The sequence below is a fragment of the Trifolium pratense genome, linkage group LG5, assembly GCF_020283565.1.
Source record: "Trifolium pratense cultivar HEN17-A07 linkage group LG5, ARS_RC_1.1, whole genome shotgun sequence".
NCBI classification, from domain to species: Eukaryota; Viridiplantae; Streptophyta; class Magnoliopsida; order Fabales; family Fabaceae; genus Trifolium; species Trifolium pratense.
In genome coordinates, this window is record NC_060063.1 from 54,111,834 (window position 1) to 54,221,162 (window position 109,329).

Genomic DNA, 109,329 nt, shown 5'->3' on the forward strand with positions numbered 1-109,329 from the left:
TAACGTGGAAACTCCAAACCGGAGAAAAAACCACGGTTGTTGTCAAAAATGACAACCAGAGAATAAACACTATGTGAAAATTGTTACAACACATAGACTACCCTCAACCTTCCCTTGGCCCCCAATACACCCACACTCTCCAAAGCAAATACCTAACTACATCTCTCAACTCCTTAATACAAGAGTACAAGAGAAAAACAAAAAAAGTCAGATATAAGCTTAAAGTGTTACTGACTGGTGCAATTATAAACAAAGAACTTAGGTCCATTATATAGTTTTAATTCCCTTATTGTTTCACCATTCTAAGCGATGTGGGACTTCTTCAATATAATTTCTTTGACCTTTTTTTTCTCTTCATTAGCAATGTGGGACTTACATTGCAATCAACCCCAACAAATCGCTTATATTGATCATATTTGGTCAGAAAAAGAAAAATATTTTCTTGGTCAGTTGGTACAAAAGAACATATTATATTGGTCATAGTGGACGATATAGTGATACAACTTTTAGACAAGGCGACGACTTAAGGTAAGGTATTGATTTGCTCACTATTGATACCTTCCCTTGGATTGCTTTCCATTCTCAAATTCTGCAATTTTTTTCAATCTTTTGTTCAGTTTTTGAAGCATGCCTGAACAAATTCCATATGGTGTTGCTGCAAGCCTCATTAACAGGTTACTTCATTTTCAACCTTTTATCTATTTTTTTTTTTTTTTTGTCTCTCGTTAAAATAGTTACACTTACAATAGATGTTATTATTACTTGAAGGAAGGGAATTCAAGTATCAAAATGAAACAGTCAGTTGCTATATATGCTGAAATTTTTGTTTTGACAGGTTGGCTTCTGCAACTTTTTGTGAATTCGGACGAATATATGATGTTATGGACGAGTTGGAAAGGCTTAAAAGTACAGTTGAATCCGTCAGAGCTGTGCTCCTAGATGCCGAGGACAAACAACAACAAAATCATGCTGTGGAAATCTGGATAAGAAGACTCAAAGATGATGTACTTCATCCTGCTGATAACTTGTTAGATGAATTTGTTATTGAAGATATGAGACACAAAATGGATGAATCTCATAAGAACAAAGTGACACAGGTACTTCATTCCTTCTCTCCAAACAGAATTGCTTTTCGCCATAAAATGGCAAATGAGATTGAAAAAATACAAAAAAAACTTAATGATGTGGTGAAAGATATGTCTGGCTTGAATCTAAAAACAAATATTGTTGTGGTTGAGCTAAGTAACACTATAAGGAGGGAAACTAGTTCTTTTGTATTACAATCAGATATCATTGGAAGAGAAAATGATAAAAAGAAAGTTATAAAATTGTTGAGACAATCCCATAGAAACCACAATGTCTCCTTGGTTGCTATTGTTGGAATTGGTGGATTGGGAAAAACAGCTCTTGCTCAATTGGTTTATAATGATGGTGAAGTAAAAAACATTTTTGAAAAGATTATGTGGGTATGTGTCTCTGATAACTTTGATGTCAAAACTATTGTGAAGAACATGTTGCACTTATTAACCCAGGAAAAAATTTATGACAACTTATCACTGGAAAATTTGCAAAATATGTTTCGTGATGAATTAACCGGTAAGAGATACTTGTTAGTTCTTGATGACATTTGGAATGAGAGTTTTGAAAAATGGGCTCAATTGATGACTTACTTGATGTGTGGTGCTAAAGGAAGTAAGATTTTAGTGACAACTCGTAGCAAAACTGTGGCGCAAACAATGGGTGTAAGTGACCCCTATGTTTTGAATGGTTTGACCGAAGAGAAATCATGGGATTTGTTAAAGAAGATTACATTTGGGGATGATACCATTGGAGTGAGTCGATCTCTTGAATCAATTGGTATGAAGATAGCTAAAAATTGCAGTGGAGTTCCGCTAGCAATCAGAACACTAGGAGGTCTATTACACGGTCAAAGTGAAGAAAAGGAATGGAATGATATTTTACAAGGTGCCTTTTGGAAATCATGTGAAGACGAAGAAAGCATCATGCCCGTGTTGAAACTTAGTTACCAAAACTTGTCTCCTCAACTACGACAATGTTTTGCTTACTGCTCTTTATATCCTAAGGATTGGAAAATAGAGAAGGATGAGTTGATTCAACTATGGATGGCACAAGGTTATCTTGAATGTACAGATGAAAAACAGCTCATGGAAGACATCGGTAACCAATTCGTGAAGGTTTTCTTGATGAAGTCTTTTTTCCAAGATGCTGAAATGAATTGCCATGGCGATATACAGAGTTTCAAAATGCATGATTTAATACATGATCTTGCGATGCAAGTAGCCGGAAATGATTGTTGTTTCCTGGACACTAAGACAAAGAGACTTGTAGGAAGTCCTATGCATATAATGCTGAAAAGTGATGCATTTGGTTTGTTGGAGTCATTGAATGTAAGCAGAATGCGAACTTTAATTTTGTTGACAACCATCTCAGAGAATTTTAGCGAGAAGGAATTATTGGTTATCACAAAATTCAAATACTTGCGTGTCTTGAAGCTACCAAATTGTTCTTTAACTAAGTTGTGTGATTCAATTGGAAAGTTGAAGCATTTAAGATATCTTAACTTATCAAGTTGCCAAGGATTAGGAATTCTTTCCAAATCCATAAGCAATCTTGTTTGCTTACAAACACTATTTTGGAAGCAATGTAAAGAAGTTGAATTTTCTACAAAAGATATCTCAAAATCAATCAATTTGAGACATTTAGATATAGAAAATTTAAAAGTCCCCGATCAGAAGAAGACAACATCTCGATTTGGAAAATTGAGTGTGTGTGCACAATATAATAGTGTCATTTTTTCAAATTGGTTTTCTCCATTCATAAATATTGTACAAATATCTATTGGTAATTCACCTGGTTTGAAGTATCTCCCACCAATGGAACGTCTCCCGTTTCTTAAGTCACTCAGGATACGTCATCTTAATGAATTGGAATACATATATTATGAAGAGCCTTTTTTATCTGAATCATTTTTCCCATCTTTGGATAAACTCGAACTTGTTGGATGTGGAGTGTTGAGGGGATGGAGGACGATGAGGGTCGATGTCAATGATGATGATGATGATAACTCTTCACAGTCATACCATCTCTCTTTTCCTTGTCTTTCTGAATTAAACATTCGTCATTGTTCAATGTTGACTCACATGCCTACATTTCCAAAACTTGACAAGACATTGAGTTTATCATCTTCTAGAGTAGAGGCATTGGAAGCAACATTAAAGATGGTAGGTTCAAAGTGTTCGATTGAACTCTCGCCTCTTTCCATGCTAAAATACTTGCGCTTTGGCGGATATGATCTGAATGTGAAGAAACTCCCAAAGAATTGGGTGCAAAATCTGACTTCTCTCAAGCATCTTGTGTTTTATGATCTTAAAAATGAACAATTTCAGGAAATTGAAATTTGGTTTAAGGACAACCTCAACTATCTTCCTTCCTTGGAAAATATTACATTTTCGTATTGTGAAGATCTACAGGAATTGCCAGATTGGATTTGCAACTTCTCGTCACTTCATCGTATGAAACTTGAGTGCTGTAAATGTTTGGCTTCGCTGCCCAAAGGAAATCTTTGCCTTGCCAAATTACAGACCATAATCATTCAATGTCCCCTTTTACTTGAAACAATGTTCCAAATTCCTCACACCCCACTCTTACCCGGAATCGTAATCTTGGAAAGTTATCAAAGGTATGACATTCTCTTAGAATCACTGCTAATTTTATTTGGTTTATGTTGTTTGATTTTCTGGATTTTCAAAAGTAAATGGATTCCATTATTTGTAAATGGGCTAATTAGTTTTAAGGTACACAATGTCCTAGCCTATTGATTTTATTTCTAACCTCCAAAAATGCCTTATTACTCTTTGATTATGAAGATCATGTCTTGAATCTATTTATTTGTTATTGCATTTATGTTCTCTGAAATTCAAAAATGTTGTGCACCAATTTATAGGTAATGGGGTGGACTACGCTTGAAGAATGAAGGAGAATAGTGACAAAAGAATAATGGGGTGTTGCTGTTGTGATTGTTTGTTGTAATGGAATGGAATGGAATGATATTTTCTTCTCAAATTACTTGTCCTCCAAGGTAGTTGATCATGAATATTAGATCAACTAATGTTATCTTATCTTATTTTGAATAAAACCTAAGAATATATATTAACTCAATTAGATGTTCAGGCTAAAGCTAGAGTTTTATCTCTTAAACGAATTTACAAACAAAGTATAAAAAATTATTAAGTTGTCCAATGAATATATTATATTTGTTGAATTTTATTTTGCCATTTTTTCCTCCAATTAAAATGTTATTTTTATTTTTTTCAACCAATTTATACACATTCAATTATTTAATTTATTTTTCAACTACCCCACTATACACTGTCACTATGTTGGGTAAGTCTTTGAAAAGTTGGCTCAAATGTAATGTAGATGCGGTTTTCAATTTAAGCAACATTATTACGACAGTGACATGGATAAATTACAATAAAAAAAATTAATTTTTCTATTTAGCTTTCAATAAACATTTCATAATTTATGGATAATCCATGAACCAATTTTTTTATGGGTTAATAAGTCTTTATCTTCCTACGATTTGAGTGAGTTTTATTTTACCCTGTAAAAATAAAACATTTAATTCCCATGTGGAAATTCCTTGCTTTTAGACTTTGGGGCGACAACATGGCAGATGAACTGTATTATTAGTAGTATCATGACATGGAAATGGATTCCTTGTAGTAAAGGATTCCCTGCGGTCGGTTTTTGACTGCAGGTTAATATTAGTCATCCAAATTTATTAAAATATATTATTTATTTGGTAAAAATTAAATTTAAGAACTTCCATGCAGTGATTGCATGCCTGCAGCATGCTTTGACTGTATGGGATCCAGGTCATCACGGCACGTACACATGACTTTTCTTTGAAAAAATTAATTTATTTAGTGACATGTTGTTGCCATGTCATATTTAAAAAAAAAAAAGAAGAAATTAATGATGCAAAGTCGAGATAAAGCGACGACCTGAGGTCTTTATTTGGTCACTTCATGTTTATTATTCATTTCTGCCAATCTTTTCAACCTTTTCCTCTTAATCGATCTGCTTGCTTGGTGTTCTGTTTTTCAAAGATGGCTGAACAAATTCCATATGGTGTTGCTACAAGCCTCGTTAACAGGTCACTTCATTTTTTAACTTTTTATCTATTTTTTTTTCAGTTTAATTTGTCAAACTCACAGTAGAATATGAAAATTTTATCTTTGTGCATCAAATAACTTCAAAATGAAAAAGTTACTCCTTCTAATACAAATATAAGAAAAAAAAACTATTATTTACTGTCTTTAAGAAATTTAGTTAAGTGTAGTTAATTTGTTTGATTTAATGCAAAACATCCGTTAAGTTTACTATATTACTCATTTTGAAAAGTATAAAAGTGAAATAAATGCCTAAAATAAAATAGAAGAAATAGAATTTAATTTATATGCACCGTCATGGAAAGTTATTTTATACATGCATCCAGTAATATAGTGACACATCATGTATGATATTTAAAAACACATGATATGTCACATTCATTAAATGATGTGGCAACACATCATTGGATGTATGTGTAAAGAATCTTTACACACAGCAATTAAACTCAATTAAATAAAGGGTATATTAGGAATAGTAGTATTAATTAGTTTAAAAGTAGTTAACTTTTGCTTATAATAGTGACCAAAATTTGAAGTTTTTTTTGCCTATATAACATATATTTTGTCTTTAATTTCCTTTTCTTTGGTATGCTTAACGAGTGATCGGACACTTGATCCTTAGCATGACCCTTATATTTATTACTAGAAGTAGAAGGAAGGGAAGTATCAAAATGAAAACAGAATTAGTTGCTATATATGCTGAAAATTTTCTTTGTGCAGGTTGGCTTCTGCAGCTTTTCGTGAATTTGGACGGATTTATGGTGTTATGGATGAGCTGGAAAGGCTTAAGAGTACAGTTGAATCCATCAAAGCTGTGCTAGTTGATGCCGAGGACAAACAAGAACAAAGTCATGCTGTCCAAATTTGGATAAAAAGACTCAAAGATGATGTACTTCATCCTGCTGATAACTTGCTTGATGAATTTGTTATTCAAGATATGAAACACAAAATGGATGAAACAACTAAGAACAAAGTGACCAAGGTACTTGTTTCTTTATCTCCAAACAAAGTTTCTTTTCGCCGAAAAATGGCTCATGAAATTGAAAAAATACAAAAAAAACTTAATGATGTGGTGAAAGATATGTCTGGGTTGAATCTAAACCAAAATGTTGTGGTGGTTCAGAAAACTAGTAGTGTGAGGAGGGAAACAAGTTCTTTTGTGTTAGAATCAGATATCATTGGAAGAGAAAATGATAAAAACGAGGTAATAAACTTGTTGAGACAACCTCATGGAAACAACAATGTCTCCACGGTTGCTATTGTTGGAATTGGTGGTTTGGGAAAGACGGCTCTTGCTCAATTGGTATATAATGATAGTGAAGTAAAAGAGATTTTCGAAAAGATCATGTGGGTATGTGTCTCTGAAAACTTTGTTGTCAAAACCATTGTGCAGAACATGTTGGAATCATTAACACAAAGCAAAATTGATGGCACATTACCATTGGACAACTTGCAAAATATGGTTCATGACAAATTATTTGGTAAGAGATACTTGTTAGTTCTGGATGACATTTGGAATGAGAATTTTGAAAAATGGGGTCAGTTGAGGAGTTACTTAATGTGTGGTGCTCAAGGCAGTAAGATTTTAGTGACAACTCGTAGTAAAACAGTGGCACAGACAATGAGTGTAAGTGACCCCTATGTTTTGAATGGTTTGAGTCAAGAAGAATCATGGGATTTGTTAAAGAAGATTGCATTTGGGGATGGTACCATTGAGGTGAATCGGTCTTTTGAATCAATTGGTAAGAAGATAGCTAAAAAGTGTAGTGGTGTACCACTAGCAATCAGAACACTAGGAGGCCTATTACAGGGTAATAGGGAGGAAAAGGAATGGATTGATATTTTACAAGGTGCATTTTGGAAGTTATGTGAAGACGAAGAAAGCATCATGCCAGTGTTGAAATTGAGTTACCAAAACCTGTCTCCTCAACTACGACAATGTTTTGCTTATTGCTCTTTATATCCTAAGGATTGGGAAATAGAGAATGATGAGTTGATTCAACTATGGATGGCACAAGGTTATCTTGAATGTTCAGATGAAAATCAGTCCATCGAAGACATCGGTAACCAATTCGTGAAGATTCTCTTGATGAAGTCTTTTTTCCAAGATGCTCAACTTGATAATGATAATTCTGATATAGTTAGTTTCAAAATGCATGATTTAATACATGATCTTGCAATGCAAGTAGGCAGCAACGATTGTTGTTACTTGGACAGTGAAACAAAAAGAGTTGTAGGATGTCCCATGCATATAATGTTGAAAAGTGATGCTTTTGGTTTGTTGGAGTCATTGGATGCAAACAGGATGCAAACTTTAATTTTGTTGACTACAAAGGAGTTGAATGAGAAGGAATTGACTGTCATCTCAAAATTCAAATACTTACGTGTCTTGAAGTTATCAGGTTGTTCTTTAGGTAAGTTGTCTGATTCAATTGGAAAGTTGAAGCATTTAAGATATCTTCAGTTGTTCGAATGCAAAGGACTAGGAAGTCTTTCCAAATCCATCAGCAATCTTGTTTGTTTACAAACACTAATATTAGATGATTTTGAAGAAGTTGAATTTTCGACAAAAGATATCTCAAAACTAATCAATATGAGACATTTTTGTATTGCAAATTTAAAAGCTTCGGAACCAAAGAAGACAACTTCTCGATTTGGAAAATTGAATGTGGGGCGACAATATAATTGTGTCATTTTTTCAAATTGGTTTTCTCCACTCACAAATATTGTTCAAATCTCTCTCGATGGTTGTGATGGTTTGAAGCATCTCCCACCAATGGAACGTCTCCCGTTTCTTAAGTCACTTAGTATACACACACTTAATGAATTGGAATTCATATATTATGAAGAGCCTCTTTTATCTGAATCATTTTTCCCATCTTTGGAGAAATTAAAATTTTTTGGATGTCCAGAACTGAGGGGATGGAGGAGGATGCGGGATGATGTCCATGATGATGATACCTCGGTTACTTCTTCACAGTCATACCATCTCTCCTTTCCTCGTCTTTCTGAATTAACTATTTATGGATGTTGTAAGTTGACTTACATGCCTACTTTTCCAAAACTTGATCAGAGATTGATTTTAACATATTCTAAACTGGAGGTATTGGAAGCGACATTAAACATGGTAGGTTCAAAGTGTTCGATTGAATTCCCTCCTCTTTCCATGCTAAAATACTTGAGTATTGGTGGATATGATTTGAATGTGGAAAAACTCCCAAAGGATTGGGTGCTAAATCTGACTTCTCTCAAGGAACTTGTTTTTTGTAATCTTCCAGATCGAACATTTCAAAAAATTGGAATTTGGTTTAATGACAACCTCAACTATCTTCCTTTCTTGGAAAGTATCACATTTTCATCTGTTAAAGGTCTAAAGGGATTGCCAGATTGGGTTTGCAACCTTTCATCACTTCACCGTATCACATTTTTGGACTGTAAAGTTTTAGCTTCGCTGCCCGAAGGATTGCCCCGCCTTGCCAAATTACAGACCCTAAAAATCGTTGATTGTCCCGATTTAATTGAAGAATACAAAATGCAAACAAGTGAAACATGGCACAAAATTGCTCACATCCCAAACATAATCCTAAAGATATCTTCTTATTAAAGGTACCCATATGACATCCTTTTGAAATAACTGCTAATTTTATTTGGTTTATGTTGTTTGACATCCATTATTTGTAGATTGATTTCTGTCTAACCTTATAAAATGCATTTTCACTCTTTGTTTTTGTTCATACTCAAAATGTCTTGGGTCTTAATTTGTTATTTCATATATTCTAGAATATGCAAAATGTAATATGGTCCTCTTTGATTATGCTGATTGTTAACTTGAGCCAAATCATTGCCTTAACCACTTTTAGTTACTTACTGTTCTATTTCTGTCATGGAAACTATCTAGCTGATGTCATCTACATGTGCATGAATGGTGATGGAAATGTAGCAGCAATTGATCTGGTTATCGCTACTGTTGTGCTGTGTGTGGATGGATTAGTTCATGCCTGTATTAATTGGATCATTGAGTAAAGGTGATAAGAGATATGGCTTTGCCTCCTTCAATGCTAGTGTCTCTCGAAATAGTTGATGATGGTGTATCTCAATAGTTGCTAATGTATCTCGAGATCATCATAAGTTGTTGTAATGGTGGTAATTGCGAAAAAAATGTTCGGTGCTCTGCTCTTAACATATTTAATTGTTGGTGTAATGTAATGGAATGACATTTTATCCAAATTTTGTTGTTGTTGTTGTAATGATAAGTAAGAAGTTGTTGTCCATTGATATCTAATTAATGGTTTGAACACGTAAGAAGTAAGTTGTTGTCCATTGATATCTAATCAATTGGTAGTGGGGATGAATTGAACACGTATTTGAACCCCAGGGTATGTGGTTCGTTTCACACGGAAGGCAAAAACTCCACTAGAGAGGGGTGGAGAAGATCGTGAGGTGGCAGTGCCAGGACCACCTAAGGTGGTGGAGCCTGAGTTGTTACAGTTACAAAAAAATCCGCGGATTATTGTTGCAATAAATAAGAGTTTATTTTTTGAATCTCCTTAATGATATATTTTATCATTCAGGAATTAGGAATGAAAATAGATTTGATTTTTCTTAATTATAACCTATCCCACAATATATATATATATTTTAGCAATTTATCGGAAACTGAAGTCAACAATGGAGAGGAAATAGACATGTCCATCGAGTAACTTGTGCAGCAAGAAAACAGAACAACTACAAATCTACAATGCCACTTCAGCATACTTAGTTAGTTAGTTAGTTATAAACTGTGTAACTACTAACTACCTTTCCCTCTATTCTTAACTGTCTATAGGCTATGATCTAGCGAGTGTGTGCTTATACAAGCTTAGCTTGCACCTGTTCCTCTCTCTATATGTAATCTGAACTTTCCTGAATCAATAACAAGTGATATTTTCACATATTTTTCTAGCTAGCTTGTTCTCATTAATTTCACTTGCATATATTATTATTTTTTACCTCCCTTACTCATACAAGAATGTTTACATTTTATCATTTGGGAATGAATGGAGAAAAGTTAAACAAACTTTTGTAGAAATAATTGATTGTCCCCTCTTAATCGAAGAATGTGAGACACAAACAAGCGCAACATGGCCCAAAATTGCTCACATCCCAAACATAATCTTAAAGAAATATTGAAGGTACCCACATGACATCCTCTTAGAATTTTCTGGATTTTCAAAACTAATCTGTTATTGCATTTATTTTAGAATATTCAATATATAATAAGGCTTCCTTGTTTTTAATCCATAAGTTGTTACTTTACTTATGATCCTCTTTGGTTATGCTGATGTTTAACTACACCAAAATTATTTATTTCTACTTTTAGTTACTTACTGTTATGTTTGTGTCATGTTAACTATCTAGCTGATGCCATTCACAAGAAGCCGGTTACTGATGTAAGACGCGTGTTTAACTATTCTCACCGGGTAACCAAACACAGACACTAAGCCATTTTTACATTCCTCATGAATGCTGATGGAAATGCAGCTGCAATTGATCTGGTTTTCCCAAAAGGTGCGGCCAAATGTGGCTGCTAGTGATGTTCTGTGTGTGAAATTGAAAGTGTTTTATTGGAGTCAGCATTTCAGTATTTCAATTTCTATTTATTGTATTTGATAAACTTTATTTCTTTAGTTATGATTTTTTTTGACAATATTTCTTTAGTTATGATGTCAATTTGTATTTTTTTTTTTTTTTAAACAGGAAAAGTTAGTAATTAGTTGTTAATATTAGTATTTTTTTCACCTTCACCAGAATTTGAACCCTGGTCCCTTGACACTCATTAACTTATAGTGCGTATTTCCTTGGTGAAATATGGAACAAGTGATCTTCTATTTCTGCGTAGGACTAAATTGCAGTTGGATTTGCCATGATTAAGTAGTCCTCAAGTGGTCCATATTAGAATTTTTCATTCACCGGTCCCACAACAATTGACTTATTTGACAATTTTATAAAACTGGTTTTTTGGTGAATATTATAAATCAGTGTTAACATATTTAATTTACACCATCATTTCAATCTTTCTTTGAGACTTTGACTTAGATAAAATAGTGCAGAGTCATGCTTATAAGAATCTATGAACATTTTTTTTAGGCAAAGAATCTATGAAATAGCTAAAAAGATAATAGTTAACTTATATTTTTGGCCTTATAATTTTTACAAATTTACAAATTTTCCCCCTTAACTTTCATAATAATGTTCTTGGCTTCCTAATTTTAACCTCATTGGCAAAAGTTGGTCTCTACTAATTTTGACTAAGTTAATGCACACGTGAACAGTGACTCACATGTTACGTTAACGTGTATTGCCACATGTGATGACGTGGTCTGCGAGTCACTATACATAATACAAGACATGCTAACGTGACATGCGAGTCACTATCGATTATTGAAAATTATCATTGTTTAACGGAAACTAATTTCCATCAAAAACTCATATTTTCTCCTCTCAATTCTCAACTAAATATTTTCTTTATCATCTTTGCACATGCACCAACCGCAGCTAAATCTAATAGACAATCTATCATGAGACCAACAAATTTGGGTTTCTTATTAGGTGACCCATTTTGGTGCAATATGAACAACTAGGCAAACACAAATACAATAGAAACAAGTAATAATTACCCAAAACCAAAGAATACCAAACCAAACTCAACACAATACCCCATAATCGCTTATTATATTTCTTTTCTCTTTAATCCAAAAATTCAAAATCCAAAACTTCCAAACAATCCTTTACCTTCTCCCCCAATCTTCATTTTCTCATTCCAAGCAAAGCATCATTCTCTTCTCTTCTAATCTTCCACTGTATATATCACACAGTCGCAACCATGTTCCTCTTTAATTCCCTTCCAACACAAAAAAATCAAACAATCACAAACGTGCTTTTTTTATCAAACGCGCTTTTTCTTTCTCTCACTTATAATTATAATATTCGGTTCAAAACATGGCCAAACAAAACCAAACCGAAACTCAAACCCATGAACCCGGTTCAGTCGAACCCAATTCTCAACACTTGACTCCTTTAACTCCTTTTAAATACTCGAACCGGGTTCAATTAAAAACACTTCTTCTAGACCGAACCGACCCCGGTTCAGAACTTGCTGGACAGAGAGTGGTGATAGGCGGATGGGTGAAGTCATCAAAGGAAGTTGAGAAATCTTCTCCTCTTCCGCCACCGTCGTTGACGGCCGACGATGAAACTATTCCGGGGAGAGATGTGTCGTGTGTGGAGATTCTTCAGTCTCGGATTCCTTTGATTCGTAATATAATGGAAGTTTTGGGAGGAAGCAGTTACGTGTCTCGCAAGAAACTGCGTGATTCTTCTATTCCTAAACCTCTTCCTCCTAAATCTTCCACAGTTTATCTTCTTCTCACCGACGGTTCTTGCGTTGCCACGCTTCAGGTTTCGCTTTATTCTCATTATTATTAGCTCAAATTTGTGTTTACATGTTTGCTATGTTGGAAAATATTTGGATTAACATTTTAGCTTAATTGAGCTTGTCAAGTCATATAATATTTTTATAATAAAATATAAAGTCAAAATATTTTATATAAGTTATAAGATAAGATATTAAGATGTTTTCATAAGCTATTCTAAAGAGCTTATGCAAATAAGTTGAAAACAACTTATGGACATGTCATAAGTTGTATCCATAAGGTCTCTTGAATAGTCTCACAAATGTTTTTGCCAACGGATAAGTTCAAATAAGTCAATCTAAACATACTTGGGGCCTGTTTGGATTGGCTTATTTTTTAGCTTATGCGAAGCAGAGCTTTTATGTATTAATATAACTTTTTCAATGTAGTTTATGAGAAAACGGCTTATAAAGATACACCCTTTGTTAGTGAAAACCTATAAATTAGCATAAAAGTTTATTTATTTGCATAAGCTAAAAAATAAGTCAAATTCAAACGGCCCCTCAAACTATTTTTGGATAGCTTATGAACTTCATAAGCTGAAAAATAAGTCAAATCCAAACGGCCCCTCAAACTATTTTTGGATAGCTTATGGACATGAGCTTAAAATAGTTTATTGACATGTCATAAGTTGTTTCCATAAGTTTTCCTAAATAGTGTCACAAGGGCTTATGTTACTAGATAAGCTCAGCTAAGTCAATCTGAACAGACCCTTATATGTACAAAACCAATCTAATTGTTTATCGAAATTTTATTTGATGTTTCTCATTGTAATAATTTAAAAACTTGTAGGTTGTGGTTGATTCCTCGGTAGCTACACCTAGCCGTCTTTTGCCTACCGGAACCTGTATATTAGTGGAAGGTCAGCTAGAACGACCACCAACAGAAGGGAAGCATGCTATTCAGTTAAAGGCTGACAAAGTTCTTCACATTGGGACAGTAGATGTTGGCAAGTATCCATTATCAAAGAAACGAGTTCCACTGGATACATTAAGAGAGTACTCCCATTTTCGCCCTCGAACAACTACGGTGAAATTCTATATCAGTTTGATATTTTATCTCATTCTATGTATCTTATCTTTTGACACCATAGATTTTCTGACAAATATCATCTATAAAGCATTGCATTTTGTATTTTTGTTACTTCATCTGTTTGTTATTTTTTATTGAGTTGCGCTTGGCCCGTGTATTAGGTGGCAACTGTCATACGAGTTCGCAGTGCTCTATCTTTTGCAACCCACTCATTTTTCAAGGATCATGCATTTATCGACGTGCAAGTACCTACTATAACTACCACAGACTGCGAGGGATTTGGCAACATGTTCCAGGTTACAACTACTACCTCGGATCAGAAAGCTGATAAGGAGAAGCTGAGTACCATTTATGAGACTGAAGGTTTTAGCCTTGAAATTGTGAAGGCAGCTGCCAAAGAGAAAAGCAAACTAGTTGAAACTTTAAAAAGAAGCGAAAGCAATAGAGAAGCGCTGGCGGCTGCAATTCATGATCTGCAGAAAACTAATGAATTGGCATCACAATTGGAAGCAAGAGAAAAGAAAAATATTGGAACTTCATTGAAGGATGACAAAGTAGACTCTTCCGAAGAATTTTTCGCTAACCAAACTTATTTGACTGTTTCTGGTCGCTTACATCTCGAAAGTTATGCATGTTCTCTTGGAAATGTGTACTCATTTGGACCTAGATTTCAAGCAGATAAAACAGATTCTGCTAAACATGCTTCAGAAATGTGGATGGTTGAGGCTGAAATGGCTTTTTCTGAATTAAAGGTATCACTTTTTTGCAAAATTACTATACATAAGATACTCAAATTATCGCATTATAACGATCTCTATTTAGTCAAGATTATAACAGTTATTTCACTCAAATTATTGCATTATAACTATCTCTATTTAGTCAAGATTATAACAGTTATTTCTGTTTCATGACAAATTCTTTCTTCTATTCTGATCGGGAGGTTTTTCTATCAGTTAATAGAATGTTATATGTACATTGTAATACTTACAGGATTCCATGAACTGTGCAAATGACTTGTTCAAGTACCTATGTAAGTGGGTTATGGAAAATTGCTCCGACGATCTGAAGTTTGTCGGCAAAAGAATTGACAACACTTGCTTTGATCGTCTTCGGCAGATTATATCAGGCTCCCCTGAAATAATTTCCTATAATGAAGCCTTAGATGTTTTACTAAAGGTAGTTATATATATCACCAAATGCTCTTGAACATATCGCGTTGATTTTCGCCACATGATTTCCTTTTCATTTCAAACTTCAAAGATAACACATTTTTGTTTGTGCATGTTACTGGTTATCCTCCCAGGCTGAAGATAAGAAATTTGAAACAAAGTTCGATTCAGGTGTTAAACTCACTTCATGTCTCCTAAGGTATATGCCATATGGATATTTACTTCATGACCTGGATTTGCTAATTTTTAACAGGAAAAGTTTTTCCCTCACCGTTCTTAGTTACTTACTGTTATGTCTGTTTCATGGCAGCTATCTAGCTGATGCCATCTACAAGAAGCCGGTTCTAATACACAGTTATCCAAAAGAAGCTAAGCCATTCTACGTTCGTGTTAATGATGATAAAACTGTAGCTGCATTTGATCTTGTTGTCCCAAAGGTATGGCCAAAACTGACTTCCGTTGTGGTAGTGTGTGTGTGTGTGGATGTATTAATTTTTTAAAAACGTCTTTTCAGGTTGGAACTATAATTTCTGGCAGTCAAAATGAGGAGCGGCTTAACGTGATAAACTCGAGGTACTGCTTGTTTACTATTTCCTTAGTTCGTTAATGTCTTCTTACTGCACATGCCATCTTCTGATTTCAATAACAATATTTAATGAACCTTTAAAATAAACTCATGATAAAAATTGTATTTCTTTTGGTAAGTGTATCAATTTGTATCTACACTGTTAAATAATGGTGCATATTTCCTTGGTAAAATTTGAAATAAACCTTATGGTGTTTCTATACTGTATGGCAGAATTACTGAGTTGGGTTTGCCGCAAGAGAAATATGAATGGTACTTGGATCTTTGTCGAAATGGAACGGTTAAGCGCTCCGGGTTCACTCTGAGGTTCGACCTTTTGGTTCTTTTTATAACTGGCCTTACCAATGTTAAGGATGTTATCCCTTTTCCAAGAAGCTATGGCAAGGCCAACAACTAATTATATTTCGGCTAAGATTTCAAGATGTACTCACTCTGAGGCTATTGTCATTCCAATATTTATGGCAAGAGGAAAACATAACACTGATTGTGTAACATAAGCATATCAATTTATTACATGTATGCCCAATGTAATTGTATATAAGGAAAACTCTGATTGAAATTAAATTAATATATAAAAGTCTTCTGAAGTTCTTTCTAGTTCTAATTGATTTCAGCTTTAAATTTCGATTGAGTATTCATGTTTTTACTTCAAACAACACTACATTGTTGAAGTTGCGAGGTAACAACGAATTTTAGAGGACTGTAACTTATATAGATGCCAAATATTGGAAGTTCCTTCCTATATAAACTCTAGAATTATATTCCTTGTCGGTGAACTTGAAATTATAAAAAAAAACATCAACTGATGATTAGGTTTGTAAACCAAATTAGTATTTGAAAAGTGGAAATCACAAAACTTGTTAAGCAAGATCTTTTATTCCTTTTCGGTATGTATACCATAAACGAGAAAGCTTCAACTTACTCATTGCTAAGGATGATATACTACATTATTACATCCTCCATTTTCTGCTATCTGCTATTTGGTTTATGCAGTTTGCATAAGTCAGTTGACTCAAGATGTCTCCACAACCGTGACTGAGACTGCATTAACCAATTTAATTGCAATTCTCGACAATATTAAGGATCACGACAATCTTAGCTTTGGAAGGGATATCATAGAAAGCTAAGATTGAATTGTTGGATGACTGAAAACCAGCACCTGCTAAAACCAAAGATTACATTGTACTATAACCTATCTATTGTTATCCTCTATGAATCACTGACACACACATAGACACCGCACACAACACGGACACAAAAACAACGGTAATCATTTGCAAAAATGAAATAGATAGAGTATATAATCACAGGTGTTAGTGTCCGACACGCAGTCACGTCTACAATTTGTAGTGTCAGTGCTACATAGAGTTATCCTCCGTGACAAACACATCTGTAGTGGTATGGACTATTGACTGGATCATTTCCCTCTACAGGCACCTGCTCAGCTCTACACTTGTACTTACATCCTCTACATTCATTGTAAGTGCAAGTTGATGTTGTGGATCCAATCACCAGTCTCCTAGAATTCCTCATTCTCCATGCCACATTGCTACCCTATGATTCCAGATATTCAATACATTAAAGGAAAAAAAATACTTCAAGCAATTATAATTTGATAATACTTGTATTTGTTTCACCTTTAAACTTTTTTCTGTATAGATTTGCTAACTCTTCTGCTCTAATACCTGCAACAAACAATGACAAGTTTGCAGTAAAACATAGAGAGAAATATACTTGATGCAGTCAAAAACACTTGCAGCCACTTAGTAATTACATCTCAACTGTCGAATGTAGATTCAATGATCTACAGTCCAGGTTTGTAATTTATATCCGGTTGGATGAAGTTGGAATATGAACCGTCTGATCTTATCCATCGACTAAAATGTAGTGTTTGCAGAAATTTTTGACAGCATATAAAATACAATTGAAATTAAACCTTATCATACGAAGAGAAAATAATAATTGAAGTAGGACAAAGCATAACTTTGACTATGACCTTGTATTAATTCAATAGCAAAGGTTAAGGCCAAAAGCAGTAAAACTTTTTTGGCTAGTTTATTGATTCTCATTCTCCCTTTTTATGTTGCAAAACTTTGAAGGGTTTATGAGTATATATAGACAGAGAGAATATATCTAAGAGAATTGGAAGAAAGAAAAAAAAAAAAAAAAGAAAAAAAAAAAAGACACAATGAGATTGGTTTATATTATGGTGAATCATGAGATAAACTGATGAAATCTGCAAAGAGACAGAGGACATTGAGGATCAAAATACAATCACTCCTATATTTGGGTTGATGTACAAATCAAATGTGGCTAAAGTATTATTCAATTTGGTCACTGGTGCATGGTTGAATGTTGTCTTCTAAAAACATTAAAATATTACAAGTTCAATTTTCAACAAACCGATACATTATAAGTACTAACTTTTTAAAATAAATGCTTAGGAAATGGTAGTTCTGAGTTTTGTTTCCATTAGCTGGTACTCAATTTAGCAGTGTACAAGGACTAGTTTAATTGACAAAAAAATATCGAAATTGTTAGACTGAACATTATGATTGGAGTTCGAGTTCCGGCTCTCTCACGTGTGTGAGTTTTATAATGACTTTGTTGTTTCAACTATATACCCAAAAGAAATACTCAATTTAGCATCTTTGCCAATGACAAAGTCATTATATCAACACACGTTAGGAAGCCGAAATGTAACTTCAACTATGAAGCACGGATTCCGACACGGACATCGCGACACGGACACGGACACCACGACACTGCTAATGAAAAAAATATAGGACACCGACACCGCTACATATTTGTAAAACATATAAATTGAGAATCAAAATATATACATGTAAATCTAATTTGAGCAAGTTATTTTTAAAAAAAATAATTAAACAATATATGATAGTATTTTACCTTTATTAATTCATTTATAATATTATTTGTTGAGAAAATATCTCGATTTGGTTTGTTTATTCTTAGCCCTATAATAAAGGGATTTAGTTTAGATTTAAATTTATTCACTTGGTTATAAATACCAAGGTAGTATCATACTATTTGATAATGTAAATAATGTAAATATTGTAATTAGGGTTATTGACATCATCTATATTCTAACATTTACGATTGAAAAAATTAAAAATATTATAATCAAAATGTAATGTCTTCAATCTCTCATCGATCAATATTGTTGTTTCTACACATCTTTAACTCTTGTAGATATGTCTGATATGTGCCTAAGAAGAGTATAAGCAAAGAAAAAATAATTATTTTTGGGACATTTGTCCGATACGTGTCATACGAGTGTCTTACAGATGTCGGACACCGATCAAAGGAGTGTCAAACTCAAGGAAAAATTGAATTTTTTTTCCGACATGTGTCGGACACCGCGACAAGCCTAATCATAGAGGTGTCGTGTCGGTGCTTCCTAGAACTTCAAACCTTTTACACGGAGAGTCACTTTGTATCCTATAACCAACATCCAGTTCTCCAAACTTGATTTAAGGATAATAACGGATTTTTGGAGGGCCCAGAAGCAACTTGCATGGGAGCCTAATTAAAGAGAAAGTTTCAAACAACTTTAGCTATGGCTTTGATCTTTAAACTTCAAAATTTTGAGTTAAAAACCTAAAAGATGGTCATTTGATTTTTTTGTAACATAAATATCAATAGATTATTTGTATACCCCGTGTATAATTATATATCAGGGAAAATATGATTGAAATTAAATTAGTACAAGTTTGTGAAATTCTTTCCAAGTTCAAATTGATTTTAGCTTTTAAAATTTCAACATCAAGCAATACCACATCATTGAAGTTTCAATCAAACAATAGTAGCAGAAATATTAGTATTACATCCTCCACTTTCTGCTACTATTTTTTATTTAATTTTTTTCAACTAGCTTAACCAAGGTTTAGGGTTCGATCTCTGACTTAGGCATGCAGCAACATTAAAATTTTTAGGGAGAATTTGCCGCTCATTTGAGTCCCACAAAATTCGGGGGATTAATCTCATCTGCAGTTACGCACAGATGATGTCCGGTTTAAAAAATAAAAAATAAACATTTTCAAACCTTATAATGGATTCTGTTGATCTTATTACTAAGTGACACATCACTATAGTGTTAGCATGAGGAATAATATATGCTTTCGAAAAAATAGGGAAATTTTACATTGTTGTAAGCAACTGCATTGCAAAAGCTAACAAAATCTTGTATAATTGTCTAGCTGCAATGTATGAAATTGTATCAGCTCGAGAATCTTGAGGAACATCAAAATTTAAAAAGCGTAAATAACTTAAGAATATAAAATTGTCTCAGAAAAAACAAGTTTCAATAGTTCTATAATTCAATACCTACGTGTAAAAGCCTTAAAATTTCATGTATAAATGGTGTTCCCATGATAAGTAGAGAACATTGTTCGTTTGTTACTTAAGTAAAGAAGGGTGTACTTTAATGCCAATTTAGGTGAGCTAATTTAATTTCTTAAAAAAAACAAAAAATGGTGTGAAGTCCTAAAATTTCATGTATATAGAGTGTTTGCATGTTAAGTTGAGAACACAGTTTGCATGGTAGGTAGAGAACTTTTTTTATTCTTATCAAATTTTACAATTTTACAACGTCCGCTATTTAACAGCGAAATAAATAAAAATGGGAATGCAAGGAAGCGCAAGAAGGACAAAAGCGCGGAAAAAAAAATCCACTTTTAAAAATACCAAGTCCCATCATCAACAAAATACAACAATTCTGTTCACTTCACAATCCACATGTAACAAATCAAAATTCAAAAAAGACAAATGAAAGTACTTTTACTTTCCTTTTCCATATCTCTTCCTACAATCATAGCAAAAGAAAGTGAGTTTTAGACTTTCCTTTCTCATACACTAACGTGTTAATTACACCTCCCCCATACACATCTCCATAGTTTCCTTTTCTAGCTAAGAATCTCATTCTCAAGATTTATATTTTCCTCTGCACCCATCATCACTATATATATATGGTCAAAGTTAAAAAATGCAGCACAATAAGCGGATCTAAGACAGTATCTTCCAATCAAAATGGCTTAGTTCCATTTCAAATATGAACTTCAATTTCAACTTATAGTTATATACATTATCTTACATTTTCATTTTGCATTTCAATAGGCACTTCAATTAATCTTCATCAACTTTAGTTTGGTTTGTGTTCAATTCGGTGTATGTTTAGTTTCAATTCTAAAGGCGCAGAATCAAACATACTTACACTATATCGCGCGAAGTATAGAAAACCACTTCACAACATTTAAGATGGTGCACCTTATATATATATACAATCCAAAGTTATTACAACATAAGCTATTATATCAAGATAAATAAATTTGAATTTGTTGAAACACAATTAGTCAAGGTTAGAAAAATGCATCATATTTGTTTAAATGGTTCACAAAAGACCAATTCTAAAAGGATAAATGTTTTGTCAAAAAAAAAAAAGGATAAATGTACCAAAGAAAATAATGATAAAAGAACAATTTTAAAGCATAGTCATACATCACATCATTTTTGTCAAAGTTAAAGGATAAAATTACAAGGATAAATGTAGCAATTAACACCTAATTAGAGCTAAAAATGAATGTAGCAAAATATTAAACATTATTACAAACTAAGCATGGATCGACCAACCAACCCTTCATTACTACTACTACGTACTACTACAAGCTACCATGGGTTGGGGTAGGAAGGTTGAAGGTACTTGGTCCGGCGGTGCTCTTACCAATGTACCAACTATAACCGAATGGATCTCGGATCTTCCACATAGGAATGCCGGGGTACATGGCAGCGATGTTTCCTTCAACGTGTTCTAGAACTGCGCCGGCGCGTATTGCCCTTTGTACCCCGGCCGCATTGTTCCCAAACTGAATTATTGCAATCATTCTGATGTCTCCTTCATCATCATTTATGGACCTAAAAGTAAACCAACTTTTAATAACCACTTAAAGAACTAAGACATCTATCTCTAAATATAAGCAATTATTATTGTAAAAAGAAAATTATTATATGTGTTTACCTAATATTAATTCTCAAGCCAATCTCAATAAATAAACTAAATAGAGAAAATAAACATGATACACACTTAAATAAAAAAAATAAAAAAAAAACTGACATGTGAGATGGGAGGGGCATGATCAAGTAGTGGAAGTCATAAATCTTTAGTTCTGCAGCTGCAAAGGTAGGTGGTGGAACCTCATCAGCAATGAACACATGCTTATAGAATGCAACAGCATCATTAATCTTTGAAGGTTCCACCAATAGACCCCTCTTGAGCATCAAAATTGGATTATCCATTCTATCAAAAAGTAGATTAAATAAATAAGTTAAGTACTAGTATAAATATATTCAATACACAAAAACACAAATAAATTATATCATGAGTTTAGTTTAGAAATATATATATATATTATTACCACACACACAAAGATGAAGAATTGTTGAATGTTGCTTTGAATTTTTTCTTTCAATTCCTTCTCTTCTTGTGAATGTGTGACTTAGCTCACACACACTGTATAAATATAAAGTACTAGGACAAAGACAAAGACAAAAACTTTTGTGCAAGGACACATGGCGCATAGATACAGGGCAACAATGTTGTTGTATCATGGGTGAGGGGGATTGCTTTTCTCTAACTTTGCGGGAAAGTTAAGTAACTTTCAGCAAATGTTGTTCACTTGATAAATCAAATACATCTCGTTTAGCCACGTGTCTTTTTCAAATACCATGTCATCCTTTGTTGTTCTTTTTAAATCGGTTCTTGACAAAACAGTTTTTAAAAGATTTTCTTTTTTTTTTCTTTTTTTTTTTTTTTTAAACCTTGGATGGATGTTATGCTCTGATACCAGAGTTTTCCTCAGAGGTAGCTGTATTTGCGGAAGGTAATCTTTCGAGGGTCTTTTGAATCCTTGAGAGATTTAAGTCTCTTTGGAGACATTTTTGAAAACTTCTAACGTCGTCTTCATCATATGTTTGGGTTTGTGATGCCCATTCTATAGTGCCTTCAAGGCGCTCTATATTATACTTAACCACATCATAGAATCCGTAGATATGTGTGGGGTCTCTTTCTAGAATCATTTTTAGAGTTTTTTGGTATTCTTCTAACTCTAATTCTAAAAGGTATGCCCAAGTTGCTCCAGGCATCTCTTAGATTTTTCTATCTAAATTTTGGACTTGTAAGGATAGTCCTTCTATTGAACTATGTAGCTTACTTAGCTCTTTTTGTTCTGAGATATAAAAATCTCTTTTAGGTGGTGTTATTCTAAGGCTTTTGCTTCTAAATAACGATTTGTCTTCTGTTTCCTCAAACAGATCTCTGTCAGCTTCTATCAAAGAACAACTATTCCTTGCTAGGCTTTTGAATATAGGTGACTTTAGAGTCACTATAGGTGCAAACAATTCGTCAATATGAATTGTGTCTTTTCCTTTGAATTCTATACTGTGATGTGAATTACTCAAAGCATAGTTAATTCTATAGTAAATGGTAAAGGGGTGATTACCTTTTTTCATAAAATTTTTGTTTTTCATTTTATAATGAAAAACTATAGATCTATCAAGATCCTTATCTTTTAGGGATAAACCAATTTGTAAATTTATATCAAATTTGATTTTACCATATTTTAGATTGCAATTTCCTTTTGCAATTGTTGCTTGATCTGTGTCTAGAATTCTAGAGTCTTTTAAAGCTATTTCTAGAGGTGAATTAATACCTTTCATAAAAGTACTTTTAATTAAAATTTGAATGGTCGATATATGAATATAACCGATTTTAGATCTTTCATTTTCTGAAAAAGTTTTAATTCTTTCTTTAAGTTGAGTTGTATCTATAGTAGATATAACTATATTTCCATGAGTAGAATCAATGGGAATTGCTTCTTCTCCTGTCATTATTCCAAATTTCAGAATATTTTTTCTTGAGAAAATATTTTTGAACATGCTATATTTTCTCTTGAAATTTTCTTCTGCAGTTAAAGATAATTCTGCACTTTCTATTTTATTATCACAGATAACATCTGTGTGATAGCTAGATGTTTCTTCGAAATATGATACTTCAGTCATATTGATCCTTGAAATATTTTAACATGTATTTGAACATTATTTAAACAGAACTTTGATATTCCATAGTATTGAAAGATGTTAAATAAATTTAACATAAACATGTTTATACCTGATTTGATATTCTTGAATTTGATTTTGAATTGATGACCTTCGTCTTTGTTATCAGTCCACTACGACCGTCTATGATTCTTTCGAATTTTTATTTGTGAACGCTCCAGAGTATTACCTCAACGTTCTGATAGCTCCAGAGTATTACCTCAACTATCAACACTAAAATTCTAAGATTTTAGGAGAAATGAAAAACTTCATTCAAACTTAATTTCATTCTGATTACAAACGAGCATCAAGGCTCTTATTTATAGCGGAGTAGGACTCACAAGTAGTTCATATGTCCCTATCCGTGACAGCTATTAAAGCAAAAGAAAAACGCACTAAGGAAAACGGACAAACAATAATTTACATAAAGTAGATGCCTTAGTGATAAGGCAGTTTTATCCGACCCACATTTGTCTGCCACTACATTGTGACGTGTTGTTTTCCACTGAGTATTTCTTTGTTGTTTTGTGCCGACGATTTTGGCGGACAGATTTCACACACGTGTCCTTTGTAACTTTGTGTAAAATTTCTACACAGTTCTTCTTTAATTACCATGGGTAATTTTGTGTAGTCTTCCTTTAGCTGGTCAACTCTTTCTTCAAGATTTTTAACAGCCTGTAAATCTTTCTCCTTGGCTGGCTTTCTGGAATCGCTGTAAACGACTGTTGATGGATCGTCGTAAACAACCCTGTAGTTTGTTTGCTGGGTTAACCTGGTAACCTTTTGTCTGAAGTGTTTCATCTGTGCAATGTAACTGGCTGGGTGCCATTCATTTTTTTCTTTCGACATAGTTGGATATGTCTTGTTCGATATCCCTATTTTGATGAGATATTGTGGTTTTATAGTTAAATCCAGAGTAATTTCATCGTACCATGGATATGTTGAATCAATTTGAAGGAATATTTCTTTTCCTTTGGCAAAGAGATTGTTGAATTTTTGTACTAGGTTTTGAAGTTCTTCTGGAAAGTATTTGAGTTCTCCAAAACTTCTTTGTTCTTTTTCTTCGAGATAGATTGTGCTGATCAATCCATTTTGAAAGAATGATAGACAAAGCTGATTGTCTATTCCTGGAAGTAGAACCGTTTTTGAACATCCATATTTGTTTGTTGGGTAGAAGCAGTCTGTAGAGAATTCTTCTATATAGTTATTTATCCATTTCCATCTAAGACTAAACTCTGTGAAGGTTGGGTCTGCTAAGTGGAATGTTTTTTGATGTTCTAGCTGGCGGATTTTATCAATTGACAGCTTCTTTTTTGACTCCATTGTTGAAGATCTTTGGATATCTTTTGCTGCTGTAATTTCCTTGTAAGGACCGTAAAGAGCTTGTTCTGCTTCTTTAATGGTTTTGTAGCCTTTGTGGCGTACATTTTTTCCGATGATGTGCTGTTTTGCTATTGCCCATTTTCTGTAGATCCCTTTCATTGGACCATCGAAAATGACATAAGCTTCGAACTTTCCTTTTTCATTGTCTACGGGATCGTTTGTTTGGATAGTTGTTGACAAACCATTTTTTCTTGCTTCATCTTCTTCTTCTACTTCATCAGCCCATGATTTCTTGCTGTCTGAAGATATTTCTGAAGATTCTTGTTCCTTTTTCCAATCACTTGGTGCTATTGCTTCAATTGGAATCTTCGAGCTTTCTGGAGCTGAATACTTTACATAGTAGTTGTATTTTCCAGAATCTTGTCCAAGCAAGTCCCAATTTTCTTTGGTGTTGCTGCTGCTTTTTTCTTCAGTTGGTTCACTGATGTTTGTATTTGCTGTATATTGTTGCAAATTTTGTAATGTTGTAATTATCTCCCCCCTCTCAGAAGAGAGTTTTGTAAGACGCTGTTGAGTAGCTTCAATCTGCTCGTCTTTTTGTTTCAGATTATGTTGCAAGATCTTTATTGCTTGCTCCATTCCCGTGTAAGAGTATCTGCAAAACTGTTGTTTTCAGATTTTATATACTGAATGTATGGTTGAAATTGTTGTAATTTCATCTGCCAACGAATTAATCGTCCGCTTTTATAATCTGCTTTTATATTATATCTCCAGAATCCTGTTAGATATTTTGAATCTGTTCGCAAAAGAAACCTAGAGGGTAGAAGTTCTACTCTCCATTTTTCTAATACTCGAACACATGCAAGTGTTTCTAACTCAGCTATCGGATATCTTGTTTCTGTATCAGAAAAAGTTCCCGATATGTATTTACAGAGTAATAACTCTTTTTCTTTTATATTAAATTTAGCAGAGTAATCTACCAAATTTTGTTTTTTATCTGTCTTTCTTTCTTTCGAAATTAGATCAGATTGTATATCTGAGGTTACGCTCAGATTTTCACCAAACTCATTAAGTTTTAGTGTTGCTTTTCCGTTAGGGAAAGCTCTCATACATCCTGCCCATGTATCCTTGGATGCATCAATTTCGACAACTAGAAAGTCATTATTTGTAGGATTGTAAAGCTTTGGTAGGACTTGAATTTTACTCTTAATTGTTTTCACAATCTTAGTATCTTCATCTGTCCATGACCAAGGAATTTTTTCAGAAATTTTCTTTTGTAAAATTTTTCTTTCTTTTGCCAAGTCTTTAAAAAATCCTTCATTGGCAATATAATTCAAACATCCTAAGAATCTTTGAATTTGTTTTCTATCCACTAATACATCAGGGAAAGCGGAAATCTTTTCCTGGGTATGTGGCGCTAAATTGAGTTCTCCATTATCTTTTATGATTACTCCGAGATACTCAATTTCAGTTTTACAAAGTTGTGATTTCTTTTTTGAAATAACAATTCCTTTTTCTTTAATTCTTAAAAGAACTATTTCAACAGCCTTGATATGTTGTTCTTTTGTTCCTTTTGTAAAAATAAGTATATCGTCAATATATGCAAGACATATATGGTCTAATCCTTGTAAAGAATTATCCATAAATCTTTGATATATTGAAGGTGCTTGTTTTAACCCAAAGGGTAAAACATTCCATTCAAAATGTTTTTGTGGCGGACATGAAAATGCCGTTAAAGGTTTTGTTTCATCAGAAAGTCTTAGCTGATAGTATCCTGATTTTGCATCAAGGGATGAAAAATAGTTACAACCTTTAATTTTTTCAAAAATAAAATCTTTTCTAGGTAATCCATAAGAATCTCCAATGGTTGCAAGATTGAGTTTCTTATAGTTAATTACCATTCTTCTTTTCCCTCTTTTTATCTCGTTATGATTCTCGACATAAAAAGCTGGAGCTGAATGTGGGCTTGAAGAAGGTCTTATTAATCCTTTTTCAAGTAAATCTTTACACTCAGTTTTGAATTCTTCAACATCCTTAATAGTATATGGAATTCTATTAGAAACGTTGACTTCTTCATTCGGGTTTTTAAGTCGAATTATTATTAATTCATGATTAGTATTTTTCTGATTATCTAATGGATCATCAGAACAAACTTCATCGAGTCTTTCTTCTAAAGTTGAAAAGAATTTATATTCTTCCCAAATAGAACTAAGTTTTTTCAAATTGCCAGAAATCATTTTTAAAATTTCATTTCTAGTAATTATTTTTGTAGTAATCATTTTCTTTTCGTCTGGATTTCCAAGATTTTTCCATCGAAGAGAAATTGTATTACTCCTTTGAATAAAGGGTTCATATAATTTTAGAAAATTGTTTCCAATGATTAGATCAAGACCTGAATCATGTAAATAAATTGTAGGGATAAAAAACTTATATCCTTCAATTTCTATAGATACATCCTTAAGGCTAAACCATATTTGATGTTTTGACTTGTCTGCAACAACTATTTCTTTTGGCTTTTCTAATCTATCCCAGTTCCTAGAGATCGATTTTCTTCCAAAACAAAGGGTTGCACCTGTATCTATATAGGCTAAAAGGTTTTTATTTTCTAGCACTATTTTTATAAATGTTGCACTTGGATTTCCTTTACCAAGTACTTTCTTCGACATCTAAGTCTATCTCTGAATCTGTTTCTGTGCAGTATTCATAAATTTCCTCATCAGATTCTACATCTGATTCTATAGGTTCATATCCTATTGCGTATATGGCTTGTAAGACATTTTTCTTAGGGTTATCTCTTTTAGGGCACTCATTGGCATAGTGTCCTTCTTCATGACATAACCAACATGTGCATGATTTCTTATTTTGCGGACATGTTTTTCTTCTAGGATAAGGTGGTTTTTTCCTAAAGAATTTCTTATCTCCTTTTCTAAATTTCTTAAAAGGGATTTTTCTGAACTTCTTTTTCTTATAAGACCTTATATTTCTTCTAGATTTCTTTTTAGGATTTCTAGAGTTACACCCATAGTTTCCTACTTTGTTTTGTAACTTATCACAGCAAAGTGATATTTTAGCTTCTCTTTTTACTAACTTTTCGCTACATTTATTTGTGAGCCACTGTTTTAAAACAGTTATTCTTCCTCCTAGAGTATTATCTACCTTTCCTTCTGATGATATTGAGGTAAAGTATAGTTTGACTTGAGTTGACACTCCTTCTGGAAGTTTATCATAGAGGAGATCTAACAATCCTCTTGATAGTCTTGTTTCATTGTCTATGTTATAATAATAACTCTGAAATTCACAAATAAAGTTATCAATGTAACACATATTGCAAATTTTTAAATTAGTTATTTTCCAAAGATTTTGATCGGAAAATGCTGCTTTTGATTGGACAGTATCCTTCCATCCTTTGAATTCCTTGACTAGTAAACTATATACCCAGTCTGTAACTAAGGATCCTATTAAAGGCATAGTTCCTATAACTTGTGGTGGTAAATTTGAAATGTATTTGAATGCATTTCCTCTAGTTTTATATTGTAGGTAGTTGAAAATATCAGCTGATCCTAAATTTCTTAGATCTTCATTCAGATGGATTAATACATTATTTGTATTGTACCAATCTCTAAGATCCTTTGCAGTGTCTAAACTACAATCTATGTCCAAAACACCTTGTCCTTGAAAAGGGTTTTGTGAAGGCTCATAGTAATGAGGTACTTTTTGGAATTTTTGTTTGGTAAATTCCTTTTCAAAATCTGCAGGTCTTTTGGTACCTGAAGTTTCTCCATGTTCTTCTATTTTTACGAAATGAGGATTCTCATTTTCGTTTTCACTAGCTTCTTCTGAGCTAAAATCATAAATGATCTGATTGTTATCTTCAGATTTGTTATCAGGGATCTCCTGGTTTTTTCCACTTATATCTAAAGAGACCATAAGTCTTTCTAGGTTTTCTAGTTGCCTATTAAGGGTTTCTTCTGTATCTTCCATTAAAAGTAAGTAGAAGGTGGTCTAATACTTAATTGTTTGGATTCAGAAGTTTTTTCTTTAGGTTGGGTTTGAATTTCTGGTTCCGGGATAACTATTGCTTTTCCCCTATCTTCCCCCCTCTTAAGAATTTGAGTTAACTCATCCTGAGTTAAATATCTTTTTTCTAAAAGTTCTAAAAGGTATTCTATCCTTTCTTGACTCTTTCTTTGTTCTTCTAGAATCATATCTACCCTTTGATACCATTCTAGCTTAACAGGTTGAATTTCTTCAACAAGTTTCTCTTGACAAAGGTTTTTTATTATGTAAGTTATCATACATGCTATGTTGTTGAGTTGTGGATTTCTTGTATGAAAAAGGTGAGGGTATTTATGACTTTCATCTTCTTCATAGCAGGTGAAACCTTCGTTACTAAAACTCCATGTGTCATGGGGTTTATCTTCTTTAAATTGTCTTTCTAAATAGGATGTTTGTTTTTCTACCCTACTCTGAAGGTCAGAAAAGTTATCCAGAATTTTCTGTAATCTAAGTGTTACACTATCTCCACTCATCTTGCCATAAATTTGAGGTTTTTCTGGAATAGTTTAACCATTTGTCTATATTCTTTAGACAGTTGTTCATCTATATTTTTATAGAAATTTTCTATATCTCTAAACCATTTAATCTGCATCTTGTAAAGATTAAGTTTGGCTAAGTTTGGAAAAAAGTTAATCGGGCTACGAATTAACTTTCTATTTGGACTTATTATCCAATTCATATCCTTTATCTTTTAAGCCAGTTGCTAAAAAATACTGATTTAATAGGTGCTAATTTCTGTTGTACTGAAGCCTTGGCCTTGGATTAATCTAATGGTAAAAAATGGTTGAAAGTCATGTGACTTTGGCACTCTAAAGTTAGAGAATATCTTTCCTGGGTGAGGGTAATGGTCAAATAATAAGACAGTTATTTGATTTTTTGTCCTAAAATTTTTTAAGTTGTATTTGTCCTCTTTTCATTTTCTCTTTAATTATGAATGAATGCAAATGTGAGAAGGCTAGTGATGGGTCACATACTCCCTAATTAAAGTATCCTGATTCCTTTGCACTATTGTTTTATTTTTTGTATTTGTTGTAAGTACATTTTGAATTTTTTATTTGATATTTTCTAATATGAACGTGTTAAAAAGAAGTCTTAAATCGGTTGTAAGATGATCTGAATATGTGTTATAAGTGAGGGCACTACTCACCTTACATGCCAGTTTTGTAAGGATGAGTTAGATCCAATACTCAATTCTAATATGATATCCGGCCTCCTTTACGTTCCGCTAAGCCGCTTACTATCAATTTCTGATCGGATCATCTACCATTTATATTCGCGTCCCAAGTCCAATTCTAAGAGAAAGTAACATGATCCAAAAAAATTTGATTGTGCACTCACTTTAGCCGTAAATTGAATCAAGTGGAGTTTAATCTATGCTACACTTAAGTAACACAGTACACTTTAGAACTTAAACAAAATAAAAGTGTCATTGTGTTTTTGTCATTGTCACATTGATTTTTGTTGGAATAATTGCTCTTTGAAAAATAATTTGGGACTGAGAAAATATGAGAGAAAGAAAAGAATTGAGAATGTGCAAATGATAAAGAAATCAAAAAATTTATTTCATCACTAGTAAACGATTTCACTCTTGACCAATGTATTTATACAAACTTTACAAAGCTAACTTCTAATGACTTGAAAAAGGGGAAACCGATTTCAACAACTAACTAACTACTTAATAGTTTACTTGTTGCACAAGTAAACTATTCATACATCAACTAATTGAAAATATAACACCTAACAAATAGGAAGGTTTTGAGCTTCCTTTGGGAGAGCTATGCGCCGTAAAAATTATAGTTTTCTCGTAGCAACTTTTACTTCGGCGTCATCCGACAAAAGCAAATCTTGTTAAAAGGAGGATTTTGGAAGAAGAACATCATATTTTTATCATTTGTAACTTTGCGTTAAAAATTTGGTATAGCATTTGTTGTTGGGTTTGATTGGCAAATGTGATGCCAAATGATGAACCCTTGATTTCGGTTCAATTGAACAAAATACGATAGTATTTGACTTTTATTTATCATCTCTTATTGAAAAAGTTAAAAATATTTTAATTAAAATGTAATATATTTAATCCTTCATTGATCAACAATATTGTTATGTCTAGAAAAAAAAGCATTGTTGTTTTGGCACATCCTTTACCGTTGTAGATATATCAAATATATGTATAAGGTGAGTAGAAACAAAAAAAAAAAAAAAAAAATTTTGACACTTGCCTGCACGTGATGTACAAGTGTTTTACAGGTGTCTGACACCAATCTAGTAAAAGAAAAAAAAATTATTTTTTGGGACACATCTCTGAATAGTCTAAAACATATCGTACAAGTGTCCTATGAGTATCTGGCACTGCGACACGCCTAATAAAAAATATTTCTATGCTTCATAGACCATTAATCCAATCAAATTCATGCTCTCTCTCACCAAACATCTTCAATCTCTCACCAAACAATTTGTCAACTTTAAACGAGGCAAACTCGAACTGAAAAAAGTTTATATTAAACTCAAGCCAAATTAACTCGTAGAGTCGAGTCGAATTTAAAGAGGTTTGCCTCACCCATTTCCTAACCTATCTTCTACAAATATAATGTTTTTCTTTTGAAATTGAAACTTGTCGAAAACATTTGTTTTCTTTTTGTTTGTTAAGTAGCCTATGACTAAAGTCTCACACATTTAAATGTGGAGAATTATGGAATCCGGAGAGTAAATTATCAAATACCCACTGAAATTATAAATTCGTCAAATATCCTCATGAAATTTGGAAATAGGTAAATATCCTTTGAAATTATAAAAAATCAATCAAATTGCCCCTGACACTACCGGTCAGAGACCATGTCAGAGGATAATTTGATTGACGTGTTATAATTTCAAGGTATTTACTTATTTCCAAATTTCGGAAATATTTAACGAATTTTGAAATTTCAGAAAATATTTAACAGTTTACTCGAAATCCGGGGTACAAACCCGGCCACTTGAATAATGTGCTTGTAGCTACAGTGTGACGACATTTGTTTTCTTCTTAAACCCTAAACCTCATCATCAACATTTTTTTTTTTGTTGAAACACTGATCCAATTCCATTTCCAATCTAATTCCATGCTCTCTCTCACCAAACGCATTCACTCTCTCACACTCACACCCTTCCTTTCTCGCACCTCCCACAACCTCCGCTCCCCTCGTCCCGACGCCGGCTCCCAATCCAGACGCCGCCACAAATCTCCGCCTCTTCCGCTCAAAAAAGCGGAGGAAAGATCAGAATGGTGGATCGTTGACGGCGAAATGCACGAAATAGGCGATCACGTGCCTCCACGTGAGAGGTTCATCATTCCCCGAGAGAATATTCCTAACAAACGCCGTAAACAGCTGAGAGAACAGTTCATGCGCAGAACTCGCCTTGTTCTTAAGGAATCTGTTAGTCCCTATTCTCTAATCTTCGATTTTTCATTTGTTTTAATGTGTTAATTAATTTTCATTTTCATTTTCTGTGTTATTTGATTCATGAGAATTTGAGAAAATGAATATAATTAGTTACTGAAACACATAGCTTTTGATTGAATGTATATTTTGTATCTCAAATTAGTTGAAACTGAAATACAAATTTAGGTTTAACTTGATAGTCGTAATGTATTTCAGAACTTAGGGCCTGTTTGGATTAGCTTATTTTTGAGCTTATGTAAACAGCTTATGCAATATAAATTAGGTTTTATGCTATTTTATAAGTTCACACTAGTGAAAATTGTAATTTTATAAGCTATTTTATCATAAACTACCTTGACAAACTTATAATAATACCTAAAAATTGTATAAGCTGTTTGCATAAGCTCAAAAATAAACTAATTCAAACGGGCCCTTAGGCTTGTTTGGATTGGCTTATTTGAGCTTATTTATTGACATAAGCACTTGTGAGATTTCTTGGAAGAGCTTATGAAAGTAACTTTTTTTTTAAACAAACTTATGAAAGTAACTTATGGCATGATCATAACTCATAACTTGTTTTCAGCTTATTTTCATAAGCTCTCTGTGATAGCTTATGAAAACAGTTTGACTTTATTTTAACTTATGTTATAAAACATGTGTATACGTAAGCACTTATATGATAAAAGCTTAATTAAGTTGTTTATTCAAATACGGCCTTATTTAATTTAGCATGATTGTAATGATCTATAGTAGTATGAAGTGTGAACTGAAGATAGTGTATCTTTTTAAGGACTAATTTGGTATATTACTTTGTTTGTGCTTTTTGAGTAGTATTGTTTAATCTATTCTGTATTTCTTCCCCTTTTGTTCGAGTGTGCTGACTTAAGTATTTTTGCTTTGGTTTATATTTATTTATTTGCTGTTGGTTTCAGATTATCTTAATAACTAGATCAAGGAATTATAGGGTAAAGACACAGATTGATATGATAATGTGTCATTGTCTTTGTCTGCTTTGTTTCAACTTTTCATGATTACGTGATAATTTTCTTTCGTAATGTGATGGGCCTGTTCATACTTATGGCATATTGACTTGTCTGTGTTGGAGAAAAGATGTTGTCAATTAGTATTTAGTTTTTTTTTTACACGTGTTAAATTTGAATCTTTATTATTGTCCTAAGATGTGCATATTTTATTGAAAGGAACACGACCCTTGGTGTAAAAGATATATGGAACTATACAATGAACTTCGAGAAAATTGGGAGAGACTTTATTGGGATGAAGGCTACTCTAATAAGCTTGCTCGGGATCATGCGAACTATGAGTCTGCTGAAGATGATGATGAAGATTTTTCACCTTACAGGTTTGCCTCCATCATTTTTCTCCTTTCCTGCTTAGTTCATAATTGCTTTCTTCTTGGAAGATTATAATGGCTGTTAATCTCACGTGCACGAGCTTGACTACTGATGCAATTGACTGAGTCGCAATTAGTCTTTGAATATTTTGAGGAGCCTTTTTTGTTATCTATAATTCTATATACTCCCTTGGTGCTGAATTTTCTGTTCGAAATTTTTGCACATATACCTTTTGATTTAACAGCATTACATTGTTTTTCTTGGTCAATCAGATTAATGGTTTAAATTTCTTCAGTCATTAAGTGATGGGGGTCATTGATATGGTGTCTAATCTTGGTATTTTATGGCATTTCAGGAATAGAAGACCCCCAATGGAGTATAACAAGGTACAGCTGAATAATTGGAATAACTTGATAATGACTAGTACAGCAGTTTGCTAAGGATATTATTGTTTGATAAGTGGGTTGTGCAGAATAAATTGTAATACGAAATTATGCTTACTGTTGGATTTTTAATTTAAGAAGCTGTATCATCTTTGAGAGGCGATGGATGAGAAAGGAATGATATTCAGTGTATTTTATTATTGTTACTAGTTGACATCTGGGTCCATTTTGGATCTGATTGTATTAGTTAGTTTTATAGTTTTAATCCTTTAAGATCGTAAATCTTCTTTACTATATTTTTCTGTTTTGTATCATCTCTCTGATGATTCTTTTGTAATGCAGGACCTGAATTTTGTTAGAGACAGGAAATCTGATAAATTTGATACTTGGGAGAAAGTTAACCTCATTCGTGATAAATTTGAGTATGACAGAGAGAGAAGAATGAGGGAGAAAGGTTAGTTAAGATTCTAGCTTTTTATGCTCATTCTCATACAGCATCACAAATTTTATAATCCCTGCATTCAATCTTTTTAAATGGACATTTTTATTGAATTTTTTAAAATGGCGAACGTACATCATTGCTAAAACAGTGGTACTGTTGTTGGTCTCATGACGGTGCTGAGCTGATACATTTTTTTTCCTGGGTTTTTTATGTTAGACATGCAGACTACCTAACTAGTTGGTGAGCTGAGTATACTATAGTGTGTTGAATTCAATACAAGCATAAATTCTGGTAAATGAACTGCAAATCAAGTTAGCCTAGTTGAATGAATATATTAGAAATATCTCAAACCTATTGGCTTCTTTTAATCGGAATGTAGATACCTTAAGGCCTTTGGTTAATGGTTGATTTGTGTTTAGTCTACCTGTAGTGTTGAGAGAAGCTTGACAATTTGATAATAGTCTTTGTAAATATGTTGAAATCTGTCTTACCTACTATTCAAATTTTCAATCTCACTTTGGAGGCCAAAAGAAATTTGCCATGAATTTGTTTTTCTGAAAGTAATCTGGTCATTTTCTTCGACTATGTACTGAAGGAGCAATTTAAGTCTACTACAATAGCTATTGCAGTTTTTTGTCATGTTATTGCATGCTATCAATGTTAAAACATATTGAGCCTTTTAATCACGCAAATCCTACCTAGAAAACTAATGGTATTTTTGGATTGGCGGTATAGAGTAGAATGGATGGAATGATATGGAACTAGATAACCTATACTTTTTAAACCTAACTAACCTATTCTATTCCTTAAAAAAACACTTAACTTATTCTATTGCAGTCCACCTTATACCACCAATCCAAACACATTGTCTTAAAAATTTATTAGAGGCTGTTTGTAATCAATGAAGAGTTTTTTTTTTCTTTTTCGTATCACTTATTTTATGTTGCAAGAAATGACTGTGGTTCAAGAACTTCTATAAGTAAACGATGAACTATCTCTTGTTATCATTTACAATTTTGTTTTGATGGGTTCAATTCTAACAATATTTTGTCCTTTTTCTATATAAAAAGGGTTCATTTTTCATCAATCTTCATTTATTTAATGGCAGCATTTGCTCCTATGCATGGAGTATCTGCGGCTGACTCTCATGATTCGGAAGGCTGGAACCAACCACTAAATACGGATCGATATTTTAGCCGAACCGAAAGGTATCATCAAGAGGAGAATAAATGAAATGGGCCTGCTATTTCGCAAAGAGGTGAAATAATTTCCATTCTCACTTAACATTTATGTTCAACTCGATACTATTTTGCTTCAATATGACAGCAGTTTCTAAATGGTTTAGTTCTCTTTCAGTAAGGATGGTGAAATTGTTTTGTAACAGAAATTCGATAATGTTTTATAGCACCGACCTTTGCTCTCCCCAAATGGTAGATTATTGTGACTTGTGAGAATGTAAATAAAATTGGAAGTAACATGATACTTATAAGATATTGTAACTAATAAACTCATTTAATGTGTAGAATGTAGATATCTTTTTTGCTTCCTTTATGTTGGGCTAACCAATAGAAATATAAGCACATGCTCATGAATACAGCATGTTTTTTTAAAGTCAGTTGAATTTGTTATTTACTTTTTCTGGTTTAGACAAACATCCTTCACTTGGAAAACCATGAACATGAAGACTAATGCTCCATTTGATATGAAGCTTATTTTTTTGGTGATATTGAAAAATTATATAAAATGAAATAGCGTTTTTATTTATTTGTTTATTTTGGTCAAGTAGTATAGTGACTAAAAATTCCACCTCCCCCTAGTACTTATATACGTATATTGGAAACTTAATAAAAATGTAAGAAAATCTTTGGACTAAGTACTAATGTAACTTACAAGTCAATTAAGCCACATTCTGGCTGGGGTTGTCAGTCACTCTCTTCTTAGTTATTCTTTTATGTTTTGTACTTTTGTGTATGTCTAGCTATAAGACTAGAAGCCAATACCTTCATTCCTTTTTTGTTAGTAGTAGTATATCATTATACACAAGTTTAGAGTTTGAAAACATATGGAGCTTTTATCATTAAAAAAACATGGCTAGCTTCTCCTTTCTAAGGCTAGCTTACAACCGAAAAAGTGTGAAATTCTGCATCCTTAAATACATTGTTGACCTCATAGTCATAGCGACCCACAATAATAATAATAGGAAATGTAGCCTTTTCAAAGTAAAGCTACTACTTGCCAAAAATAAAAGGTAAGCTACTTAGAGAAAAATAAGACATTTATTCCTGTTAATAAAAATTACTAATGGAAACTGGATTGGGCAACAAGACCCAAAGCTGTGACGGGCAAGGCGGAAGGCCCAACACCCTCAAGATGTTGATCCACGTGGCTGGCTCCACCAACCATAATAGATAAGAATAGACTAAGTGACGCCTAAGGGGATAGGTCCCGAATAATAGCACACGAGGGCCACTTTGAGGGCGAAGAGCTAAGTGTTCTACGCCCACTATGAGGTATTTTTTGCACTAATTGTTAGGGCTAGTGCCATTAGGTCATCTATCACTTGACATATTCACTATTATTACGGTGTCAAATATTAAACGGTGTTTGCAAGAACAAAAACACATTGACAACTCAACAGACACCATGTGTGTTCAAGAAAAAAAAAGTTTAGTTTTGCGAATTTAAATATGTCCGTGACACGGAACCCTAGCATAAGATAAGGGAGTTAAAAAATTAAAATACAGTAGTACTACTTTTGTAGAGCTAGTCCAGCTTTTTACCTCAAAAAATTGGATAGATTGATGGTCGTTGGGGAATATTGTTTAGGTGAGAGGTACACAGAGTTGAGTTACTACTACGTACGTGAAGGCAGAGCAAAGAACAGAGAGAGATGTAGACAGAGTCACATGGGTGAGTGAGTTTCGTTGAATTGGCACAAAGCACTATGAAGAAGTCTATGGTTACGCGTGTGACTTGTGATGTAAATAAAGTTAAACTCATCTCACGAGCAAATTGGCAAATATGGGCATCGAGTTTAGGGTTCCCCAAGAAAGAAGCAACAAACTTTGGCACTTTTCTCATTTTTGCATTGGTATACACGTTTTTGTTTCTTCGTCTCAGCGACATATTAGGCCAAAGTGAACTGCTACATTACACAGATTACTGACCCTGATGACCCCTCCTCTCTCTTCTCAACAAAAACAACAAAAGTAATCACTTGACTCAACCAGAGTACTAGTATTATATTATTGTTTATTGTTTAGTATTAGTACTGCTGAAAAACAAAAGTCATCAATGAGTAGAAGTACTCAATAATACAGCCTCGTCTTGTTACTGTTATCGTACGTACCAAGAAGAAAAACTAATTTCATGATAATTAAGAAAGAAATTTTTTGACAAAAGATAATTAAGATTTTTTTTTTTAATTTCATATACTACTTGATATTTAATGAAAAAATTCAACCAACTATCTCCAAAAGTACATGTGTTTCGTCCCACCCACAATTGCACCACACCACGTTTCGAAGTTTTATTTGTTTTGAACTGTGTGTGATCTTTCACGTTTTTGTTCTTTGTAAAAGGCACCTCGGTGAATTAAGGCGTGTGAGTGTTGTATATAAATTACTTTTAACCTCGATTTTCAAGCGATGTGAGACTTTTGGATGTACCAGAACAGTTGCTCTTCAGTCGAGGTTAAGGGGCTAGAGGGCATGTGTCGTCTCCCCCTCCTTCTAGGGTTAATGTTCTGTCCATCTTCAAGTCCACCACACCATGTTCCAAAGTATTGTCCGCTTTGAGTTGTGTGTGATCCCTCATAGTTTTGTCCTTTATAGAAGGCGTCTCTGTGGATTAAGGTGTGTGGATGGATTTGGGTTCAGTGCAGTCAGAAATTTAGTGATTGCAGTGCAGTCGGCCACGTCCAGTCCGTCTGATCAAGATCAGACAGTCCAAAGTTTAAGATCAGATTTTATAATTAAAATCTGATCTTAAAATATGAGTCGTCTGATCTAGATCGGACGGTCCAGATTTACTGACTGCGTGCAGTCAACTGCACAGAATCCAAATCTGTGTGTGGATGTTGTATATAAATTACATTTAGCCTCGATTTTCAAGCGATGTGAAACTTTTAGGTGCACCGGAACAACATGTTTTTAGTAAAACAAATGACTGAGAAATGAAGTGGTAAAATACTCTCCGCTTAATTTTTGCTTGGTTGATATTCCTATAAATGAGAGTATATTAGCCGGGAATGGATTCTCTGTAGTGACACGACATTATTGACCTATGAAATTACAACCGTTCAAAAAAACAGAGAGATTAAAAAAGTTGAAGAGAGAGATATGTTTTATTGGTTTAGATCAAAACATGAGAGTGTGCGGTAGAATTTCCACTAGAGAGAATTCATTCCCATATAGACAAATGAGTAATGATAACTTGTGTACCATAAAACAAAAACGGAACTTTTGTACTCAAAATAGTATTTTTATGTTTTAAAAAAGTTGATTATAAAAGTTTCAAAACAATTTTAGTACATTTGATTTCCTAACTAGTGTCTCAAGCCTTAGGACCATTAGTTAACATTTTCTCAAAAAAAAATTAGTGTTCCAATTCATTTGGGTTAGCAACACATTACTCCCAACAATTGTCTCGTATGGTTGACTTTGAAATTCAAATAAATTTCACTAAATATATGCAAGTGACACTTAAATTCGATTAAATCTACATAAATTTAGCTAATAAGAGAGTCTATCTTTTATAAAATAAATAAATAAGAGAGTCTATCTTATAAAGAGTGTGTTAGACTTAGACAATACTCTTTAATGTTTAATATAAAAACAAATTTACTTTTTAAATGTATAGAAAAAGTGTATATTTTGTTAAAAATAAAATTTTAAAATCTTGTACATTCTACCCAAATATTTCATATCAATTTAAGGGTTCATTTGAATTGATTTACTTTTGAGCTTATGTGAGAAAAAAATTAAATAGTTAAGATTAACTATTCTTAAAAGTGTAAAAATAGTCATTTGGATAATAATAAAAAAAAGACCCTTTAAATAAAGATGAATGAATTAGTACATTAATATTAATTGCAAAATATGGAAAATTTGAACATTCTCCGCACCCCTATCTATGTAAATTTAACAGTACACACTCTCCTTTCCTTTTCACCCTACTTACTCTCTCATACTCCTTACCTCTTTGTTCCTCTGTCTCTTACTCTGTTACTTCTTTCTTCTCTTTTTACCATTCCTTATTTCACTTTTCATTATCTCCACCATAACCTTTCATTTTCAACCCTTTTACCCTCTCTCTCTCTTTCCACCTCACATAAACACACGCTCACATTCTTTCCCCTCTTTATATTATTGCTTCCAACCACCTTAAACACACACACACTCCAAACTCAAAAAACAGAGCAAAACAGAGCAAATCACTCTACACCTGTTTCACCAATACAATGGATCAAGTGAGTCTTTAATTCATTTGTTACACATACTTGTTTTACCTTAAGTTGAAAGTTCATGTTTTTTATGATGTTTGTTTATGAAAACTAAATTGTTGTTATGGGGGATGTAATATAGGAATATCACTTCAAGAGGAACCATGTTCCAGCATTTGGAAGCTGGGATTGGAATGATAATCTACCATTCACACAGTGCTTTGAATCAGCAAGACAAGGTGGTTTTTTACACTATACTTACTCAGAGACTAATCAAGATCAAGATCTTTATGTTACTGGTGATTTGTATGATAATCATGTTGTTACTCCTGCAATGATTGTTGTTCCTCGTAGAAGGGTATGTTACCTTAACTCTTCTCTTGTTTTTCTTTGTTTTTTTTGTTTCTTATTTTCTAAAGATAATGTTTATTTATTTTCTAAAAATAGAAAAGAAAAACTAAATTTTTGCTATATTGACATAGTGAGAGAATCTATAGAGTATATACATAGCAAATTAGAAGCATATATTACATAATAAAAAAAATTAAGATATACTACTATTTTAATTTTTTAAAATATTATTTGAATTTTATGATTACATTATATAGACGTTCTTATCGCAATAAATGTTCCTATGGAAGTTACATAATTACATAAACTAAAATGAAGTAGACATATTCTGCTCTAAATTAAATTCCCCTACTGAAAATAGTGGCTAGTAAATTTTGTACGGTAACATTTGAGTCTTATTAATTATTAATTTTTTAACAAATACTTTAGTGAGTCTAAATATACTTTTTAAGGTGAATAAATAAATAAAAAAAATAAATTTTAATTTATGTATATCTAATGTGATGTCTCTGCCGATTGATTTAGAGAGACTAGTCTTACTAATTTTTTCTACTCCATAATTAGAGTTTAATCACAATTTAAGGGTTATTTTAGTTTCAATTTTATGTGCATTATACTAGGGGTGTAAAAAAAAGAGAGACTTTGCTTTTGTTATTGAAATAGTAGTAGTATAGTGAATTTGTCTATGGTAGGTCACATGACTTTATAATTGGGTCTCTTATTGAATTGACATTAATGATTCACGCTATAGCATGACAAATTATTAAAGCAAGAGCTTTCTGACAACAACAGCAAATTGTCTTTGATGTTATTTTTAGCTTAATTATTTAAGTTAATTTTATAACTTTGATTAATAATGGATCTATCTTTAGCTTTATTATCTATGTTAATGGGTCACCCAAAATAGAGACAATGGGATCCATTGGTATCATCATAACAAGATATAAAGTAATACAAAAATTCAATTCACAATTAATGACACATACATTATGCTATATATGTAAGCATCCACCATGTTTGGATATAAATCCGGATTCTCTCGTGTCATTTCTCTTATATTTTGTGTCTTGCGCTGATCTGAACCATCATCGATTATCCTAGTAGTGTTGATCGTTAACAATTAATGTAAACCAAAAGTTGAGATCGCCTAGGACCATTCAGTGTTGGAGAAGATCCAAATCCGTATAGATATTAATTAGGCCTATGTACTAGTATTTTTTTTTAGGGTTTTAGACTTTTTGTAAAGCACCTATAGAATTAATTATTAATTTGTTGCTAACATTGTAGGAAAAGGTACGTTCCCAACATGAAAAGGATATGAAAAAGCAAAATTGGGTAAAGGAACCACCAAGCCCAACTCCAATGTCAAGACCAACACCAAAGCCTGTTGATGAAGACTTATACAAAATTTCACCAGACCTTCTTTATATCAAAACTAGGAAGGTATAGCCCCACAAAACCCTACCCTTTAGCCTTTTTCTCCACTAAAAATTATATTTTTCATTCAACCTTTTTTTTAGTGAATTTTTTTCTTTTATTGTGAATAGAGATTTTTTTTCATTAAAGCAAAGTAATAAAGCTAAATTTTTATTTAACTTTAATACTTTGCTTTCATAAATGTATATTAGTGTATATGCATATTCAATTCAATGATTCATACTTTTGCTCTTTTGTTCTTTAGCAAAAGTTTTGTTTTATGAAATTTCCTTTTCTAATTTGACTTTTTTGTTGCCTTCATTTATACTCAATGCAGAAGAGAGGGATGTGTTTCTTTTCAAGTTGCTTTTGTATTGCATGAGACATGAAAAGTTGAGTGGCCAATGTATATACAAGTGATTAAATGGAGAGATTATTATTAATTATTAATTAGTAGATAGATACTCTCTTGGATGATATTTTATTTGAAAGCACAATATTTAAAGGACCAAGAAGATTATCATATTTAAATAGACACATGATTATTGTGCTAAGGTCTTGGTTTTTATTTTATTTTTTTCTTTTTAACTTAAACGGTTTGTTTGTAATTTAAATTTTAGTCTTTGATGTACTTTGGAATGTATCATTGCTTGGACTTAAACTTTGTTTGTAAAAGCTCTGTTACCAGAAATTAAAGGGAAAAAAAAAGGGTTAAAAGGTAGTAATTCTGTTCATGTCAGGTAACATTCTTTTCACTTTTGTGGATGTTGTTCTTTTGTCTTTAATTTAATTTTATACTATTTATTAGTCTTTTTATGCAAGTAATTGGAGGATATAAATGGATAAAGTTCATGTGCATAAATTTTTTTGATTAAAAGATGTAGAAAATAAATATTATATAAGTTGCTTTGCAATATTAAGAACTTATCATCACTAATCATCTAACATTATCTGACTCCTATAATTGGTGGAAGTAACAAAGAGCTAAAAAATTTATCTCAAAAAATTTTAATAAAATCAAAGGCGAATTTATCAATAATGAATTAATTTAAATGGTAAGAGTTTTGGACTTGTTAGGTAGATAGCCATGAAAAATTATATTGAAAAAGGAGAACTCATTTTATGTATTTCAAAGCTTCTTCGATTGAGATTAGTCATGTCTAAAAAGTCGTCAAAATTTTATACCTATAATATGATAATAGAAAATCAAAAATCAAAAACAAATTTTGTGTTTCCTCTGTTAATTTGTTTTCCCTATATTTAATTATTTTCTAGTAGTACAGGACAATCACAAATGAACATATAATAACAACAACACAAGGGAAATGGAATGCAAAATTAGAAAAATTAAAAATTAAGAATGTACAGAGTGATAGGCCCAATAGCTGATATGTGTGGGTTCTCTTTGGCCCAAAGCACCAGGCAGAGAATTTACTGAAAAACCACCTCACATTGTTACAACCTTTTGAATTAGAGCTTTATGAGTTATCTTGAGCCAAAAATATTGTAATTCTCAACCATTAATCCTAGCTGGAACAATACTATTGAATTTAGGTTCACAATAGCGACGACAAATTGGTGGAATATGTTCTTCGAACGGTAGTGTTTGGCCAAATTTCATGTCTTCGACTCCCCGACAATGGAGGTTGTACCTGGAAACACGCTCTGATACTTAAGTTAATATGTGGGTGAAGTGAAGCTAGCAAATGAAACATACCTTAAAAGATACCAAAATAACTATTTTTAACTTCCAACAAATATCACTCTTTAAGTGCTAAGCTCGTTAATTTGGTCATCATTAGTCCTAATCACAATTATACAAAATACTACTAGTCAAATGAAATACAAAAAAATCAACATGCATCTGAAAGCTGTAGAATTGAAGTACTTCCTCTGTTTGTTCTGTTACTATAATTTAGTTGTTTACTTTGACTTTGAATTACAAAAAAATCTTTGATTACACAAAAAAATGAATGAATTACACATCAAACGCCAAATGAAATACAAAAAAATCATTCATGCATATGACCGGATGGTGGTCGCACTTAGCGTTTAACTGAAAATAACAACACAATATTCTTTGAATATATTGAAGATGTTGATTGAAAAAGAAAAGAGGATGAGTTACATATAAAATTTCAATCCCTTTATTCCGTTTTATAGTGATATGAATATGAATGTAGCTAGGTTAAATGCCAAAATTGTGGTAACAAAGTTAAAGCACGTGTATGAGTTACATGGAAATGGAAAAAGGGTGATAATTCAAAGACAAAGGTTGTTGAGTAGCATATATACTATCTTTGATTATATTGTTAATATATATGGCGTTTGATGTGTAATTCATTCATTTGAGTCTATGTTTGGTTACGCGGTTAGAACAGTCCAACGCGCTTCTACCTCTTTAAAACGTGATTTTGACGTGTTTGGTTCTCCATCGACACGCTGCCGCGGTCGTACGTTTTATGTTCAGAATCGATTTTGAGTGAAGCTGCTTTTTCTAGCTTCTAAAAATCGAGTCTCCCTGCCGCAGAAATGCATTACATGATTTGTCTCTTTTACCCTCTTTGGATTGAACTGCATCAATAATTCTAATCACTTCCTTTAACATACCTTTTTATTTTTGACAATTTCTTTCACTTACCTGAGCAATTTCTTTGAGAACTCCATTGCTCCATCTCACTGTTTATTGTTGTCTGCGTCGTTTTTGTTTTGCTATGAAGATATTTTGGGTGTGTTGAGAATAGGTTGAAACTTGAAGATGACAATTTTTTTTAGAGGAAACGGTGCTTTTTGTTTTCTAGCTTCACAAAGGCCCATTTACAAAGCCTGTCCTACAATTGATACAATATTTTAATTTTTTTTTTAGCAATTGATACAATATTAAATAAAGTTTTTACTAGTTACCAATTGTTGTTTTAACTAGTTACCAATTGATACAATATTTTCAAAAAAATTAGCAATTTTTGAATTTTCCACTATTTTATATATAGAATAATAACATATTTCTATACAATATTTTAAAAATTGATACAATCTTTTACCCCCTTATAAAATATTATATATTTTTTTGACTAATATTTCCATTTATTAATTTGAAAAATTACATAAATATTATTTAAAAAATTAGACAGCATAAATTTAAATAATTAACTATTTTATGTTAAATTTTAAAAAAATATTTAAAATTGAAAAAAAAATTGATCTATACACACATATGTTAATACCCATTTTGGTCATTTACATATTCAAAAGCAATTTTGACACAAAATATCCAAACACATCTTTATACAAAATCACTTATGTTGTGAAGGTATCCAAACATAAACCACTTTACATTAAACTCACTTTTACTCAAAATCAATTCTACAAAAATCAATTCAATCAAAATCAATTCTAGCTACCGCTAAACCAAACATACACTAGTGGTTATGGTGGCCACACCATAGTTGTTCCACTAGAATGCAGTATACTCGTATTGTTTGAGAGATGTGGGAGTGCTATTTCTTGAAGTACACTAGTATATGCCCAAGCTTATCATTATTTTTTTGCTAAATATAATATATAACAAAGTATATGAGAAAATATTATCAATGCAAAGACTAGGGGCAGAAACCCTTGGGTTAATAATTTGCACCCCTGAAAATTATTGTTTTCCTATCCTATTCCTTTTAAAAAAATATCAATGCAAAGATTAGGGTGGAGACGGCTGTGGCCTAGGCAGGCCATTACAACCTCCATTTTTTTTCATCTATTTTAAATACACTTTCTATAAAAAATAATAAGCAAATAAGTAAATTATTATCATTTGAAAATTGTATTTATTAATAAGGGCAAAACTAAATAAAAAGTAAGCAAATGTTAGTTGGTTGACGTTGAACTTGGTAGGGAGGACCACAGTTCGATCCCATGCAACTGCATTTGGGAGGGGATTGGAACCACTTGATGCCAGAACTCGCCCCGAACTCTGGACTACTATGGTCCCCTTCTCCTAGGAACTAGAGGGTGAAAACAAAAAAAAATAAAAAGTAAGCAATAATTTAGCACAATTAGTTATATTTAACCATTTTTGAATTGTTGTTCTACGTTGCTAATATTTCTTACATATTAATAATCAACTTTTGAACCAAATTTTAGTATCATAGACCATTTTTATGGGGTTTTCAATTCTTTTGCCTATTTAAATAAATTTTGGTGACAAGTTAATTGCTTCTAACAATCCTCAAATTTTTGTTTGTGACATACATAAAATGCCAAATCCAACTTTCAAAAAGAAAATTAGAGATATTGTTACATATAACATGCTTTTAATATCAACATCATTAATATATATATTCAAAGAAGATTGTGTGTTTTTGCGTGATTATATTTACATGTCTATAAAAAATCTTTGTGACATCTTTAGAATATTAAATAAAAAATTCATTAAAAAAATAAGATTGAATGATGACATTATTGTTTGAGACATTCTATTCTAATTAATTTCACTCACTCAATGAGAGATAGAATCATAATGTTGGATGCAATAAGTTAATTTTACATTGTTAGTGTTGTACACTTTCATTCAAAATAACAATAGACAAAATATTTTCATTTTTAATGAAGATAAGAAAAATTATTATGTGACCTAACCAAAAAAGAAAAGAAAAATTATTATGTGTGATATTCTTTCAATCAACATCATCAATATATTCAAAGAAGACTATGTTGTTATTTTCAAATGAACAACTAGTTGCGATTACCATGACCCAAGAAGTGTATAAGAATTTTGAATACATTAACATTAATAGTATAATTATAATGTTGGATGCAGTACTTTGGTTTTTTCTAATTTTTGTAGGCAACGATTTTTCTAATTTTTGTATTTGAATGTGATTTAAGGGTTTGTTAAGTTCTACACATTGTTTATGAGATGAGAGTTATACTTTTTGAAGTGCAAAAATATATGTCCAAATCAGTATTGTTATTAGTGGTGTGAATAGGTTAGCTTAACTAAGTTTTGTAAGGCCTAGCTAAAAAAAAATTAAGTCTAATCTTTTTAGTAGTTATTTCAGTGTTTTTGTAAGTTTTTTAGGTGTTAGAATTAAGGTTATTTCATAAATCCTAGAATCAATCATGTTAATTATCAATAAATAATATAATCATAAGCGGAATCGTACCTGAATTTATAATGACCGATCACTGTTGTGGTTTTGGTCTTCCAGATCAACACACTCTCTACAAGAGAAGCCTTTAGTTATTCTCTCTGTATCCTGTGATAATGGGCGTCAACAAAGATCTCTAGAAATTGTGTGTGACCTGAGGACCATGACCTCCTAATTTATAGAAAAACCCAATTAGGTTAACTATTGATATTTCTATTCTAACATAATTATTCACATATAAGTCCAATTTTGAATAAACAACTAAGGGGTTTGTCGCTAGGAATATCGCCCCACGATAGGCTGCCATCGTGGCACGATGGTATTAGAAAATTTAGTCTGTTTTTGACGCATTTTGAAGCATTATTTAAGGAAAGCAAGCCACGAGGATTAATACGTTGGATTTTGGAGAGCAAAAACACCAAGGAACATCCTAGAGGTTGAGGAATCTAGTTTTCATCATTGGAAACACTTCCGAGCTTCATAATTCATCTGCTATTCATGTATAATTCTCAAAAGTCAAAACTCTTTTGTGATGATTATAATTATGTCTAGTTAAATTCCTTAGGTTAGGTTGAGTGAATGAACTTCTGTTGGTCTTTTTGAACCATTTGATTTGTAGAGGATCAAATTATTGCAATTCAGACTTTATATTTATTCAATTATCATGTGTTTAATGTTTTTCATAAACATACGTCTTTGTGAATTGATTCAAGTGCCGAATGAGTATTAACACACTAACTTCCAGAACTGTAATTGAGATAATTGTTCTATCAAGTATTTTAGATAGGCATATCAAACTTTTGATTGTGACTTTATAATTAGTACTTTAATGCTTTCAATAATTCCGGACTCGCCTAACATTAGGATGTTGTTATAAACGAATAAGGTTATGAGCCAAGACAATGGTCTACACTATTTTTATATTAATTCATGGTGATATTAAGAATAAATTGTAATAGTGATAAGGAATGAATTCGAAACAACCTAACCATCTTTCTCATTTGAAATCTAAACTTCTTTTATTTTTCTTGTTATTATTATTATTGTTGTTATCAAACCAATCAAAAAAACCCCCCAAATTATTGCTTATTTCCTAAATCTATTTTAATTGAATTGTTGAATTAAACAATCCATGTGGAAACAAATCTTTATAGATATTATTACTTGAACGATACTTTTAGTATTCTTGCTAAATATCTCTCACTCACTATGACCTTTTTGAAAACATGGTATGATTTTTAGCCTACATAAGAGGTATTTCTTAAGATACATTTTGATATTTAACGTAACACTTTAGAGATTCCGACTATATAAACTTTCATTTAAAATTATAATTTATAATAGTATATTTAAATATGTGAAAAATTACTGTAAATAAATGAAAAATGTGGTCATTTATCAATTTTATCTTTCAATTTTTGAAATAGCAAAACAACCTCTCAATTTGCGTCACGTCTATCAAATGAGTCCTTGCGGAAATTTCAAGTGTTAGACATGTTGATATGTAATGTTAAAGGTTTGTGTCTATCTATGTATCTTACCACATATATAGAGATTTCTTGAATTTTTTTCTCTCGAAAAAAATTCATCAAGCTGCACAGGCTAAACCATACAATCTGCATCTCTAAACTATTACAATTTCGCCAATTTAATCTCTAAACTATTAAAATAACTAAAAGATTCTTAAACTATTTCTTCATTCAATTATTTAGTCTCTCGATTTACTCTCATATTAAAGCTACCTATGAAAACAACAAATTAGTCCCGAGTAACCTGAATAAAAAAAAAAAACAAATTAATCCCCAATTTTTGTTTTGTTTTGTTGAATACTAAATAATACTTCCTCCATTTTTGTATAAGTGTCAAGTTCTATCATATTTAGTGTTTTTAATAAATTGTCCGGTTTATGTTTTAAGGGTACGATTTGTCAATTATACCCTTTGTCAATTATTGTTATCTTTTTCAATATATTTTTATATATATATTTGAAAAGCTAATTTTTTTTAAGAGAAAGTTTGTTCCTTTTTTTTTACGATGGGAAAGTTTGTTGCTTCCTTATTATATTCAGATTTAACCAGAGTTTGTTACCTATAATAATGGTTCATTGAAACTAACAATGAATTGTTACGAGAGAAACAATTTTTTTTAATAACAATAAATTTATTTGAAAGAGTGCAAAAAATAGGAATTTATTGGTGAATTTAGATGGAGGTATAATAAGAAGATGATCTGCAAAAATCCACTTTCTTAATTTGATGTTATCATTCTAATTGGACATTAATACGAAAACGGAGGGAGTATATATTATTTATATGTAAGATAATTACACTTGGAAGTTATTGTTAAATACCTCATATCTTTCTTGACCAAAAAAACAAAATACCGTATATTTTGGCTTAATTACACATTTGATCCCTTACGTTTATTTTAGGTTTTAATTTGGTTCATTACGTTTAAAAAGTATCAATTTGGTCCCTTACGTTTATTTTAGGTTTCAAGTTAGTCATTTCTGTTAGTTTTGCCACTAACACCGTTTGAACAGTACACGTGTCGGTGTGTCCAAGTGCCACGTGTTGGTGTGTCCAAGTGTCACGTGTCAGTCCACATATGCAAATTGGCCGCCACATGTGACAAAATTGACGGAAATGACTAACTTGAAACCTAAAATAAACGTAAGAGACCAAATTGATACTTTTTTAAACGTAAGGGACTAAATTGAAACCTAAAATAAACGTAAGAGACTAAATTGAAACCTAAAATAAACGTAAGGGACCAAATATGTAGTTAAGCCGTATATTTTCTATTCTATAATCCATAATCTCATATCTTCTCGGTTTTGTCTAACAAGAAATAGTGATTCAAGTTATGCATGATGCACAAATCATGAATAACATTATAACGAATACAAATTTTATAAAATTTATTGTTGGATTGGAATTTACATCATATAGGTCATCCATAAACCGTAAATCTTAATATATCTCAATATCATATTAAAAGTTTAAATATTAAAAAAAAAACAGTACTCTAAATATTTTTTAAAGAAAAACAATACTTCAAGTATGGTAACTTCACTTAAAAATAACTCTTTGATTGAACAAGATGATGTCAAAATCAAAATCATGATGCATAATAAACTTGTAAGTAAAAATTTGAAAATTTCTTTAACGGGCAAAAATGGGTCCCATGTCAAATGTTACATGAAATTTCAAACTTAGGACATTATTATATTATAATAATTTGAATTTCTCTCACTCTCATGGAACAAACTTTGAACTGTGACAGCTCTAAATTGTCCCATAATGTTTTTCTTCTCTCTCCTTCACTTCCCACCACACTTGTAGCTTTTTCAAAAAAACTAATAAAAATAAATTATTGAAATTGAAAGAAAATTAAGAAAACTGTTAGATACATTAAATAGTTACATAAATATAAAAAATTTCTTCTTTTTCTCATTCTGAATTTCATAAACCTGTTTCATTTTGAAACTGAAACTGAAACATAAGACATGTCTGGTCACTGGGGAATTCTTGTTTCAGATCCATGTCTTCAGAATCAATTCACACAAGTTGAACTTAGAAGCTTAAAAAACCATGTAAGTGTTTATCTATGTTACAATTATATTCAATTGTTGAATTTGAATGAATCCCATGTTTTAATTTCTTTAAAAGATTGGATTTTTAATGTTGTTATTGAAATTGAGAATCTGGGTCATGTTGATCGTAGTTCATGAGCATGAGGAGGGAAAGTGGGAAGCTTGTGATTGCAGATTTAGCTTCTAAGATGTCAAGATTGAAAGTTGTGGGAGAAAATCTGAGTGAAGAGGAGAGAGCTTCTTATGTTCATGATTTGTATCAGAACACTGATGAGGAGGTTGATTTTGAATTGTTTCTCAAGGTCAGTTTTTTTATCTAGATTTGATTTACTCTCATCTGTTCAATTATCAACTTTTTGAGTTTAGTGGATCTTTTTTGCTTTTTGTAAGTTCTAAATGACTAAATCCACTTATGATCTATGAAATTCGGACACATGCCGGTGACTCTGACACATATGATTACATTGAATCATGTCAATTTGTCAAATTACTAGTATTAGTGTTGGCGTGTTAGTGTTAGTGTCTGTGCTTCATAGCTTAGGATGCAGAATATATAAGATGTATCAAATTCACATTTTGAAAGTGGTGTGTTTGATTGCTTTAGAGTTTTTAATTAAGTGCTTATAACATAAACACTTATCATAGAAGTGCTTATGTATAAGTTATTTTTATATAACAAAAGATAAAATAAAGTGAAATTGGTTTCACAAGCTATCCAAAAAGCTTATGGAAATATGATGAAAACAGATTATGGACATGTCATAAGTTGTATCCATAAGTTCTCCCAAACAATCTCACAAGTACTTATGTCAGTTGATAAACTCAAATAAGTGGAGAAGTATATATGCTTCATGTGAAACCATTGCAGTTACGAGTACATGTCAAATTCTGATGCACTGGTGATATAATGATAACAGGTTTACTTGAAACTACAAACATTTGCAAATTCTAGAACAGGATGTAGTCCAAAGAATTCGTCGGCATTCTTAAAAGCAGCTACTACTACATTGCTTCACACAATAAGTGAATCTGAGAAATCATCATATGTTACTCATATAAATCACTATCTTTCACAAGATGAGTTCCTCAACAAGTACCTTCCTATTGATCCTTCAACCAATGAGCTCTTCGAAATTGCAAAAGACGGTGTTCTTCTTTGGTACTATACATTTTCATTCACCTAGCTTAATATTTTTATTGTTTGTGGAAATGATATTTGAAAAGAATTATTATATATTGTTGTAGCAAGCTTATCAATGTGGCAGTTCCGGGGACTATTGATGAACGTGCGATCAATACGAAAAGATTACTCAATCCATGGGAAAGGAATGAAAATCACACACTTTGTCTTAACTCTGCTAAAGCCATTGGATGTACTGTAGTAAACATTGGCACACAAGACTTCATTGAAGGAAGGGTATGCGAAGATTTTTTATTTTATTTTTTCGGTTTTTCATTTTAGTGGATTATTAACTAGTTTGTTTTTTCTGTTCTCGTTTCAGCGCCATCTGGTACTTGGATTGATATCACAGATTATTAAGGTAAAGTGTCATTGATAAAACAGAAGTTAATACTTGCACGAAATTTTGCATGTTGCGAATGAATCTTGAGTGTTATGTGTTAATACTGAAATCGATTTACTTATGGTGTTGAATAGATACAACTATTGGCAGACCTCAATCTAAAGAAAACTCCTCAGCTGCTTGAGTTGCTTGACGATAGTAAAGTAAATAATTTCGTTCATTATTCTTATTTTATTTTGTTCAATTTTAGTTATGTGTTTGCTTAATAGATTTTGAACTAACAGGATATGGAAGAGTTGATGAATCTACCACCAGAAAAGATTTTGTTAAGGTGGATGAATTTCCATTTGAAGAAATCAGAGTACAAGAGGATTGTCACTAACTTCTCCTCTGATGTCAAGGTAACTAATGATATTCTATCATCGATTTTGGAAGTTAATCATGATACGCAACAGTTTTTTATAAATAAAACACTTCTCTAATCTCTTATATCAACCTTTATTTTGTTATCTACTCATCAAGTTAATAGAGACCTAAAAGTCATAGGAAATAGAACATGAAATTTTATGAGTTGTGTTAGTATTGTCAATTGTGAGGAAACAGAAGCTTCACAATGCATTTGAAGTAAATAGTTTCTGATTGAACTTTGTACGATTCTGCTACAGGATGCTGAGGCCTATGCACATCTTCTAAATGTTCTTGCACCAGAATACACTAATCCTTCCACTTTGGCCGTAAAAAATCCCTTCGAAAGAGCAAAATTAGTTCTTGAACATTCTGATAAAATGGGCTGCAAGCGATACTTAACTGCAAGAGACATTGTGGAAGGTTCTCCAAATCTTAATCTCGCTTTTGTTGCACACATTTTCCAGCATAGGTGAGAATAATCTTCCTCTTGAGACATATTATTATTACATATTTAAAATGTCTCATTGTTGAATGTGATTAACATTACTTATCTTTCTTCATGTTAGAGTTTATCAAAAGATTATGACCCGGTTTTTTTTTGGTTTCTGAGAAATGTATGCTAGCTATAAGTAACTCAATTTCTCTCTTATAGGAATGGACTTACAGACCAGACAAAGCAGATTTCTCTCCTTCAAGCATTGCCTGATGACACCGAAGACTCTAGAGAAGAGAGAGCATTTCGCCTTTGGATTAATAGCCTTGGAAATTCAACATATATCAACAATGTCTTTGAGGATCTCAGAAACGGGTCGGATATCTCTCTCATTTTCTCTATATCTCTTGAACATCGCATTCTTCAACTTCTTTTGTTAAAATCTTTTGTATGGAATTGAAACTATCTTCACATTGCAATTAATTGAACTTACTGTTTTCAGCTTATTTCCATAAACTCTCCAGGATAGTTTAGGAAAAGAGCTTATAGCTTATATGAAAACAATTTGATTTGATTTTATCTTTTGTTATAGAATTATACATAAGCTCTTATATGATAAGCGCTTATTCATTAAGTGTTCAACGAAGTTGTTTATCCAAACAAAACCTAGATCACACACACTTGTTTTCAAGATAGTTTGCATCCATTGAGTTGGTATGGTGTTGATTCTATGCAGATGGATTCTTTTAGAGACTCTTGATAAGGTGTCAGCGGGGATTGTGAATTGGAAGATTGCAAGCAAGCCTCCAATTAAGATGCCATTTAAGAAAGTTGAGAATTGCAACCAAGTTGTGAAAATTGGTAAACAACTTAAATTCTCTTTGGTAAATGTTGCTGGAAATGACATTGTGCAGGGAAATAAAAAGCTAATACTAGGTATGTTTTGTACCTCCAAATTAATTACATGCTTCTGTTACTTAGTACTAATTAATCAATTTGAGCATAATCTAACTAAAATCATTTGTCTCATTTGTCAAATTTTAGCTTATCTGTGGCAATTGATGCGATACAACATTCTTCAACTTCTAAAGAACTTGCGATTTCACGCTCGCGGGAAGGAAATAACTGATGCTGATATTTTGGAATGGGCCAACAGCAAAGTTAGCAGTTCAGGAAGTCAAAGCAGCATGAACAGTTTTAAGGTATTGTAAAATCCTTTCAATATTCAAAGATGTCTTAAGAATGGCATTTTTTAGGAAAATCACGTATACTAATGAATTAATCCACATGTCCAAGGATCTTAGATGAAAACACGTACGCCACAAAGAAAGCAATTAGAGAATGTAACATTATCTGTGATTATGTGATAAAGGAAGTCAAATAAATAACTTTGTGATAAAGGAAGTCAAATAAATAACTTAAGCATGTAACATTATCTGTGATTATGTGATAATCTTCAAATACTGCCTTCAGATTGCTGAACAAAACTCATCAATATTACACATTCAATCTCTTAGATTACTTTTATCACTTACTATTATTGAAATCAGATGATAACATTGCAATGTTCTTAGACTAGTTTATGTTTAGCTAATACACTGTTGTTTTTTTTGGTAAATCCTTTATGTATCTTTGTTATATTTTAAATTTGTTGACCAGTAGCATGTGTCCAGGGATTAAATGATTAATGTAAATTATAATAATTGTTATAATTTCAAATTTCAGGACAAAAGTTTATCAGATGGAATATTTTTCCTTGAGCTTCTTAGTTCTGTGCAGCCTAGAGCTGTAAATTGGGGACTTGTAACAAAAGGAGTAACTGGTATGTTTTCTTGTTACTATAATTTCAACATTGCACCTATTTAATGTATTACCAAATGAATTACTCATAGGAATACATATAAAACATAGGAAATTTTTTTACTGTTCTCTTGATCCATGCAGATGAAGAGAAAAAGATGAATGCAAGCTACATCATCAGTATTGCAAGAAAGCTAGGCTGTTCAATATTCTTGCTTCCTGAAGACATCACTGAGGTAATTTGGAAGAATCAATATTGTTATAAGTACAAAGTATCAACTGCTGTTTAGTAGCGACTAACCGCTAATGCTTGTTATACAATTTTAGGTCAATCAAAAGATGATCCTTACTCTAACAGCTAGTATAATGTCTTGGTTTCTAAAACACCCTCATGAAGAAAGAACATTGGGAACTTCAGATAGTGAGAGTGGAAGTCAATTGGAGACTATATCAAATTCAACACTAGATGACTTTTCTTCTGATTCATCTGTTGATGAAAATGGAAACATGTAAATATGCCAGAAGTGAACCATTTTTTATTTATCAATATGATATATATTTGAACCCTTCATTATTTCATTATAGTTGATCAAAAGGTCAATATGTATAACACTAGGTAATTTGTTGGTTTCAAAGAAATTTTGCTCAAGTGCTGCTATGTAAATATTATTGTTTGTTTCCTATGTTTGGAACCTAAGTTCTACGGTGTGTCTTCGATTAGCTCCTACAATAATCAGTTTTAACATTTTTTTCCTTAGGGGATACAAGTACATTTTTGAGGTACCACATTTTTAAAAAACATTTAGTGTACAAGTATACTTTTCCAAAAATAATTTAATGCACAAGCATAGAATTATAAGTTTAAGAAAATATTAGTAATAGAATTTTATATAAACATGACCAAAGATGGTTTTGCAGATAAACTTCAAAGATGAAAATTTGAATAGAAAAGGGACTTAACTCTAGTCACTTGAGTTTATAATAAGTGATAGTGAACTGTGAAAGTATGCCAGACTGAGTCTAATCCTATGAAAATCTCTTGTACTGTATACAATTGCAAAACAACGCAAAATCATTCACAAACTATGAAGCACAGACACGGACATTGCGACACCGTTAATGTAAAAAATATATGACACCGACACCGCTATATATATGTAAATCTAATTTGAGCAAGTTATTTTTTAAAAAAAGTTTTAAAACAATATACGATAGTATTTTACTTTTATTTATCCATCTACGATCGAAAAAATTAAAAATATTGTAATCAAAATGTAATGTCTTCAATCTCTCATTGATCAATATTGTTGTTTCGACACATCTTTAACTCTTGTAGATATGTCTGATATTTAACTAAGAAGAGTATAAGCAAAGAAAAAATAATTATTTTTGGGACACTTGTCCGATACGTGTCATACGAGTGTCTTACAAGTATCGGACACCGATCAAAGTAGTGTCAAAGTAAAGGAAAAATTGAATTTTTTTTCCTACACCGATATGAGATATCCGACAAGTGTCGTATGAGTGTCATAGAGTGTCGGACACCGACACGTGTCGGACACCGCGACACGCCTAATCATAGAGGTGTCGGTGCTTCATAGTTCACAAATGCATGTTTGATGCATGATTAACGCATTAACTGGTGTAAAAGCAGTTAAGAGGTAACATTGATTCATTATTGAAGCTATAATGGTAAAATATGTCAAAGATACATTGATTCATTATTGAAGCTATAATGGTAAAATATGTCAAAGATAGATGATAGAATTAGTTGAGGAAAGCAGTGATTTCAGGCTAATTGAGCACACTTTCAAAGACTAATCATATCACAAAACACATGATTGAATGCAATTGGACTAAAACTAGAATCATTTATAACCTGCGCAATGATTCACAAATCTTTTACTGGTATATTGTATCTTACGAAATTGTATTAAGATCTGTATTACGAAATAAGAAGTTCTAGGTAGTTTTGATACATCAACAATTTAAAATTAATTGTAACAAAAACAAGCGAACACAAGATACCGTTGAATCAAATGACAAACTTTTGTTTCGTTTGGAGACCAAATCACAAATTGCCAAGACAGAGTTTGGCAAGAACATATTAGAAAACAAATAAGAAAAAAAAAAATTCTCAACATTGTTACAAAGAAACATAACCACAACTTTCACAAGATTGCAAATAAATACCCATACTCCCGAAATTACATTAACCTATGCACAATAATTGCTCAAGCATCTTACAGAAAATCCACACTGAAAACCTATCACAAACCATTCTGTTCATGTTTAACACCAAGAACCCATTTCGCAAGATGGGCCAAATATGGCTCTGACTGGGAGCTACTACTCAAGATTGATCCAAGACTCTGAAGCTCGGTATCAAATTCTTTCTCAAATTTGCTGCAATTATTTATTTAGGTCAGAATGCTCGCATGACATGAAATCATCGCATAAAGAAATCGTAATGAAAATGTTTTGTTTTTGAACTTACAGAACAGATTCAGTGACTGCAACATTTCTGGTGGTTGACTTTCGGACCTGACCTGATTTTGATTGTTTAGCTCCAATTGAATCAACTTTAGGTTCATCTGGACTATGAAATACAATAGAAGATGATATAAGCCACTGTGTTGCAGCTGCATATTGTAGGCACATGGATTTAAGCCTCTCCACTTTCTGCAATTGACAAGTAAAAAAAAAAAAAAACCAATCATGAGAAAATCTCAAAGCATTGACAATTAGCAGGTGGCAAATATCAACATGTCTACTATCTAATATCTATGAGTCTGACCACTAAATTCAGAGCCCCCGTCATTTAACACAATGATCAAGAAAATATTTCTGATCAAATACAAGTCTAGTGTCACATAAGGAAAATAATGAATTTATAAATAAACCATCAATTTGGTCCTTAAAAGGTTAAGATGATGCCACACCAACGCATATTGAAATATGATTTATCCCTCGTTTCATTAGGAGTATTCATAGGAGTATTGTATGTACCCTTTGTCTAAGTCATGGCATTACAACAAGTCAACAACAACCAAGCTTTATCCCACTAAGTGGGGTTCACGTCTAAGTCATGGCATTACCCACTTTAATTTCCTATGATCACATCCTATATAGATGTTTCAAAGTAATATTTGCTTTCTAAATTGTGCAATCACAAATTCAAATTGTCAAGCAAAAGAAGGTTGACAAATAAGTGAAGCAGAGAATAGTTTTAATTAATATATCTTTCACATACCATTACTGTTCCAATTAAAAGATTCCATTAGTATTCTAAATATTTTTAAAATTCTGAGGCTAGGAGGAAAAGGCAATTAACCCTGCTTTAAGGGAAAAAACCTACGAGATTATCACTTTAAGTGTACCACAGGTTGGAAATATAGAATCACAGCCTCACTTGAATGATGCTATTGATAAAGAGGGAAATAGCCGCTTCTTAGATGGCATTAGGAGAATTAGTTAGTGTTGTAGGTGATAAAAGGGGATGATGGGAAAGCAAGAAAGCAGGGAATGAATAAGGGACCTGGGGGGAGAGACCAGGCATCTCAGATTGCCTGGACCATCTGTGTATTACGTGCATTTCTATACACTTCATAGACCCCATTGATCTGATACTACCTAGATATCGTTTCCGGAGGAGTCAAACATACTACTGTTTTCAGCGTTCTGAGTGTGGTCTGATCCAGTTTCAATCAGGTAGCTTCTGTTATGAAGACATATCTGTCACTCGTATATCTCATTGGGGACAAGTGGTGCTTTTGTGTACCCAAAACACAAAGGCATGAAAGATTTAAATAATATATAGTATTTGATAGAAAAACAAAAACAAAGCAACGAGAAACTAACCTTCAGCAACTCAGGTAAAAGTAGCAAACACTCTCTCAAACATTTATCAAGGAAAAAATCATGATGTTGTATAACCTGTTCCAGACAGAAAATGTCAGACTTTCTCAAACATCCAAGCACCCAGTCCATCCCTCTGATGAACGAGATACTTGAAGTATTATGTCGTCACCTGACTTAACTTGAAGTATTATGTCACATGACTTAACATCAGTTTTGCAAATCTATGATGACAATAATAACTTACCTCATCTATGCTATTTGCTGACTGAAGTCTGGTATACATCATATGCCAATTGGGTTCAATAACCTAAAAATAAACTAGAGTCAGAAAACCAAGGACCAACATAATTGCTCGGTTAAAATACCAAATTCAAGAAAACGAAAGAAGCAAGAAACCCATATACAATCCTATACTCTTTGAAAGCCCTGACTACAATTATCCTTTTGCAATTCAAATTGGTCATAAAAGTAAGATTTGAAAACTAATTTTATCTGGTTTTGTTGAAGCAAACAGACAATATGCATGTATTAATCAAAGAAAAGAAAAACTTGCCTCAAATGTTAGATAATGCAAAAGGCTGTTGATAAATTTAAGCATACTTCGGCACAGAAGAGATGATCTTGAGATAGCAGTTCCACGTGTATTGAGAGCACGAACCCCCTACAAAATGGGACCAAAGATGAAGGTAAAACAAAAATAAACACAAAAGACAACATGAAGTGAAGGAATTCATAGCCGTACTTGATGTGTTTGCCATGCTCCACATAGCTGACGGTCAACATGTTTGCAGTGGAAAAGAAATCGAAAAATTAACTGGTACTTTGTAAGGGCTTTACGTGACAATACTATAGACAGGGGCCAGTGCACCTGAAAAGAGAACAAAAAACAACCATATAAATGATGCAGCTAACAAAAGCCAGACTTTCTTAGAAACATGTAGAGAAAAAAATACCTTATAACTTAGTGAAAATGTTTCAAGGCCGGTAATGCTAACAGGCTCCTCCAAAATATCATTATTACTGGATTCTCTCTGGCTAACTTCAGTAACATTCAATGTACCCAACCTTTTAAGCAAAGATGATCTTTCCTGAAAGTAAAAAGTTTGCAGCATATGTGAATAATACTGAATTTTACTGCTCCAAAATTTCATACAAGATGAACTAGTTACTTGCCACAATACAGGTTAAGCCTTCATGATAAGGATCGACTGCAGCTGCTGTTGTACGCAAAGCAAGGTCTAGAAGAGACTAAGTCATACAGGAGGACAGCCAAAGCAAACAAAAGATAAAGGAAGATTAGAGTCAAGCACCCATTAAAAATTAAAATAGGCAGATGACGATTGAAATTTACTAGGAGAAATAAATGTATACTGAAGTGGATAATATCCCATAACTATACCTGCAGCTTCTCAACTGAGACTTCATCGGGTTTTTTGGCCAGCTCGTCTCGAGCAATATCCATAAAATGTACTAAGAAATCCCCCTGTGAAATAATGAACATGTATAAAAATATCAATCAAGAAAAAGTGTTTCTGAAGTGTGCATTATAAATGAGGATTGATGTCCAAGAGGAAAGACAAAATCATTCTTTGATATGCATCTATAGATTCTATACAACTGTATGGCCTATGTAGGTATGTCAAATCAACTCAACATTTTCTTACACGGTCCCTTCTATGTGCTCATGTGATTCAAATATTCCATCGGCATTTAGAACTGTGTTTATTATTGTTTCATTCAAAACCATTAAATGCCTTCAGACTACAAACAATAAGATCTCGTGTAACATCTCTGAAGTTGCTACAAGGAAGGCAGAAGAAAAGGAATACTTAAGTTATGCATGGTGTGCATTTGATTTGCTTTTGTCTTCATCAATAATTGCAAAAATACCAACATATTTTCATGTTTCCTATTTGTCTATACCAGTTTCTTTGCAAATTGTTTCAAACAGGAAACAAAGTGAAACAAGTTAGCATCTTTGTAATTATTAGATATAACATATTAACTGAAAATTAAAGAAAACACACAAAACAAACACTTAAATTTGGGTCCTTTATCCAGGTTTAGGTTTTCTAGTATTGCTAGTTATTGTCTCCGAATTGAACAATGTAAGATGAACATTATCATACCTGGTCAAGAAGAAGGTAGTGTTTTATAGACCGCAATTTTCCTGTAAGATCATACTAAACATACAAACACAATTCACCATCAGAACTTGAATTTTTATAAATAATAACTATTGCAGAAGCATTAAACTGTAAGCTGAGAAATTTAAAAGCCGAATCATAATCAAAATCACCTTTTCCTTAATGAGATTCACGAGTTCACCACTTGCAAAGTTATAAGCAGCCTTAATACATTCGAGATAATGATGATTTGAGCCAAAGCTCGTTAGTTTAGAATTTTCTGATGGAGGGACCTAAAGTAACAAGTAACTGCATTTAGTGAACAATAAATATTTCACTAGCGCACTCCAAATTATTCGGCTGAGGATTTGGATAAATTTATTCTACATACAAGCATAACAATAACAACACCTGAACATTGTGTCCACATTCTCTCATGACATTTAGATATTTTCCTGTGGTCAAAATTGTTCCCGCAATATTTGCAAGGAAACTAGGAATTCCATCTTTGAGGCTGTAACGTTGCCGCCAATACTTGGCATCATAATCTTTAGTGAGACTCTCCTATAGAGAATATTAAACTGAGGTTATATGACAGAACAAGTTTTGATATTAATATTGGCCTGTAATAAGTGATTAAATATTTTGATCTACCTTTGGAAGGGATTTGTCTTCTGCAATGAAAAACTCGCCATAAGGATCGTCTATTACTCCTTCATAGACCCATCTTTAAGATTGTTTGATTGCAAAATGGACAATAAAATGGAACGTTAATTAGAGAAAACTCGATAATAAGCAAGCACAAGACAAACATAACTTTATGGCAATTTTGTTAATGATCGTTAATTTTTCTATATATTACATCCCTAGTCTCTCTCTCTCTCTCTCTCTCTCTCTCTGTTTTTTTTTTTTACTTTAACTTCTTTGGCTCCCTTCTCTCACAACATCCAAACATACCCAACAACCCAAAGGAGATGAAATCTGGGAGAAGAAAAGAACATATACATTTGCTAGCCAATGATGAACGACATATTGAAAAGAGAAGAAAAGTAGCAACCTTTCTAATATGCTCATGTAGGCCCTACTTGCACATTGTGTCATTTTCTCCAGCAACAACCTAACTTCAATATCTCCTGCCATAGCCTTTGCCTAGATACAATTGAAACCAAAGGGAGAGAGTTAAGTGCTTGAGAAACTGATTTATGAAACTAAAGGGGAGTTTTTAAACATGTGCAGACTTCAGAGAATGGTGGCAATTGCAAGAGAGATTCATTACCTGGCTCTGCAGTAAGTTAAGAACGGCAGAACCAGAAAAATTGTTGACTGAAGCCTTCTGTATGACAGTAGACAATGCCTGCATTGACCTCAACGTGGGCTGAAACACATCATTGAAGGTATTATCAGCAATAATTTGTCAAACATTTACTGGTTTACATTTAATCCAAGATAAATTCATACCTGACAGTAGAACCATAATCCTTGAAGGGAAAGTCTACCAAGCCGAAATTGGTGCTCAAGTTGTGCCACCATGAGCTGGTAATCCTGGTAAAAATAGACATGCCATAACGTTAAAAGTAAATTCATATTCGAATTGCATATTTTAATCAAAGATATCATATACGCAAAACTGCAACAGAGGTGAACATTTAGGGGGCTGTTTACTTTGGGAAAACATTTTCTGTTTTCATTTTCTAACATATGTGTTTATTTTAACTTGCAAATAAGATGTGAGACTCATAAAATGGACAATTGTAATGGAAAGAAGAAAAACAATATTTTGGCATTTTCACTGTTTCCTAAAAATGCACCCAATTGTTCACTTCAAGAGTCTTAGTATCGTTGTTAGCAAGTAAAATTAAAACTAATTTTAGGAAATGAAGCCATATTTTGCTAATTTATGCTATGCTGCTAGTTTTTGCTTATTAAAATCATTTTAGCTTTCTCATTAAAGCAATCGGTAAGTCAGATATTTGCATGGTTCCTGCATGAAATTCCAACAAGGCCCAAAAATGTGCAGATATTTGCATGGTTCTGAGATGAATACGATTACAAGAGTGTGATACAAACTGCTTTACTTCAACCAAAAGGGCTATTGTCTTTGTGGAGGAAGTGTCGGCTAGGTGTAGTTGGAGCAGTGTCCTTGACAAATGAGAGCCTAAAAAAATTAGTATAACTTAACACTATAAATTGAGTGTCTGACATGACATGTGTCACATGTGTGGACACACCTTAAACCTAAAGTGCCGGAGATATATAACACTACAGGATAACTAATTCTACTGATTTTCAATCTCAGAAATCTATGTAGTTCAGAAAATGGAAAGAAACAAAATAAATGCACAGTTGCACACTTTTTAACTAAAGGATGATTGTCATTCTCTAAAAAGGAGTATTCTCAAAATAAAAGAAGTTATCACTAAACTAAACTACAGTTTCTCCTGATCACTAACTAAACAGGAGTATTCTCAAAATGAAATACAATAGGGTAAACGGTGCTTTTAGTCCCTGTAAAATTAGTCAATTTGGATTTTAGTCCTTGTAAAAAAAAACCTCCCATTTTGTCCCCGTAAAATTTAAACCCATAGGTTTTAATCCCTAATAAAACCTGTCAGCAAATTAAACCGTGGCGTGGATTTGGTTTAGTGACGTGGCAAGTGCCACGTTGGATGGGTTGAAAAAGTAAAAAAAAAAAATTTGATGAAATGAAAAAATATCCAGGGCCAATATCAAAGTTAAATTTGCAATTTTTTCATCTCTTCCTCTATCAAACCGATTGCAGCACATATTGTTCCTCCACCTTCTCACATCACAGCAGCAACCCATTCTTCTTCTTCCAATCATTTTTCCAACCTTAACCTCAAATCCACCTATTTTTCACAAAATAATTTCTAATAATAAACCGAATCAAATAATCTCATTCTTTAAACAGAATCCACTCTACATTCTTTAACTACCAGTAGAATCAAGCAACAACAAAACTCAACATAACTATATCAATCAATTCTGATAATAATCTCACATACCTAAATCCACAAACCGCAACAACAACATTTCGCGGCGAATCCACGACTGAACAAGCCGTTGAACATACTGGAAGAACGAAGATCAGTGAATTTATGAAACTCGGTAGTTAGACTCAGTGAACGATTCAACTCGGAAGCTGATGATGGAAGATTCGGTTTTGGTTCAGAAGAGTAATGTGCAGAAGACGACGAGGATGAAATGAGAAAGAAAAAGCAAGAAAAATTAAAGAAACCATCCAACGTGGCGTGCCACGTCACTGAACCAAAGCCATGTCACGGTTTAATTTGGTGACAAATTTCATTAAGGACTAAAACCTATAGGTTTAAATTTTACAAGGACAAAAATAAGAAGATTTTTTTTACGGGGACTAAAACCCAAATTCGTTAATTTTACAGGGACTAAAAGCATATTTTACCCAATAAAATAAAATAAAAGTGACCACTAAATTAAACTACAGTTTCTCCTGGAAACTATAATTTTTTATCTCCCCCACCCCAAACAGAAGATAAAGGTAAGGCACCTTAAGCAATCAGAAGGTTCTTTTTGAGGTGGGGGTTCTTGAAAAAAATTAGTCTACCTAACAATAACAGGTTACATTATAAGTGAATACACACACATACAAAAACATATTTTCAAGAAGCAAACAATTATTTCATGTGAAATGTAAATCAACCAACTGACTCACTGTTCAGAAAAAACATACGAGAAGGAATGCCCTAAGTGCAGCAGAAAAGGCATGATTAACTAGCCCATTCTGAAATTGAGACCTTGATTCCACAAATTGGTTGATTGACAGAAAGCTCCTACAAAGAGGGAATATCCGTTTTGCCAACTCCTGCAACAAAAAATCTGACTAAGACACAACTCTATCATTGTATTTCATTATATTGTCCATTATCTAAATTTATACAGTTATAGCATAGCTCACATTACATTGCCTATCAACTTTCTTAACACGACTTCGAAAAACACAATTTGGGGGAAGTTATGGTCGAAAATAACAATTTAAAACAATGACCGAATATATAAAACACAGTGTCAGGAATAATTTCCTTTATTTGGATTACTGCCAGAGGCAGAGTGCAACTTTAAGTAAAAAGCATTGCAGTATTCAAATTAAAAGCTAGATGCTTTACATTCCATTACAACAGTTTAGGATAATGAAAAAAGAATTGAAAAACATTGAAAGAAAAAACTAAATGGGTTTAATTAACCTCTCTTTAGCATTAGGTTATGATACTGAACATATTGAACAACTTATATTTTTTTATCAAAAATTTGTATAGAAAACATTTCCATTGCTGCTATAGCTTGGTTTCCTAAACTTCCTATCATAACAATCACCATAAAGCAAAAGGTGGAGGTTTAACACCTCTAATGTTATGGTTGCGATTCAAAACACAGCAGCAAAAGAATTATGCAAATCTTACCTGCAGTGCCGAATCCATAGATGGGTCCACCAGGAAATTAATAATCTCATCCTTCTTTCCACGAAGTGTTTTGATTGAAATGTAACGTCCTTCAACCCCAACCATAGCAGATAGCACTTCATCAATAACAATAAGCTCCTACATTTCAGGAAAGCAAAACAGTAGCTGAAACTTTTTAAGCTTAAGACTCTAAATTGATTTTAACTGCAGATATTCACAGTCCTTGAAATCATAAACTTCAAATATGCCTATCCTTTTACACATGAATACACAAAAATCAACGCTTGCAATCCAATACAATACCAGTCACCAGTTAAAACGCCCGATCTCTATGAAGTTTGATGAACATAGCATAATCAGTACCTTAATTTCTTATCAATAATAATCACACAGTTCACTTTGCCTAATTTGTACCATAAAAAGTATATCTTTTTGGCCAATATAGTTTAGTCAGCATCATTTTAACTACTATTAGCTTTTATAAAAAGACCCAATTGCTCAAATCATGAATAACTGGAGAAAAAAGGTCCTTCCCTCAGTATAACAAATAGTTAGTTTTCTTATCTTAATTCCGAGCAATGTTCCTAAAACAAATCTTAGGCCAAAATTGAAGTTAGGTTTTTCACCTGCCATAAATCTTAGGCCAAAATTGAATAGAATCAAAGCCAAATTACACTGTATACACATGTAATATGTACAACTATCACACAACAAAACAAAAATGCTCCTCTATTGGCATAAAAAACATTACATTTTCTGAATTCCTAGCAATGTTGCTTAAAAAAAATCGTTTTTATATATAAAAATTGAGTTGGAGTTAGGTTTTGGAGCTGCGAAAAATGTTAGGTCAAAATTGAATTGAATAAAAGGTAATTACACTACTGAACAGTGAACAACACTGCGTCAATGACATTTATATAGATAGGTAACAGATCTGAGAATGATTCGAAGAGAGAAAGAGAGAGTGTACTTGAACTTGAGGTTCGTAATAGCCGATTAGATTTTCAAAGCCTGACTCGGTGGTTTGATTCATGTTGAAAGAACGTGAACGTGAACGCGGATCGGAAGAAAAAGCGCTTTTTAGAGAGAATAATCGATTATAGATATTAGTGTGCTTTCTTCTCTCCCGGACACCCGGTGTATTTTTTGAATTCTGTATGCGAGGGTTTCTTTGTTTTTGGAATCTCTTCATTTTTACATTTCAAAATACTCCCTTTTTTTTTATGATAAAAAATTTCATACTCCCTTTAATTTTGACTCAAAAAAACAAAAATACTCTTTGTTTTTTTATCAGCCCATGTATGCAATTTTATTTTTTTTAAGTATGTGTTTGGTAACTCCAATAAAGCTAGCTTATAGTTTATTGGATAAACTCGTTTGAAAAAAATAAAAGTGTTTGGTAAAAAACTTTTCTCACTTGCTTATAATTTTTTTTTGAGATGCTATTTTAATTAGCTTTTGGGTTTATAACTTTTTACGGTTTTTCCATTTTTAACCTTTAATTTAATTTTATTATTTTTTATAAAATAAAAACTAACCACTAAATAAAACTACCCACTACATATAAATGTTCTTTTATGTTTTTTTATATTTATCAATTATTTAAAAAGCTAATTTTACTAAACATTTTAATTTCAATCAGCTAGTTTTTCAGCTATCAACTATAAGTTAGTTTTTCAGCTATAAGCTAGTTTATAGCTTAATTTTACCAAAAAACAACAAAAATATAGTCTTTTTACAAGGATAATTTTATTATGAATAATGCTAGCAACACACTCTTTAACAAACACACTCCAACGCACTTTTTTTTATTTGTTGAAATTCACATGAGTCCCATAAAAAAATATGGACCCATATAACTTTTATGAGACCCATATAAATTTTAACCAATAAAAGAGAATGTGTTGGAGTGTGTTTGTTAAAGAGTGTGTTGCTAGCGCTCCTCTTTTATTACTTAGACATCTATAAGATATAATAAGATAATGGCCAAGAGTCAAAGCGTGTGTGGTGTCCGGCAGAAATGGAGAGTGGGAGACATCTTTTTGAATCATGCTCTTTTGCTTCTTCTTTGTGGTGTAAAACCTTTAATTGATTTGGTTTGTCTTGGGTGGTGCCAACCCTTGTGTTGCTCCCAATGTTTAGTTATGGTATGGATCTAGCAAATGGTCCAAGGGTCTTTTAATGGTGTGGCATGCAGTATAGTATGGTCGATTTGGAAAGCTAGAAATGATTATATTTTTAACGCAAAGGTGCCGGTAATTGATGAGATTTTTGATGGTGTTATGAGGCTATCTTGGAAGTGGCTATTAGCCTATTAGCCGAGTTCGTGATTAAAAATGTCGCAATATATAGCATTTTCCATTAATTATATATGAGGTGCATGTGTAAAATAGATTATTACATCGATAAATCAGTCCTAATGGTCAATGTTATGTTAACAAAATTGTAACAATATTCTAATCTCAATGTATCAATTAGTACAACATAAAATTACAAATAATTTCAACAAAGCCGGCCTTAAAAAGATAAACTAAATGCCATTCGCACAAATACATACCATTTTCATTCGACACTATGCCCAAAGAAGGAAGAAATGCCGTGTCTGTACGCGATCCTTTTTTGCTTCCTTATATCGAGGAAGAGAAAAAGAGTACTGTATAAACAACTTATACTTCTATCATAACACAGATCACGCTGTATATAGATTGGATATATCATGTATGGCTGAGCTATCTTCTTTGTACCATCTAGAGGGTTGTGCTTTCCTTACTTCTTATACCCTTGCAGGCAAAACCAACAAGAAACAGAATTTCATTTCATTATATTGTGTTAATGATACCTCAAGCACTAATGCAACAATCAGCAGCCTAACCATTTCTTCCTATAACACCAGTATATATTTACAGAAAGAAATGTACCATATATATGGTTTCTATTTGGCAATTAGATTAAAGGAACATGAATAATGGATCCTAGTTGTTTTGCAATCCATGTAACTTAGCATCAAATGCTGTATTTCTGACTCGGAAATCTACAATAGCGAAGACAAGCTTGAGCAAAGCGGAAATGTAGTGCATATCCTCCTTTTTGAATTGAAAAGGACGAAATGCCAAAAAGAAGTATTCACTTTGCTGGCATTAAACAACTAATGGAGCAAATTAATTAAGTTGAATACTCTCGATTGATATCCAACCATACAATATGTGAAGTAGACTCTAAATGCCTTTTCACAATACGTGAAGTAGACTATATTAATCAAATTATGCCTTAGATGTCCCGTTGTGAAGGAAGGAAGGAAAACACTGGTTTGAAGGAAGGAAGTCAAACACGGAAACCGATGAATAAACTTAAACTAAATCTTAGTCTATCCGTGTTTTCCTTCCTTCTCACTTTCTTTCCTTACAACCAAACGGAACCATACCACCAAAGTTTAAATATAATTCACTCATTAAGAAAGTTGGCACCTGCTGTAGCGAATAAATTTCATAGTTGATATTCCTAGTTGGTGGACTAATGTGAATATTTGCTGAAAACAAACTACTTAGCTCATAGTAACAGAGTAGCTAATCATTCAACATATGTGAAACCGTATAACATTGCACGACAGATATCAGTGTATGGAAATTTTGTCAAATCTCATATACAATTCAATCATTTATCAATGCAATGCTCACAAACTATTGCAAATCATTATCAAGATTCCCTTAATTTTTATATGTAATCAAATATGCCCCGCCTATTTATAATTTCAGACAAGAGAATGAGATTTTCACTTCACAAACATTACTTCCAGTACATCTTTCCATGATTTCACAACTCAATTTTTTAATGTTCGTAATAATAAGCACACCCCAAATGCACCATACCCTATAGTATAATAGTAAAAAAAATGTATAAATAGCAAATTATGAGAATGTTTCACGGTTCCTAGCAAGACAAATCAAACAATATAGCTAATACAAAATTGTTACAATTTGATCTTAATAAGAGAGCCATCAAATTGCAAATTTGGAATAAGCTAGCAACTAACCAGGTAAGTGGAGAGCAAATAATTTCTTCAAAGTAATCATCCTGTTGCTTGTCTTATTATGAATAGAAATTACAATTCCACATATTGAAAACAAAACCTCATTCACTATCATCCGAGTCTGAAACTTCATCCTTGGAGAATTCATCACTTGTTTCAACTTCTTCCTCCTCAGAATCCCCGTCCCCCATTTCATCATTCTCCACAGAATCAACCATCAAAGCATCTTCCCCAAGTTTCAATGATCCATCACTGCGATAAAGAAGCCCTGTCCTCATCACATGGTAAAACTTATCTCTATGACGAGCAAGTGGATGCGGGTCAATCAATTTCCCCCTCGCATAACCTTCTCTAAGAGTAACAGTAGTCGTTTTACACTTCAACGAAAGATAAAAGATCCCAGGATATCTAGTAAAAATCCTAGTAAACTTATGAGGAAGATTCAACTCCTCCCTCAAACTCCTCAAGTAATTCCTCTTAGTTTTCTTATGCAAACACAAGCTCAAAATCTCATGCAAAACCCCAACAACACGCTTCTCCATCAAATCACTTTTAGGATCAATCTTAGAAGAATCAGCATAAGGTGAAATATAAGGCAATTTCTGAAACTCATCCATCCAAAACCTAACCTTCTTTTGTCCACCATAACCTCTTGGAAACCTCATCGGAAAAACCAACGCCGTTTTCCCTCTCTTAAACTCTCTATACTGATCAGTCCCACTCTCACTCTCACACTCATTACTCTTCTGCAAAGCCGAAACCGCAAATTCATCACACCAATCCTTCAGACGAATCGCGGAAACACCATTAGAAGCCTTAACAAATTGAAATTTCTCAGGATATTTAGGAATTAGGGTTTTCTCAAACGAATCAGGAAAACCTAAATCAAATTTAAGAGGATAAAGAGACTGTAACGGAACAGTACGAGTTTTCGTCATCATGAGTAACCTAGAGAGTCTCTCAACAGTGTCATTTTCATGAAGAGTGTAAATGCTTTGTTCTTGTGAATCTAACAATTGTGCAGTTTCGGTTAATCGGAAACAAGGAAGAGAGTTCCAACGAAGGTGAGGGAATTCGTGAAAGAGAGTTGGATACCTTCGCATGAATCGGAGAACGGGAACTGTTAATCCAAGAAGCTTTTGCCAATCGGTGAAGGTTTTGGCAGTGAGGAAACCGGTGGAGGAACGTTTGATTGCATCTTTGAGAAGTGATGCAGCTTTTAGATCGGTTTCTTTGTCGATTATGTGATCTAGGCTTCGATTTTTTACCCATTTTAAACGTACTTTTGCAATGCCACGATATTGAAATTGAAGGTTCATCAATGGAAGAAAACCATTTTTGAATTTATTCATCATTTTTTCGTTCAATCATGAAAATGGAATTAACCAAAGTCAAAAACTAAAACCCTTCGTTTGTCTTTTCCTCTGCATGAAATAAATAAATCAACTACACAATTTGTCCCTTTCTAATTCCAACACATTGCATACAATGAACTACTACTATTTTATACTACCCGATTCCGAAATTTTTTGAATGACAAGTTTTATTAATTAGAACGAAATCTCTCGAGATTCTATGTATTGAGAGAACAACAATAAGATGTGTAAAGCATTTAAAAAGTGACAAAAATGAGATTGGAAGTGATAGAGGACTAACGATATGCATCTGCTAATATTGGAGGATGCTTAATGAGTTCGTCGCACGCGGCACTGTAATGAAGAAGATGAAGAATGTTGTTACTTTGAGTTCTTCTATGATTTGATCAATTTTCTTAAGAAAACCATGTGACTTGCACATGACATTTTAATTAAACCATCGAAAAAACTTATATGCATTTGAAGCATTTCTTTAGATGCTATTTTTGCTGTTCCTCTCACAAAAAAAAGTAGTTATTTATATTTTTTAATTAAAAAAAGAAAAAGAAAAATGTTTTTAAATAAAAATAACTTCCCATGTATCTAGCACAGTAAAAACTGTGTATATAGAACTGTGCATAAGTTTGGTCCTTAAACCATTTTAGGGTTTAATACATATAATTAGCTAATTTTAATTCATGTTATTTCGTTTCTTTTTAAATGTCATTTTACTGCTGATTTAATGTTCCTATTTAATTTTTGGTATTTTAAAGGTACGATTCGTAAGTTATACTTTGTCAATTATTCTTACATTTTTCATAAAACTAATTAATGTTATGTATTTGGAAAATTAAGTTTGTTTATTTGATAAATTGTTGACAACTGGTTTTCGATATAAATTCAAAGTGTTTCGATGGGAAACTATTTTTTTTTTTTTACATAACATATTGAATTTATTGGAAAAAGAAAATTTGTGAAAAAAGTAAGAATTTATCGGTGGATTAAAATGAAGATAAAATAGGAACTAACAATAACTACCTTGTAGGCGTCGATGAACCGGCAGGACAATCACGACGGAGGTTTAAACACGGTGGAGGATCGACACCAACAAGATAGATCCGAAACCAACACAACGGACAAGAAGATGGTGCAGAGACACAACTTGTCGCACCACCACCCTTCTAGGCTACATCTTGAAAAAGTGGACGTTGGATTACATGGAGGGTCTAGCGATATAAGAAAGTTAGAGAAAGTTCGTGGAGTTAAAGAGAGAAAAAAATGATAATCCAACTTTTTTTTTCAATGACTAAAAAAACATACAAAGGCATGAACAAACATCAACATGCAGCAAGAATTATGAAAATTAGCACAACCCTTGTTGATTGGGTAAGAAAACGTAAGGAAAACCTGAGAGAAAGAACTATAGGAGCGGGTGGAACACGAAATGAACAATGATTTGAGATAGTAAAGAAAAAGACAAATGGTTGAAATGATGAGTTTCTTGTCAAACGAGCTCAACCACTATATAACAACACATAAAAGTTTCAATTTGGTCCCTAGATTTGCTAATGTGTCATTCGACAAAACTTTTCAATTTAGTCCATGAGATTTGCCACATATGCATTAATGTGACATGTCAGCACAATTAACTTTGTTAGTTAACACAAGAGATGACAAGAAGACTAACTTGTGTGATGTTTTAAAACTCATGCAACGTTTTAAAACCAAACCATGACGTCTAACATCAGCAATTTCAGCATTTATATCAGTTAAACTATGATTTTTTCCGTTTTCAAAGTAGTGAAGTAGATAATATTCAACATTTTCCATTGGTCAAAAAAAAAAAATTTAATCCCTAAAGTTGACTGTTACGTTGTTGGTAAAGTAGTTGTGAAATTACGATAAACCCTACGCACGATACTTCTCTGTTCTTCACCACAGCGAACGGCAACACAAAATCCACCGCCACCGCCACGCACCGCCCTACGACCGTCCACCATTTTTCTCTCATCTCTCTGATTTCTGTTCTCTCTCGGCTCTTGCAGGTCTCTCTTTCTCAGCCGCAAAACCTCTTTCTTTTTCACTGTATAATTACTGAGTTTTTTTTTTTGAATCATACTGAGTTTTTGTTAACTACTTAACTTGTTATTGATTTATGGTGCTCATTATAACTCATTTTTCAATGTTGTTATTGAATTTATTGAGTTGTTCATTTGTTATTGAATATTGTTGAAGTTGCTTTTAGGCATGTTTGAATTGACTAATTTGAGCTTATTTACTAGCATAAGTTTTGCCATACTGTTTGGGAGAAATTATAAAAACAGCTTATTGACATTTTTCATAAGCTTTTTTCAGCTTATTTTCATAAGTTCTTCAAGATAGTTTATGAAAATAACATTTAACATATACAAAAGTAATTTACCTTAATTTATCTTTTGCTATAGAAATAACTTATGTGAGCTTATACATAAATGGTTATCATGATAAGCGCTTATGCTATAAGCTTCAAATTAGTTTTTTATCCAAACAGGTCTTTATTGTTGTTGTTATTGTTATGGTGCATAAGCTAAGAAAAATCCATTCTCTATGCTGTTGATTTATTTAATGTTGTTATTATTGTTATCGTAGGCTCATAAGCTGATTTATTGTTATTTGATTTATTGATTTCATGAGGTGGGGAATGGTTTTTCCATAAGTTGCTCAAAGGATCATATTTATTTATTTGTTTGTTTATTGAATTACTGATTTGTTTGTTTATTGATTTATTATTTTTGTTATTCATTGTTGTTGTTTGTTGATTTATTGATTTGCATCATGAAATTGAAGTTTACAAAAATTGATTATTTTTTCAAGAGAAAAACTTCCGAGTACGAAAAAGATGAAGAAGTTATAAATTTGAACCTGTTAATGTTTTTGCTATACAATATCATTTGCATATTTAATTTATAAATTAAAATATGTTTTGGAAAAAAAAACACAATGTTTTTATTTTAAGAATTAAGCAAAATCCTAAAACAACATAATAAGAAGGACTTTGCCTTTTTCTCTTTTGGTTGGCAACAGAACACGGCTCCAATGTCGGAATTCAGAACCGCAAAGACACGAAGGGGCAAAAAGGAGCTCCAGAAGCGTGCTCCCAAACTGGTCAGTATCATCACTTTTTCCTCCATTTCTTTCTTTCTCATTGATCTTGATTTTTTATTTTTACGATGATTGAGGTTGTTGTGTTTTTCCTACAGATTGAATCTGGTAAGAAAACGCTAGTGCTTCATGGGACCAAAACTAGTGCTGTTTTGAACACTGTGTTGACTCAGATTTATCAGCTCAAGAAGGAAAGTGCTGTTAAGTATAGCCGTAAGAATGACAATATTAAACCTTTTGAAGCTGGTGGTGAGACCTCTTTAGAGTTTTTCTCCCAGAAAACTGATTGCAGTATCTTTCTGGTAATTCTTGTTATTGTTGTTCTCTTGTCACAAGTTATTTGATTACTTTTTACTATTTGGTAATCCCTGTTATTGAAATTAGTGTTAGCATTGATTTAGGCCCTGTTTTGATTAACACTTTAATTAACTGATGAAGCATTTCTGACGCTTATCATACAAGTTGTGTATAAGCTATTTCTATAACAAAAGTCCAACAATTTATAAGCTTAGTTGTGTTCGTAAGATATCTTGGAGCTTTATGCACATGTCAAAAGTTGTTTCCATAAGCACTCACAAACAATCTCACTAGTGTTTATATGCCAATAGATAAGCTGAAATAAGCCAATCCAAGTAGGCATTTACCATTTGTGTAAGAGAAATACATATATTTTACCTGCTTTCACACCATTTCTAAGCACCTGTGTTAACAAAGTGAAAATTTGAGCCATGTTCTTAAGCTATTTATTGCCTGAACTGTGTTCTTAAGCACCATTTCTAAGCTATTTATTGAACAAAGTTAAAAAATATAATGGTAGATCTGGGACAACTTCAGTTGTATTCGGAGTGCTAGTATTGCTTGAAACTTGTGATGCAAGGCATTTTTTTTATTATTAAAAATGTGTGATAACAATTGACATCACATGTAGTTAGAGCCCCAAATATTGCATGGAAATCGGAAAGTGATTTTGTAATGATTAATGCTTCTTGTATTTTGCAGTATGGATCTCACTCAAAGAAGCGACCTAATAACCTTGTTATTGGGAGAACATATGATCACCATGTCTATGATCTGGTAGAAGTTGGGATTGAAAATTTTAAAGCCATGGAGTCATTTATGTATGATAAAAAGTTAGCTCCAAAGGAAGGTTCAAAGCCTTTTATGGCTTTCATTGGAGAAGGGTTTGAGTCTGTTATCGGACTAAAACATTTGAAGGAAGTTTTACTTGATCTTTTTCGTGGAGAGGTGTCTTTGTTTTTCTTTCTCTTTCACATTAGTTTGTTGTCATGGAATATATTAATAAATTTATGGAAGTGATGCACATGGTTCTTGCAGGTTGTGGAGAATTTAAATCTTGCCGGAGTGGACCGTGCATATGTATGTACTGCCCTGTCATCAACTAAGGTGTTTTTTACACACTGTGCTTTGCGGCTGAAAAAATCAGGCACAGTTGTCCCAAGAATGGAATTAGTAGAAGTTGGCCCTTCCATGGATATGGTTATTCGCCGGCATCGTCCTCCTAATGAAAGTGTAAGGAAGGAAGCCATGAGAACTTCAAGGGACAAGCCAAAGAAAAAGGTTGTCAAAATCTCTAAATCTTTCTAGCTTATCATTGTAGATTATAATGAAGTTCCATGTCTAAATTGTGTACTTGCTCTGTGTCTTATAGGAGAAGAATGTTAAAAAGGACCCCCTACAAGGAAAGATTGGAAATGTTTATATTCCAGATCAGAAGGTATTAGTGACTATTTTCATTCTTTGCATAAACTATTCGAGTTTATTCATTCGACTAAGTAGATTGATGATTGTGCTTATTATAACAATTTATAATTGTCTAGATTGGAGAAATGGCTTTGCCCAATAAATCGAAAGGAGTGAAGAGGGAGCGCCGGGAAGCCAAGCAAAAACATGGGAGTGATGATCATGCATCGAAAAAGAAGAAGGAAGATTCTTAAAATATTATAAATTATATACCCGTTGCCGTTCCCTCTTGATTATGAAGTGATCAAGGTGGCTTGAATATTCTTCATTTCACACATACAGGGAATATTTTTGTCGCCATTTAATTGTAAGCTAAAGCTATAGTATCCACCGCCTATTTTCATTAGTTTTTTTAAATAGTTTTAAGGGAATGTGCAATCAGAAAATTTGGATATGTTTGGAAACTGACACAGGAATTTGGATCTTAATGCCATTTTCTGCTGCTTTATTTAGCTTAACAGTTTTCCATTTGAAGTTGGAATGTGTTTTTGTGCTAATAGTGATGCGCTCAAAGCTATTGATTCATCTATGGGACCTTATTGGTTCTTTGCTTTATCCTATCAAGTGTATTTATTGGAATATGTTTTTGTCTGCTTCTTTTGTTTATTAGAAAAGTTACAATGCACAACACTTTCATCAAGTCGAATTTCTTTAATAGAAACAAATTCTTTAAAGATATTACATTGTCAATATCAAAATGAAAATTCAAACTTTACATCATATTGTACAAGTAAATCCAAATGCTACTTTTAGTGCATAGAATACAAAATCTTATCATTGTCTTTTATTAAATGGTATAGTAATTTAAAACATGTTGACAGAATATGAAGATTAATAGCTTGGAAATGGTGAATTTGAAACTACTAGTCTGTTATTTTCTTGAAGATCATGTAAGTTGTTCCAAATTCATCTAAGACAAAAGTAAATAGGTGGAAGCAGAACGAAATTCAGACGGAGTAGTACTACAACAGCACCGAAGTGTGTCTGGTGTCCAAACGTCCTACACATAAGTGATTAGGTTCAATTAAATTTTTCTTCAATTGTTATCGGTGTCGACATGTTCTTGTTAGTGTTGCGTCTGGTGTCTATTATGTGTCAACTTTGATTTAGTAAAGTTGACAAGTGACTGGTAACCAAGTGTTTTAATTTGAATGGACACAAAAAAATAAATCTATTCACTATAAAAGTCATATGGACCAAATTGAAACACTAGTGACTAAGTGCTTTAATATTAATTAATGGACCCAAAAACAAAAGAATATCTACTAGAAAAAATATCTAATTTTGACTATAAAACAATACCTACACAGAGAATTTTCAACAGATCTAAAGAGTAAAGACAAGTGACTAAATGTTTTAAGTTTGATGGACAGAAAAAATATGTATGCTTCCTTTATGCTTCCATTTCTCCTCTACTCACTGATTCTGCAATCCATCTATGTTGTAGCTCAAACAAAAAGTACCATATCTATTGGTGATTCTTTTACTGCAACAACCAGCACCTCTCCATGGTTGCTTTCACCTTCTGGTGACTTTGCCTTTGGTTTTCTTCCACTTAAAGAAACTGATCTTTTTTTACTCTCCATTTGGTATGCCAAAATTTCTGAGAAAACTATTGTGTGGTATGCTAATGGAGACAGTCCTGCACCAAAAGGGTCAAAAGTGGAACTCACTGCCAATGATGGTTTGGTGCTAACTTCTCCAAATGGTGTCAAGTTATGGAATACTCAAGGACTCAATGCTAAAGTTTCTCGTGGTGTGTTCAATGACACCGGCAACTTTGTTCTTCAGGATGGTAAATTCATTAGTCTGTGGGAGACTTTCAAGTTTCCTAGTGACACCTTGTTGCCTTCTCAAGTTGTTGAAAAAGGAAGAAAGCTTTCTTCAAGGCTTAAGGAGACAAATTTCAATAAAGGAAGGTTTGAGCTTCTTTTACAAAGTGATGGTAATCTTGTTATGCATTCTATTAATTTACCATCTGGTTATGTTAATGAAAACTACTATGAAAGTAACACTGTTGGATCCAGTACATCAAGTGCTGGAGTTCAATTAGTCTTTGACAGATCAGGATACTTGTATATTTTGGGAGAGAACAATGAGAAATACAATGTATCAGAAGGAGTGAGTAAAGTCTCTACCACCGATTTTTATCTTAGAGCAACTCTTAATTTTGATGGAGTGTTCATACTTTACAAGCATCCAAAGAGTTCAACTAAGAGTGAAGGTTGGACCACAGTGTGGTCTAAGCCTTATAATATATGTACTTACACTGTCAGTGTAGGTAGTGGTGTTTGTGGATATAATAGTTTTTGCACTTTGGGAGATGATAAGAGACCAAAATGTCAGTGTCCAAAAGGTTACTCACTGATTGATCCTAATGATCCATATGGTAGCTGCAAGGCAGATTTCATACTAGGATGTGAAGAAGATGAACTAAGTAAAACAAAAGATCTCTATGAGTTTGAGATTTTGATTGACACTGATTGGCCTCTATCAGATATTGTGCTACAAAGACCTTTTACTGAAGAACAGTGTAAGAAATCTTGTATGGAAGATTGTTTGTGTTCTGTGGCTATTTTCAGGTTAGGTGATAGTTGTTGGAAGAAGAAGTTACCACTCTCAAATGGGAGAGTTGATCCAACTCTTAATGGTGCTAAGGCCTTCTTGAAAGTGAGAAAAAATAATGCCTCCACCATACCCCTCACAAATAAGCACTAAATACTCTCTAAATAAGTTGGTAATCATGATTGGCAGCTAGTGTTATATGCTAGTCCTTGTTGTGTTGTTAAAGTGAAAAATAAAATTTGGCTTTATGTCTTTGTATCAAGTTGTGTCTTTATGTTCCTTCAACATTACTATTGGAGGTTCAATATTTGTTTACTTTGTGTGAACAAACTTGATTATATTGTTGTTTTGGTTTGGATGAAGTTAATTTAATATCTAACTAAGCAAAATCTTCGGTCAATATAAAATAATTTTACAGTGTAATCTAATAACAATTATGTACTCCTTCAAATTAACTCATTATACCCACTTTAATTTAATTATATGAGATGGAGGAATGTTTGATTTCAATTGGATGTCGGTATAAAATTAATTTACATTGACATATTATATCTATTAAACTCTGAAATATAGATGATCTTCACTTGCACTATACTACTCCCTCCAGACACAAATATAAGAAAAAATAACTGTTTACGCGGTATTTAAGAAATTTAGTTAAGTGTAGTTAATTTTTTTGATTTAATGCAATACATGAGTTAAATTTACTATATTACCCTTTGAAAAGTGATTTGTGCCTTGGAAATCCCATAAACTTTTGAAAAGTGAAGTGATTAAATAAGGGTATATTAGGAATATTAGTATTAATTAGTTTAAAAGTAGTTGACTTTTACTTATATTTGTGTCCAAAATTTAAAGTTTTTTTTTTCTTATATTTGTGTCCGGAGGGAGTATTGTTTTAAAAATTTGTATTTCATTTCTTACATGTTGTCTATTCTGCACTAACCTCAATCATTATTTTTTTTTTAGATCAATCAACTGTTGAATTAGATAAAAGACATTAGAGTATTTAAATCCGTTTTAAGAGAAACTTGAAACGAGAGAAGTATGAACACTAAAATTTGTGGGGATGAAAGAAGTTGAGTACTTTTGTGGTTTGGAGGACCAATGTAATAAAGAAGAGTGACTAAAAAAAGTAGGTTCCATGACTTTTTGATTTTTCTTGTGATTTTTGAAAAATGAATTGTTCACACGTGCTATTCTCTTGTTTTTTCTATGCAAACATCACACTGACGCACAACTCAAACGTATGAAAACACATGTATGAGGTAGTTTTTTTTTTTCTCCAACCAACAACACTGAAGTATAATTGGCTTTTGTTTTATAGTTTATTGTCTTAACACTTAAGTACAATTTTAACTCACATAATTAACTCCAGTTTGTAAAACTTTCAGTTTTAGTCATCCAATTTTTGTACTTAAAAAGATGATTTGTCATGTTTTAAATAACATGACATACCGTTCACAAATCCTAGCTCAATTGACAGAAATGTCAAAATTGTTAGGTCGAACGGAGTTCGAACTCGGATCCCCTCTACTTTGTGCGTTTAGTTTTCAATGACTTGTCATTTCATCTATAATCTATCTATAAATAACATGACATACAACTAGTTTTGGTCCCACCAAAGACTGCTTTTTATCTTCTTTTCTTGTTCATCTTCATTGATTCCTTCCCTTCTTCTTCATCTTCATGATTATTTTCATAAACTTCATCAACCAAACCCAGAAAAAAGTTTGAATATCTGTGTTACATATTTGCCTCTTCTTCTTTTGTATATTATAATACAGCTAAGTGGTTTTATATTAAGTTGTACTATGGTTCAGTTTTGTTAATATACTTCTTACATCTATGTGATAGAATCACTTTGTCTTTGATTGAACAATGTCACATTAAAACAAATAAATAGAAAAGTCACAATGTAGAATGCTTTTATTAAGTCCATCAACTTGTATCACACGTTTGTAATTTCTCACAATGTACAATGTGTTTATTAAGTCTGCACAAAGAATATTCAACAGATAGAAATAAGTTTTAGGACATGAACAATGTAGCTTTCTATTATGCTTGTCTTTGATTTTGCTTTCTTTATTTTTCTCTGTCATTTAGCGATTACGTGTTTTAATTTCTATCATCTTCTCTGATGTGTTATTTCCTTCTAGCTGTTTATCTCTTCTGGGTTGTTTCCTTGCTCACTAATTCTACACAGAATATTCAAAAGATATAAAGACTAATGACTAAGTTATGAAATTTTTATGGACACAAACAATAGCTATTTACTATAAATATCATATGGACCAGATTGATTCAATAATACAAACATGGCTTCCTCTCTACTTCTTCCCTTTCTCCTCTACTCACTGATTCCCCAATCCATCTGCGTTGTAGCGCAAACCAAAAGTACCATAGCCATTGGTGATTCTTTTACTGCACAAACCAGCTCCAATCCATGGCTGCTTTCACCTTCTAGTGAATTTGCCTTTGGTTTTCTTCCACTTAAAAACTCTACTGATCATTTTTTGCTTTCCATTTGGTATGCCAAAATTTCTGAGAAAACTATTGTGTGGTATGCTAATGGAGATAGTCCTGCACCAGAAGGGTCAAAAGTGGAGCTCACTTACGATGATGGGTTGGTGCTAACTTCTCCAAACGGTGGCAGGTTATGGTATAATGGTGAACTCAGTGCTGAAGTTAGTTACGGTGTGTTCCATGATAATGGCAACTTTGTGCTTCAAGATGGTGAAAACAACCCTCTTTGGGAGACTTTCCACTTTCCTAAGGACACCTTTTTGCCTTCTCAGGTTCTTAAAAAAGGTGGAAAGCTTTCTTCAAGGCTTAAGGAGACACATTTCAGTAAAGGAAGGTTTGAGCTCCTGTTTCAAAATGATGGTAATCTTGTTATGCATTTTATTGATATACCATCTAGATATGCTAATGAAAACTACTATGAAAGTGAAACTTTTGGATCAAATACATCAAGTGCTGGAACTCAGTTGGTCTTTGACAGATCAGGGTACTTGTATGTCAAGGGAGAGAACAATGAGAAATACAATATGTCAGAAGAAGAGAGTAATGTCTCTACCACTGATTTTTATCTTAGAGCAACTCTTAATTTTGATGGAGTGTTCACACTTTACAAGCATCCAAAGAGTTCAACTCAGAGTCAAGGTTGGACTATAGTGTGGTCAAAACCAGATAATATATGTAGTTATATTGCTATTGAAGGTAGTGGCGTTTGTGGATACAATAGCTTCTGCACGTTGGGAGCTGATAAGAGACCAAAATGTCAGTGTCCAAAAGGTTACTCGCTGATTGATCCTAATGATCCATATAGTAGCTGTAAGCCAGACTTCATACAAGGATGTGCAGAAGATGTACTAAGTGAAAGAAAAGATCTCTATGAGTTTGAGATTTTGATCGACACTGATTGGCCTATGGCAGATTCTGTGCTTCAAAGACCTTTTACTGAAGAACAATGTAAGGAATCTTGTATGGAAGATTGTTTTTGTTCTGTGACTATTTTCAGGTTAGGTGATAGTTGTTGGAAGAAGAAGTTACCACTCTCAAATGGGAGATATGATAAAACACTTAATGGTGCTAAGGCCTTCTTGAAAGTGAGAAAAGATAATACATCCCTTGTTGGTGTTCCGCAAAATTCAATCAATGTGACCAAGAATAATAATAGGGAAACTTTGGTTTTGGTTCTTTCTGTGCTTTGTAGTAGCTCTGCTATTCTCAATGTTGTATTCATTGTATCAATCTGTGTGATCACCACCTCCATTTTTCAGTACAAGAAGAAACTTAGAAAAGTTAGTGAAAGTGACACTTATGTTGAAATCGAATCCAATTTGCGCTGTTTCACTTATGAAGAGCTTAAAGAAGCTACAAATGGATTTGACAAAGAGCTAGGAAGGGGAGCTTTTGGTATTGTTTATGAAGGAATCATCAACAACAACACATGTTCCGAAACTCGCGTGGCAGTGAAAAAGTTGAACAGTTTTTTGTTGGATCAAGCTCATAGGGAATTCAGGAATGAACTGAATTCCATTGGTCTCACTCATCACAAGAACTTGGTTCGTTTACTTGGATTCTGTGAGTCTGGAAGTGAAAGGTTGCTTGTTTATGAGTACATGAGCAATGGAACTTTAGCAAATTTTCTTTTCAATGTTGATGAGAAACAGAAACCAAGTTGGAAACTGAGGCAAGAAATTGCAATAGAGATAGCTAGAGGACTTGTGTATTTACATGAAGAGTGCATCACTAGGATCATTCATTGTGACATAAAGCCTCAAAACATACTCCTTGACGATTACTTCAATGCAAGAATTTCTGACTTTGGATTAGCCAAGTTGTTGAATATGAATCAAAGCAAAACCAACACTGGCATAAGGGGAACAAAAGGGTATGTTGCACTTGAATGGTTTAAAAACTTGCCTATCACAGCTAAGGTTGATGTGTATAGTTATGGTGTAGTGTTACTTGAGATAATTTCATGCAGAAGATGTGTTAAAGAAATGGATCAAGAAGATGAAGAGAAAGCTATCTTAACTGATTGGGCTTATGATTGCTACAAAGAAGGTGTTGTAGATGCATTGGTTGAGGGTGACAATGAGGCATTGGCGGACAAGGAAAAGTTGGAGAAATTGGTAATGATTGCGATTTGGTGTGTTCAAGAGGATCCATGTCTTAGACCAACCATGAGAAACGTCATACATATGCTGGAAGGTACTGCTGAAGTGCAAGTTCCACCATGCCCCTCACCAATTAGTATTGAATATTCTATAAATTAATAACTTGGCATGCAAGATCTGTAGATGTTTGTGTATTAAGCTGTGGTTTTTTGTTTCTTCAACATTAATAAGTACTAGATTTATGTTTGTGTATTGCACCGTATGCATTTCTTCATCTTTTCAATGATGAGCAACTTGTTCATTAACTCCATTATGATCACACTGCTATTGCATAACTTTAACACCATTAAAACGGTTGGAATAAACATTTCACTTTTTCAAGTTTGGATGCTAAAAATTCTTTTTTTTTTTTTAATTTGTATCAATTGCATAGTACTTGCTGGCATGTGGCCCAAATTTGGTTATGGTTGACATCATGTTTGGCTAGAAATCGACTCACAACTTGTTACCTTGGCTTTCAAGAAATATTACGTTATTCCTTGAACTCTTTATAACAGATAGAGGAATTGCATGCATATTCTTTTTCAAATGCATTTAAAGTCACTCACATTTTCAGAGAAGAGAATTGTTGTATTGATAAAATAGTCAATATTTGTTTATCTACAAATAACTCATTTGGTGGAATAGCTTGTCTAGCTCTATTTCGAATGATTTCAGTTACAATAGGCTAGAGAAATTGCATGCATCTTCTTTCTCAAATGCATTTTATAGTCACTCACATTTTCAGATAAGAGAATTGTTGTGTTGATAAAGCGGCCAATATTGGTCCATCAACAAAAATCTTCACTTGGTGGAATAATTTGTCTAGCTCTATTTGGAATGATTTCAATCACAATAGGTCCACGACTTTATCTTTATCTCATTGACTTTTCCTTTGTAAGTTTTTTAATGTGGCAGAAAGATTCTTACACTTTGAATTTTGGTCTAGTCCTCACAAAGTTCATTATATGTTAAGAAGTCCCACATCGGTTGAGAGATGACCTGATTAAGTGTTTATAAACCAGGGGCAATCCTCACCTTACAAGCCGGTTTTGTAAGGATGAGTTAGGCCCAAAACTCAATTTTAAGATGGTATCAGAGTCTATCAACGATTCGTTGGGCCACTTCGTCAGGCCGCCTGCAATCAGGTTTCTGATCGGACCCTCCACCATTCATATCCACGCCTCAAGCCTATAGCACTTGGCGCGAGCGGAGGTGTCAATTGCGATATGGTCTGACTAAGTGTTTATAAACCAGAGGCAATCCTCACCTTACAAGCCGGTTTTGTAATTATATATATATTTGATGAGGGTACTTCTTAGATGACTTCTTTAGTGTGCCAATATAGTTAAGATGTCTTAGTTGTAACCTTTGGACTTTTTGGCTTAAAAAGAAACTGATACTTCTTACATTTGTGTTATTCTCTCACTTTGATTCAACAAATAATAGAAAATTACAAGTGTCCAACAAATAATCAGTCACTTTGTGTCATGCATTTGTTTTTTTCTTTTTAACGTGTTGTATCATATGACTGTTATATCCAAAATTAAACCAACTTGCATGTTAGTTTAGAATATTCAACATAGACTAGTAAATGTAATGACTCAGTGCTAGAATTTAAATTATTTTTGTAAGACTTTAAACCTATTATCTGAGACCACTAATCCGAGAGATATTAAATCTACCATCCACTAATAGGGTCCATTTAAAGTCGAGATCTTAAGCCTCAATCACCCGAGAAATTCACTCAAAGGTCTCAAGTCTTCACCATTAGGCCAACCCGAATCCATGTAGATTTACAAACAGTAGCTATTTTACTACCAAAAAAAAACCAACTATTTGGATCAAATTGATGATAGAATCTAGACATGGCTTCCTCTCTACTTCCCTTTCTCCTCTACTCACTGATCCTTCAATCCAACTGTGTTGTAGCTCAAACCAAAAGTACCATAGCCATTGGTGATTCTTATACTGCACAAACCAGCTCTTCTCCATGGTTGCTTTCACCTTCTGGTGAATTTGCATTTGGTTTTCTTGCACTTAAAGATACTGCTGATCTATTTTTGCTTTCCATTTGGTATGCCAAAATTTCTGACAAAACTGTTGTCTGGTATGCTAATAGAGACAGTCCTGCACCAAAAGGGTCAAAAGTGAAGCTCCATGCAAATGATGGGTTAGTGCTAACTTATCCAAATGGTGACGGGTTATGGAATACAACTGAGGTAATCAGTGATGGAGTTTTTCGCGGTGTGTTCATTGACACTGGCAACTTTGTGCTTGAGAATGCTAATTCCAAAAGTGTTTGGGAGACATTCAAGTTTCCTAGTGACATCTTGTTGCCGTCTCAGGTTGTTGAAAAAGGTGGAAAGCTTTCTTCAAGGCTTAAGGAGACAAATTTCAGTAAAGGAAGGTTTGAGCTTCTTTTACAAGGTAATGGTGATCTTGTTATGCATTCTATTAATTTACCATCTGGCTATGCTAATCAAGACGACTACTATCTTAGTAATACTAATGGAGACACTACATCAAGTGCTGGAACTCAACTGGTCTTTGACAGATCAGGGTACTTGTATATCTTGGGAGAGAAGAGTGAGAAATTCAATTAGTCAGAAGTAGAGAGTAAAGTCTCTACCACTGATTTTTATCTTAGAGCAACTCTTAATTTTGATGGAGTGTTCATACTTTTCAAACATCCAAAGAGTTCAACTGAGAGTGAAGGTTGGACCACAGTGTGGTCTGAACCTAGTAATATATGTAATTATATTTCTAAAGAAGGTAGTGGTGTTTGTGGATACAATAGCTTCTGCACTTTGGGAGATGATAAGAGACCAAAATGTCAATGTCCAAAAGGTAGTTACTCACTGATTGATCCTGATGATCCATATGGCAGCTGCAAGGCAGATTTCATACAAGGATGTGAAGAGGACGAACTAAGTAAAAACATAAATGATCTCTATGAATTTGAGACTTTGATTAACATTGATTGGCCTTTGACAGATTCTGTGCTCCAAAAGCCTTTATTGAAGAACAATGTAAGAAAGCTTGTATGGAAGATTGTTTGTGTTCTGTGGCTATTTTCAGGGAAGGTAATAGTTGTTGGAAGAAGAAGTTACCACTCTCAAATGGGAGATTTGATGTAACACTTGGTTCTAAGGCCTTTTTGAAAGTGAGAAAAGATAATACCTCCCTTGTTCCTACAATTCCAATAATTGTGAACAAGAATAATAACAGACAAACTTTGGTTTTGGTTGGTTCTGTGCTTTTGAGTGGCTCTGCTATTCTTAATGTTGCATTTATTGTAGCAATATGTGTCTGCATCTCCGTCATTTTTCAGTACAAGAAGAAGCTTAGAAGTGCTAGCAAAAGTGGCACTTTTGTTGAAATTGAATCCAATTTGCGTTGCTTCACATATGAAGAGCTTGAAGAAGCTACCAATGGATTTGACAAAGAGCTAGGAAGGGGAGCTTTTGGTATTGTTTATGAAGGAGTCATCAACACATCTTCCAAAACTCGAGTAGCAGTGAAAAAGTTGAGCAGTTTTTTGATGGATCAAGGTCATAGGGAATTCAGGAATGAACTAAATTCCATTGGTCTCACTCATCACAAGAACTTGGTTCGTTTACTTGGATTTTGTGAGCGTGGAAGTGAAAGATTGCTTGTTTACGAGTACATGAGCAATGGCACTTTGGCAAGTTTTCTTTTCAATGTTGTCGAGGAACAGAAACCTAGTTGGAAAGTAAGACTAGAAATTGCAATAGGGGTAGCTAGAGGACTTGTGTATTTACATGAAGAGTGCATCACTGGGATCATCCATTGTGACATAAAGCCTCAAAACATACTCCTGGACGATTACTTCAATGCAAGAATTTCTGACTTTGGATTAGCCGAGATGTTAAACATGAATCAGAGCAAAACCAACACAGGCATAAAGGGAACAAGAGGGTATGTTGTCCTTGAATGGTTTAAAAACTTGCCTATCAACGCTAAGGTGGATGTGTATAGTTATGGAGTAGTACTACTTGAGATAATTACACTTAGAAGATGTGTTTTAGAAATGGATCAAGAAGATGAAGAGAAAGCTATATTAACTGATTGGGCTTATGATTGCTACAAAGAAGGTTCTGTAGATGCATTGGTTGAGGGTGATAATGAGGCATTGGAGGACAAGGAAAAGTTGGAGAAATTGGTAATGATTGCTATTTGGTGTGTTCAAGAGGATCCATACCTTAGACCAACCATGAGAAACGTGTTACATATGCTTGAAGGTACCGCTGAAGTGCAAGTTCCACCATACCCCTCACCAATTAGTATTCAATATTCTCTAAATTAATAAGTTGGCAAGCAATATTTGCAGATAGATTGTGCTAATCCTTGTTTTGTTGTTTTATGTGAAATGTAATATTTGAATTTATGTCTGTGTATTAAGTTGTGGTTTTTTGTTCCTTCAACATTAATAAGTACTTCAGATTCATGATCTTGATTGATTAGTTTACTTAGTATGAACAAACTTGATTACATGGTTGTGTTTTTTGGATAATGTTAACTTAAGTCTAATAATAATATATTTTGTACCCTAAAAAAATGAACATCTTAAATACTTTATATTATAAGCATATAAGTATATTATGATTAATCAAATTATTGTTTAACTAGAATTGTATTTCTAGTGGCATGAGGTTTGTTAACTAACATCAGAACAAACATTTTGGTCTTCCACTATCTCAAACTATGTTAGAAATGAATTTTGGTTCATAATTTTATATGAAACTAACATAGCTTTGTTGGTTTGTGCAGAAAGTTTATGTTTCTTGAGAAAGGATTCATCATCTGCTTGGTGATAACTTGAACATGATTTTTCAGTAACATAATTCACTTAGGGTAGAGAAAAGCATGCATAAATGTCTTAAAAACTTAGTATTCACTGGACATCACATTCAAAAGGTATATTGAAGGATGGTTCAGCACTGTTATTGGACAACTTCAATACCATGTAATAGATCTCAACCGTACAATCTCAAACGGATGGCCGAGGTCATTTATAGTTAATTTTTTTACTGTATAATTTGAACTGTCATCGACGACCTAAATTGCTTACTGCATCAAACATGTACGTGCTGAAATGAATCCTGGTCCATTGTGGCATGAATTTGTACAAATGATCAGAGGTTATTTTTACATTTCATTATAGCTTTGATCTATTTTCAAGAAGCTGGTTTTTGTGATATGTATATGAAGCATTATTCTGATTTTCAATCAGAATCTACTGTAAAAGTTTGATCAAGTACCTTGAATTGTTAGTCACACATATGATTGATTGTGATTTGCTGACAAATGTAAAACTGTTTATCAAAATTAAACTCATCTTACAATTGTTGGTTTATGCTTTTAATGTAAACTATTTACATGTGCACTTTTTGGGGTACAAAACACATGATTATTAGACTTAACTTAATCCAAAAATAAAACAACCGTGTAATCAAGTTGTTCATACAAAGTAAACTAATCAATCTTGAAGCTCAAATACTAATGTTGAAGGAACATAAAACAATATAATGACAAACAAGACATAAATGAAAATATTAGAGTACCCTTAAAACAGCACAACAAGGATTATCACAAGTTGCCAATCATGCTAACCTACTTATTAATTTATAGAATATTGAACACTAATTTGTGAGGGGTATGGTGGAACTGGCACTTCAACAGTACCTTCAAGCATATGTATCACATTTCTCATGGTTGGTCTAAGGTATGGATCCTCTTGAACACACCAAATAGCAATCATTACCAATTTCTCCAACTTTTCCTTGTCCGCCAATGCCTCAATGTCACCCTCAACCAATGCATCTACAGCACCATCTTTGTAGCAATCATAAGCCCAATCAGTTAAGATAGCCTGCTCTTCATCTTCTTGCTCCATTTCTTCAACACATCTTCTACATGAAATTATCTCAAGTAGCACTACACCAAAACTATACACATCAACCTTAGCTGTGATAGGCGAGTTTTTAAACCATTCAAGTGCAACATACCCTTTTGTTCCCCTTATGCCAGTGTTGGTTTTGCTTTGATTCATGTTCAACAATTTGGCTAATCCAAAGTCAGAAATTCTTGCATTAAAGTAATCATCAAGGAGTATGTTTTGAGGCTTTATGTCACAATGGATGATCCTAGTGATGCACTCTTCATGTAAATACACAAGTCCTCTAGCTATTCCTATTGCAAGTTCTAGCCTTAGTTTCCAACTAGGTTTCAATATCTCATCGTTGAAAAGAAAACTTGCCAAAGTGCCATTGCTCATGAACTCATAAACAAGCAATCTTTCACTTCCACCCTCACAAAATCCAAGTAAACGAACCAAGTTCTTGTGATGAGTGAGACCAATGACATTCAGTTCATTCCTGAATTCCCTATGAGCTTGATCCAGCAAAAAATTGTTCAACTTCTTCACTGCCACACGAGTTCTGGAACCTGTGTTGATGACTCCTTCATAAACAATACCGAAAGCTCCCCTTCCAAGCTCTTTGTAAAACCCATTGGTAGCTTCTTCAAGTTCTTTATAAGTGAAACAACGCAAATTGGATTGAATTTCAACAGAAGTGTCATTCTTGCTAACTCTTCTAAGCTTCTTTTTGTACTGAAAAATGAAGGAGGCGCTGACACATATTGCGACAATGAATACAACATTTAGAATAGCAGAGCTACCAAAAAGCACAGAAAGAACCAAAACCAAAGTTTCCCTATTATTATTCTTTGTCACATTGGTTGGATTTTGAGGAACACCAGCAAGGGATATATTATCTTTTCTCACTTTCAAGAAGGCCTTAGCACCATTAAGAGTTTTATCAACTTTCCCGTTTGAGAGTGGTAACTTCTTCTTCCAACAACTATCACCTAACCTGAAAATAGCCACAGAACAAAAGCAATCTTCCATGCAAGATTTCTTACATGCTTCTTCAGTAAAAGGCCTTTGAAGCACAGAATCTGCCATAGGCCAATCGGTGTCAATCAAAATCTTAAAGTCATAGAGATCATTTCTGTTTTTACTTAGTTCATCTTCTGCACATCCTTGTATGAAGTCTGGCTTGCAGCTACCATTTGGATCATCAGGATCAACCAGTACGTAGCGTTGTGGACACTGACATATTGGTCTCTTATCATCTCCCAAAGTGCAGAAGCTATTATATCCACAAACACCACTCCCTTCATTATCAACATGATTACATATATTATCAGGTTTAGACCATACTATGGTCCAGCCTTCACTCTGAGTTGAACTCTTTGGATGCTTGTAAAGTGTGAACACTCCATCAAAAGTAAGAGTTGCTCTAAGGTAAAAATCAGTGGTAGAGACTTTATTCACTCCTTCTGACACATTGTATTTCTCATTGTTCTCTCCCTTGACATACAAGTACCCTGATCTGTCAAAGACCAATTGAGTTCCAGCACTTGATGTATTGGAACCAACAGTTCCACTTTCATAGTAGTTTTCATTGGCATAACCAGATGGTAAATTAATAGAATGCATAACAAGATTACCATCATCTTGTAAAAGAAGCTCAAACCTTCCTTTACTGAAATTTGTCTCCTTAAGCCTTGAAGAAAGTTTTCCACCCTTTTGGAGAGTCTGAGTAGGCAAGAAGGTGTCACTAGGAGACTGGAAAGTCTCCCAAACACTGTTGAGTTTTTCACCCTTAAGCACAAAGTTGCCGGTATCATTGAACACACCGTTAGAAACTTTAGCGTTGAGTCCTTCAGTATTCCACAAACTGTCACCATTTGGAGAAGTTATCACCAAGCCATCATTGGCATTGAGTTCCACTTTTGAACCTTTTGGTGCAGGACTGTCTCTATTAGCATACCACACAACAGTTTTGTCAGAAATTTTGGCATACCAAATGGAAAGCAAAAAAAGATCAGTGCCTTCAAGTGGAAGAAAACCAAAGGCAAATTCACCAGAAGGTGAAAGCAACCATTGAGAGTTGTTAGTTTGTGCTGTAAAAGAATCACCAATGGCTATAGTACTTTTGTTTTGAGCTACAACACTGATGATGGATTGAAGAATCAGTGAGTATAGCAGAAAGTGAAATAGAGAGGAAGCCATGTTTGGTTTCTAGAATCAATTTGGTTTCTATGATTTATAGTAAATAACTATGTTTTGTGTTATTTTCAAAAAAAAACTATGTTTTGTGTCCATAAAAATTTCATCACTTAGTCATGACTCATGACTTTTGAGTCTTTCTATCAGTTGAAAAATCTTTGTGTAGACTTGGACTTGTTCAACTCATGAGTCATAAAGTTGTGTAACTTTGCACATAGACGTATGATACACTTCACTTTTACATAAAAAACAGAAATGAAAATAATTACAATCTCAACAAAGGATCTGTGTTCTTCTATAGTGGACTTTGCATGGTATAAATTTTCAACTAAACTTTTATTGTACTCTTAGATATACCTGAGAAATAGTGTGTTGATTTGTTGATAATAAAGTAAAATTAATTATAGTTTTAGGCTAAATTACATATTTGGTTTCTTAATTTATTGTGTTTTCACTTTAATCCATTAAGTACTTTTTATTTTATTTTCACCCTTAACTTTTCTTTTTACCACATCATTTATTTTAGGTCCAAAACCTAGTTTTTTTTTTTTTGCCACATTACCTCTTTGAGCTACAACACATATGGATTGAAAAATCAATGAGTAGAATAGAAAGGAAAGTAGACAGGAAGCTTTGTCCATATTCTTGAATCAATTTGGTCCATATAATTTTTTATATCTATAGTGAAAAATATTTTTCTGTGTCCATAAAAATTAAAGCACTTATTCACTAATCTTTCTATATGTTGAATATTATTTGTGTAGAATTGGTCAACTAATACAAAACCAACAGACAAGTTAGTATCACTTTGGAGATAACAAACGTATGACACACTTCACAAATTCATAGAAAACCTCTACAGAAATATGCAACCCAACATAAACTTTGCATATGAGTCTGTTTTTGCCCTGTTTTTGTGAACAGTTAATCACCCTTGAGAACTAGAAAGGATAGTATTGTAAATTTAAACTAGTTGATACTTCATCTGTCCGTAAATATAACATTTTACAAATTTTTAAATGTATTTATTACACTTTTTTCAAACATACCACTTATTAATATTATCAATCGAAAGGCAGGGCGGCACAATCCCGTCTTGGAATATGAAAAATCAACGATGAATGTATTAATACACAAGGATAATTTAGTAATAGTAACATTTTTATGACAAAATTATTACTGCAACAACTGTTCTTAATATCCGTAGTTTTTAAAAAATTCTTAGGCTTAATTAATAAAATAATCCCTTAAAAGACATTTTTGGTTTCACATAGGTCCCTTAAAGAAAAAAAAAGGTCCGAATAGGTCCCTTAAAGAAAAAAAAAGTCCGAATAGGTCCCTTAAAGACATCTCCGTTAATCAGTTTGGTCCTTTCCGTCCATTTTTTCGAGGACCAAACTGATTAACGGAGATGTCTTTAAGGGACCAAACTGATTAACGGAGATATCTTTAAGGGACCTATTCAGACCTTTTTTTCTTTAAGGGACCTATTTGGTCTTTTTTTTCTTTAAGGTACCAATGTGAAACAAAAAATGTCTTTAAAGGACCATTTTACTAATTAAGCCAAATTCTTATAAAAAAGAACGAAAGGAGTATAAAATTAACGGTTGAACTATAACTTATGGACGAAAGTGTAGAGCAGTTTTTTAATCAAATTTTTAGAGTAGTGGAGACGAACTTTTGATTTTTTGAATTTTTTTTTTGAAAAGTGTTGGGCTAAAATTGAAATTTAAGAATATTGTAGGGTTATGGTGTCTATAGTTGCATGCTATTTACGTCACTTAGCTTATCTTCCTAGTTCACATACCATTCATAAAAATCAATCACGACTTTGTAAAAAAAATCAATCACGACACTCACAACAAATACCAATTTTTCCATAGAAAATAATTAAATTATACTAATCAATCAATCAATCTCATTCTAGTTTTTAAAAAGTAATTACACTGTGCCAAAAAAATTTACATTTTTTGTATTATCAATTCTCTTAACTTAATTTTCCATAAAAATAAGTTGCTATAAGACCACTAACTGATTTGTTTTCTAAAATGGTAATATTCAATATCATAAAATTAGTCGAAACTTATTTATATGTAAATCAAGATTTTTTTGGTGAAGAATACTTTAATCAAGAAGTAAAATATTTATAAATATATCTTAAATTTTGAAGCAACTATTTCTTGCAACAACTCTTGGCTTTGAAGCTAATCAAGCTATCACAAGTTGAAACTTAAAAGTAAAAAGTGGGTAACTAATAGACCAATCTCACTTATCCATTTTAAGGGTGAAATTTCTAGCCACTAAACTACTTGATAAAAAAAAAAAAAGAACGAGTCCACAAATCGCTAGCTCAATTGACAGAAATGTCAAAATTGCTAGTGTCGGATGTTATAACTGGGTTTCGAACCCCGGTCACTCCACTTGTCGTCTATCAACAAAAAAATACAAACAAGCATAAACAAAACACAAGTAGCACTATATGTTTGATCTTATTACTTCACATTTACCTAAGCTTTGTGCTGATAATTTCAGCACCTGAAAGTGCCATTGTAACACAAATTGCAAGTTTCAAGGCATAAAGACACATCAAGTGTTTCCAAAATCTAACTTTGATAAATAAATTAAAACAACCACATAAAACATCACCTTTAGTTTTGGCCATAGGTAACATAAATACCTATTTTTCAGTTAAGACAAAAATATAAACAATTCTACTAAATATAAAATACCAGGAAACTTAGCTATGTCGGAGTACTTGATAATGAAACTAGACTGTTGGTATGAAGCCATGCCTTACTCATGCCATTAGCAATATGTTATAAGCTGTTTTCACAAACTATCTCGAAGAACTTATGAAAATTAGCTAAAATAAAGTTATCAATAATGTTTTTTTTAGGGGCAAAGTTATCAATAATGTTATAAATTGTTTGGTTTAATTGCATATTTAGTCTCTTATATTTATTTTAGGTTTTAATTTGGTCTCTTATGTTTTAAAAGTTTCAAGTTGGTCCCTTATATTATTAATTTCAACATAAGTTCGTCCTTTCTGTTAAATTTAGAGTTAATTTTTTCTAACTTTTTGTTAAATTTTGAGTTAATTTTTTCTAAATCTTTCACATAGTACCCTCTTAAGTTGTTCCTGTACGCAAATTCATTAGTCACGTAGACGATTTAAACAAAAATTTGATCAAAAAGACTGACATGAAACTTTTTAAAAATAAGAGACCAAATTAAAACCTAAAATAAACAAGAACCAAATATGCGATTAAGCCAAATTATTAAAGACTCACAAAACATATACTAGTGGATCATCTCAAACAAGTCAATTAAAAAGCTCTTAGGGACGTTTGATTTGACATCTTTCCGAGTTTATAAAAAATAGTTTATCCAAACAAATAAAATTTTATTTTAATTCATAAGTTGTTACTAAATAAAATTACATGTTCATAAGCTATTTGTTATAAACTATTTTCACAAATAGTGATACTCCCGATCGCCTGCCCAATCAGATAATTCCTCTGTTTTCTAGCGGCTTTGCTTTGGTGTGCAGATGCAATGCTAATTAGTTTTAATTATTCTATTTCATGTGTGTTTGTTGCTTTGCTGATGGGTTGAGTCCATTATATTTTCAAGGATTTTTCCTGTAATGTGCAACTTTGCACATGTTAAAAAATTTAAAATAGTAAGTTTGTATTGAAAATTGTGTATTTCATATTAAATATTTGATTTTTAAAAAAATAATTATTGATTTTCATTAAATAATTACTATTTTTGGTTACTTTAACATGTGCAATATTGCACATGTTAGACAAATCCTATTTTCAATTTCAATCACAATATCATATATAAAAATTGATTATTTTTTTAAAAAATCTTAACTTCTAACATTTTAAAATTTAGATGTGTAAAAAAAGATAGATGTGTAAATTTCTTTTTTTTTTCTTATGAGAAAAAAAAATAGATGTGTAAACTTGATTTTTTGTTATTTAGGTTTTAAAATTTAGAAGGAATAAATATGGCAAAAATAAATAAATTCAGGGGACATGCAACAACCTGGGGATGGAAAATAAAAGTTCATGCCTATTAATCTATTTTTATTGTTTATATCTTGTTTCTCTACTTTGTCATCACTTCACTTTATTTTTAAAAATCCAACTTTTTAGTCATCACAAGTGGTCCATTTGCTTCACTTCTTCTAACATTTATTTTGACATTAGTTTAATGGTATGTTTTGGTTGAGTCGTTACTTGTAATCTCATCGGACATTTTTTTTAAAAAAAAACTAAATTAATTAACTTAAATTGGCACTAGAGATAATAACTTGACACCTTAAGAAGAAACACACTCTCATATCTTAAGTCAATACCAAACCCAAGTGAGTTTCATTGAGCATATTGTATATGGGCTAGGGGTTAGTTTTTTCTTTTCTTTTTTTTTGACTAAAAGGTGAGGGGTTAGTTGTTTATATTTTTGTGTGTAAGTTTAATTTGAGAGAGTTTAAAAACAGTTTGATTGCACTTGCACCACAAATTTTTTAACACCATTCAAATTTTGGTTTTTACGTATGGTGACAATAATTCAATTTTAATGTAGAATATTTTTTTCATTAATATAAATGTTTTTCTTTAATAATTTTAAGACTTAATTAGTTCGTTGATCTTCAAAACATTTTAAATTTTACAATGGTCCTTAAAAAAATCCGAATTAATCGTTAAAGACATCTTTGTTTGTCAGATTTTTCTTAAGATTAAAATATCATAACTCACTCGAACAAAAAATCATCTATAACAATATATAAAGGGGATTGAGAAGTTTGAACCGACTTTTTTTTGGTCCATTTTAATCTTCACTATAATTTGAAAATAACACTTAACAATAATACTAACAATACCTTGATTTTTTTAGTAGCAACAAATTTTTTTATTAACAAACTTACAATAACATAATTTTTTTTTTTCTGTTGACATAAATTAGACACAGTCAGGCGCGAAATGCGCTTGCGTGGCCCGCTAGTAACCCATAAGGCCACTTTGCTTAACTTCCGAGTTCAGTTACAATAAATCCAAAACAGTCACATCACATAATAACCAAATACGAATCCCTCTCAGAGGTATATCTCTCTCTCATCGAATCATTTTGTTTCTATATTCTGTAACAACTCTTTGCTTTTAAGTTAATCAAGCTATCACAAGTTGAAACTTAAAAAAAAAAAAAAGTGAGTAATAGATCCATCATCACTCTTAACTTGGATTATCCTATAAATTGCTCTTCAACCTGTCTTGTTTTTTATAAGGTTGTTTTTTTTTTTGTTTTCAATTTTAATATTTTTGTTTTGAAACCAACAAACAAGGATGAACAGAAAAGGTAGTACTATCTGTTTTGTCTTACTTCACATTTATCTGAACATTGTGCTGACAATTTCAGCACCTGAAAGTACCATTGTAACACAACTTCCAGGTTTCAATGGAACAATACCTTCCAAACACTATGCTGGGTAGGTAGCTTTAAAGATTCTCACTTTTTGCAATCACTATTCATGTTGTCTCATAGTAAATTTTGTACCCCCAAGGGTTGGCCCGGCCCTGGTGGTATAGGCTTGAGATCTCGGAGTGTGGTCCTCTCTAGGTTTCAAGTTCGAATCCTCCAGCCTCCAGGTGCCAATTGAAGAAATGCATGTTATGTTTAATTAATTGATTTTGTACCCCTAAGGGTTGGTCTGGTGGTGTAGGCTTGAGACCTCCGAGTGTGCTCCTCTCTAGGTTTTTGATTCGAATCCTTCTGGTGCCAATTTCTGTGTTCGGCCAGCCATGCAGAGGTTTGCTCTGGTTTCAAGTGGGCCCTTGCAAGTGGATGGTGGGATTGTCCTGTGAATTAGTCAGTTTGTAGGCCAGATACTGAGTTTCGAAAAAATTAAATTAATTATTTGATTGATTATGTGACCCTTTTATTTGGGTGATATTGAAGGTATGTAACTGTGGATGAAAGTCATGGAAGGAATTTGTATTACTATTTTGTTGAGTCGGAAGGTAAACCTTCTGAGGATCCAGTGGTTCTTTGGCTCAATGGTGGACCTGGATGCTCTAGCTTTGATGGCTTCATATATGAGCATGGTAATTATTCTATTTATTCTTATTATTTGATTTGTGCATGTCCTAATCTTTTTAATACTATGTGTGTAGAATAATATATTTTTGGTAAGAAATCGCCATAATAAGACATTTGACACCCTACTGGCTTGTGGTACCACAGAGTATCCTCACAAGTTTCAGTCCATTGGATCGATTGTGAGACTAATCACGATCTCAACTTAAAGCTCTTCGCCCATTCTCAAGACTGTGTTTTTCTTAATTTTTCTGGCATTGAAAATCGTAACTCAATTTATAAATTACATGGCAATTGATGTGTTTCAGGTCCTTTCAATTTTGAAGCATCAAAGACAAAGGGAAGCCTGCCGACTCTGCACCTTAATCCATACAGCTGGAACAAGGTATGAAATTTTTCAAAATTTGTTGAATTTTGAAAGGGAAGAATGATTTCTTCTCATGATTATGTTTTAGGTTGTGGATTTGTTTAATTCTTCAATTACTCGTTACGTTTTCTTGAGATAAAAATGGTGTATAATTCTGATTTTGCATTATAGGTTTCCAGTATTATATATTTGGACTCTCCTGCTGGTGTTGGGTTTTCGTACTCTAAGAATGAAACCGATTACGTAACCGGTGACATAAAGACTGCGTCTGACTCACATGCCTTTCTCCTTAAGGTAGTTAAGGATACAACTAGCATGTATTATTGGAATCAACAAATTTGTATTCTTATCGATTTTCTTACATATGTTTCTTTTGACAAAACCAGTGGTTCAAACTATATCCCGAATTCCTTTCCAATCCTTTCTTCATTGCCGGAGAGTCATATGCAGGAGTTTATGTGCCTACTCTTGCCTATGAAGTAATGAAAGGTAGGAAGTTGTGTCCTTAAAGTGGTGAACAAATGTGTTGGAAATTGAATCATTAGTAATGTTCACTTTCTTGATTTTCCACAGGAATCGATGCTGGAGTGACGCCGAAACTGAATTTTAAGGTCTTTATCTTTAAGTGATCAGATTAAATGTTTTCAATTTCAAGCCTAAAGCTGCAATCTGAAAGTCGTTGTGTGCAGGGTTACATTGTTGGAAATGGGGTTACAGATGAACAAATTGACGGCAATGCTCTTGTTCCATTTGTACATGGGATGGGTCTTATATCAGATGAATTGTTTGAGGTGAAAATAAACCCCTTAATTAAGTGAATTTTGAAATTTTATCCTTTGTTTGAAACTTCGCGATGTTATATTTTAAGTATGTTTCTTAAGTCATGGTGCATTCTGTTGCAGGAGGTTAACCGCGAGTGTAACGGGAATTTCTATGACTCACTCAACGATAATTGTACAAACAAGCTTTCAAAAATTGACGAGGTGATTTAACTATATTAAAGTACTGAGATCAAATGAACTAAGTGAATTTGGCACTAACTGATGGTTCTTTCTATTTTAGGACATTGATGGATTGAACGTATATAACATTCTAGAACCATGCTATCATGGCACTGAGGCAGATAAAATTATCACATCGTATATTAGATTGCCGTCTAGTTTCCGGGAGTTAGGTGAGACCGAGAAACGTCATCCTGTGAGGAAGAGAATGTTCGGTCGCGCTTGGCCTCTAAGAGCACCTGTCAGAGATGGAAATGTACCAACTTGGCCACAAATTACTAATAGCAACAATGTTCCATGCACAGTATGTTTCTTTACTATTATCTAAATGTTTATATTTACCATTTATATAGTATCTACTTTTTAGCTACTAAATGATTTCATCGCTTGATTATTGCCAAAAACAAGTAACACGATCTAACGGTATCTTTAGGATGGCTCTGTTGCAAATGCATGGTTGAACAATGACGCAGTCAGAAAAGCAATTCACACTGTAGAGGTGAGGTTTCTTGTAAAATACCTCTATATTTTGGATGTTAAAGCACTAAATAATGATCCTTTTGATGAAACAGAAAAGTGTAGTCAGTAGTTGGGATTTATGCACAGACAAAATTTCCTTCAATCATGACGCCGGAAGCATGATAAAGTACCACAAGAACCTAACTTCCAGAGGATATCGAGCTCTTATATTCAGGTGAATTTCCAGCATTACAGTATATGTATACATTTATGGTAGCCAAAACTACTTCATTGTTGTAAGTTTAGGTGCAATTCATTTTTCCATTGATGGTATGAATTATGAGATATAAAATTTGCATGTTCGGTCTTTTATTTTTTTTAGCACTTTAGAAAGCGAGATTTACTACTTTTTCCATTTGCATCAGTGTATCTGTCTCTGATATTTTCTGTGACTACTGAAAAAGTGAATACAGAATGTGAACAAGGTTAAAATACATAATTACCGGAGACATTGAAAGTTTCGTGTTTCTTGCAGTGGTGATCATGACATGTGTGTTCCATTTACGGGGAGTCAAGCATGGACGAGATCAATTGGATACCAGATTGTTGATGAATGGAGGCCTTGGCTATCCAATGGTCAAGTTGTTGGGTACTTATTCCTTCTTATTTTATCCTACTTAATGAATTTTTAAATATTTTCGTCAGTTAAATGAAAGGACTTTTGTATATATTTATGGAACTGTTTCAGAAATGGTTTATAAATGTAAGATAAAATGATCTACTCCATGCATTATGAAGCATATTAGAACACTTTTCTGGTATTGAAGCCTCAAGATTGCATCATGTTATCAAAATATGCCTCAAACTTTTTTCGCAATGTATATTGTATTAAAGACCAATCTTAATTATAAATTGAGTTAATTATCTTTTATTTGCTGCAGGTATACTCAAGGATATGACAACAATCTTACTTTTCTGACTATAAAGGTATGCGTGTGTCTTTTAGAGCATACTAATTAAAAGGACTTACGGAGTATTATAAGATATTTTGCATTTCTTATGACATAAATATTGTAAATTGCATCAGATAAGTTGGTTTGGTCTTGATAATATTTGATTGTATCTGTACAGGGAGCTGGCCATACTGTTCCAGAATATAAACCACAAGAAGCATTGGATTTTTATAAACGTTTTCTCGCTGGATTGAAGATATGAGAGAGAGAGAGAGAGTAACGCTGCTATGGATTTTCCACGAACTATACTGATGATATACCAGTATATATGGAGACAAGATGTTATATTGTATACTATGTTTACCTCTAATTTATTACTAGATTTTACATACTTTCCAATTTGTAGTGCTTGAATGAGGCTATGGCAATTAGATTAATATGATTTTCATACATTGGAAGCTTGATCATATAGCAAATTTCCTATTGCAATATTCATGATAGTGTTTTTTAGCCAAAACATCTTATTTCATCGTCTCATTTTCACGGTTATTAAGAAAAGTAGTTAATTTGCCTAGTTCTAGATCAAGAAGATGGAATCATGGCAAGAGGAGTGTTTTTTTAGCAATAAGTTTGTGTAGTTTTTCAAAATTGCCCTTATAATTATTGACATCATAAGAGAGAAATTTTTCAGGAGGGAGAACAAGTGATTAATAAACTACGATTAAAGATGAATAGTTTGAAGTGAGAGATTACATATTACACAAGGCAAACAAAGTTAGTGTACACAAACTCTATAAACAAATTAACTTGATATGTCATAAGACACTCCTCTTCCCATGATTCCATCTTCTTGAGCCAGAACTAGGCATCTTAGGATACAAAATATTGTGATCAATTTTTGCAGAACCACGCCTATTCTTAAGCTTAGGATCTTTATTTCTCTGCAAAATCCTTATCTGAATCTCCTTCAGTTCTTCTTTGAACTCGGCAAATCTATTCTGAACAATTTCATTGTCTATCCAACCATGTGATGGTTGGCATCTCAACAAATACACTTCATCATAAGCATTTTTTGACAGCAAATTTACCAATGCCAAACCAAGACTTATCTCAAACCTATAAGGTAACATCTTCATAAAGAACTTATCAGGATCCTTAAGAAACTCACCAAACTCAACTGTTCCTTCTAGTGGAATGAACTTCTTGCATAGTGTAGGATAATATGTTTGATAATTACCATTTTGTGTACGTTTTTGGTGGTTTATAACTGCTTGGCGTGCCGAAGCAATCCATATGAGAGTTGTTAATGCTTCCACAAGGTTTGAGAGTGTTGTCATTTGGTACCACCATGTCTCATTATGGTTGTCACCGTGGCCTATAAATCGAATCTCTGACCACCATGCTTGTAGTTCAACATCAGCTATGATGGCTTCGTCATCTTTGTAGAAGAGTGAGCAGAAGTCATTGACCCAAGATTTGATGGCAGTCCATATTTCTAGTCCTTCAATGGCATAGGGATAGTCCAACATGAGAAGTTGAATCCCAGTTGGGTTGTTTTCATCTGTGTCTTCTACAGCCATGCCCCTGCAAAACCAATTCGCGGTTATTAGTATCTTACGATACATGCTAGTTGTATCTCGATTCGATATTAAGGTAGCTAGCTATAATAGTTTGTAATGTACCTTTTGATTAGATCAGCAGGAAGTCCTTGTTCAGTAAATTTCCAGTCTTTATAGAGATCACAGGTTATTTGCATACAGGTTTCACCAGGAAACAATAGTTTCTCAAGAATTCCTCCAGAGTTGATAAGGATAAGTCTAGTCAAGGCATTTATGTGCATTGTGTCTTTGAAATGAGGATTCAATATCTTATGGATTGGATGCATTACACTTAGCCTTCTTTTGGTAGCAATGATAAATGGTTCAACAACTGCATGTGTGTATAACCTGAAAAACTTTTCTTTGCAGAATAATTAAATAACACAAATAACTTTATAGTTTTATTTCATTTCCTTTATAGTTTTCTATACGAATTACTTAACGAGTTTAATGTCTATGCACCTGATAATATAAAAAAGTTTTACATATATGTTCAGTCACATTTTACTAGTATGTCAATTTGTTATACTAGTTCATAATATGCACAAATATCAATATCAATATAGAGATATATAATTGGATCCATGTGTAAAACTTTTTTTTATGGTGTCAACTGACGGTTATTAAACTCACCAATGGCTAACTAGTAGATGGTAAAAAGCCTCATTAGCTAAAACATGAGCTTTGGCAAGTTGCCAAAGTGCTGCTTGTGTTCCTTGTTTTGATGGAAGAAAAATTCTATGAACTTCAAGAGCTAGAGATGGTCCTGGCAAGCTGAGTTCTATTGTTAGTGGCTTAAGCATTCCATCACTTCTTAAGAATAGAAGTGTCCTTGATGCATAAGCACATACCCCATTTGCATTTATTCTGTTCAAATATGGCATGAGATAGTCATGATGATCCAATATGAATATTCTTCCTTGTTCCAAAGCCTAAAACAATTTTGTGGTGAAAAAGTAAAATAAATAAGACTTTCATCCTATGATGTAGTACATTACTGGAAGGATACATAAACTACTTACAAGTACTCCTAATTACACGCAAATTAAATGTACAGCTAAATTACACCGTTGGTCCCTTAAGTTATTTTTAAGTTTCACTTGAATCCCTTAAGTTTCTTTTGTTGCATTTTGGTCCCTAAGTGACAGTCGTGATAAAATTAGGTGCTTTTCGACAGTTTTTTTGTTGAGTCCATCAAAATTTTCCTTGTATCATTCTTCTTTTTCAGTCAAGCGCCTAATCATCAAAATGTAATGCCATGTAGGAAACATTTCACGGACTTAAATGAAAAACTAGCAAAAAAGACTAAAGTGTATGACGTTTATAACTTTAGAACTGAAATAGAACGGAAAAAACTTAAGGGACTAAAGTAACGTTCGTAACTTAAGAGATCAAAGTAGAATGAAAACAATTTAAGGGACCAAAATAAAACCAAAAAATAACTTAAGGGACTAGTTTCTAGACTGTTGTTACTTACCTGAGTCAGTGTCCATCCTTCAAGCATCTGTTCTATGATTGATTGTTCTATTGAACTCTGTACTCCATATTTGTTTTGAGGTGGAAATGTCTGAAAGGTAGATATATAGAAACCAATGATGATTAGGCCAAAACTGTGAGTTCAAATAAGTTTGTGATTACACAACTATAAAACCATAATGATGAATTAGTTACATTCATTAGTTTTTCTTTCTGAAGAATTACCATCAAACACTGGATTCTGACAGGATGTGTTCCTGCAAGAATTTGTCGTCCAAACTCCATGTCATCATTCCAAGCCCATTCATTCTCTGAAATGCATATGATATCTCAGAAAATGTCATAAAATTATCGTCAGTGTAAAGATTTTTGACACAGTCTATCATAATCATCAAATCATTAAAAACCGTTTGACTTTTAATCATAACTAATGTTAAAGTCACACATTGATTGTGGTTTATCGACTGTCTAAAACGTTTTACACTGACAGTGTATCAAAATTAATCTTTGTGAAACTAATTAACTAATATATCTACATACAAATCATATCAATCAATTTTACCATATATGATTTGAGTGGTAGGAACATGCTGATGATTTTCCTTGATTGCATGAGTTATTTCCTTTAAGTAGTCATTTGGCACCAATTTCTTTAAGTTGTCTCTGATCCATCCCTCTATTGTTTGGTTCCTATTGCTAGAGATCATGCCAAGTATCTCTTCAAATGATTGAAAGCTTCTAGAACTTTGTTGAGGTAATGATTCTGTCTTTGAAGATAGTAAATGTACTATGGCATTGATAGAATTTGATTTAAGATCCTTCAATTTGTTAGGGCTAAATATCTCATCTGAAGGAACATATATGTCAAATTTTGTTGCTTGTGGCCTAATCTCAGTTGATGGACCTAAAGTTTTCCATGGAGATACATGAAACAAAGAATGAAACATAATTTCAATATTACTGTTAAGCCTAATCTATATCTATATCTGCAAAAGAGATTTCCGCAATCACATCGCAACTACAATTACGGATTCACATGTCTACAAATTTTTTCAATATTCACATGTCTACAACTTTTTGCAATATTGAGAATCATAATAATTCGAAAACATGGTTCCAATTACTCATGCCAGTTGAAATTTGCAACATAATAAAACTGAAATTAAGGGAAGTAAATAAAGTACCTGCTGTACTATGTTTCCGACCTGTTCTAACTCGGCGAGGATATGGATATAACCTTGAACCACCTAAGATAGGTCTAAAATGCTCCAAACCTTTGTCAGGGTCGCCAAGGTCATTGTAGTAATCATAATCATAGACTCTATCTCCTTCTATTCTTTCTCCTGTTCCATTACCTTTTAATTTATCAAGCTCTTCATTTCTTAGTTCCAATAAAGCTCTAGGTGTTTGACTTGGAAGATAACACTGTCATGATGAACACAACTTTATAATTTCATGCAATCTAACAACAAAAAATTAGCCAATAAATCAAGAAAGTGCATTTGTTATATGATGGAACTTACTCTATTTGAGAAGAAGAGTCTGTCAAATTTGGTCTTCTTGATTGGATAAATCCAAGAATTGCAATCAAAATAAATGATTCTATTTGTACAAGTCTCAATAGATGCTGACAGAAGATAGAATTTCTTCTTGTGTTTGTTTTGAATTAGAAAAGCTCTTGGAGTTCCAAAATGTGAATCAACATGTACTTTAACTTTATATGTCTTAATTTTGGTTTGTGTATCCTCAACATTATCTTTGCCATGGTGATGTTTTTTGCTACCACATTCCTTAAAATATGCTTTCTCACTCAACCACCCTTTACCAGTATCTGTTCAATGCAAGATAAAGTTGAAAACAAAGTAAGATGTCCACCTTAGACCGAATCACCATTTTGGTCATTGAAATTGAAGCAGTCGGAACAATTGAGAAACCAAATTGTCCGACTCCTACAATTTCGAGTATTGTGGTTTGCTCTATTATTATGCTTGACCCCCTAACATTATGTATTGTGATTGTATTATTCAAAAAAATGAATTGCATTTGTAAGCCAAAGAAAATATGTAAAATTGAAAGGGAAAAAGTAAATTATATTTTTCATTCAAAAGAATATTGAGACATGTTACTGTGTGGAATGTACTTACTAGGATCCACTTCTGTGCCACTATAAATCTGAACAGAAATAAATTTTCCAGGTACTGATTTCTTTTGATCCAAAATGATCAGAAACTTTCCTTTGAGAGTTAATTTTTGAACAGCTTGGCATACAGGATTGAAGTTATTGACAATTTTGCTTTTGGTTGAAGAGTATTGCCACTTGGAGATACAAGAAGAAGGCCTTTTTGTGGCTTCCATTCATGCACAATTCTCTTAGTGATTGTGTTTGTTTGTTTATAAATCATCATATGATTGAGTTTTGCAGTTATTAATTTTGTTTGAAATTTTAATACTTGACTTGTATTGCTTATTTTGGAATCGGATACTTTTCTTGCCTTAGGATTTTGCTCCAGCTAAGAAAATGTTACAAACACATTTGTAGAAATTATTGTTCATATATTATGATGTGGCTTGTTAGTTACGTAATATAAATTCTTATAAGTACAGTTAATTTTACCATTTGGAATCACTATCGTGTGTTAAAAGAACCTAAGCCATCATTTAGAGGCACTTTGCAAATACCATACATGCAATAAAAAGAAGTACAAAAATGTAAAAAGACTTTACTTTTACTATACTCTTCCAAGTTCAACCATAGAATCTTCAACTCACAACTAGCTTCCAATGATTAAATAACCTACTACAACCACTACAAGAAAATAAGTACTTTGCGACGGTTAAAATTGCACTTTGCGACAGTTCAAAGTGTCACAAATGCACATCTGCGACGGTTGTCCAACCGTTGCTGATTTGTGTGTCACTAGAGAACTCTGCGACAGTTTTGAAAACCGTCGTAACAACCGTTGCAGTTGTTTTTGCAACGGTTTCAAACTGTTGCTATGATTTTTCCTAAATAACACTAAATTTAATAGCAGAGGTTGCAACGGTTACAAAACCGTCGCAAACTTGTTTTTTTAAATAATAATTTAACATTTTTTATTCATTTAAATCTTATTAAATAAGCATTACAATATCCATACAAGAGTAAGAAAATTAAAATGCAAGTATATGAATAACTTAATCTCATTCATATAATTACAACATCCATACATCAAAAATTTAATTCAAGTACTTGAAACTCCAAAGAAAAAACTAATGTAGTAGCTCAAACATACAAAACATTACATAATGTCTAAATATTCCCTAGTATGTGATATTGCTTCATCTGATCCTTAATTAGTGCTAGCTAGACTCACTTAAGAAGGAATGCCTAACATCTCTTGGCAATTCTATGTTGCCTGAAAAAACATATAAGACAATGATTAGCAATATCCAAGTACTCATTAACACTCAACTAAAAAGTAGTGACAATCTTCAAAATGAACTTATTCAACAAATCAACAAATAATCATATATTGATTGATCAACCACCTATAATCATGTTTCAGTATTCAAAACTATAATCATGTTTCAGATTCAGTCATTTCAACCATTTTTTTACATCCTTACATACATAATTAGTTAAAATATCAGAGTCTAGAGTAGAGAGAAAATGGAGAAAGTGATCGACTTACACAAATGGGGCTGATAAATGCTAATTTCTTTCACCATGTACCTAAGCATCAGTTGAAAGAAACAATCAAAGAGGTTTGATGGTGTTTTATGAGAATGACCTTGCTTAATTAAAGATAAAAAAAAAAAACAATAAAGATAAGAAAAAGAAAGTACCAAATTCCAATATACCAATATAACTATGCCTATGAATCTAAAAAAAATTAAATCCACCGACTTAATAAACTCCAAACCAAAGAAATTCACCTGGCTACAACATATGCAAATGATTGTATTAATAGTAAAAAACCTACCTATACACAGATTCTAAAAGATTCAACTATACTAATCTAGCATAAAGCAAGACACATTTTGGTCAATTGTTGAAATTCTATAGCATGTTTATATATCTAAAAGTATAATCAATACCATTTTACCCACCATGAGAAAATATGCATCTATATAATATAATAAGAAGATTCAAAAGGACAGTCCAGTTGATAGTATCAATGCCTCTGCAGCCGCTTGAGTAGTGATATAAGACATTACCACCCCATTAACGACGAAGCTACATTCAAAATGAAAGTAAAACTTGTTGTCAGTTAATTAGCCTCTAAGAAATTCAACAGTCATATATAACTCACATAGCAACTGATTTTGCTAAAATCTAGAATTCATGTAGCTACTACTTTTTAAGATTAAATCAATTTCTACGAACGGAGTGAACCAAGTCAAATGAATTGTTTTTCGAGTTTGGCCTTTCCCCTGCCCAGAAAGTAGCAGGCCTCACGGTGAATAACATCAGCTATGGCAGCTGCAGAATTAAGAACATATTGTCTATACACCCAACTCTCCTTGTGAATAACACCATTTTCAATAATAGAAATGTTCAACTTCCTATAGAGTTTGCATGAAGCTCTGCTGCACTCATAGAAATTGTAAAGAAAGAAAAGTTTAATTAGCTTTCAAACTTAATTATGAACTATAAAGATAAAGTCTACAAGGCCCGTGTCAATCTTAGTGTTATTCATATGCATTCATCTCTACAAATAGTTTTATATTCAATTATAGTATTAAGATTATTCATAAGCATTCATTTTCAAAACCTTCATGCAACAACTACAGGATGCATCTTTGCACAATATTTTCTCTTTTATTAACATCTTCCCTTGCATGTCATATAGTGGTTTAATCACTGGATTTCAATTTATAATTTGCAAATACATTACAAATCCAGTTAACAAGCCATCTATAATCCATGTCTAGAAAGAAACCCCAATTTTGAAGCATTCATGAATCTTGAATTAAACATGAACATATTGTAAAAATTAATGAATACATGTAAATATAGTTTTTTGTCAATAAGCAAAACGATCGGAAATAAAACAATTATTATAGATGGTAAAATCATGATATATATGAATATGACAAGTAACCTTACCACCAGTAGAGATGGTTTCACCAACAAACACATTTATCTTATGTTTCAAGCTGTTTCAATTCCAAACAACAAAATATTAGATTTGTGTTCAGACTTCAAAAATATAATTGCAAAACAACCAGAAATGCAGTGGCATACTGTAATTATGCAGACGCACACAAACCAAAAAATAATGCAGCACCAAGAATAGTATGGAAGAAAATTAATCACAATAGTGCATTATGTCACCATACATACTATTGGCTCCGACAACCACTCATAGCAAACAAGGACTCCCTATTGATCTTCCGTTCCACCACTTCCCCGAGAAGGTTTTCACACTCTTTATCACTGCCGCCGCATCTGTGTCACCGTTTTCGAACACTATCTGATTTTGATGTTGCCATAGAGCCCAAGTGACTGCTCCCCAAATCATCACCAAGGCTTGCCTCATCTTTTTTCAGCCGGCAACACAAACATAAGAATTAAAAAGGGACAGAAAATTATGAGGGAACCGCAGACATACCAATCAAACACATCGCGCCAAACACAGATTGAAAAATCACAGTACAGCAGTAAATGAATCGAAGTTTCAGCACAGTTTCCACAAAAAGCACAAGCTTGATCGCCGTCCGCCTTCTATATAAATTGACTTTGGTCGGAATTCTATCTTGTAGAAGCTTCCACAACAAAGCTGAGACTTTAGAGGGTTGCTGGGCACTTCCAAATCGCTTTAAACACTACGGCCTCCTCCGGCGATATAGCAGCTGCTGTTACCATCATATTCGACATCAGATTAATATCAAAAGCATGAAAAAATCAATTGTAATATAGAATCACTTTCAAAAAACGAAGACAACTTAGAATTTCATTTGTGTGTGTAAGAAATTCAGGAACATTCAACATTACTAAATGGCCTAGATCCATACTGAGTTGTAACCTAACGTGACAAAAACAAAATTAAAACCCCTCCTCTTCCATGACAAAAAACACCACAATCAATTTCTTGATATTGGTAAGCAATTCCCATTAAGGAAGAGAAAGGAACTCACCTGACCCTGAGTGATGGTAGTCGACTGCGAGAGGTGAGGAGCAAGTGGCAGTGAGGGAAAGTTCCGGCGGTGGTGGTATGACACTTACAGGGACACCACATCTGAGTAGTGAAAGATAAGCTTCATTGTTGGAAACAGAACGAGAGAACGAACGAACAATGAATCTTGCCGGAGACAGAATGATGGAGCGATGGGGATTTAGGGATTTGGAGGGATTGGAACAGGTGAGTGATTGGAATGGTGAAGAGGAAACTTCGTCATTTGATTTTGAATCTAGAGTGATTGGAGCGATTAGGGTTAGAGTTTTTTTTTTTTTGATAACAAAGAGGGAAGTGTGAGAGTGGTTCCGTATTCCTAAAATTCATTTGGCTGAGTAAGCTGGTTCATTTTAAGATGTAAAAGCTGCGACGGTTTCCTAAACTGTTGCATACGCTGTCGCAAAAACTGGAAAAAATACACATTGCAACGGTTTTGGCTGAATGGTCGCAAGTCAAGTGTCGCAAACTGCTGATTTTCTTGTAGTGAACAAATCTTAAACAACATTTATTTTCACACCTGACCTTAATATTTTCAT

At 32.9% G+C, this 109,329-nt stretch overlaps 13 protein-coding genes and 1 pseudogene across 16 annotated transcripts; 8 read left to right on the forward strand and 6 right to left on the reverse strand.

Annotated features, from left to right (window-relative positions):
• The first annotated feature begins 484 nt into the window (after nt 1-484).
• Nucleotides 485-9,608, forward strand: LOC123883200 (disease resistance protein RGA2-like). 3 transcript variants are annotated; one of them, XM_045931941.1, is made up of 3 exons: nt 485-674; nt 836-3,700; nt 3,965-4,287. In XM_045931941.1, the coding sequence occupies exons 1-3, from the start codon at nt 628-630 to the stop codon at nt 3,966-3,968; spliced, it is 2,916 nt and encodes a 971-aa protein (XP_045787897.1). In that variant the 5' UTR covers nt 485-627; the 3' UTR covers nt 3,969-4,287. The 3 variants fall into 3 exon arrangements, with proteins under 3 accessions (XP_045787897.1, XP_045787896.1, XP_045787895.1); XM_045931940.1 differs by lacking the exons at nt 836-3,700; nt 3,965-4,287 and adding exons at nt 5,916-8,801; nt 9,094-9,608 and having other exon boundaries at nt 523-674; XM_045931939.1 differs by lacking the exons at nt 485-674; nt 836-3,700; nt 3,965-4,287 and adding exons at nt 4,973-5,179; nt 5,916-8,801; nt 9,094-9,608.
• Nucleotides 9,609-11,693: 2,085 nt separating this feature from the next.
• Nucleotides 11,694-16,143, forward strand: LOC123883202 (asparagine--tRNA ligase, cytoplasmic 2). The gene is made up of 8 exons (XM_045931943.1): nt 11,694-12,632; nt 13,439-13,675; nt 13,840-14,430; nt 14,669-14,854; nt 14,982-15,046; nt 15,158-15,284; nt 15,362-15,420; nt 15,647-16,143. The coding sequence occupies exons 1-8, from the start codon at nt 12,174-12,176 to the stop codon at nt 15,828-15,830; spliced, it is 1,908 nt and encodes a 635-aa protein (XP_045787899.1). The 5' UTR covers nt 11,694-12,173; the 3' UTR covers nt 15,831-16,143.
• A 4,795-nt stretch (nt 16,144-20,938) lies between these two features.
• On the reverse strand, nt 20,939-21,924 carry LOC123883203. The gene is made up of 3 exons (XM_045931944.1): nt 21,865-21,924; nt 21,564-21,746; nt 20,939-21,364 (listed from the first exon to the last, which is right to left on the reverse strand). The coding sequence occupies exons 2-3, from the start codon at nt 21,743-21,745 to the stop codon at nt 21,112-21,114; spliced, it is 435 nt and encodes a 144-aa protein (XP_045787900.1). The 5' UTR covers nt 21,746; nt 21,865-21,924; the 3' UTR covers nt 20,939-21,111.
• A 670-nt stretch (nt 21,925-22,594) lies between these two features.
• LOC123883204 lies at nt 22,595-23,654 on the reverse strand. The gene has a single exon (XM_045931945.1). It carries the CDS (start codon nt 23,504-23,506, stop codon nt 22,595-22,597), a length of 912 nt encoding a protein of 303 aa, XP_045787901.1. The 5' UTR covers nt 23,507-23,654.
• Nucleotides 23,655-31,905: 8,251 nt separating this feature from the next.
• On the forward strand, nt 31,906-36,060 carry LOC123883205. Its single transcript, XM_045931946.1, has 5 exons — nt 31,906-32,328; nt 33,534-33,694; nt 34,042-34,072; nt 34,412-34,523; nt 35,620-36,060. Exons 1-5 carry the CDS (start codon nt 32,014-32,016, stop codon nt 35,742-35,744), a joined length of 744 nt encoding a protein of 247 aa, XP_045787902.1. The 5' UTR covers nt 31,906-32,013; the 3' UTR covers nt 35,745-36,060.
• Nucleotides 36,061-39,778: 3,718 nt separating this feature from the next.
• LOC123883206 lies at nt 39,779-42,446 on the forward strand. Its single transcript, XM_045931947.1, has 4 exons — nt 39,779-39,981; nt 40,097-40,312; nt 41,593-41,748; nt 42,059-42,446. Exons 1-4 carry the CDS (start codon nt 39,973-39,975, stop codon nt 42,101-42,103), a joined length of 426 nt encoding a protein of 141 aa, XP_045787903.1. The 5' UTR covers nt 39,779-39,972; the 3' UTR covers nt 42,104-42,446.
• A 7,648-nt stretch (nt 42,447-50,094) lies between these two features.
• LOC123883207 (fimbrin-2-like) lies at nt 50,095-55,270 on the forward strand. Its single transcript, XM_045931948.1, has 14 exons — nt 50,095-50,457; nt 50,589-50,759; nt 51,375-51,616; nt 51,703-51,874; nt 51,960-51,998; nt 52,115-52,183; nt 52,265-52,381; nt 52,646-52,857; nt 53,041-53,196; nt 53,558-53,757; nt 53,866-54,023; nt 54,547-54,643; nt 54,766-54,857; nt 54,949-55,270. Exons 1-14 carry the CDS (start codon nt 50,371-50,373, stop codon nt 55,132-55,134), a joined length of 1,998 nt encoding a protein of 665 aa, XP_045787904.1. The 5' UTR covers nt 50,095-50,370; the 3' UTR covers nt 55,135-55,270.
• A 1,376-nt stretch (nt 55,271-56,646) lies between these two features.
• On the reverse strand, nt 56,647-66,299 carry LOC123883208 (gamma-tubulin complex component 2). The gene is made up of 19 exons (XM_045931949.1): nt 66,033-66,299; nt 65,063-65,200; nt 64,336-64,467; nt 62,067-62,150; nt 61,885-61,983; nt 61,666-61,757; nt 61,263-61,335; nt 61,020-61,172; nt 60,782-60,901; nt 60,612-60,665; nt 59,882-59,965; nt 59,656-59,730; nt 59,436-59,570; nt 59,225-59,350; nt 59,036-59,143; nt 58,727-58,789; nt 58,483-58,557; nt 57,119-57,303; nt 56,647-57,027 (listed from the first exon to the last, which is right to left on the reverse strand). Exons 1-19 carry the CDS (start codon nt 66,252-66,254, stop codon nt 56,892-56,894), a joined length of 2,154 nt encoding a protein of 717 aa, XP_045787905.1. The 5' UTR covers nt 66,255-66,299; the 3' UTR covers nt 56,647-56,891.
• Nucleotides 66,300-67,392: 1,093 nt separating this feature from the next.
• Nucleotides 67,393-70,843, reverse strand: LOC123883210 (protein WHAT'S THIS FACTOR 9, mitochondrial-like). Its single transcript, XM_045931950.1, has 3 exons — nt 69,165-70,843; nt 69,093-69,127; nt 67,393-67,842 (listed from the first exon to the last, which is right to left on the reverse strand). The coding sequence occupies exon 1, from the start codon at nt 70,442-70,444 to the stop codon at nt 69,191-69,193; it is 1,254 nt and encodes a 417-aa protein (XP_045787906.1). The 5' UTR covers nt 70,445-70,843; the 3' UTR covers nt 67,393-67,842; nt 69,093-69,127; nt 69,165-69,190.
• A 1,328-nt stretch (nt 70,844-72,171) lies between these two features.
• LOC123883212 (ribosome production factor 2 homolog) lies at nt 72,172-78,241 on the forward strand. The gene is made up of 7 exons (XM_045931952.1): nt 72,172-72,489; nt 73,508-73,588; nt 73,684-73,887; nt 74,585-74,830; nt 74,921-75,163; nt 75,255-75,320; nt 75,424-78,241. The coding sequence occupies exons 2-7, from the start codon at nt 73,520-73,522 to the stop codon at nt 75,538-75,540; spliced, it is 945 nt and encodes a 314-aa protein (XP_045787908.1). The 5' UTR covers nt 72,172-72,489; nt 73,508-73,519; the 3' UTR covers nt 75,541-78,241.
• On the forward strand, nt 76,727-87,064 carry LOC123886902 (annotated as a pseudogene).
• A 1,014-nt stretch (nt 87,065-88,078) lies between these two features.
• On the reverse strand, nt 88,079-90,786 carry LOC123883211 (G-type lectin S-receptor-like serine/threonine-protein kinase LECRK2). Its single transcript, XM_045931951.1, is given in 2 exon segments — nt 88,079-88,255; nt 88,257-90,786. Coding segments are annotated over 2 exon segments (2,454 nt in total). The 5' UTR covers nt 90,683-90,786; the 3' UTR covers nt 88,079-88,227.
• Nucleotides 90,787-95,768: 4,982 nt separating this feature from the next.
• LOC123883214 (serine carboxypeptidase-like 20) lies at nt 95,769-100,023 on the forward strand. Its single transcript, XM_045931956.1, has 14 exons — nt 95,769-96,173; nt 96,644-96,789; nt 97,090-97,166; nt 97,320-97,442; nt 97,535-97,637; nt 97,722-97,759; nt 97,838-97,939; nt 98,051-98,131; nt 98,211-98,453; nt 98,583-98,648; nt 98,722-98,843; nt 99,144-99,257; nt 99,550-99,595; nt 99,740-100,023. Exons 1-14 carry the CDS (start codon nt 96,031-96,033, stop codon nt 99,821-99,823), a joined length of 1,488 nt encoding a protein of 495 aa, XP_045787912.1. The 5' UTR covers nt 95,769-96,030; the 3' UTR covers nt 99,824-100,023.
• A 117-nt stretch (nt 100,024-100,140) lies between these two features.
• Nucleotides 100,141-105,095, reverse strand: LOC123883213 (linoleate 9S-lipoxygenase-like). Of its 2 annotated transcripts, none has more exons than XM_045931955.1 (9): nt 104,780-105,095; nt 104,159-104,466; nt 103,841-104,060; nt 103,198-103,539; nt 102,861-102,946; nt 102,637-102,726; nt 101,793-102,091; nt 101,244-101,507; nt 100,141-101,145 (listed from the first exon to the last, which is right to left on the reverse strand). In XM_045931955.1, the coding sequence occupies exons 1-9, from the start codon at nt 104,988-104,990 to the stop codon at nt 100,377-100,379; spliced, it is 2,589 nt and encodes an 862-aa protein (XP_045787911.1). In that variant the 5' UTR covers nt 104,991-105,095; the 3' UTR covers nt 100,141-100,376. The 2 variants fall into 2 exon arrangements, with proteins under 2 accessions (XP_045787911.1, XP_045787910.1); XM_045931954.1 differs by having other exon boundaries at nt 100,142-101,145; nt 103,820-104,060.
• Nucleotides 105,096-109,329: the final 4,234 nt, after the last annotated feature.

Excerpts from the sequence above, each read along its gene's own strand:
- LOC123883200 (XM_045931939.1), top strand. The coding sequence starts at position 5,052 with ATGTTTATTATTCATTTCTGCCAATCTTTTCAACCTTTTCCTCTTAAT. Across the intron at positions 5,180-5,915 it reads GCTACAAGCCTCGTTAACAG|GTTGGCTTCTGCAGCTTTTC; the intron begins GTCACTTCATTT and ends TTCTTTGTGCAG.
- LOC123883202 (XM_045931943.1), top strand. The coding sequence starts at position 12,174 with ATGGCCAAACAAAACCAAACCGAAACTCAAACCCATGAACCCGGTTCA. Across the intron at positions 13,676-13,839 it reads TTCGCCCTCGAACAACTACG|GTGGCAACTGTCATACGAGT; the intron begins GTGAAATTCTAT and ends CCCGTGTATTAG. Across the intron at positions 14,431-14,668 it reads TGGCTTTTTCTGAATTAAAG|GATTCCATGAACTGTGCAAA; the intron begins GTATCACTTTTT and ends TAATACTTACAG.
- LOC123883203 (XM_045931944.1), bottom strand. The coding sequence starts at position 21,745 with ATGGATAATCCAATTTTGATGCTCAAGAGGGGTCTATTGGTGGAACCT. Across the intron at positions 21,365-21,563 it reads ATGCCCCTCCCATCTCACAT|GTCCATAAATGATGATGAAG; the intron begins GTCAGTTTTTTT and ends GTTTACTTTTAG.
- LOC123883204 (XM_045931945.1), bottom strand. The coding sequence starts at position 23,506 with ATGACTGAAGTATCATATTTCGAAGAAACATCTAGCTATCACACAGAT.
- LOC123883205 (XM_045931946.1), top strand. The coding sequence starts at position 32,014 with ATGCTCTCTCTCACCAAACGCATTCACTCTCTCACACTCACACCCTTC. Across the intron at positions 32,329-33,533 it reads GCCTTGTTCTTAAGGAATCT|GAACACGACCCTTGGTGTAA; the intron begins GTTAGTCCCTAT and ends TTTTATTGAAAG. Across the intron at positions 34,524-35,619 it reads GAGAAGAATGAGGGAGAAAG|CATTTGCTCCTATGCATGGA; the intron begins GTTAGTTAAGAT and ends ATTTAATGGCAG.
- LOC123883206 (XM_045931947.1), top strand. Across the intron at positions 40,313-41,592 it reads TTGTTGTTCCTCGTAGAAGG|GAAAAGGTACGTTCCCAACA; the intron begins GTATGTTACCTT and ends CTAACATTGTAG. Across the intron at positions 41,749-42,058 it reads TTTATATCAAAACTAGGAAG|AAGAGAGGGATGTGTTTCTT; the intron begins GTATAGCCCCAC and ends TACTCAATGCAG.
- LOC123883207 (XM_045931948.1), top strand. The coding sequence starts at position 50,371 with ATGTCTGGTCACTGGGGAATTCTTGTTTCAGATCCATGTCTTCAGAAT. Across the intron at positions 51,999-52,114 it reads TGATATCACAGATTATTAAG|ATACAACTATTGGCAGACCT; the intron begins GTAAAGTGTCAT and ends GGTGTTGAATAG. Across the intron at positions 53,197-53,557 it reads TTTGAGGATCTCAGAAACGG|ATGGATTCTTTTAGAGACTC; the intron begins GTCGGATATCTC and ends GATTCTATGCAG.
- LOC123883208 (XM_045931949.1), bottom strand. The coding sequence starts at position 66,254 with ATGAAGAGATTCCAAAAACAAAGAAACCCTCGCATACAGAATTCAAAA. Across the intron at positions 61,758-61,884 it reads TTAACTTACTGCAGAGCCAG|GCAAAGGCTATGGCAGGAGA; the intron begins GTAATGAATCTC and ends AATTGTATCTAG. Across the intron at positions 59,571-59,655 it reads AAGGCTTAACCTGTATTGTG|GAAAGATCATCTTTGCTTAA; the intron begins GCAAGTAACTAG and ends TTTTACTTTCAG.
- LOC123883210 (XM_045931950.1), bottom strand. The coding sequence starts at position 70,444 with ATGATGAATAAATTCAAAAATGGTTTTCTTCCATTGATGAACCTTCAA.
- LOC123883212 (XM_045931952.1), top strand. The coding sequence starts at position 73,520 with ATGTCGGAATTCAGAACCGCAAAGACACGAAGGGGCAAAAAGGAGCTC. Across the intron at positions 73,888-74,584 it reads CTGATTGCAGTATCTTTCTG|TATGGATCTCACTCAAAGAA; the intron begins GTAATTCTTGTT and ends TGTATTTTGCAG. Across the intron at positions 74,831-74,920 it reads TTGATCTTTTTCGTGGAGAG|GTTGTGGAGAATTTAAATCT; the intron begins GTGTCTTTGTTT and ends TGGTTCTTGCAG.
- LOC123883214 (XM_045931956.1), top strand. The coding sequence starts at position 96,031 with ATGAACAGAAAAGGTAGTACTATCTGTTTTGTCTTACTTCACATTTAT. Across the intron at positions 98,454-98,582 it reads GCAACAATGTTCCATGCACA|GATGGCTCTGTTGCAAATGC; the intron begins GTATGTTTCTTT and ends CGGTATCTTTAG. Across the intron at positions 98,844-99,143 it reads TATCGAGCTCTTATATTCAG|TGGTGATCATGACATGTGTG; the intron begins GTGAATTTCCAG and ends TGTTTCTTGCAG.
- LOC123883213 (XM_045931954.1), bottom strand. The coding sequence starts at position 104,990 with ATGGAAGCCACAAAAAGGCCTTCTTCTTGTATCTCCAAGTGGCAATAC. Across the intron at positions 104,467-104,779 it reads TGGCACAGAAGTGGATCCTA|ATACTGGTAAAGGGTGGTTG; the intron begins GTAAGTACATTC and ends TGCATTGAACAG. Across the intron at positions 103,540-103,819 it reads TCGGAAACATAGTACAGCAG|GTCCATCAACTGAGATTAGG; the intron begins GTACTTTATTTA and ends GGAAAACTTTAG.